The sequence below is a fragment of the Parasteatoda tepidariorum genome, chromosome 10 (genome assembly GCF_982258835.1).
Source record: "Parasteatoda tepidariorum strain Cologne lab strain chromosome 10, Ptep-v5.0, whole genome shotgun sequence".
Taxonomy (NCBI): domain Eukaryota; kingdom Metazoa; phylum Arthropoda; class Arachnida; order Araneae; family Theridiidae; genus Parasteatoda; species Parasteatoda tepidariorum.
In genome coordinates this window covers 35,776,596-35,902,855 of record NC_141764.1, presented here as the reverse complement: position 1 = coordinate 35,902,855, position 126,260 = coordinate 35,776,596, and the positions used below count along the sequence as shown (strand labels likewise).

Sequence of the window (126,260 nt, the reverse complement as noted above, 5' to 3'; positions counted from 1 at the left end):
TTGGTATGCAAGTGAACACAATGTTATTCTTGTATTACAATGAACAAAAGTAAGAGTTTTTACGAGATTTTATTGTGGTGGAGAAATAAGAATATTCTGGAAAGAGCTTCTATTGTTTCGTTAGCAGCTATCGGAGGAAATCTTTTAGCCTCTTCCCATATGTGAGAAGTATTTCGTATCTTGGTCTGGTTTAGAAACACATTTCAGAATCAATTAGATTGTCGTAAATTTGAATTGCTGTCGTTATAAAAAATGTGCAGAAATTCTTACATATTTTGATAAAAAGTTACTCTGCTTATCAGTTTTGAGAAAATTTACTTTGCAAATGAGAATTTTACATATTCCGGATCAAATTGTGATGAAAAGTACTGTCACACTGAGAGCTTAATCCGTAAAATCCATTTTACCATCAAATCAATTTTTATTATAAAACAGTATACACCGTAATTTTTGTAGTAATATTTACTGTAAGACAACTGTAATTTTACATATTAAGAATTTTATATAATAAGAATTTTACATATTCCGGATCAAATTAAGATGAAAAGTACTGTCACACTGAGTGCTTAACCCGTAAAATCCATTTTACCATCAAATCAATTTTTATTATAAAACAGTATACACCGTAATTTTTGGAGTAATATTTACTGTAAGACAACTGTAATTTTACATATTAAGAATTTTACATATTTACATAATTTTACATAATAAGAATTTTACATATTCCGGATCAAATTGTGATGAAAAGTACTGTCACACTGAGAGCTTAATCCGTAAAATCCATTTTACCATCAAATCAATTTTTATTATAAAACAGTATACACCGTAATTTTTGTAGTAATATTTACTGTAAGACAACTGTAATTTTACATATTAAGAATTTTATATAATAAGAATTTTACATATTCCGGATCAAATTAAGATGAAAAGTACTGTCACACTGAGTGCTTAACCCGTAAAATCCATTTTACCATCAAATCAATTTTTATTATAAAACAGTATACACCGTAATTTTTGGAGTAATATTTACTGTAAGACAACTGTAATTTTACATATTAAGAATTTTACATATTTACATAATTTTACATAATAAGAATTTTACATATTCCGGATCAAATTGAGATGAAAAGTACTGTCACACTGAGTGCATAACCCGTAAGATCCATTTTACCATCAAATAAATTTTTATTATAAAACATTATACACCGTCATTTTTGGAGTAATATTTACTGTAAGACAACTAACTGTAATTAACATCCTAAACATTTTCCTGAACATTTTTAAAACGTGGCTTATCAATTACAGCTATTAACCAACTATCTTCTTCGACAGAAATATTCATTTTAACTATCAAATTAGCTGTTAATATAGATATAATAAAATAACAATTGGAAATGATAATTATTAAAGATATTTACACTGTAAAAAATTCCGGTGAAAAGTACCTACACTCAGAGAGACGGTACTTTTTTCTGTAAGATCCATTAACATCTTACGGAACAAAAAAGCTGAGGTAACGTTATTTTTACTGTAATAATTAACGTAAAATTACTGAATTACTCTAACTAAATAAATATTGCCTTAAAAATTAAAGTATAAAATTTTACGGTAAAACGGATTTTATTAATTGGATTATTACTTTGCAATTTGGATTACTACTTTACACAGTAATTTGATTTGGAATCGGTTACAGTGTAGGAAACGTTTTGTTATTTATGAATGAATGACAAGTAAAATTTTTAAGCTGAGTAAGAACCTTGTTAATTATTAACAAAATTACAAAGGAAACAAAAATAATTTTTTTTTTTTTTCAAAATTTCTTTTAACAATGTAATTCGAAAAACACTTCTTTCAAAGTGTAATTTTCTATTTATTAACAGTTTTTATTGAAGAAATATTTTTCAAATTAAATTGGTGAACTAAGAAAATTTTGAAAATGTTTGAAATAAAGTCAATGCGATTGACTTCCTCTTAATTTACTACTTTATTTAAAGTTATATCAATATTCAGTGATGTTCCGTTTCAACACTTAATAGATTTTACGAGAGTCTATGAATGCTCCTTTGATTGATTTACTTATTATTTAGTGTCTTCAAAGACTATTTATTTCTATAGAGTTTAGAACGAGACTAGCAACATTATGATCAATGTGTAATATGATAAATTTAACTCTTTTATTGTATTTATCAATCATAGATTTTTGGTTGTATCTTGATAAATTTTAGTTTTCATCAATAATTTCAATTACATAAACAACATTTCTATAATTATTCAAAAGTAATTTCATAATATTCAATTAATTTCAAAGGTAATTTTCAATAATAATAATAATAATAATAATAATAATAATAATAATAATAATAATAATAATAATAATAATAATAATAATTATTATTATTTTTATTAATAATAATAATAATAATAATAATAATAATAATAATAATGATACGTACAGTTAAAATTTAATTAATGTGAAAAAGCAACTTTCTACCCTCTTAAGAAATCAGTTCATCTTTGAGCAATAAAATAATTGTCTTGAACCACAATATGGTGAAAATTTATTGAAACATTAATACAGCGTTAAACCAACCGCATATCTGTTCAAGTTAACTAAAGTATCATGTTATTAAGAGTTATAAGTAGGCTATTACTATTTAAGTTATGACCATATTAACGTTGCAGCAAATGTGAATGGGCTTGTAGCGTAACTACCACTATAAATATTGAATACCAATTCACTAGTGTATAAGACATGTTAACTTGATTCTATCTTGAGGTACCTTTTAATAGATGAAGGTTGACATGGTCAAATAAATTAATCCCTTCAATTGGTGACTTCCGGATGTGATAAGAACTTGCTAATATTGATGGATGATCCATAATAAACAGTTGATTTGCTTAACAATATACAGCTCAAAGAAAAAAAAATCCAGTGAAGTAAATAAAGTTTCCCGGTCAATAAACAAAAATGAAGAAAAAAAAAATAATGAGCGAAATGCTATAAAAAAATGAAGAAAAAAAATGTGAGCAAAATGCTGTAAACAAAAAAATGAAGAAAAATGTAATTAGCAAAAATGATATAAATAAATAAACTGCATTAATTAACTAGAAGAATCTGTTCATCGAATTCTATCACAGATAAAATTCTGGAAGGGGAGTAATGTGGCGTAACTACCACTATAAATATTGAATACCAATTCACTAGCATGTAAGACATGTTAACTTGATTCTATCTTGAGGTACCTTTGAATAGATGAAGGTTGACATGGTCAAATAAATAAATCCCTTCAGGCTCCAATGGCTCAGTCGGTTAATGCATCACTCAAAACGCTAGTTAAGAGTTTGAGGCCATGAATTCGGCTTCTGTGTATACGTGGGTTCCTGGCTCCGGTGTATACTTAGAGCAAGAGGTATACACAAAACGACTCACTTTAAATCTGTCCATGATGAAAATCCTTTCATTAGCTGTGGTATGGAAACTAAGAGGATGGGGAACCAGCTTAGGTGGCATCCACGTTGTCTGACTAAGTTCAAATTTTCGTGGCATTTCTAGAAGTTTGGTCATGGTTTACCGCAAAATTAATCGACTTAATAGTTCAACTCACTTCAAAATTTCTAAAACTGTACAGAATTTCTGTATTTTTGCCTAGGAAATTGTTTGTTTAATTATAATTATTTTGATTGTTTATAAGAATATTTTTTATAGCTTAAACTTGTTTTAAAACATTAACGCAAATATTTTCCATGTAAATCATATCTTTAAGTGAACACTTTATAATAACATAATTATCTATCTAGAATCCATAAATAAAGGAAAAAAACATAATATTTAAAACGTCTTAACTATTTATTAAACATCATATGCATACATATTAACTAGAAAATGCATTTGCACGATTAATGTAAATTAATTATTGTGTTCAAAGTTCACTAGATTTAGATAACTAGAGCACGCGTGAAAGAATCAAAATAAATAGTCACATACAATAAACAGTTGTAATAAACATCTTGTAACAATAGAGTTATAATTTTCATCATAAAGATAAGAAAACTAATGTTCCTTTCAATTTGATTTGAAAGAAAACAATTTGATAGTTTCGCGCCAAATGTAAAATTTTCTTTAAAATTCTTATTGACATAGACTATAAATCTCTCAAAGTATGAGGAAGTTATTGTTGATTTAGAAGACATAATTTCTCTATTAGTGACATAATTAATGATCTTAAGGGGAAGATGTCTGATAAATTTTGCCAACGCATTTCCATTAGGCTTTACCAGTGTAGATAATATGTTGTCTTTTGAATTGTTTAAAAAATTGTGCTCTAATTAGTTCTTTTATTAATTTTTGTGATTAAATTCATTTTGTTAAACTGTTTTGGTTTAATAGAACAATAGGGCTTACATAATGATTTTAAAGAGTGGACAAATTTTATCGACCGTATATCAAAATAAATTGAGCTCAGCAGCTGCGAATTTTATTTTGTTAACTAGACTTTTTTAAAGCTTTATTTCTAAAAAAAAGGTTTTAATAATATTTGTCACATGCGATTGAATGACATGGGTTTAATAAAAAATATTTAAATGGACATAAAGCTGGAAATTTCCAATTACTTGAAATTCGTTATGTATTTTAATAATTGAAAGTAAGAGGAAAATAAGAATTAACATACGTTTTATTAAACGTTTATATTTTATTTTAGTTAATTCTTGTTTTATTTTAGCTAATTCCCCTAAATCGTAAGAAAATACAGGTATTTAAGAATTTTGTTGTAGTACCTTTCAGCATTTTATTACAACTTTAAACTTTATTTTGACGTTAAATTAAAAAAAAGTTACAATATTATCGATTTTGCTTTTGATGCACCTGAAAAAGAGATTAATATTTTTAAGATAGAGACAGAAAAATCAACAGCATGAAATGTCCTTTCTATAATGCAAAAAAATAAATTTTTAATTTTATTAATTATTAATTATTGTTGCATATAATATTAATTCCTTAATTTTTTTACTTACATTGCTGTTTTTAAACCTCAAAAATGTTTTTATTTCAATATTTTATAATTTTAATTCCAAAAGCTTATAACCATTAATACCATTTTTTTAAAAAAAGTATTCCAAAAATAGATTGCTTCCTAAAATCGCACAAATCGATCGCAATTGTTTTTCACAAAGTCGAAACCGCTCGCCTTGAAAATTTATTCGGTTTACCCAAAAATAATTACAACAGGTCTTTGTATTAATATTCATGTCAATACACTAGCTAAATATACACCGAAGATAACAGTTAGACGTCTCGCAGTAATTAAACTACTTTTACATAATGCCACAGGATATGCACCAAAACTTAAAGTAAGAATCCTTTTACGAAAATCATTATTCGATTATTTACCTTTGCTCGAACTCTAAAATGGCTTATCTATTGTTGGATACAAGAAAAAGAATTAGAATCTGTTCAGACCGACCCAGACAGGCATTCTTTTTTACTAATGATATCTGATTACAAGGTGTAGGCCAATTATTTTAACTTGAGGCTTTTCTTCTCTTTTGAGTGTCGATTAGTTGGGAGTCTAATTAAAATAGTAGCCGTTTCTATTAAAAAACCTTTGGTTAAGGTTCGATTCAGGTTAGCTATTGACGGTATATCTTTGGATTTCGGGAACTGCGAAAGCGGCAACTATAATATGAAATGGGTGGTGTGATTTTACTTTTATTTAACAGACATACGTTTTGTATAAAAATTCTTGAAGGAATAAATGAAAACTGAGAAAATTTTTTAATACAGATGTACTATTCTCTGACTATTGAAGAGAACAATAAGAAATGGACGGAATGATTTTGCTTTTATATAATTAAATATACATTCTAAATAAATTTTCTTAAGAGAATGAAAATTATGATAAAATTTCAATACAGATAAACTAGAGCCACGGTAACTCAGGAGATAGAGCGTTCGCCTACCAATGAGGTGACCCAGGTTCGAATCTCAGCGGCTACTGGTTGGTACGAATTCTGCTTGGCTTGCACCGACCACAGTGCTAACGAATATTTTCAATGGTAGACGAATCATGGTTTAGAATCTTCATGCCGTCAAGTTGACCGTTGAGGGTTTTCCTTTCCATGTAACGCAACTGTCGATCAATAAGTCCTCCACAAACGTTAGTTTGTCCCAACCTTTGATCCAAGAGTTCCATTGTTTTTAGGGTTGTGTTCAACATTACTAGGTTACGGAGTTGAACATTGATAGTCGTTAACTCAGAGTTGAGTAAGCTGTTCAACGTCAATTATAATATAAAATATAAAAAGAAATACAAACTACTATTAGACTATTGAAGGGATTATAGCAGTATGAAATGGATGGTATGATTTTACTTTTATTGAACCAGATTTACGTTCTGTCTAAAAATTCTTAAAAGACTCAATGAAAATTAGGAATAAAAAACTCTTTTTCTACTATTGAAGTGGTTATAATAACATGAAATCAAATTTTTGATTGTACTTTTATTTATCGGGATATATACGTATAATCTAAATATCTTTAAAACAATCAATGAAAATTCCAAAAAAAGATTTGTACTAATAAAGTATTGAAGTGGATTAATACTGAAAAGATTACTACTGACTATGGAAGTGGTTATAATAAAATTAAATTGACGTTGTAGTTTTACTTTTATTTAGCTAGATGTACGTACGTTCTATCTAAATATTCTTAGAAGAATCAATGAAAATTCTGAAAAAAAAGTTTATGCAGTGAAGAATTGACCACTCTCTATTCCTAGTACAATGGCCGTTAAAGGAGGCTGGTCGTTTTTAGGGGCTGTACTGTGGTAAAAAATACATTTTACCACATTTTTGTAGTTTCAACAGACTTTTTTTCTCAGCAAGAAATGATCAGTGAAAAATTCCAAATTAAATTACAGTATAAAGTACCAGCACTTCGGTATCATCCATAAAATCGTAACTTAAGGGATAATTTTAGCGTAAAATTTTATATCATCATTTTTACAGTAAAATTCATTTAATTGGGGGGATTCAGCGATTTTATGGTAATAATTACTGAAATAATTATAGTATAGCAAACAGTAAGGACAGATAGTACAGAAAATAACAGAACATGTATGCCTAGTCCGGGACTCAAACCCAGAACCTTTCTGATGCAAAGCCAGGGAACTGCCCTTGCATCAGAAAGGGTATGGATTCGAACCCCTTTATTCGAATTCTAACTTGATTTTTCATAATATTGGCGTACATAATGTTACTCACTCGATAAATAAAAAATGTCCGATATATTTAAGGAATTAATAATTAAAATGTAGAGTTAAAAAATTAATAAAATTATAATTAAAATTATAATTAAAATTTATAATTAAAATTAAGTTAAAATTTTAAGAAGATAACAAATAAATATTTACGATCAAATTGCATTAAAAAAAATCTTATATCTCGAGATTAAATCAAATAGTTCAATGATTGCAGTGATAGAAGAGCAAGGAAGTCCTCTCCTTTTCTATTAGCCTGCAGGAACGAAACTTTGAAGTTATATACAAAAAAAAAAAAAAGAATAATTTAATGGATCATTTCAATCTTAGTTATTTAAACTGCACATTTGTTTAAATTACACTATTTTTCTCACTGAGAATAATCTCCTAAATATCTCAAACTTCCTCCCTTTTCTCCAATTTGAGTTTGAAACTGTCTGTTGTCCTTATGTTAAATCCCTTTCTGTGACATTAATACCATCTGTTGTCAAAAAGATGTTTCCGTATTTGGCTCAAATTGGTTTGCAAAGGAATAAAATTGAGAAAAGAAAGTAAAATTGTTTTAACTCGATTTTTTAAAATTGTTACCGTTGTCAGCAGTACCGTTATCAGCAGTAAAATAAAATAGTATTATTATTTTTATGAACTTAAAAAAAAAAAAAACTTTGCATGGGGATTTACAAAGTTTAGAAAATTTTAAATAAATAAATAAACACATTATAAATTTCTTTTGCGAATTAAATAATTATAATATTTTAGAGTGTTAATAAGCGTAATTGCTAAATTACTCTGCACTTTAAGTAGACAAAATTTCACAAAAACTAACATTTTGAACATTTTTATTTCCGATAAATCAATTCGACATTCAGCAACCAACTTGTTTCTTGAGTGTTGATTCATTGTAGAAGGAAATATATCTTAAAAAATTTTGCATCAGAGATTGAAAATCCTTTCTAAAAATCCTACACTGTTTGAATTTTCATTCTAAAATTATGGTAAAATAATCGGCAGCATTCTGTCCATCCTATGAACCGTAAAGTTCATGGTAACGAACATTATTTACCCTTAAGGTTTAGAAACCGTTTGGAACTAGTATGGTTATAAAACAGTGAATACAAAAATATACGGTTTTTAACCATTTACAACATGCATGATTTCAAAACTAAAAAAAAAAAATGAAATTCAACTGGACATAGAAGCTATGCTTTCCGTTAGGTAATGGGCGATTGAGATGGCAGGAGATTGGAAGCACCTTGCGATGGCAGTTAATTGAAATATTGCGATGTCAGCGATGGGACTCGAACCGTTGCCCTGTCGTTCACGAGACCTCTCAGCTGTAATATGTTCGCAGTTGCAAGGAACTAAGTGTCTTCCTTAGGTGTGCTTAGATGGTGAGATGGAATTCTGGTTGCTTAACCGTTTTAGGTGAAATCAGTTAATAAACGGTTTTTTTTCTCACAGTTAATAGTTTGATTACCATTTTATTTACAGTTATTTGACTGTTTTGTTTGAATGCGGTAAAAAAAACAACAATCAAATTGTAATTTAAAAATTTTTTGGAGAAATTTCTAACAGTGTGAATCAACAGTATTGATAAAAATCTCTTATTTGTATAATGCAGTACTTAATTGATTATGGTGTTTCAATAATACCTATAGCATATGCATTAAAGCTCTTTCGGTTTAGTTCTAGAGTTTCAATTTTTATTTTAGTTTTTTGCAGAACTAAGTCAATGATGCTGCATGATGTCTCATTTTACGGAGATATTTTAGCGAAATATAACTACACTATAAAAATATTTGGTGTATAGTTGATTTATAAAAACAGTTTTAAAGATAGGGTATAGTTGATTATATAAAAATATTTGACACCATTTTCGCTGTTTAGGTAAACCAAATACACTTTTTAGTACAGAACTGCAGTTATCGTGCAAAATATTCTAAGAAATTGACAAAATAACAATAGTTTGAATGAATTAGTGTAAATATATTACTAAAAATGTGCTTGTCTATTAAACGAAATGTTTTCCCAGTGACGTCATAAATTGATTCGATTGCGCAGAAAAACTCATGTTGTTAATAAACAAACAAAAGGAAAATGAATGAATAAATAAATAAAACGAAAACAGTGAAAAAGTAAATAAAAAATGTGACTGAATGCACTCAAATTTTTTTTTTGTTTACCTCATTATCACACGGAGAAAAATATTCTGGTAAAAGTACCGAAGGGCATTTTTCTGGTCAAAAAGTTATAATTCTGATTAATAAAATCAAGATATACCTATTTAAAATATTCAATTGGCGACTTTTCCATTCATATGGTAGTGGTTTACCGGAAATCGTGGTTTTCAAAATTATAGTTATTATTACCACACATTTAGTAAAAAATACATAACTGAAAAGAAAATTTAACCGAACAAATGATTTTTGTATCATGCTAAAGTGTCATGATAAAATTACAGAATTTTTCTACATTTATTAAATTTAACAACAGAATATTAAACCATATTTCATAGTTAATTTTTCCAAAATTATTACCAAAGCTCATCGGGAAAAATTACCGAGATTTTTGGTGTTCCCAAAGAGCCAGTAAATTTTACCACCTACTGGTAGTTTAGACTATACTTTATTTTTTGCTGAAAAAATATTGGCAATTATATACCAAAATCTTTTACAGTATACAATAAGAAATATAAAATCAAAACATAAAAGTCTGCTTGTTAATTCCCCTGCAATTTAGAATACGGAATAATTAAATAGATTTTGCAATTTTGAGTTTTTTGGTTTATACAGAATCATATTAAATATGTCCTTTTATTTAAAAACGCACTTTTAAATTCTGCAACTACTGAGTATTCTGAATAATTTGAAGTACCAGTTACAAATAGCGCAGTAAAAAAATAAACTGATAAGCAAAATTGCTATAAGCTGTTGAACTTTTATTCCATTCACGCAATTTACGGAAACTGACAAAACGGATACTTTTAAATAGCGAATAAAACAAAAATGGGAAGAAAAAGGCTATTTGTAGAAATAATAAAACATTGTAAAATTCCATTTGGAATGTGGTATAATTAAATAGATCTTGCATTTTTACGTTAATTGTTTGTGCAGAATCACAATAAATGTGTTCTTTTATTTAAAAACGCACTTTTAAATTCTGCAACTACTGAGTTTTCTGAATAATTTGAAGTACCAGTTACAAATAGCGCAGTAAAAAATAAACTGATAAGCAAAATTGCTATAAGCTGTCAAACTTTTATTCCATTCACGCAATTTACGGAACCTGACAAAACGGATACTTTTAAATAACAAATAAAACAAAGAAAAAGGCTATTTACAGAAATAATAAAACATACTGTAAAATTCCATTTGGAACGCTGTATAATTAAATAGATCTTAGATTTTTACGTTATTTGTTTATACAGAATCATACTAAATGTGTCCTTTTATTTAAAAACGCACTTTTAAATTGTGAAACTACTGAGTATTCTGAATAATTTGAAGTACCAGTTACAAATAGCGCAGTAAAAAAATAAACTAATAAGCAAAATTGCTATAAGCTGTCAAACTTTTATTCCACTCACGCAATTTACGGAACCTGACAAAACGGATACTTTTAAATAGCAAATAAAACAAAGAAAAAGGAAGAAAAAGGCTATTTGTAGAAATAATAAAACATATTGTAAAACAATGAGGCTGAACATGTATAAATTCGTTAAATGCCTTCAATTTCAAAGAGGGTCAATTTAAGAGTAATAAAAGTTGATTGTAGCACTTAGAGCTGGCTCATCTTATTTTTCCAGTCCAATAAGCTCTTCCGAAGAAAAATGCCATAAAGAGTTTCCCTCAGTTTCGAACATTTTTAGAGTCAGTGATATCGCTCTGTGGCTCTGATTTTAATTTGTTCGTGGCGGTTTGTAGTATACGGATAAGGAAAAAGGAAACATGCTCACGCAGTTACCTGTGATTGAGCATCTAGAGTTTTTCATTATTGTGGAGTAAATTAATTTAACAATGGCATTCCTGGCATACTCTAAACAGACATTGAGAATGGTGACGTGTATCACCATTCTCAACGATCTTTCTCATTCACCAATCAGGATTGTTAATGAATTTTTTAACTATAGGCATAAAACATACTCAACCATAACAAAAGAAATAATCTTAAAGTTTGTTTAGATTGCAGTTATGCTGATCACAATGTTTTTAAAATTGTTGAAGAAGAATTTATTAATCGTAGTTTTACGACGTTTACATTGATTTATTTTTTTTTTAAGCGAATCCACTATAATTTGGCTCAGGAGAATTAACAACACGTGAAAAATACATTGCCTAAGACTGTTACTTTTTAAAAATTTTTAATCATGAGATTAGAAGGTGATTAATAGATTAGAAAGTGTGTAGCATAATAAGTTGAAAAATCACGGTAAGAAAAGTATGCTGAATAATTCCTTTTGCAAAACTTTATTTTTTATTATTTTTTTTTTAATTTTCCTTTAGTGAGTAAAAATATAGTCTAGAATATGGTAAAATTTACCGTATTTCTGGCTCTGCAGGAACACCAAAAAGCTTTGTAGTTTTTACCGAAGTGCTTTTGGTGATGATTTTGGTAAAATTAACAAAAAAATATGGTTTCAAAATATGTGATAAAATTTGTTTGAGGCGGTAAAATTTAGCAACTTAATCATATCTTAAAGCATGGTATAAAAACCATCTGTTCGATTAAATTTACTTTTCAGTTTTGTAAATACTAAAGATGTTGTATTAAGAACTATAATTTTAAAAACCAGAATTTACGGTAAACCGTCACCATATGAATGAAGAAATTATCAAATGAAGGGTTTAAATACCGTTTATTTAGGTTTTTCAAACATAATTGTGGCTTTTTTTTTACCAGAAATGTCTTTACCATACATACGGTTATGTTAGCAGATTTTTTTTCTTTGTTTACTTGCTTTATATATTAGGAAGTATGTTTATCAGAATGAATTTCAGTTAGAGCTTTGACAAATTCATAATTATTTTGAAAAATAACAGAAATATGGAAGATATTACGTGAATAGTTCATTGTTTCGAACTTAATTTTTTTCAATTATTTCAAATTATTTAATAAATTTTGAAATATGGCTTTAAAAATAATGAGAACTCTCTAAAAATAATCTGAACATATAAGATTTTTTCCATTATAAGATGGGTTAGTTAGAATGAAAGGAAAGATTTGAAGATAAATGATAAGAGAAAGGAAGATAAATGATGTACGTTAGAAATTGATTGTATTAACTCCTTCAAAATAAGTTTTTTTCAAGAAAAAAGGAGTGCTAAAAGCTTTTTGTTTTACTTTCTAATCATTAAATGTATGAGAGTTTTGAATTATCAGAAGTTTCAGAGAGAGTTCTGGTGTTCTACATAAAAACTTTAAAAATAGAAAAAAATAAATGATAAATATCTCTTATCTTTTTCAGCAAGGACGCTAATTTTATTGCTATAAGATTTCTTTCCATTATGAGTTGTATTAGTCTACACTGCAAGAAATTCCTAATAAAATTACGATAAAAAGTACCAACTCTTAGGGTACATCTTCCGTAGAATCCATTTTACCGTAAAAGTAATTTTCACAGTAAAATATTATACCATAAATTTTCTAGTAATATTTATTTAATTAGAGAATATTTATTATTTACCAGTAATATTTATTTAATTTTTTATTAAATTTTTTTTATTATATTTCCTAAAAAAATTACGATAAAAAGTACCAACTCTTAGGGTACATCTTCCGTAGAATCCATTTTACCGTAAAAGTAATTTTCACAGTAAAATATTATACCATAAATTTTCTAGTAATATTTATTTAATTAGAGAATATTTATTATTTACCAGTAATATTTATTAAATTTTTTATTACAATTTATTTATTATAATTCCTAAAAAAATACGATAAAAAGTACCAACTCTTAGGGTACATCTTCTGTAGAATCCATTTTACCGTAAAAGTAATTTTCACAGTAAAATATTACACCATAATTTTTCCAGTAATATTTATTTAATTAGAGAATATTTATTATTTACCAGTAATATTTATTTAATTTTTTTTTTACATTGTAGTAAGTTAGACAAATAAGTACATGATTTTCAGAGATTAAATTAAAAAAGCGCAAAAACACATTTGGGAATTTATGTTGCTTTTAACTTTACTTACATGAATCAGTTACATTAATACATGTCTTAAAAATAAAATAACAAAAACATCAAGTTAAATTTTGATGTTTCTGTTATTTTATTCTTAGGACATGCATTTTTTAAAAACCGATAGGTGGAACAAAGATTTAAATTACAATATTAACAGAAGCTTACACTTAGTTTTTTCATATAGGCATGGTTTCAATGTATAATAACGATAGCCTAAGTTTTTGTCTAATATTTGGTAAAGGGATCAATTTAAATTTCAATTTGAGCTTGATAGAAATTGTTTCTTTCAAAGTGTTTTATATTTAAATAAGAAAAATGTCTTTTTACTTTTCAATTAAATTGTTGAATACCTAAAGATATAGTATTATATTTTCAGAATTATCAATTTCTATTATGATTTCAATATTGCCTGATAGAAAAAAAATCATAGAAACCTTCAATTTTAATATGGTTTTATCGTGAAAAATTCTAATAATATAAGCTAGACGTTATAACTCCTTATTTATGAGTTTTCTTTTCTAAGCCCCAGTGATTCCGGTGAGAATTTTTAGAAATATTTTTTCTTCTGAGATTAGAATAAGAGCAACAGTAAATTCAGAAAAAAGTGGTATTTCAGTTGCGTTCGAATTATTCACTTAATGTTTTTCCACATCCTGGAATTTATAGCCGTGGCTTTTTTTATTTGCTTTAGCATTCTCTAAGAAATAAAAAATAAATAAATAAAATATTAAAAAAATTTAATTTAGTTCAGTGAACTTAGAAAAAAAGTAATTTTGACAAATCTGTAGCGCATAGTTTAAGTTTTAATCGAACAAATACGTAATTAAACATTTTAAAATAATTGATAAAATAGGGCTTGAACTTTATATAAACGATTTTATTTATATAAACGAGCCGATGAAATTGAAAAGCATATAAGTTTTTACGATTGACGCGAAGGAAAAATAAAAAAAGAAATTATTAAAGCATTTTAATGGTAGTAGGATGAAGCAAAAATTTCTACCCCTCCTGGTCCCACAAGTTGCTTTAAATTTTGACTGGTGCATAACTAATTGTTTTGAAATATATTTAACTGATATTTTAATCTTATATATGTTTTCAGCTATATCAGAAAAATACTAAGAAGAATTTTCCATTAGTTTTTAAAATTAAGTTATTTTTTTGAAGGATTCTCAACATAGTTGTTCGATTTTCGCCTTCAAACTATTTAATTTTATTCTCAAATCCTTAATCAGTGACCTTGAAAATCATGGAAATAGTTATGTTTTAAATACTTCCTTATTAGAAACTGTTCTCTTTCAAAATTGATTTTTAAAAGAAAATGCTTTGCCTTATTTGGAAGATTCTTGACTATCTAACGATGAAATGAGCAAAATTTCGTTCGAATATATTTTTCCTTAATCTATTATAAAGTTTTGCAATAGACATGGTTCTGTGCTTTATAACATAGCTTTATCCTAAAGATTATGATTCGAATTATGATTCGAAATAAAAGATAAAAATATCTGTTAAATTTATGTTTAAAATAGTTTTAATTTAAATTTTTTTATCTTCATGCTGGTAATGTATTTTTTTTCTACATTTCTTTTCTTTTCCTTTTGGAAATTTTTTTAGAAGTTAACGAGAAACTTTATTAAAAAAAAATTAACATTTCCATTCCATTTAAGGTATCTAATATTTGTTTGCTTGCTTAAGATCAAAATGTAGATTGAAAATATATTTGTAACAAGCTTTAAATATCCAACTGCAATATTTTAATAATTATTAAAAAACACGAAATGTATTTCTGTTAATCTAAAATAAATAATTTCGAAGAAAAGGAAAATCATATCGTCGACGAGCTTGAGATGTGCGGTTAGGAAAACGGACACAGTTTCAAGTGCGTGACTACAAAAATGGACACAGTTCCAAATGTGTGGTTACGAAAACGGACACAGCTTGAAATGCGTGGTTACGAAAATAGATTCAGCTCAAAATGCATGTTTACGGAAATAGACACAGTTCCAAATGCGTGTTTACGAAAATGGACCCAGTTCCAAATGCTTAGTTATGAAAATGAACACAGCTCGAAATGCGTGGTTACGAAAATGGACACAGCTTGAAGTGCGTGGTTACGAAAATGGATACAGTTCCAAATGCGTGATTACGAAAATGGACACAGCGTGAAATGCGTGGTTACGAAATTCTACATACGTAATGACTACTTTGATACAAGTAAATGATTAGAAAATGAAAGAAAAACGATAATCTTTGATTTTCTAATCATTTACTTACATCAAAATAGTCATTACGTATGTAAAATTTCGTTTCATTTTGACGACTCCTTCTAGGGGAGTTAATTTTTTTTTCCAGAGTGTATTATGATAAAATTACCAAACCTTATCTTTTTTCAGAAATTTCACCAAATATTAAAAAACCATAGTTTATCGCTAATTTTACCAAAAGCATTACCGAAGCACTTCAGAGAAAATAATTAAAAATTTTGATGATCCCCTAGAACCAGAAATGCCGTAAAATTTTACCATATTCTGGTAAATTTTACCTCATTCATTTACAATATTTTGACCATACTTTTTTGGTCTGAATTTTAAAACAAATGACGTCTGTCCGTTTTGAAACAAATGTTTCATTTCTCTTACATCGAACCTGTGTTATGTATTTTTTACCAACTTCATAAAATAATATTTTATATAAAATAATATATAATAATATAAAATAATATTAAATTCTACTCTCAACGGAAATGATCATAGCCAGCTTATCTCAGCAAAGACTTAATACTTGACTCTCTATTTCAGCAAGAAAAAGATCTTATAAACAACTCATACAATTCGAATGGCATGTTCTAAACTCTTCTATACTACCAAGTTACGAAACATTCTATACAATTCTCATTCACTATTGTTTTTAATATTCTCCCAAAAGAATTGATCACACATAAGTTTTTGTAATCTTAAGATTAATATTTGTCGCTTTTCTTACGATTCTCACAGATGCTTTTCCTGAAAATACAAGTCATATCTTTTGTTTTAAATTTTCTAACTCTAAAGGATTTATCCGATACTTCTATGAAATCACTTCCTTAGTAGAGTAAAACAAGAGATCAAACATTCTGTATCGTTTTACTTAAACAATAGCTTGTCACTGCCTATGTTGCTTCGACAAATCATCCTGATTTAACAAGATTTCCGCCTTTTTGTGAAAAATAAGAAGATTTCAGGAGGAAAAAAAGAATCCAGTAGCTTTTTCGTTTTATGAAAAATAATAGTTATTTCAATTGTTTCTGCGAAAAGTAGATCTATAATATAAACTTAGTGCTATTTAATGGTTCAAAATTTAAAATTTAGTTTGCTTTGAAATGATATTTTCTACCCAAAAGCGCTTTTCAAAAATACAGACCCATTTTAAATTAAAAGCAAAATTAAGCTGCTCAAACTATTCATAAACAAGCATATTTATTAAAAATACGATAGTGCACACATACATGCACGCACCCCCATACATATATAGATATTTATATGTACAATAGGAAGCCGCCTTAAAATGATCCCACCATACTATTATTACGCTTGTTCCAAAAATATTTTAAATCATTTATGAAAGATGCCGGTAAGTGTAAGTACATTTAAATTTGCTACTCGCTTTATATAATACATTTGTAATTTATTCTGCATTTTCTAAGATTTGAATTTTCTATTTTTTGCTTGATTTGCTTCATTTTGCATTTTTTGCTTAATATGTTCTATTTTCGTTTCAATTAAATTTTAATGCTCCTTCCACTATTATATTGATATATTTTGCTTTGGTTACATTAATACAATATTAGAAAGCACTCGTTTTTGGATTTAATCGTGTGAGATGATGACGAGATTACATCTTTTCCTTATTTTATCCAAATTTTTTTAATTTTTTAAATTTTTAAATATTTTTTTAAAATTATTTCTTTTTAGTAAATTTCCTTTTTCTCTCTAAGAGACTTATATACTTTCTTCCATGTCTTCCTCGTATGTTTTACTTATTGTATGGGGGTTCTATGCACTTACAGTTACTATGTAGGGGAGAGTGGGGTCAATTGTAACAGGGTACGATTGTAACAGAGGAAAAATTTCGAATGTTGGGTTCTAGATTTGGTTCCTAGGAGGCGCAGAAGGTGTATTTCAGAAACCTACAAGTACATCCCTGCTGGCAACCATTTTTATGTACTTTTGAAAGAGTTGCTTCACAAAAGATAATTTTGTTTAAACAAATAAAAATTATTAACCGAATATGTAAGTGGACACCTTAATTAACATTTAAAAGAAAAGATTAGTTTTGTTAATTAACTAGCATTGTTTTTAACAAATGAAGCTGAAATGGCGTATTGGGGACGATTGTAACAATAAGTAAAGGGACGATTGTAACAGCTGAAAATAAATAATGTTACAAATTATGTTTACAAACCATTACTCAACTCTTCAAGAACCACCAATAGTTTCCTATATCATTTATATTATGTTGCATGTGCATTATTTTACTTGTCACCTTTCACAGCATAAATTAGAATTTTTAACCCATTGAAGTTAAAAGTTTAACCCTTTAGGTCTCTGCCCATTATTATTTTTACTCCTAAAATATCACTACTATTTTGATCAAAAAAAATATATCACAACTATGGTAATATATATAATTAACTATGTTTTAGTTGAATTTATGAACTGTTACAATTGACCCCGTAAGTGGGGACAATTGTAACAAGTACACGACTGTCAAAAATTGTTAATAACTAATATAATAACATCTAAAATAAGGTATTTTTTTTCTAGTAGAGGATAGTCTACTTTACTCGCCTGTCAATTAATACTAATAATATATTGAATTTTTTGTTAGTTAAAAATAGTTAAGTAAAAAATGTTACAATTGACCCCGCTCTACCCTACTTACAGAAATAAAATTTACTATTATTTTTTTCAATTTTCTTTGTTAATCTCTCTTTTTTTCCATTATATATATATATATATATATATATATATATATATATATATATATATATATATATATATATATATATATATATATATATATATATATATATATATATATATATATATATATATATATATATATATATATATATATATATATATATATATATATATATATATATATATATATATAAATATACATAGATATTTATATCAATTATATTTTTTTTATAATAATACATCAGCTATTTGTTTTAAGTCAATTAAAATTGATGAAATGAAGTGCAAAGATGGGTATTAAATTAAATGTTATAAAATTAAAGATGTATATATTTGCTAGTATTTTAAGAATTTTGCAAGTTACCAGAGTTTTTACTGAATTACGATCTCATTTACAAAGTCAACTTATTGCCTACAAGAAAATCTTGGTGTTTTTTACCACAAAAATGTGACTTATCAACAAAAATGTGAGTTATCATTTACTGCTATCTTATTTCTATAAGAAACATGTAATTTAATTATAAAATTAGCTCTAGTAAAATAACATTTGAAGATGAAATTTGCATGAGGATTATTAGGCATTGATGTTCTTCTGTGTATAATAAATAGATTAACGTTTATTTAATGAATGTATTTTTTGTGAAAAGAACAAATTATTTTTATTATTTAATCTAATATTTTATTATAATATAATCAGAAGTGTAAAAATTCGTTTCTTTTAACTTCAATATTAATTTCTTTAACATGCATCTACAACAAGGTCTTCCATTTTCATACAGCTAAAGCTAAGTCAAGCGTTAATGCCCCTTTAAGTTTAAGCCTATTGATTCAAAACTTAAAAATTAATAAATGGTAAAAGAAAATAAGTAAAATTCAAGTATACGTTACACGCTTGGCACGATTTTGAAAAATATCGCCAGCACCGAAATGACAACTTAACGTTTGCCGCTGTAAGCAAAAATACAAAAAAATCGTTAAACATAAGTATACCGTTAAGAAACCGTTATAACATAACCGTTAAAAACATACCGTTAAAAACATAAATATACCGTTAAGAAGACAAAAAAAGCATATAATTAAAGGTAAGAAATAGCCCACTGAATATAGCCAAATTTACAACTACAAATTGCAAACATTATCTTCCTCCTAAATATCGCCATTGTCTCCAAATCCACCATGTAACGCATACTAGTATTAAGTAAGAAAATATTCACATGTCGATTAGAAAAGTTGATGCAAGTTTCAAATAACAATTTATCAGGGAATTCAGCTATAAAATTAAAAATCGAACTTACAGTTAATGGAACTTTTGACCACTTTTCGAATTTCAAATTTCAGTTGGAGCTATGTATCTGAGATCAAACTGAAAAGAAAAAAAAACATTATATTAAAACTTTAGAACTACGTTTTAGAAGTAATCTAAAAGGAATAACGCCACAAGAAAATGCATTATCTATTGAAATTTTCTTCCCCGACATTTTATGATTACCTCTGTTTTAAAAAACTATAATATTAAAACATCAACTGTTGATGTAATTGTTTCCCAAACAGTGCAAGTAAGATTTAACACCACTATTTCAGTTAATTAAAGTTTCGACCCCTTTCAGACTTTAACTAACAGACACAAAACTAAAACGGAAAAAAATAATAAAGTAAAATACAAGCTTTAAATTTAAGTCTTACAAGTTTGTACATTGAGAAAATAAATATCGCCAAAAGTACCAGTAAATATGTGGTAAACATTACCTTGCTTCTGGCTTTATTCTAACGCAGAGAAAGCCCGGTAATTTTTACCAAATGCTTTGGTAATGATATCAGTAAAATTAACAATAAAATGTAGTTTTATGATATGTGATAAAAATTTTTTAAATGGGGTGAGAACCTACATAAGGCCTAATTTTATCATGATACCCTAGAGCATTGCCTGAAAACCATTTATTAGCTTAAATTCACTTTTCGTTTTGTATTTTTTACTAAATATGTGTAAATAAGAGTTATAATTCTGAAAACCAAACCGAAATTTTTCCGGTAAACCGGTAACATAAAAACGAAAAAAAATTACCAAATGAATGGCTTAAATAATGCACATTTTGGTTTTATTAACCAATTTTTTTTACCAGAAACGACATTTCAAAAGGATTTTTTTCTCCGTGAAATAATGTTAAGAAAATATTTTTTTCTTCTTCCAGATCTTAAGCGAAAAGCTTAAGGTATATCACTTTTCTTATAAACTCATGTAAACATCGAATACGATTTTCGATTTAGATGCGACAAAAAAGAACATTTTTTCATATTTAATGTACTTAAAAAACGTGGTTTTTAAAATTTTCATTGCCTTTTAAAGTTTATTTTTAAATAAAAAGATTAATATTTAATAATAAGAATTTTACAAAGAAAAAAATGCTTCTGTAGATAAAAAGCATTTTTAATTCGTAATAGTTTATCTCTTTCTGCTTGAATAGTTTTCACACATAATTTATTCTATCGCAGAAGATGAAGAGTTCAACGAGCTGAAATGATTAATAGTTGGAAAATGTCACTATAAATCTTAGAAATGCTTTAACATTTAAACAGACAAGTTAAATATTAACTAAATAGTTAAAGGATTCTCCTTAACGTGAATACAAATTTTTTAAAAACGTTTTCCCGTCCTATTTATTTGGTATTTTATCGTGCGTTTGTCTAAAGCTGTGCATCAATCATTCTGATAAATAGCTTTGCTTGTTTTTTTTGGAAAAAATTATTTTTCTAACTCTGGTGAATCAAAAGTAAAAGTTTTAATTGAGTTCGAGATGTTGTCACAGCTTATCACTAAATGTCACTTGTAAAAAATTAGCTTTTTTTTCTTAATTCGATCAATTTGCATAAAGAAAACTTTTAATTGTTGTAATCACATATTTTGAGAGAAATAAATCTCTTACGAAGAAAGAAAAAAAAAAGAATTTTAGAACAAGCTGAAGTACGAAGAAAAGTGTGAATTTTTCAAACTTTTAATCGTTGTCTTATTAAAAAAAATTCTAATTGAGTTCGAGATGCTGTTACATCTTATCGCCAAAAGCCGCTAGTAAGCAATAAACTTTTTTTTCTTATTTCAATTAAATTGTAAAAAGAAATCTTTTAATTTTAGTAATCATATATTCATGAGAAATAAATCTCTACCGAAAAAAGAAGAAAAAATGTACGAATTGTAGAATAAAGTTGAAGTACGAAGAAAAGTGTGAATTTTTCAAGCTTTTAATCGTTGGCTTATTAAAAAAAATTCTAATTGAGTTCAAGATGCTGTTACATCTTATCGCTAAAAGCCGCTAGTAAGCAATAAACTTTTTTTCTTATTTCAACTAAATTGTAAAAAGAAATCTTTTAATTTTAGTAATCATATATTCATGAGAAATAAATCTCTACCGAAAAAAGAAGAAAAAATGTACGAATTGTAGAATAAAGTTGAAGTACGAAGAAAAGTGTGAGTTCTTCAAACTTTTAATCGTAGTCTTATGAAAAAAAAATTCTAATTGAGTTCGAGATGCTGTCACATCTTATCGCCAAAAGTCGCTAGTAAACAATAAACTTTTTTTCTTAATTCAATTAAATTGCAAAAGGAAAACTTTTTATTTTAGTAATCATATATTCATGAGAAATAAATCTTTAACGAAAAAAGAAGAAAAAATGTACGAATTGTAGAACAAAGTTGAAGTACGAAGAAAAGTGTGAATGTTTCAAACTTTCAATCGTTTGTTTAAAATTTTTTTTTACTTGAGTGCGACATGCAGTCACATCTTATCGTCAAAGGTCGCTAGTAAACAATAAACATTTTTCCTTATATCGATTGAATTACTGAAAGAAAACTTTTTTATTTTAGTAATCACATAATTATGAGAAATATAAACCTATAACAAAGAACGAAGAAAATTGTACGATTAGAAAGTTGAAGTACGGAGAAAAGTTGTGAATTATTCTAACTTTAAGCCGTTGGTTTATTATATTTTTTAAAATTGAGTTCAAGATGTCGTCACAACTTATATCCAAAGTTTGCTAGTAAAAATTAAACTATTATTCTTATTCCGATTGAATTGCAGAAAGTAAAATTTTTTAATTTAATATCAACATAATTATAAGAAATAAACCTATTATTTATATAACAGTTTAACACGATGTAGTTTTTACTTAAATACAAGATCATAAAATTGCGAAATTTTTTAAAATTATATTTGATTTTAAAGGGTGGTTTTAAAAATACATCTGATATAGTTTATATTTATAAACTATTTTCGTTACAGTAAGATATATTATTTCACACATATTTTAAACAATATAAATAAATTGCGGAAAAGGCCTCATTTCTTGGGGAAAATAAGGTCTTCTAAAAAACGAAGAATTTTTAAGATTTTTTTAAACACAAATATTATTCACTTTGCAACGCCTTGTATTGCATTTAAAAATACTTTATAAAATAACCAAGCACAAAAGCAAAAAGTCGAAACTTTTAAGAGCAATAAAAGCTACAAAATCAAAATAGCTATAAAATCATGAAGTGTGATTTTTCGAACTATTGAGAAAGAATGTCAAATTTTATCAAATCAATATTTGAACAGTGTTTTCAATAATTTTTTTTAAAATGTCTACCTGAATGTCTGAAACGATTTTTATTTAACAACCTTGCAATAAGTTCATCGGTTTAACAGTTTTGAATTACGAAGTGTAGTTTACTGAACTTTCAGGAGCGTGCCTTTCTTTTAAATTATATTTCTTTGTTTCATGTTTTAAGCAGATGTTTTTTAAACGTTAGACTTCATAGATAGTGTGATGCCACAATAGGCATTACATATTTTCTATCTTTTTAAATTAATATTCATGAATATTAGCCCAATATGGGCCTAATTTATACGCTGCTAGCGTGACTAAGCGTGAGGGGTTTAAAACTATTGTTATCGAAATTGGAGAATTTTTTACTTAAAATCTTTCTCAAGATGTCGAGGTTGGCTGTTTGTACAGTGACTCGACAGTTCTCTTGTTTTCTGCGATGCGTTCCTGATTTATAAGAATACACTATTAACTAATGCCTTGAGCAATCTAAATAAATAAATAAATAAATAAATAAATATATATATATATATATTATATATATATATATATATATATATATATATATATATATATATATATATATATATATATATATATATATATATATATATATATATATATATATATATATATATATATATATATATATATATATATATATATATATAGAATAAAATTCACATAATCTATTTCATCAATCAAAAGGTAGTCGTGATGGTTCAGGGAATATAGCGCCTTTCAATGCAGCGAACCGGGTTCGAATCCCAGTCGATACGAATTCCACATCCGGCTTGCACTGACCACAGTGTCGACGTGAAAATTTGTAGTGGTAGACGGATCACGAGTTAGAGCCCCCTTGCCGTCAGGCTAACCGTGGGAGATTCTGGTTGTCTTCCTCTCCATGTAACGCAAATGCGGGTTAATACTATCAAAAAATCCTCCACGAAGGCAAATTTCTCCTAATACTCGATCCAAGAGTTCCCTTGTCTTCTGGATTGTGCTAAAAATTACAAGGCTACGGAGTTGAACATTAGTAGTCGTAAACCCATAAAATTGGGTCGGTTGTTCAATGACGGTTATAATATAAAATAAAATCAATCAACATTCTGCGTGCTTTTCAAAGGAATATATAGTCTTGTTTTAAACGATTTTTAATTTAAATCGAAAAGTCAGGAGGAATTTGTAGAATATTGTTGCAAACATATCTGTATAATCTTATTGCTTTCAGGCTCAACATAAGGAGGTTGGTAGCAGAATTCAGACGGCAAAGTTAGTTATTCTGCCTTTTAAGCAATTCAAAACTACATCGACGATGCTCTCAAAAGTTGAAAGCAACCACTCATAACTACTGTTACTACTGATAAAATGAAATGAAATCCAATACATATTCAATTATTTTGGGTAAAATTTAGTAATACCCGCTGTTCCGACGAGTCATGCGTTTTTTACGAGATTGAATTGTCACACCACGAGAATGTTTTCCTAATGTTTTAATTAAAAAGGGAAAGAAAAATGACATATTCAAAGATCTGGAACGAAAAAGAAGAAAACCAGCGACCATCAAAACACCAAACTAACACTTCATTTACTTAACAAGCACGCAATATGAGAAATAAACGAGGTGTCAAAAAAGCTACTTGTTCTCAGTTATGTTTTTTTCAATGGTGTGTCATAATTATTCTCAAATGTCCATTCTAGAGAAGAACTCGGAAGAATAAAGTTACTAAGTATCACGAAGAATAAACTTGAAACTCATAGAAGCATCCAAGAGAGTTACGTGAAGTTCCGTCTCATGCTCTATTTCATTTGAAGATTCGTTTTCTAATTCAGAGCGAAGGTCAATACATTTTCTTTCAATATAGGAATGATTTTTTTTCCTCCTAAAAAGTTGTTTTAAGTGATTTAGTTTATTTAGCTTCATTTATCCATTTTCACTTATGTGAGTTAATATTGATGAATGGGAGTGTTTTTGTCTTTGTTACATAGACTACGCTGTTAGAATTTCCATTCTAAAATTACGGTAAAATAACCGGCTGTCGCCTGTCAACCTAATTAACCGTAAAGTTTACGGTAGAGAATATTTTTTACCCTTACAATTTTGAAACTGGTGCAAGCTAGCATGGTTAAAAAATCATGAATACAAAACTATACACTTTTTTTTACACCATTTACAACTAGCATGGTTTCAAAACCACAAAAGAAATTTAACTGGGTATTGAAGTTATGATTTTCGTCAGGTATTGGTGTTAGGTTGTAGTTTATGAAGAGGACATATTGTGGTGTCAACGCTGGGACCAGAACTCTTGTTCTGATGGTCAAGAAATTGACAGATTAGCCGTCTCGGCTATAATATGTACTTTTCTGCAAGGAACTAAGTGTCTTCATTAGCAGGTCTAGTTGGGGAGATAAAATTCTAGTGTTTCAACCGTATTAGACGACGATAGTTAATCAACGGTTTTCTCACAGTTAATAATTAGAATACCATCTTATTTATGGTTATTTAACTGCTTTGATTAAACATAGTAAAATAAATTAAACAAATTGATATTTAACCACTTTTTTCGTCATATTTTTCTCAGGGTATGGGTAAACTATGTGGCATATTTACGAGATTTAAGATTGTCTGTCGGTACCCTTGGCATTATTATACACATATTTATTATCAGTGGTCTGTCCAGAGATTTTGTAAAAGGTCCTGTTTTTGTAAAATTGTGAAAAAACTACTCATGATTTGTGAATATAAAATAAGCGTTAAGCCACATTCTTTCAACTAGGTTAATGCTTTTGTGAATTTGTGAAAATAGGGTCCTGCTGTAGCAAAAATTGCTAAAACCTATTTCAAAAAGTTTGTAAATTGTAAATAGATAGAAGATTCTGCTCAACAATTGCTGCTACTAAATTAGGGATGCAACATACAAATATTTGATATTTAGCCTATACTGCTCAAAATAGAATATTCAGACTAATAACGGAAACAAAATCACTGACACTTTTAATAATTTCAATTGACGTATTTTAAATAATGCAACTTAGTAATGTATCACTTTTAATGTGTTACGCATTAAGTAAACTTAAAAAATTCTTAAATTTATAATATTTTATTTAAAAAATTGTCAGAAATTAATTTTTATTTACATAACATTCTAATTATTAATTTAATGAATAAATATAAATTGATCAATTACTTATTTACAAAAAAAATATGATTTGATATTAATAAGAATGTGCACACGACGTTTGTAAAAGTAGAAATATTTTCTCAGAATACTGCATTTGTAATTTAAACTTAGGGAAACTTCGTTTGTCTCAAACCATCTTTCTCCCCCCCCCCAGGGAAGGGTTTATTCGATTAACAAAACATTAATGAAGATAAGTAAATCTGTGAAGGGTCCGATTAAAAGATAACTTATTTTGTGAACGGTCCGTTTTTATGAAAAGATATTTTGTGAAGGGTCCGTAAACGGACCCAAATTTCTTCTAAACAGGCCCCTGATTATAAACATAATAATGTACTTATGTTTCATGTACCTAAGGCTATGAAACAAAAACTGTGGAAGTGAGTTGTAAAATAATAAACGTGGTTAATACAACTCAAACCAAATTTACTAATCATACATTGTAATCATACTTGTAAACTGAGGAAATTGGATTAGTGTGCAACGAAAAAATGAATTTTGAAGATAATAAACACAATAAAAACTTCAGGAATTTCAAATGATGATTAAAAGCAGATTAGAAAAGAGGCAAGGGAATCGCCAGGAACCGGTATACGCAGTGTCACTTGTATTAAAATGCGAAACGAAATTCATTTCGATTGCGCGTCAGCTAACAGGTCAGCTAGTCATCTAGCAATTATTACCTATAAAAACATTAAAAAATTTCAACTAGGCCTGGATAGCCTTGTTGGTAGGGCGTTGGACCCATGTCCTAGAGGTTGTGAGTTTGACGGGTGAACGTTAAATCTTTCGGATCGCAAAGTTCTCTATATTTTTACAGTTATAACACTTTTTAAAAGCTTCAGTTATAAGACTTTATTAAAAATGTTAAAACACAATTTATACATCATACAATTATAGGAGATAGTTTTTTAAATCTCCCTTCTAAAAAAACACACTACTTGGTTACATTTTAAAACACATGGCCCCCTCTCAGTCATCCGTTGCCACCCTCAGCAACAAGAGAAGGAAAAATATCACTATGGTGATTTTGGTCGGTTGGCGCGGGGCCGGAGGCCATAGCGACCAACCCGTTTGTGATACAGTCAATCATTCCTTTGGGGGTACAGAATTGGAGAATGATCGTTCTCTGGTTCAAGTTAAAACTGTGAATTGTGGATGAACGAATGAATGGATGTATGAATGGGTTCAGACGTGTGTGTGTGGCGGACAGTGACGTGTGTGTGTGTGGGTGAAGTCATATTCCTGGCCATAGTTGGTGCAACTGAAAAAAAGAAAAGTACCCTCCGCTTTAAAATTCGCTTGGTTTTACCAAGCAGGCTTACTGGTATTGGCAAGTGGCATTGGAAACAACGAAAATTTCAACAGGAAACAAAAATTATGCTATGAAAAACAAATGCTATCAAATTTTCACGTAATTTAAAGGAAAATTAAAAGATAAAATCGGTCCGTAGTACTAAAAACCGTTGTTTTCAGAAAACAACATTTCAGTCTGCTAATTCACATCCCGTGCAAATGCAAGTCATTATAAAAAAAAATTATACTCTTATTTCTATGAGTTTCAATTGGTACATTTGACAATGTCTCCAAATTTGAAAATTGTTTTGTTTCCCACTATTCTTCATAGTAAAAACTGCATGCACTAAAAAAGAAAATGTTTTAATCTTCGCACTGAATTAAGAAACTACATTCTATTTAATTTTGAATTGAGTTGGATTCAAAGTATATTTGTTATATAAATAAACATAAGAAATTTTGTTCATTTATTTCAAATTAAATCTGTAATAAAGCTTTATAATTATCATTAAAAATTTATCAAATTTTTAATTTAGAATTAAAAAAAATGCAAGAAAAAGAAAGTATTAAAAAGTGAAAAAAGGGAATTTGAGGAAATATTTAGATAAATTGGGACTTAAGGTTTTAAGGTTCAAGCAATGTTTGTTTCTGAATGAAAATAATCTATAGCTAAACTTCTTTGAATAATAATTTAGCTGCTGCAAAAGTGGATAGATTTTTTTAAAAAAAATATAAAGCTTTCAAAAAAATGTTCTTTTAAATTTGTTAAATAAGATTCTTTAAAATAAAGAATATTTTGAATACAATTTTCCTCTTTTCAACATCGAAAATTACATTCAACTGAAAAAAAATAACAGTAATAAACAAAGAATAAATAATTATATTTTTTTACTAAATACTTTTTATGTTCACATATGCACATAAAAAGTCTTATTTTTACATGCTACACATAGTTATTACAAGAATAATTCATCTGAAAATAAAATAAGTTTATAAATAACATATGATTTGGACTCTGGACATGTCTGTAGTTTAAAATACTCTTTAAAAAAACGAAACAACTCGATTGGCTGTAAATACTATAATTCCTTGGAGTATTTTAACATTTTTAGTGTCATTCAAGTTTTCTTTAGAAATTATGCTATTTGTGTTGTCTTTACTTCTTCCTTCCTTTTATATTAACTGTTACTTTTTATCGTGACCGGAGTATTTACTTAAAGTTCTTGATGCACTTTGTAAGTCAAAAAGAAAACAACTTCCTGAATAAGACATTCTTCCTCTTTGACAGATGCCTCTATTTTCAGCCGTATAATTTTTTGACTGATTTTTTAACAGTAAATATTTTTAAATTTTATTAAAAATACTTAAAATCAAACATATCAATCATATTTTCTTTCTTAACAATTTAATAAATCGGGTAAGTATAGTTTTAAATTTCGTAAATAGTATGAGAGAATTTTTCATGATGGATTTTCAACATATTCTACTTTGTGTACTTGATGCACTTTGTAAGTCAAAATGAAAACAGCTTTCTGTTCAAGGCTTTCTTCTTCATCTCTATTTGTAATCATATAATTTTTTGACTGATTTTTTTATAGCAAATATTTTAAAATTTTAATGAAATGCAATACTATCATGTGTATTATACTTTTTTATGTTTTTGTTTTTTATAATATTGAATAAATTGAGCAAGTATAGTTTTAATTTTCTTAAATAGCATTAACTAAATAGCATTTCGTAAGTAGCATGCAGAGTTTTACTTGATATTTCAGCATTTGTTACATCCTTCGACATTTATTGTGGTTAGAAATTTAAAATGTAGAATAAATTTTATAACCTATAATTACAGTTTTTGAACAGAAAATGTTATAGAATGCGTTTGCAAACTTCTTTTTACTTATTTGTTTCGATAATATTAAATGGATTGGAAAAATAATGGTTTTAACTTTCATTCTGAAAATATTATTCTAGAATCGCTTTAATATTACATTTTAAATATTGGATAATTAACGCGAAATTTATTATGCTTAGAAATTTGAATGTTGGATTGAAATTTCAAATAATGAACAATAATTAATTATTGTTACTTTTTAACAGAAAATGTCTTAAAATGTTTCTGAAAATATTTAAAATCCTTTTCTTTTTCCTTTTTTTACCATTTTTTTTAAAAAAACTGGATGGCTCAAAGAATTATTTTAACGTTTTCTAAACATTGGGAGAATTTGGATTTCAGAATGAGCGAAATTTATTATGCATAAAAGAGGGAAATTTAGAGAGAAATTTTAATAATTTATAATCATTATAATTATTTAATATTATTATAACTATTATAATTATTTAATATTATAATTATTTAATATTGATATAATTATTATAATGATTCAATATTATTATAATTATTATAACTATTTAATATTATTATAATTATTATATAACAGTAAATGACTTAAAATACTACATTATAGAAAAAAGTTAAATAATATTTTTAGTAATTTTTTCCAAAAAGTTGGATACATGGAGTAAGGTATGGAGTTTTAACATTTTATAAATCTTTCATTATACAAGAATAGTCTCTATATTTCATTTTCACCAATAGTTTTCTCAAGCGAAAATTATTACAATGTAAATATTACCCATTGTTTTTTTTTTCTAGATTTCTCCGTACACTTAACGGTTTAAATCCTTTTTGTTGACAAAACCATTTTTTCCCCCGTTTTTCACATTATTGTTGTTGTTGACGTATGCTGTTTAGGCAGAGGGGGTGCGATTGTTTGTTTACCAGTGGCGCCACCTATGGCCAAGAATTTTTCACATTATTAAAAAACTGATTAAAACCATCAGTTAAAAGTCCAGTTTCTGTCATGCAGTTATGAGCTCCATAATATAACTTTGCTTCTTCTCCAATCTTTTAACGATTATTTTTTAACTTTCAAATTTTCGCTCTTATTTTATGGTTTTAAACATAATATAAAATTGTGATCCAACTTTATTGTAAAATTGATATAATGTTGAAACAAAATAACGATATCACTATTTACTCACAGTAAAGCACTTAAGTTGCGGTTTCTAAGAGTGAGAAGATCTCAATGAAGTAATTGAAGTTTAAATTTTTGCGATGACAGGTCGATGCAAAATTCCAGCGATATAAAATATTCAGAATTCAGATGTGCTGCAAATACAGATTTACTTCATAACTTTAATTGAGAAAACTTGTCACCATATTACAGAAGTCTAACAGATTTATTTTTGTTGAAAAAAATATATTGTTACGACAAGAAACCAGTCTGATTACCGATTTTCTTCGTAGTTTTTACGTAAAGAACTTGTTCTTGTATTGTAAAAAAACATTGAGCGTACAGATTTACTTCGTTGATTTTACGGTTTTGTCCAACCAACCCAGCTACTGGTTTAAAACTGTAAATTTAACTGGATTTTTTTTTATAGTGGAACATGAAATTTTTTACTAATTTTCAAAAATTGCAATTTTTTAAACAAGCACTTTGAAAACAACTAAACTTATATTTTTACAAAATTTTTTCTCCAAAATTGTTTAAATTGCGAGAAATATAACTTCAGCATTTTGTAAATATCTACTTAGACGTATATCATCTTCACACTGAATTTTCAACACTTAATTTTTTACCACGCAAAATTAATTACTCTAACAAACGTAAAATTTGGAGTGATTATTTTATTACAGAAAATATGATAAAAATTCACGATACTATCAAAAAATGGTTTAATAATAATTAATAGTTTAAACGAAGGATTAACATAGCAAATTAAGGTAGTCAGCTCCAATTGTGAAAGCTTTTTTTATATGCATATTTATACTTAGATGCATATTTTACCTGCATATTCTAAACTCGTGTTGCAGTTATAACGTCAAATATATGTTAAAAAGTTTGTTAGTGTGTGTCAGATATGAGTGGGAGAAAATAATTTATTTAAAGAATAATTTATTTTACAAATTTTAATAAAACTATGATTACATAACTGAAATCAATAATTACATAACTGAATATCTTTCTTTATTACTTGTTTACTTTATATAAAAATTTCCGCTTCTAAGATTTCAAAATTTTTTACTATTAGCACACAGGAAAAAGTAGCAAAAAATTTTTTAAATTTGAATTATGTTTTATTTTAAATATGCTATTGTTATAAAATTTAGATATCAAAATTTGAATTCATGCACTGTTAAAATTTTCGTTCTAAAATTATAGTAAAATAACTGGCAGCTGTCTGTCTATCCGATTAACCGTAAAGTTTACGGTAAAGAAAATTTTTTTTCTTTTACGGTTTTGAAACCATTTACAAAAAGTATGGTTATAAAGCCATGAATACAAAACTATACTGTTTTTTTAATCATTTACAACTAGCATTTTTCAAAAATGTAAAAAAAATAGTTATTTAACTAGACTTCGGAGCTCGGCTTTTTATAAGATAATGGGCATTGGAGAGTGCCGGACACTGGAAATTCTTCATGTGTTGAAGGGAATGGAGGAAATATTGGGGTGTCAACACTAGGACACGAACTCCAGTTCTGCCGGTCATGAGATTGACAGATAAGCCTGCTCGGCTAGGAACTGAGCTTCATCAGGTGGTTCTAGAGGGTGTGATAAAATTCTGATTGTTTAACAGTATCAGGTAAAAGCAATTGAAAAACAGATTTTTTCTCAATCTTAACAGTTTGAATACCATTTTATTTATGGTTATTTGACTGCGTTGATTAAATATGGTAAAATAACCATTAAATAAATTGTTATTTAACCATTTTTGCGAGAAATTTCTAACAGTGTGGTCTCTCTAAAACAAATTAAAGTAAAATATTTAAAATATGCATTTTTAAAATTCAATGTAGTAATCTTAATTAGGTTTTGGGACACATTTTTTTCAAAAAATTCGCAAAGTGAACACGTAATAATAAAGTTCTTACCCAATATTTCAATATAATAAATAAGCGATACTTGCTTCCTTTTATTGCTGTAAAAGGTAAATATTATTTTTCTTTAAAAAAAATATTAGAATTCGAATGATCTCTTTTAAAGCTATTCCTTTATTCACTCTAAAAAAATATTGAATAAATACTATTATTATTTTTGCAGAGGGTTGGAGACCCCGATAAAATCTTTTTATCATATTATTTGCTTTGCTAATTTAAAGTTTTTGGTTAAAAAATATTGAGATGCCTATTATTATTTAAACTTGAAACGATAAAAAATTTCCTTATCGTTAATTTTTCTTCAAAATAATGCAAGATTAGTTATATTTTGACAACTATTTTTAGTTTCTTGAAATTGGAATAAATAGTTGTTTCCTTGCAAATTATAATTTTCTACAAAGAGAGAAATTGAAAAAAAAAGCATATTTTACCTAAAGATGTTTTGCTTATCGACTATTATGAAAAATGTAGGCAAAAAATACTAAATTAAAGCATTTTTTTGATCTTCAAACCACTGTTAACAACTGTAATTAATTTTGCATAGACGTTTTTATATCTATTGCTCTGAAATGTAAACATTAATTTGGTAAACACTGTATCAATAGCCTATTTTTTGCAAAATAACTGATACTTGTTACAAAAAAAGCAGACTAAAAATAGCTCTTTTAATATGCGTGCTTATATAACATCCTTATATTCTGTTAAAAATCTCCAGATAACGATATCAAAAAAAGATAGCATTGTTGATTCTCAGCCTCGTAATAAGTAGCATTAGTTTTGCTTTCACACGCAATTTATTTTCTCTTTAATTTATTTATATATAAAAAGTTAAGATTAATAAAATGCATTATCTCGCCAAAAATGTTTTAATAGCATCGCCAAAATTGAGGCTAATAGTGATCCGATAAACCAAGAATCATCAATAATGGATTCTATCACTTGTTAGCTGTGTCCATCGAAGTAAATGAGGTGCTGATAAGTGATCTAGATCCAAAAACAACATTCAGTTCAACTAAATACTTTTATAAAGTGCTCGAAGACTTTGGATAGAGTAATCAATAAGAGGAAATATTTACGAAACAGCCAAAAAGAAATGTTTCTCAGCTGTAAAAAATCTCGCCAATAGGCAGTGATAGCCTCCCGAATTAGCAATTAAAGTGATTTCAAATAGTGAAACTAGTAGATCACTCTCTAAATTAAGAATACAAAGGGAATGTTAACAAATTTAGAATGGGATGTCTGTATGACCGAAAATAAAGTTTTATTATAAAACTGGTGTAAAAAACATATAAAAATTAAATTTGTTTATTGTTTAACTCTTTCGGATTGTTTATTCTTCCTTGTTAACCTTGTGATGCATTGAGCTGCCTGATCTGAATGGATTAATATTCCAGAGTATATCCAAATTTACTAGCAAAAACATAATAAATTTGGGGGATTTATTAATTTACCTAATATTTGATGATATAACCTAATATTTGATTAATTAACCTAATATTTGATGATCAATTATAACTATTTTTTATAAATTAACTAATTAGGTAATTAACAATGAATTAATGAATAATAATTATAATTATCATTAATATAATTAGCACTTAATTAATAAAAAATAAATATAATTGATTGATAAATAATGATTTCATTAAGTATAATTAATTAATTCATTAATTTGTTTTTCAGTGGAAAAATATATATATTTTTTTATTGTTTCTTCAACTTTTTATACATTACCAATACAAGTTATATATCATGAATTTCTTTGAAGGTATAAAGTAACTTTAAATTCAGATTGTTATCCAAAAGTATTAGTAGGTCTGAATTACTGTAGAAAGAGATAAAAATTAATTTTTGAGCTGTTATTGTACTAAAAAATTTATTCACGTTTACTAACTCATAATGATCAGGGAGATAGAATCTTACATTTACATAAATCTTGCTTTAAAATATTACAAATGTTGTTTACGATGAAATGAACTAAAGATGAGCTGATCCAGTTCAGACTTGTTATTATAAGTTTATTTTTCAAATTGCATATAAGTTTAAAAAGTCTTGTTTGTCAAATTTGTTGAAAGATTCATAAGTTATATACATTTATCTCTTAAATAACTGATTTCGAAGTTACAATTTTGTAAATGGTTAATGTAAATAATAAATAACCATATTTCATCTTAGCGTTTAAATAGTTCTGATTTCACAGATGATTTAAGACTTTGAGGTTAACAGATTTCTATTATTGTAATGTCATGTTATTTTAAATATTGTTTCTCTTCTATTTTATAACGAATATTACTCTTATATTTGGATATTCTTAATAGCTTTCTAGTAATGTTATTTGTTGATTTTTCTACTTATAACTATTCTGTTTAAATTATTACTCAATGTGCTACTTTTATTTCCGATGCTATTACTATTGTAGAAATTTTTGTCACTTTTCATGATAATTTAACACCTTTTATTACAATTTTTATTTTTAATAAAATGTTCTTTAGATTTATCGAAGAATTTTTTAAAAAAAATCTTAATCTTATTCAGTTTTTGGAAGGAGGATTGTGAAAATTTTTAAGAGCAGATCTTCAGTTTTTTTTTATAAAGTTTGTTATTTTGGGTACGTGGAACTAGTCCCGATTTTTTAAATCCATTAATTTTATTGAAAAATGCAATTACTGTACACGGAGAAAAAAAATGGTAAAAGTATTGTTCTGTATGGGGATTACATTTCTGCTGAAAAAAAATTCCGGTAATAAAAACAAAAATATACGGTATTTTAATGATTCAGTTGATAATTTTTTCGTTTAAAATCTAACGTTTTACCTAAAATTCTGGTTTTGAAATTTATAGTTCTTTTTACTACACATTTCGTAAAACATACAAAACTGAAAAGTAAATTTAACCGAATAATTTTATTATAACTTATGATTGTAGATAAAATATATTACAAATAAACACTTTTATGCCATGCTCTAAGGTATCATGAAAAATTACAAGATTTTACCACATTTGCCAAATCTTATTACACATCACGAAACTGTATTTTATTGTTCGTTTTACAAAAATCATTATCTAAACACTTCGATTTAAATTATCGATGTTTTTGATGTTCATATAGAGCTAGAAAAACGGAAAATTTTACCGCATTTTAGTAGTTTTGACCTTACTTTTTTAGGGTGCCAAATAACTTGATAATAATAAATATTGTTATTAAAAATTGCATTTCAGTAATTGACATTATTTGCAGTAAAAAAGAGTTTTTGTAGGAATTAAAATCTGCAAAAAAATATGTGTATGTAAGTCAGAAGAATTTAACTTAAGGATAAAAAAATATCTTATGTGTGTAGTGAGGTCAAAATGCAAATTTTTAAGTAAATGTGTCAATATGGATCGATAATTAATTGAAAGTAGAAGTGACTGCTACACTTGTATATGACAGCTGTTTATCATCGGCGTAACCTCAAATGATTGTGGCTTCTTACAGCCACACGTAGTTCTTTTGGGTTTTTAAAAAGCGTGATTAACTGATAAAGCGTGATTAACCGCGCAATTTATTTATTTCTAATGACAAGCTATTTAAAAGCATAAGTACCAAAAAGTCGCTGAGTTTTCAGAGCATGCCATTAAATTGTGAGTTTTGAATAATTTTATGAGAGGGAAAACTACCTGAATATTGCAAAATTTATCAAGTTTTCGGCGCTGTTGGAACACCGAAAAGCTCGGAAATTTTTATTGAAGTCATTTGGTGATTATTTTGGTAAAGCTAGAAATAAAATATATCATAAAATTTGCTAAATGTGGTAAAATTTGACAACTAGAGCTTGGCATAAAAACCAGCAATTTGGCTAAATTTACTTAAGTTTTTACTAAATGTGTGGTAATAAGAACTAAAATTTTCAAAGTAGAATTTCTGGTAAATCGCTATCATATGGTAGAGAAAATTACCAATTGAATGGTTCAAAATCCGTATATTTTGGTTTTATTATTCAGGTTTGTGTTTTTTTATTATTTAGAAATGTCATCACCATATAATGCGGTAATTTTATAATATTTTACTTCCTCGTGCGATCTTAAATTTTATGTTTCGACAATGTATTCAAATTTTGACTGATTTTATGAATTTTCATAGTATTTTTTTGTTGGATGCGTAAACAAAGTTTAAAAAAGCATTTATCATATAAAATGATAAAAAGAAAAAAATTATCTTAGTATCTGCTGCATTGTGAAAAATTCCAGATCAAATCACGGTAAAAGTACTGGCACCCTGCGTGGAACATCCGTAAAATCTATTTTACCGGAAAATTTTATACCTTATTGTTTACAGTAATATTTATTTAATTGAAGTAATTCAGTGATTTTGCAAATAATATTGCTGTAAAAGTTCTTGTCGCATTTTTGAGCTGTAAAATTTTATAGGAAAATGGATTCATAAGAAAAAGTGCTTGCATCCTGCTGGCCAGTTTTTTTACCGCATGTTTGATCCGTGTTTTACAGTTAATGTTTCATCCGTAATTTTTTACAGTTTTTATCACTCATATGTATAAATCATTTATCACATTCTGTGCACGAGAATTTTTTCAGGGATGCTAATGTCTAATGGGGTTTCATACAAACTGTTGTTTACGAGAGAGAAACCTACTTTATTCAAGTGTGGTTGATAAGCTGTCATTGATATGCTGTAAAAAGTAAAGAAAAATGTGTGGGAGAGCAGTTTATTTGTAGTTTTTGAAGTAGTTTTGTGGAAAAAAACGTCTTCCTGAGTGAGTTTGCAATGTGTTATTAAAAAAATAGTTAGTTTTAAACTTTATTCAAGGTATTTCCAGCCTTTTCGTAATAAAACTGTTTAAAATTCGCGATCGCAACACTCGAGTACGCCCTCTAGTGGGAGACTGAAAATATTGGGCATTAGTTCCCACATAACCATTGGCAATGACGGACGCCATTTTCTTAGTAGCAAATAAGAATAAAAGTTCCCTAAGGAAAAGGTAGAACTTCTTGAAAAAACTAACCAGAACATGCCAAACATTGAAGCAGAACACGCCAAGCATTTGAAGAACAATTTCTCAATAATTTTTACCTTTCTATTACCAACAACATAATTTCCAAGTTCATGATCACTTGCTGTTACAGTTGAGTGTATTAAGGTAAAATAATTTGCTCTGTCTTCAGTTCATTACAAATTAAAGTGAAGTCAACATTGCTTTCGTCACTCCAATGAATAAAGTGAATTCAGAACTTAGAGAACTGTAATAGTTATAGAATATTCTTCTTCTTTATAGAGTAGAATATATTTCTGTATCTATATAATTCGTAAAACAACAATAAAGAATCATCCGAACTACTGGAAACAGTTTCATTTGTGCTGATTATTATAATTTTTCATCGTTTTCTTGGTAAGTATTTTTTAGTTTTGAAAGAATAATTTCAACTAGAATTCAGCAATTCTGTTTTTAAGCTACATATTCAAATTCATATCGAGATCTTACAATTTTAAAATTTTGATGTGTGGTATGTTATCTAAAAGTAATGAAGGGATAATCTATGCATATATTATTTGAAAATAAAATTTTCAAACGAAGAAAACCGGTAAAAAAAAGTCGCAAGCCAGCTTCGAGGGTCGGGTGGACTGACCACCTGTGGTGACCAACCCTTTGATTTAAACCACTTTGAAAATATATAGCAAAAGAGGCTTACCAAGTTTATATATACATTCTTTTGGATTTCTTTCAGTACATCTTATCTTCTAAGCATACTCTGCGTGATCTGCTTTTCTCTTTCCTTCCGCTGCTTTTCTATAATTTTTTTTCTTGTATGACAAAAAAAATTTAGAAATTTTCGGAAAGGTCAAGTTGTATATAATGAGACAGAAAGTTATTGTAGTTTTTGAGTTACTCCCATGATGGGGGTGGAGTCGTAAGACTTTAACCTAATCGTTTATTTGTTTATTCTATTCATATTTAAGTTACTATTCACTGATTGAGAATTCCCAAGATAGGAGGATTCGAGATCGAGGATTTTGAGATCTTCTACGAAGATGGTTTTATCCTCTTCTCGTGTTTCTAATTTTGAGAGACGATAAGCGTCACACTAATAAAAAATTGACAACTTTTATTTTTGCAAAAAGTTATTAAAAAAGTTAAATTAAAAAAAAAATACTTTAAAAAAAATTATTTAATCTAACTGATGTCAAATTTTAATATGTTTTGAAGTAGAATTTTTTTAACCCAAATACAGATTATCTAAAAAATAAATCTAAAAGGAATGATGTTTTATTTATTTATTATTTAGATTAACCCTTACTAGCAGATGAGTATTTTAATGATACTTTTCCACACAGTTAAAGCATCTTTTCGGGTACAAATTATCCTTAACTTCTTAGAAATGTTACTTTTATTTATAAAATGAATCCTTACTGAGCAGTAAAATGAGTCTTTTTTAAATCGAAACATTCATTAAAAAAATAATTCAGATTTTAATAACATGTTCATCTGGTCTTAAGATTGCCTACGCAGTCAATTTCATAAAAAGAACGATAGACCCTTGTGTGGTAAACTTCTTTACCCAAGTACGGTAGACGGATCTTATTTTATCAAAAATAACCATTGCACTTCAGAACTGTGTTCAGTTACTGAAAACATGAAAAATTCTAAAATATATTACAATTATATTTATTTAAATAATTGATGGGAACTGCTTTTTCACAACTGTTAAGGTACTAAGTTGCCTTTGTGAGAGAAGAGAGTTTATTTTAAAGTGGCTTCTATAAGCCACTTGTTTTAATCTGGCACTAGGAAAATATCTAATTGAAAAGAGATTGCGAAAATTTTCTTTTAAAATTCAATAGTAAGAGAAAATTTATAAAAAAACTTATACAAATCTATTCGAATATTATAGAGTTAGTAGATATTTGTTTAATCTATAATAATAACGCACGCAATATATTTGAAGAAACATAGACTGTAAAAAATCAAATTAGACTGTAACTATAACTAATTAAAGAATTAGACCGTAACTAGTTAAAGTACGGCATTAAGTATTGGCATTTGGGGTACCTCATCTGTAAAATTAATTTTACAATAATATCCAATTTAATTGTAAACTATTATACCGTAATTTTTATCCAATTTTATCTATTTATGTAATTAGAGTGATTCAGTGGCAATATTGTTTACTGTAATTATTACTGTAAAAATTATGGTACATCATATTTTTTGTTCCGCAATATATTTCAATAAAAATAGATTTTGCGTAAAAAGTACCTGCCATCTAAGTGCTAGTACTAATCATTTTAATAATAATTTCTTAAAACTTCTCAAAAATATTTCTCAAACTGTAATAGTAAGAGTAAAAGATTAAACAAAGATAAACATATATACTCTGCTATTACTTTTATATAAATATCATCTACTGGAAATATATTTAAATTCGATGAAATATTTTGTTTAGTAGTAAAAAAAATTAGTGTATAGTTATGGAATGCATAATTTTTTTACTATCTACAGTTTTTGAAGTAGTTTTCACAAATTGTATTTCAGCCTGAACAATAAATTTTTACCATTTAAAAAGGCAAAACTGACTGTAAGATTTATGTCTTACAAAATGAATTACAGGATATAAACTACACTATATTAGTAAAAATGGTTGAAGTAATGCATTATTTTTACTAAAATGTAGTACTAAAATGATGCATTCATAAATTAGCGAAAAAAATGTTTTATTATTATTCAAAGCTTCTGATTTATGTAGCGTAAATTATTTTAAGGTTACATAAAATGGCCTCCATGAACCAAAGATCTAAATATTCCTTAAGATATATACTTGGATATTACTTTTATATAAATATCATCTACCAGAAATATATTTTAAATTCTGTGAATTCTTTTGTTTATTAGTAAAAAAATGAGTGTATAGTTATGGAATGCACAATTTTTTGACTATATGCAGTTTTTAAAGTAGTTTTCACAAATTCCATTTAAGCCTGAACAATAAATTTTTACCATTTAAAAAGGCAAAACTGACTATAAGATTTATGTCTTACAAAAAATGAATTACAGGATATAAACTGCACTATATTAGTAAAAATGGTTGTAGTAATGCATTATTTTTACTAAAATTATGCATTCATAAATTTACGAATTTTTTTTATTTATTATTATTTAAAGCTTCTGATTTATGTAGCGTAAATTATTCTAAAGTTACATAAAATGGCCTCCATGAACCAGAGATCTAAATATTCCTTAAAACAATAAATATCCTCCGATAGAAATACATTTTAAATCACTCGCTATAAATTCCTCTCAATTATTCATCCAAAAAACACTCTCAAAACAATAAAACAGCGCATAATTTAAGCAACTTCAAACATAAAGTAATTCCTCCAAATAAAATTTTATTATTAGAGCGAGCGAAATGTTATATAATCGAACAAAACCAACAACCTGCAACTCATTCACGATCCCCAGACCTATATATTTTTACTCTTTCTCCAACTTAAGAAACAAAAAAGAAAAGAAAATCCGCGCCTTCAAAATCGGGTCGCTTTCTAAAAGGATGTGGCTCCAAGGGAATTGAAAACGAGGCTAACTCACTGGACGCTAGACCACGTGACTTAGGTAGTAAGGGTGTCGAAGAGAAAGATTGGGATAAAACAAAACCGTTAACTGTCGAATCTCTTTTTCCCACTGTTCCTAAGAATCCTCCCAAGAGCGCACGGAGGATTTTACTTGATCCTGAAACTTCGTTACGCACTGGATCACCAGACTACCTGAGTGATCATTTCTCCTTCGGCAGCGTGATCGACTTTATCAGTGTGTTAGTGTTTGTTCGATATAGTGAAGGAAATTTTGTTATTGGGGAGTGAAGATTATTTATTTCAGGAACTAAGTGTGATAAATTTGTGCCATGATAGAAAATTGGAGGTAAGTTTTAAAAAGTTTTCTTAAGTATTTGCAAAAATCTGTTCAATTTTATGTCATTTAATTTATCTTTTTTGGAATTTTTTTAACCGTTTAAAAATTTTAGTGAGATCCCTATGTATAGAAAAATATATTTTTTTATATATTTTTGAAAAAAAATTATTAATGAAAAAAATAAGAAGAAAGAAAATCTGAAATATATTGAAAATGTTTCGATGATGTATATCGACATTATCTGAGTTTTGAAAATGCATCTTACACACGCTATTTGAGAGATTTAAATTTTATATATAAATTAATGAATAATTACAATTTAAATTTTAAAAAAAATTATAAAGTCTTATAAAAGTTTAAAACACTCAGTTTTCAGAAATCTTCTTCTAACTCTTTCAACCTAATGATGAACAGTAAAAAAGGTTTTTTTTTCCTTGATATAAATTTTTATAGGATTCTTATGTTATAACTAAAACAGAATATTGGCTGTTATAGAAAATAATCTTAATGCGAAAAAGTCAATATTGTTAAATAAATTTTGAACATTTTAAAAATGAAGAAAATTATATTGAAAATGTAAATTTATTTGATGCATTAAGTTTTTCATAAAATTAATTTTTAGGATAGATGCACAATTTTATGTCAAAGTAATTACAATATCTTGACTTAAAGTATTAAAACAATATATTTAGCTAAATGTACGCAATCCTCCTAAAAATAGCCTCAGCAGTAACAGAGGTTTGAAGAACTATTGAAGTTAAATATATACAAATGAAGCTGTCTAAGTGTCAGGAAGAATTTTAAAAGGAAACAAATATTGAAATAGTGACATGACAATGCAAAAACAAAGAACCTTTTTTAAATATTTAATATAATAATACTATTTCTCCATAACGGAAGTAAATAAAGGGGAAAGGAAAAAATATATCCACTTTATGTTATTTACTTATACAAAGAAATCTTGGATTTTATTCTGTGATTTCTAAAAAAGTATATCTTCCTTATTAAAAAGAGGCAGAAATGGACTGTTATGTTTTAAAAATTAGGGAGATATTATTTTCATACGGTCTTCGAAGGAAATGTTTTGAATATAAATATAAATTTCTCGTAACTTCATAAAAAGTCACTTTATTTATTTTGAGGAACTGGGATTCAATCTTCTAAGGTAGACTGAAGCCCCTTTAGCTTCAGATTGATGGATACCAGTTTGTCTAAGAAGTAAAAACGACATGTGCGCCATTGTCACAATCATACCTTAGTTGTGAATTGCATGACTCCCCTAACACACATCGTGCTGTTTCAGGAAAATTGTACTTTCTGAGACTAATTATTGGTGAGCATAAGATTCGTGGTTTAAATATTAAAAAAAAGGTCCTAAAGTGAATATGAGATTAATTATCCATGAAAATTAAGTTGATAATATTAAACTTAAATTAATTGTTATTGAAATGCATTATATTTTTAATTTAAATTTATAAATTTTGTACTTATTATTATATAATAATTATATATATATATATATATATATATATATATATATATAAATTAAAAGTTAATTTAATTTTTAAATAATGTAGCATATTTCTAATTTAATACACAATAATAGGAAAGTTTCTGCTCTTTAAGCTGTCAGAAAGAGCACAATGCAAAGATAAGAACTAGATATAATAAAACTTTAAAGAAGAAGAATATTTAGATTTTATTTTTCTAAAGATTTGCCACAAGCATACAGAATCACGTTACGTCAAAGATATTTTAGTACAATAAAAAACACCTTTAATTTAATTATTCCAAATAATTATCCTATTTTATCAAATTAATAGTCATATTTTTAAATATTAAAGTAGAATTTCAAGTTTATGTACTAGTCTATGTACAAGTCTATGTATTAAGTACTACTCTAAGTTTATGTACTAGTCTATGTCAATAGTTTTAACTGCTTTCTCTTATCGTGCCAGCTACCAGGCTCAAAATTTTTTGATCTCCTCTACTTCAAATCATCTTGATCTTTATTTTTGTTCAAAATATACTAAATGCATGTTTTTAAGACATATGCAACAGAATTTTTATAAAGATTGACGAAACCCTTCTCACCGAACAAATATTCCACGCCAAAATTTTTATTTCCCTTGATCTGCGTTTCTTGAATGCTTTTTTTCATGTCACAGAAGGTTCCTTAAACCGATGATATTTAACAATTTTAAATAATATTTTTATTATTGCTTTGAAAAATTTACTTCATACAGTTTTATTTTAAAACTGCTACTTTCTCCAATTTAAAAAAAACCCTGTATTTACCACTAACTAATGCAGTGCATTATAAAAAATTTGAAATTGAGAATATGAAATCTCTTTTATTCGATACCTTCTTAAATTTTTTTGAACAAATTATTTATAGATATTTTTTACGCAATTAAATCCGTTTTGCTCGCATATAACATTTAAAGAAATTATTTTGAAGGTTTCTTATTATTAATGATGATTAAATATGCACAAATACTAAAATGATGACCCGTTTCAGCGAAGTAGAATCAATCACCTTTTTTAATGAGGTCTACTTGTAATATTGTATCCATCTGAAACTAATGATAAATAGATGCGTGCATTATAGGTTAAAAGATGTGCTTTATTTCCTTACCTGTTCACAACTTGAGGACTGGAACTAATCTAAAGCTTTCAAAATTATAACGCTAAGTGTGTCACCAATGATTAATCTTGTAAAGCTTTAGTTTTAGATGAATCTGTCAATTTCTTCTGTGAATTTATAATTTGAGATATGTCTCAATTTGAATTAATAAATTATAAAATTTGATTTAAAAAACGTTGAGTTTTAAGAATATAAAAGAAATTGGAATTGATATTGAATGTATAGAAATGAAATTGATTTCATTACCATTATTACTATATTAATATATCTGCAAATGTTATCTAAAATATAATAAATACCGTAAATGTAAACTTATAAGTAAATTTTGCATAGCTGCTTTAAAGTCTTCATTTTAGCTTAAAAAGTATCTATCAGAAATTTTAATGAACGTTATATAGAAAAAATATTGAAATTGTTTTTATTTCCTAACGCAGATGATATAATTTATTAGCTTTGCGTTGTTGCTTCATTTTATTGCTTAGTATTATTACTTTATTCGCTAAATGTTATAAAAGATTCAATTGTAATATCAATTAGTTATATCAAACAGTTTAGTTATTATTTTTAAATTTTCAAGACTCTTTTTCATACACGTATAATTTTTCAGCCTTATTAAGGTTGTTTTGTGCCAATTTGTAATATTTTGAATTTTAGAATTTTAGTATCATAAAGTATTTGTCTGGAATAAGTATATATTCCATATAATATATTTATTATTACATGAATACAAATCAGTATATTTTAAAATTATATTATCCATCTTGAAGATCTGTTTCCTCCCTCTATACAAGGAATGTTCAGTAGTTTGCCGTATATAACTGTACCACCATATAATATAATATAATATAATATAATAAGATATGATATGATATGATATGATATGATATGATATAACATAACATAACATAACATAATATAATAAAATATAATATAATATAATATAATATAATATAATATAATATAATATAATATAATATAATATAATATAATATAGTATAATATATAATATAATATAATATAATATAATATAATATAATATAATATAATATAATATAATATAATATAATATAATATAATATGATATAATATAATATAATATAATATAATATAATATAATATAATATAATATAATATAATATAATATAATATAATATAATATAATATAATATAATATAATATAATATGCCAAAAAATAAATATTTATAAAATACTGATTATATAATTTTAAAAACAGAACTGTTTAATGATTTGAAATGTCATATTTATGTTTTTTATTACCATACTTTCAATTTTATTTTAAAATGACAATTAAACTCTAAATTCTTGATTTTCTTTACAAAAATAAACATTTATGTTTTTACTAAAAGAATTTCCAATTGAATTTTAGAATAAAAAACTCCGAATTATTATTTTGTTTTACTAATCCTTGTAGATAGGTTTGTATAAATATTTACGAAACATTCTAATTACCGAATCCTTTACTGTTTCTAAAACTAGAAACATAACTCATTTGTTTCTTACAAAGTTTAAAAAAGACACTGACAGATTATCAATCAAACGAAAGCATCAAATATGTCAAGTTTTCAAAAGAATGGCCTCAATAATTTTCGTTGCCACATAATCACCACTTTGAACTTGAAAAGAACTATTGTGAGAACTTATCCAATTTCTGGTATGCTTTAGTCTTAGAAATGTTTCTTTGAATTTTTTTCATAAGTTTCAGAAACTTTTTTTCTCTGTAGGTCAAATGACATTGCACATCACATGTTGAGTGGTTGCTAATTTACGAACTTTAATTTACAAGTTCATATTAATTTAAGGGCAAATATGTAAACTAAAATAAGCATTATATCTTGGACATTAAAAAGCGTAAGAAAAATAGGAATTTCTGTTGAACAGTCGAAATGTATATTGAAAAAAATATATAGTTTCAAATGAATAATTTACTAGGAATTTTAAAATGTAGCGTTTTGCAATTCAAGATAAACTTTTGAATCTTTAATTACTGTTTCTGCTATCATCAAACATAAAATGATATTTTTAAAGAATCATAAAACATTTCGGTTTGAATTCTGTTTAAAATGGATTTCATTAAAACTTAAGCATATGTAACTATATTTTTGCTTTAAATTATTATTTTTTTATGGTTTGGTAGAAGATAATAAATTTGTAGCTAAGTATAAATTATGGCTATTTTTTGAAAACAAAATATATTTATTAAAAATAAATATATTTCATTTTACAAATAAAAAAATATTTATTCTTGATCATATTTTCACGTATTAAAATTTCTTATGCAGTTAAAAGAAAATATAATTAATTTTTTCAATTAAACTTGATATATATTTTGATTTTTTATAAATATAATTTTCTTTACTTTATAAAAATATAATACGTGTTTCCAAAACCATGTAGGAATTAAAAGACAAAATTTTACAACTGATTCGAATACTTAATAATCATTAATAACTAAAATTAAATACTCAATTACAACTTTAAATTGTTTCAAAGCCTATTGTATTAGAAAGGCAAGAATATAGATAAATTTATTAAACAATTTACGCCTAAATTAAACATGATAAATCAAAGGATAAATAATCAAGATTATAAAGCAAGTAAATAACGCTTTTTAATGTTTCAAATTTAAATCATTATTAGAAATAATAGTTAAACATGCAATTTTTTTTAAAATTCAACCAAACAATATTTTTAAACAAAATGTTTGTACATTCATGGTGTTACTATTGAAAAGTTCTTTACTTCAAGTAAAACTAATTTGTTAAATATGAAGTTAGCTAATAAAGTGAACAATAAAAGCTTTGCTGTATTAACCAGCACCTAATTACTCTCATCATTTATTAGTAAACTAATACAAGTAAAACTGGTTTTATAAATTGAGAACTAGATAATTAAGTAATTAATAAACACTATCATGTAAAATATGTATCTACTTATTCTCCTTATTAGTAGTTTAGTACTAGCAAAGCAACTATTCTAATTACGAAATTTGATAATCAAAAAATAGAAACTATCCTATATTAATAAGCACCTAATCAATCTCCATAATTATTAACAAAAAAGTACTAATAAAACTACTTACAAGTAAATAAATAATTTTTTATTAATATGTATCTAATTACTCTCATTAATTTAGCAAGCTAGTACAAGTAAAACCAATTTCCTAATGCGAAACTTTTTAAATAAGGAAATAATAAAATGTATTATTTGTTAATATGTACCTAATTACTATCTTTTCTTTTTTTAATAAGTAAGTACAGTTTCAACAAAACCTTTAATTTACCTGAATATATCTGGTGATAAAAATATTATAAAAAAATTTTTTTTTACTAAGGCAAATCTAATCACGATAAAAAATGATCTATGAAAAATACGCCTGAAAAACTCTTTTTTTTGTAAACTAAAAGATAAATAATAAAGCAGCCCGGAAGGTTTTAGTGATAGGTATCATTAGAATAAGCTTTGCACATCCTTGCTTTGCATGAAAATATTAAGAAAAATAAATTTTTTGATCACTAAAAATATATTTTATAATAAAATGGAAGTTTATTTTTCCTATTTCTCCTTCTCTGTAGAAGAGTCTCAGACTTAGACAAATCTGATCACGATAAAGAATAAATTATTAAAAATACGTCTCAAAAACTTTTTTTTTTAACAAAAAGATAAATAATAAAGCAGCCCGGAAGGTTTTACTGATAGGTATCATTAGAATATGTTTTGCATGAAAATATAAAAAAAAATTTTTTTTGATCACTGAAAATATATTTTATAATAAAACTGAAGTTTATTCCTATTTCTCCTCATCTGTAGAAGAGTATCAGACTAGGACAAATCTAATCACGATAAAGAATAAACTATTAAAAATAAGTCTCAAAAACCTTTTTTTAAACAAAAAGATAAATAATAAAGCAGCCCGGAAGGTTTTACTGATAGGTATCATTAGAATAAGCTTTGCACATCTTTGCTTTGCATGAAAATATTGAAAAAAATAAATTTTTTGATCACTAAAAATATATTTTAAATATTAAAAATATATTTTAAATATTAAAAATATATTTTAAATATTAAAAATATATTTTAAATATATCTAAAAATATATAAAAAATACATAAAAAATGGAAGTTTATTTTTCCTATTTCTACTTTTCTGTCGAAGAGTATCGGACTAGGACGAATCTAATCACGATAAAGAATAAACTATTAAGAATACGTCTCAAAAATCCTTTTTTGTAAACAAAAAGATAAATAATAAAACAGCCCGGAAGGTATTGGTGATAGGTGTCATTAGAATAAGCCTGCACATCCTTAGCAGATTAAGGTCAATGTGTCTGGCCAATCAACTTTACTATTACAATAGGGGCACTGATGTGTAGCTTTTTTTTCGTATAAGTTTTGAAGAACTGTACTTTTATTCAATGCATAGAGCTAGAATGTTCTAAACAGTTTGCTTTCTCTACAGTTTTTATCTTTTTAGTATGCAGATCATGTATATCAAAAAAAATATTCACAGATGGAAAATGTTACTGAAATAGAATAATATCGTTTTTTACAATAGATTACTTGATGCGAAATATTGATTGTCTTTGATTGATACACTGATAAAGTATGGTGAAAGGAAAGATAAAATTAAGCTCAGTTATGTTCACAGAGAACGCTTTTTATTAAAAAGCTGCAATGAAGTTTCTTATGATTGAAATTGTAAAATTAAATGTTAAATTTAAGAAAAGCTTTGTTTCGGTTATTTTTTTTTATCAGTGCTGTTATTTATCATGATATTTTTTATAAAGTGATTTTCTATCGGTTATGAGCTGGGCGTATAAATGAAATTTTTTTCAGATTAACTATAATCCAGCAACAATTTTACCTTGGCCCTAGTTGGGCTCAAAATTGGCTCAATATGGATCTTATAAGAACATGCACCGAGGGACCAATACTGGGATGTCCAAATATTTTTATAATGGGGGCCTATATTGCCAGAATGATGAATATAAAATATGGGATGAATCTGATAATTCGTTTGCAAAGGAGTTGTAAAATATCGGGTTAATCGGAAAATTCTATATAAGACCAATATCGAAAAAACCACGGCCCTTTGAACCTTTATTTAGAAAAGATTCGTGAATATTGGTACAATAAGGGCCCAAGTTATTGGCCCATTGAGAACCCAAGTATTGATTTTTGATTTAGTCACAATATATTTAGTTTAAATTAACTAATCTTAGTAAAGTTAGATTTAGTATTAGTTGAAAAATTCTCATGCATTTTAAATGCAGTTATATTATTAAATATTTAAAAAAAATAATCCAAGTTCAAATAGCGGTACATTTATACTTCGTGGCAAACACTGTGAGGCAAAGGCTTTCTATCACGTAATGCAAAAATAAATAAATAAATAAATGATAGTAATCAAGAGCCGCTGTTTTAAGCAAGTTCAAAAGATGAAAACAGTAATTTGTTACAGAATATCAGATTTACAATTTGCACTATAATCTAGAACTTTCTAAAATAAAAACATTTCAATCACTTTGAATCTTACTCATGGTCAACCATGTTTCCTTAGTTTAATTTGATTTCTTTAAAGCTTTGTAGCATACTGTCGTTCAACTGCTCGATCGAAATTTAAGTGTAACTTTTAGATGAAGTATATTTGATAAATTATTAAAAAATCACTGTTAAAAAATATTGAATACAAACCATATTTTAAATTAAAATATTAGAAGCGATCTGGGAGTATAGTAATTCAGTAAATTAAATGCTTCATTAACTATAAATTTTTTTTTGAAACTAAAATCTCGCTCGATATTAAAATAAACTGTAATAAAGAGGTTGATATCCTATTGGATTTTTAAAATTTTTAAATTTAGCAGCTATAGTTAATTTTAGAAATGTAACAAATTTTTACAAAAAAGATTAAGAGGATTGCGAAGCTAAGAAATATTATAAAAACCAGTGGAAATTAAACCTAGACTAGACCAGAATTATAAATTATTTCATGCTTCATATACTTTAAGTAAATAAATACATTTAAATAATTGTAATATATTCTTAAATTAAAATATATTACAATTATTTTTAAATATATTTAAGTTATTTAAATAATATAAATATATGTATATAAAAAATAAAAGAAATTAGAAATATTTAAAAAAAATATTGAACTTATTTCAACTATTTTTTTTTTAAATTTAATACGTCTTTTATAACAACGATTAATTTTGTTTTAAAATTAAATAATAATTTTCTATGAAGCAAACATTTTATTAAGAATTTTTATACATTAATTTTTATCGCATTATAAAATTCTTAGTCTATTACACTTACAGAAAATTCTGTTGAGCATTAAACTATAATATCGGTACTTTGAATCATTATAAGGTGCACATTTACTGAAATTTTAAAAAAGTTGTAATTTCAACCTTAGTATCGTCTAATCAAATTTAAAAAATACGATACAGTACAACTTGAAACTATATTAAGGTTAAAGCAAATTTGAACGATATTATAGTTCAACGCGATTAACATTTTTAACAGTGCAGCAATATGAATTTTTCATGGAATTTTTTAAATCTAAATATATGCCATTTTTTTAAGAAAAAATATTTACTCTTTCTCTTTACGGTAATCAATTTTAAGCACAACTTGTCTCAAATGAAGTAATAATTTTCTTACACGTGTTAAAACATTTCTTATTATTTTGTAAATTTTTAGCTGCTTTCTATTAAATTGTTTTGTTGTTAATATTTAAACAAACCAAACCAAGGCAATTTTTTATTTTATTTTATTCAATTTCAACAATAAATACACTAAAAAAGCAACCACCGTATCATTAATTTTATTAAAGGCTTTCTAATTATTAGTCGGCTTTCAATTGGACAGACGTAATGAAATTTAGGTACCGTCTTTGAGAATTTAACGACTGTCAATGACTCTTTTATTTCCGTTCCGTTTACACTTCGGTAATTCCCTTTTGTCTAGGAAAGACTGGAGAAAGAGAGTGACAGTTACGTAATTCGGAAAACCACAAATTTCGAAAAGAAAGAAAAAAATATGTACAACAATAATATTGTCACCTTAATCTTGCAAATTGGTTCTAACAATATTTCACCTTCTTTGTGGCTGTTCTGCAACAGTTATAACAATGGATTTACAAGAGTTATTTTCATTCATTTTTAAATGCATCAGTAGTTTATGGGGTTTGCAGTAAAACTAAAATTACAGAGAAATACCGGGTACTTCTTTGAGATAAATGAAATTGATTGACAGGCTCTAGAGTTTATTTATTTCTATTTTTTTCACCTCAAGCACTATTAAAAGTATTTATAACACAAAAAAAAAGTATTTTTGCTATCATATTGGGTAAGTAAAGTACTGAGTTCTGATACTTTTTACTGTAAAGTACTGCCAGACTGAGTGTCGGTACTTATTACTGTAAAATTTTTCTGTAAAAAAAATCTGATCAACCGTAATTTTTACAATAATTCACTGAATAATTCTAATTAAATAAATATTATTGTAACAACTATGGTATAATACTTTAAGATAAAATGGATTTTACGGTAAAAAGAATTTTACGTATGATGCACCCAAAGTGCCGTTACTTTATATCGAAATTTGATTCGGAATTTTTTACCATAAAAAAACTGATTGTTAATTGATAATTCAGCAAGCTTAAGAAAAAAAATCGAATTTTTCCTTTTATTTTTTCCAGCTAAATTAGAGTGGATAACTTATTAAGTTCTAATTAAAGTTTTCCAGGCCACACTTAACTGTATGAATATAAATATTTTATGAATACTTTTATCTTATAATAGTAGAAATGCTTGTATGTAATACCACATAAAAGCAATCATAAAATACTTTAACCTTCTGAGCGTCAGTCCTGGCTGAGATTTTCCAATCCAACGGACTTCATTGATTCGATCTCCTGTTTGACATTTTCTTAAATAGCTTTTTTTCCTTAATTGACTTTTTAAATTAAAATAACAAATTTTGAAGTAGTTAAAAGCTTGCATTATAATTAGAAGTAACTATAGCCAAGAAGAAAATCTCTAAATAAGAGGTTGGCTGTTAAAGGCCGCGAGATTGTAAATTAGCATTCCGGCTTTTTCTGAATTTTCAGATGCAGACTTCCCTGTTATTTCAGTTTCTCCATGTTATTGAATGGCAAAATAGAGCAAAGCAAAAATATTTCGGTAAAATTTTACCCGGGGGTTGGACGCTTGGAGAGTTAAAGTTTAATTAACGGAACAGATTATATAAAATTCACCTACACCAAGAATTAAAGACAGGCTTTAATTTGGTGATAAAGTTCAAAATTATTACTAGATTTCTGCATTTATTTTTTAAGCATTAACAAATAAATACAGTAATTAAGTAAAATCATACAAAAAGTAAGCACTAGGTGTATAATTAACACTGCATTGCTAAATAAAGCTTTTAAATATTAATTAATAAATAATGTATATATCTAGAGGGAAAATATTACTGAAAATAAGTAGAAAAAATACAATACATAATAAATTAGAAGCTTAAATTTAACGAATCACACTGAAAAAAGAAATTTATATATAATTTATTCTATCATCTATTAATTAACGAGAATTGCCTAAAGCGTTATGATTTATAACTTCATTGTTCAAAGATAATCACTTATTTTATGACTTTATTAGCGCTTAAATGATAATTAATTTACTAAATGCGCTAGGACTTTCATTGAAGAAGTGCTATTAATAATGAAACCTAGTCACTTTTTATTATCACTTTTTCTTATTGTTCATAAAAACCAGTTTAAAAAATGCGGTGTAAAATTCCCCCAACAATTAGAGCATCAATGATACCGTGAGAGAACTTAAGATAAAACTTATTTAACTTTTCAAGACTTTTTGACCCCTTTGAACACATCCTGGTTAAAGGTAACGTGACTACAATATTGAACTTAAAATATTCTAAAAGTGCGAGTTGGACGTTATGAGTAACTCGAAAGACGCCTACAGGAAAAAAAAGGCAACAAATAGTACTGAGATAAAAGGAGGACAATCAAAATGTCCTCTTGGCAATTATGCGCTACTTTTCATATGTAAAACAAAATGCACAAAAGTATGCATGCAACGTACTTAGAGCTACGCACTTCTTTTTGCAATTACCACCATTCTTGCGTAAATGAATTCAAATCATGAGGTTCTCATCTTAATACATAGTTTTGAGATGATAGAGGGTTTTTTAATGAATTTGTTTTAATACATTGTAAAGCTTCTTATTTTTCTATTTATACGAATTTCTTTAAAAATAAAAATCAACGCCTTGGAACCTGATTAACATAACAATGTAAAAAATCTAGGTTTTAAAGGGCTTAAAACAAAACTCAGTTTTAAGTTCTTTACTTTCTTTATAGATATTTTTAGCAAGATAAGAATGAATGAATATTAAAGGAAGATGATTTGCGATGATCCAATGAATAAAAGATTTTTTACAATTTGGTTTATCAGGATGTGATATATGTATTCATGTTTTTGTTGAGCATCTGTGGGAAAAAATGTTTTATAATGTATTGAAGGAGAAAAGTAATTTAATTAATATAATTCTTAGATGCTAAAAATAAAATGCCAATGGATTTAAGGAATCTAACTTTATTTCAAAGTGGAAATATAATGCTTTTTAATGGTAAATAAAGGGGCTTAGTTGCTAAAGTTTTTGAGTGACTGTTTTGAAGAAAAAAAATGAGATTTCGCCTTAGTGCTAAAGTAGTTCACCTTAGTGCTACTCTACATCGGTGATTTATTTCGCAAATTTTTTAATTTTGAGGAACCATAATGTACACGGAGAAATAATTCTAGTAAAATTGTCCTGCTGTAATGACATTTCTGGTAAGAAAACCAAACCCATGGTTAAAAAAACCAAAATACACGTTATTTAAACCATTTATTTGGTAATTTTTCCGCTCAGGTGGTAACAGTTTATCGAAAATTATGGTTTTCAGAATTATAGTATTATTACCACATATAAGGAAAACAAATACAAAACTAATAAGTAAATTTGAAGAACTGAAAAGTAAAACTGAATAAAAGGTTTTTATGCCATGGTGCAAAGTATCATGATAGTATTACCAAATTTTACCACTTATACCGAATTTTTATCACAGACTATAAATTTATACTTTATTGTTAATTTTACTAAAATCTTTACCAAAGCTCTTCGGTAAATATTACTAAGATTTTTTGTGTATCCGTACAGCCAAAAACACGATAATGCAATATTCTCTTAATTTTGGACTAACTTTTTTTCTAAGTGCATGAAGATAAAGTGACAGTCCTTGAGTATTTGAGGGGAAGAAGATTTTAAGTAGCAGTCTTTGAGTGTTTTTGGAAGGTGAAAAAAACATTCAATGATTAACTTTGAGTGTTTTGGAGAGGAAGATGTTATTTTACAACAGTTTTAAGTGTTTTTGTAGAAAAAAGAAATTATGAGAGAATTTTAGAACAGAAGGTTGAAAATTATACTTCGCTTTTAAAAGCTAAAAACGCTGAGAGAGCGAACGTTATACCACAAACAGTTTAAATGAGTGTTTCAGCGACAAGGCATAACATTTGAGCCATGATGGCTCAGGGAATAGAGAGTTCATCTTCCAATGAGGTGAACCAGGTTCAAATCCCAGCGATGGCTGGTCGGCATGAATTCTGCATCCGTCTTGTGCCAACCACAGTGTTGACGTGAAATATTCTCAGTGGTAGGCAGATCATGGGTTAGAGTCCCCTTGCTGTCAGGCTACCCTTGAGAGGTTATCGTGGTCTTCCTTTCCATGTAATGCAAATTCTGGTTAGTTCCATCAAGAGTCCTCCACGAAAGCAAATTTCTACTAATACTTGATCGAGGAGTTTCTTTGCCTTCTGAATTGGGTTCCAAATTAAAAGGCCACGAAATTGAATATTAGTAGTCGTAAACCCAAACATTGGGTCGGCTCTTCAACGACGGTTATAAAATAAAAAAACGTAGCATTTACTATATTCCCCACATATAAGTTTGTGCGACATAAAAACTTAAAAGCTAATTTTCTAAAAATTTTTGGCAAGAACTTTAAATTCCTTAAAGCTAGGACCATGGCCTGATAATGGATCATAGTTATTCAGATTTTAAATCTTAAACACGCTAAATTTTAGTATAATATTGAGTTTCAGACACAAAATTTATTGCGTTCTGATGACCGACATTTGTAGACTCATAGTAAGAACATTTATTCAAATGGTCATTTCTTTTGGAAGTCTATCGTTCTGAAGAAAGATATGTTTTTCTAGATTGAAATTGTTTTTTTTTTAAATATTTATTCATTTGAAAATCAAAAGAATTCTTTCAAACTTCATACATTGACGTAATGTATCTTCAATTATATTCTAAATAAGATAGTTTTTCAAAAATGTTTATTTATATTTTTTTATTTTAAAACGTACTCAAAAAGAAATACAAGAAACAGTTCATGTTTTCTTACCTTACTTTTATATTATGTAAACTATAAATTTAAAAGTAAATGGAAAAATATCCGTAAATAAAAAAGATAGGAATATTCAACATTTAAAGAAAATTAATTTAACAATGTAAAATAAAAGAAATAAAATAAAAAAGATGAAATAGTGGCTTAGAAGTGCTTCCTAATTTTGAGTATTTCCAAATATTTTTGGCTTAGAATTTGAGTCAGGGTATATAGATCATTGAATTTACTGACCGTTTATAACACAACACTAAGGAAAAAAGTACACATACAAAAAGTATAAGGACATGGTACAAATACCAACTTATGGTAAAATTTACCGTGTTTCTGACTCTATGGTGACACCAAAAAATGGTAATTTTTACCAAAGTGCTTTGGTAATGATTTTAGTAAAATTGATATATGGTTTCATAATATGAGATAAAAGTTGGTAAATGTGGTAAAATTTGGTAGTTTTATCATGATATCTTGGAGCATGGCACGCGAATAATTTATTTAGTTAAATTTATTTCTCAGTTTTGCATTTTTTACTAAAAGTGTTGTAATAAGAATTATAATTTTTAAAAACCAGAATTTTTAAGTAAACCGTTAGCATATGAACGGAGAAATCACCGAATGAATAGTTTAAACACCGTACTTTTTTGATTTTATTAACCTGAATTATAATAATTTTGTTTACCAAAAATGTGACTACAATAATTTCACTAGATTTCAAAATTACTTTTTTTATACTTCATGAAAAAGAAGAAAAAAAAATTACCTCTCAATCCATTGATAATTATTTCTAAATGTATCATTGTAAACGATATCATGTATGATATCGCGATGTTATCTTCAGCTGCGAGTTAGATTTAGAAAATGCAATGCTCTTAAACCATTTAAGCCAGAGAAATAAAAAAAATAAACAATTTATGTTGAAGACACGCGACTTCTTCATTTTCTGAGTACAAAGGAAGCATCAATGATATTTTTTCATTGTATAAACTCAATCTTACAAAGGAAATAAAAAATAAATAGGCCACTATTTTTGGATGCTGTTTAATATGAGGATCAGGAATTGAGTTTATTTTATATAGCTTCAAATTTATATAAAATTGCTACAAGGCATAAAATGGGTGATTTGCTATCATTAGTAAGTAATGATTGTAATTAGGGCCTCCATTATCGCGTGAGTTTTATATTTATCTTTAAAAATACATAATAAAAACAGCAGTAGCAAAATTATGATTTTTTTTGTTGTGTTGTTACTTATTAATGTCTTCAAGCAAAGGAATAAAACTACGGTTCTGAAATGCATAAATACATTGTTGATTATTGCCGCTGTGCATCATGGTAGTTATAATATCGAAAGCATCATTAAAGTTATAATATATTTTTCAAACCCCGATATGAAAGTGCTTCAGTTTACGACTTGTTAATCTTTAGAAACGGATGATAAATTTACTGAAAATTATTTTTACAACCATAAATTTATTTAAACTAGTTTTATAAATAGTTTTTAAAGTTTTATCTATTTTTAAAATAGAAAAAGATATAACCTAATAAAGATATATAAGATATAACCTAATAAAGATATATAAGATATAGCCTAATAAAGATATATAAGATATAACTTACTCAGTTTTGAACTCTAAATTGTCTTTTTTTTGTTGTAAATTAATAATTTCGTCACAATTTCGTCACAATTTTGTTGTAAACGAATAATTTCGGTGTAATTGGGTCATATAAATGGCAGGGTTTTTTAATCCACTGTAGTCAATGCCATGTACACAATAAAAAATTACGGATAAATTTACGGTAAAAAATACCGGCACTCCGAGTGCCTGTTCCTTTCATCATGAAATCCATTTTTACTAGAACATGTGACGGAACAAAAATTCTGATATATTGAATTTTCACAAAAATAATCAATGTAAAATCACTGAAAATCACTTTATTTAGCTTAGTATTAGTGTGAAAATTACAGTAGAATATTTTATGTTAAAAATGGATTTTACGCATGATGCACCCAAAGTGTCGGTACTTTAATATGATCTGGAATCTTTTGACAGTGTATATTGTGATAGGAATTGGTTTCGAAACTTAATCGCACTACTGTGATTTTGGAAATAAAATTCTCATTTTTGACTATTGGATTTGGAAATAAAGCACTTATTTTTGAGCATTACTTAAGCTTTTTATATTATTTTTTGTATAGTCCCTTAGTCAAAAAATCACACAATTGACGAAACTGATTCTTAAGTTGTGTATAATTTGAATGCATTTCCAGCATTATCTAAAAAAACAGTTGGCATTGTATAACGGGATGGTACAGGAGTTAGTATCTCACATTTCAAGCGAGTTACCCAGAGTGTTCGAGTCTTGGTGATATCTTGGAATTCATCAGCTCGTATTGTTTTTGTAATGAAAACCTATTAGATCATGCTAATCAATGAATAACATTAAGTCAAACTCTTTTTGAAGAGATTTGTGTCTTCAAACAAGATGAGTAAAATATAGCAGTTCTCTTCCATTTGATAAAATGTTTACTTATAGCACCATCTAAGGAAACATTCTTAACGAAATATCGTGAGTTTTAAGTATTATGCTGCAGGTTTCAAGAAAAAAAAATTTCTAAACTTTACAAACCTTAATCTCGAACACGAATAAGCTGAAATGCATTTCAAAAACTAGAACTAAAAAGTAAATATTTCAACATTTTAATTAAATGATAAACATTTTAGTTTAATGAAACATTTTATTTAAATAACCGACAATTATTTTCAACAAAAATAAACAATTTGTTTCGTGCATTTTGTTTGCAAACCAATATGGAATTTTTGTGCTTCTATTTTTTTGTGCGATATAGCTGTTACGTGTAAATTCCTACAAAATTTTGTGCTGTTGTTTCTTACAATGGCATCTGACACGTGCCTTTAAAAATAAAAGCACATTATTTTCATTAGGTCCAATCATCTGACCGTTCCCAAGTTTACAAAACGAGGCCAGACATTTTCACCTGCGCTTGTGACTTGACCCTTTCTTATAATTACGACTAAAAAATTTTAAAAATCAGGTCACTTAAGCCCATGTATTTCCCAAACAGCAATCCAAAGGTCACTATATCTCTGGGAAAAAAACAATCAATACACACCTTCCTTTGACCTGATGAGGGAAGAGGTAACAAATACCTACCTATCTGTTACCTCTTTAAGCACTTAAAATGTATCAGACAATAAACCAGACTCTTCTCATCATTAAGGTTATCTTATTTAAAAGAGATGCCACGAGTTAGACACATATGTATGGTCAAGGTTAAGGTTAAGGTATGCTTTTCCAAAGCTTAAACAAGGTTGTTAAGGTCATAGGTTACTGATAAAGTGATATCTTAACTTATATAATGTAACAACTGAGATAATGTTTTGCTATCTTCGGAAGACTGAAGGTAAGGTAAACCAGTAGGATTTTCTATAACATTTTTAACATTTTCTATGAAAACAATCGTTTATGTTGTATACATTTTTATTGATATATGTTCTCACAGACTACAAAGTTCTTCCTTAATTACTTTAATTTAAAAGTCAATTTTAAATTTACCATATTCTATATTTTTAAGAGAATTTTTTTTTATCATTTAATGAGTACAAAATAAAAAAAATAGCAATATTATAATGTAAATTGTAATTTAAAATTAAGAACTGTTGTTGGGATATTTACAATTCGCTTCAAGTAACTTGCTGGTGTGTCTTTCAAATGTATTTGCAAGAGGAGGAAGGTGTGCTTTTGGCAAAAATAAATCAAGTACGCTGCAATTATATAGTGAAGAAAATCGCATCTTAAATGTACCTACAGGGGGAAAAAATTATCCAAGTCCTCTGCCCTCTTATGCAAAAAATCATATTTTAAATGTAACTACTGGCAAAAACATTGTCGACTTTGGTCACTTTGCTCTGATTGGATTGCTCTCTAATATCAACGATTTAGCTTTAATTAAACTTAATTTTTGAAGCCCTTTTCTCAATTTGCTTCAGGTGAACAGTTGATCTACATTCTTAATATGCTTGCTATTGAGGTTTTTTCTGTTTTCGGCAAAATTAACCTCAGTGTTTCGATTTTGTATGCTGAAGCTCACTTTTGAAATGTACCTGCTAAGGAAAACACTGCTGCCTTAAGCCAATTTGCTCTAAGTGATTTAGATTCAAAGGCCAAAAATTCAAATTTAATTAAGCTTCATTGTTAAAAATTTTTAGAATTTGCTTCAGGTAACCAGCTGATCTATATTCATAACGTACTTGATAGAGAGGATTTTTCTGTTTTTGACAAAATTAATGCGAGTGCTTCGATTTTGTATGCTAAAAGTCACTTTTGAAAAACATCTGCTAGCCGCTGCCTTTCTCTAATTCGCTCTGAGGGATTTGAATTCAAATACCCAGGATTCAGCTTTAAATAAGCTTTATTGTAAAAGATTTTTGGAATTTGTTTCAGGTTACCAATTGATCTATATTCATTATATACTTGCTAGTGAGGGTTATTCTATTTACGACAGAATTTAAGTGAGTGCTTTGATTTCATAAGCTAAAGCTTATTTTTAAAATGTACCTGCTGGTGAAAAAAAACTGCTTTTTTTGGTCACCTATCTCTGAGCCCTCTGCTTTTAAATGCTAAAAATAGATTCTAATGGCCGAATACATTAAAAAAAATACCAACATTAAAAAATTTGGTTTCAAATGTGGAAATTTTAAGAACGTAATCCACGAATTTAAGTTATAAAGCATTTTTTTCACTCCTGGTGGAAGTTAAATTTAAATCTCTCTCAGAATTTGTTTCTTTTCTCTTTCTCCATATTTTAAATAACCACATTTATGCCAAATAATTAATTACTTTAAAAAAAAATCATTGAACTGTATCCACTCACCTAATTTAACTAGACGGCACAGTAAAGATTAAAAATAAGGTTTAAATCAATTATAAAATACCAAAACTCAGAACTTCACTTTTGAAAAATGAATACGTATTAGAAAAAAGATATAACATGACATTAAATTATCGATCATTTTTCCATCCATGATTGAAATAATGTCTCTTCGTTCCAAATCACCACTTAAAATCTTCTTAATAGGTTAGATCCCTCCAACCGTGACTAATCTTCCCATTTTCGCTGGTTCGATTTTAAAAGAATCTCCATTTTTTCTCAGATATATTAACAAGTGGAGCCCACGGGGCTCACATTACATTGTAGGCGGGTCTCTCACAGCAGAATCGTGGTGGGAAAACACAATGACACATATATTTTTTAAGCATCGTTTCGGATAACTAGAAAGGAACGGGGTGATGATATGGGAAGAATACAGTTAACATCCGTCTCGATCACTGCTATCACGTACTCTTAATACCGGTTATTCACACTCATTTAAACCGTTACTTTCTGGTTATCAATTTATTTGTTATCAGCGGAATTTTTTTTTTAAACTTTCATCTTTTATATTCGAAAGAATTTTAAAGATAAAAATGAAACGCTATTGTGATAGCACTTTAATTACGAACGTCGTGCTAAGATTTCCGTAAAAATGATTGTTTAATTTTACATTAAAAAAAAATACCGTTTATTACACACTCGCACAAGCTGTTACTTTCTGAGAATTAATGGATATTTTTTTTTAACGCTAAGGAAAAAATTATGGTCAAAACTACTAGAATATGGAAAAAAATTATCATGTTTCTGGCTCTATAGGAGCATCAAAAAGCTCCGTAATTTTTTTTATCGAAGTGTTTTTGTAATGATTTTGATAAAATTAACAATAAAATACGGTTTTATAATATGCGATAAAATTTGGTAATTTTATCATGAAACTTAAGAGCAAGGTATAAAACCATTTATTCGGCTAAACTTACTTTTAAGTTTTGTATTTTAAACTAAATTTGTGTAGATAAAATTTTGAAAACCAGAAATTCCTGTAAACTGTTACCACGTGAAATTACAAATGAATTGCTTAAATACCGTATATTTTGGTTTTTATTACCAATTATTTCTTTAAATACCAGAAATAAATTTTTTGCATTCAAATGCTCTTAACGTTCAAAAAATTTCTTATGTTCAAATGCTTTTTCGAATGTTTTATAACAATAATTTTTAAAAGAAGAGATGAAACACGAAATTGTTTTATTTAAGAATTCGAGTTTTCAAATAAAATCTTTAAATCTACGTTTATTTAACTTGTTGTTTAGATAAAATTATTTTGTTAAGTATGATAATAAAATAAATAAAGCCTTTTTTAAAATAACTTTTTTTAAAAGGGTTAAAAAGTAGAAATTATTTACATTACGTCACACCTATGACAGAGACCAAAATCGTGTCACTTTTGAAAACTGATGAAAAGTTACAAGATGATACTCAACTTTTTCTCTTTGTTCTTTCAGAAAGATGAATGAATTTCTCCTTTATTGTTTACTTGAGAAACGTGGTTTAAAAAAAATATTATATAATTTTTTTAATTCAGTTTTTTGTCAGTAGTTTATTTTTGTCAAAAGGAGTCGAAATTTGAATTGGTGGTAAATTCTATTAGTTCATGAAATGGTCTTAAATTATGCTTTTAAACTGCAGAAAAGATTGGAATTTGTATTGCCATCTAGTCGCGTGTTTTAGTTGAATCCTCTAGATAATAGAAAAGTGATCAAAAGTTTGATTTCATAATTTTATCCTCATTAAAAGACAGGAAAACAAATTAAATAAATTGCGATAATATCCTATGATAAATTTGATTATCATTTAGTATGACTTTGTTTCCCTCAAACGTAAATCGAAAAAAGGAGCTATCTCTTATCTGAGACTACTGGGAAAGCTCTATGTTTCAAATTATGATAAACAAATATTGTAATGCGATTATTTCTGGTTGCAGTGTGTTATAATTTGTAAACAGACAGATCATTTGTATGTTATTTCCAGCTTATGTATTGCCTCGTTTTTGAGGATATTCAGACCGTCCACAAACATAGAAATTTTTTGGACAGTGTGTGTGTAGTTCTCAGTTTAGTTATTGCCAACGTTTTTGAAGGATTTCAGATCTCCTACAAACACAAAATTGTTTTGAACAATCTTTATGTAGTTTCTAGTTTTGTTTATTGCCCATGTTTTTGAGGGTTTTTAGACCATCTACAAACACAAAATTTTTGTGAACAATGTGTATGTAGTTTCTAGTTTAGCTTACTGTCCATGTTTTTGAGGGTTTCTAGACCATCTACAAACATAAAATTTTTTTGAACAATCTGTATGTAGTTTCTAGTTTAGCTTATTGCCCATATTTTGTGAGGTTTTTTAGACCATCTACAAACACAAAATTTCTTTGAACAATCTGTATGTAGTTTCTAGTTTAGCTTATTGCCCATATTTTTGAGGGTTTTTAGACCATCTACAAACATAAAATTTTTTTGAACAATCTGTATGTAGTTTCTAGTTTAGCTTATTGCCCATATTTTTGAGGGATTTCAGATCTTCTACAAACACAAAATTGTTTTGAACAATCTTTATGTAGTTTCTAGTTTAGTTCATTGCCCATGTTTTTGAGGGTTTTGAAACCATCCACAAACAAAAAATTTCTTTAGTAGTATCTGGTGTGTGATTAATGTGTAAAATAGTTGGATTAATAACTTTTATTTCATAAAGGATCGTGGTTAGTTAGTGAAAACATTATAAGTTTGTAAGGAAAAAAGCGCAAATTGTGCATTGATGGCTCAAAAATATATATTTATTTGCACATCATGCACAGTATTAATAAAACAAATACTTATTTTTTATTCAAACCACTTGAAGATTTTAATCACTTTTCATTTTATAAAAATAACAATAGGAGAAAAAATTATAATAAACAATTAAAACCTTGAATCAAGTAAAAAAAAGTGTTTACAATAACGGTTCATTGATTTTCGTAAATTGTCTTCCAAAGAAAATATTTTATCTTAGATTAATGACTTAAGCAAGGAAATAACTAATTAAATTAATGAATTCATTGGTACTGATAAAAAATCATTGTTTGCTTTATTGAATGAGTGAAATATAAATATTATGAGAATGGTCAAGCATATGCAAACATAACTACTTTTTCCAAAAAAATTTGTCATGCTTCATTACTAGAGGAAATAAATGAATTGGGCCTTGCACTTTTTGAGAATGTTCTCAATTATGCGTATAAAGCACGATTTTTTTTACAACTGTAACAAATTTAAGTTATGTAAGTTATATTACATTGTCAGAAAAACTATTAACACTCCTACACATCTAATCAAGGACTTATTTTCCCAGAATTATTGTGTTCCATTGTTTCATGTTTCATTTATTAGGGAAATCGATTAAACTAGTGCATTTAATATATATATATATATTCAGGATTTTAAAAGTAGAAAATTTCAGAGTAAATATATTTCTTTACGGATATCCACCATTAATCTAATTTGTGACAAAATTTATAAAAAATAAAACTTGTTTTTGCACAATTGAAACACAAGAGTTTACTTAATGAGGTGCAATTCAAATGCAATTTAAGAAATATTTCCGCCTCTTTTTAAATATTTTCTTTTGCAACTTGATGCTTTAGATATTTTTTATGTGCAGAGAGGACGCACGAAAAATTATTATTTTTTTTTTGGGATCAAAAATAAGAAGAAAAAAAATCATTCAACGGTCCATTGCTCCTTTAATTACAAAAAGTTAATGGTAGAAAAACCAAAAATGGCAATAGCGTGCCAAACACAGACGTGATTACGCATTCAATGTAGCGAAATTTGACGTGTCTCAAGTTTGGCTTAAAAATGAAAGGGCCAAAGCAGAAGCAGGAAAAGTCTATAAGTAATTCGGGATTAGTAATTCTGTCGGGATAAGTAATTCGGTCTCTCGGTATTTACAATATGCATTTTGCTTTTTTAAGGAGGTCGAGGGCATTTCTTGTAATTTTAAAAAAAATTATATATTTTTATTTAAATTTTGCTCAGTTTTATCAATAATTCAATGAATAAAATCTTCTTCACAAATCATTTTCGAGCTCTTTTAAAAAAGTTTAAAACTTAAAAAAAATTATGTTTTGTTGTTTGGCATAATTGAAATTATTACGATCTATTATTGTTCTTAAATATAAAAATATTACTGTAATGGTTCATTGAGGGCCAAGGGGACCATGGAACAATGGCAAGTTGACGAAAACTTGGTTAGCATTGTGCACCGACCACTTGGAATTCTGAGGCAGGCTGTAACACGTATATCTGAAACTTAGCGTGTTTCAAGGCGTCATCGGGTATCGAACTCCAGTTCTTCACATTTAAAACCATTAAACCACGTCTAAACCATTGAACTAATACGATTCAATACAAACAATATTTTATTTAATTTTATTAAAGTTACCCATATTTTATTTTAAACTGAGTATTGTTTTCTCTCGCATCTCAAATAATTTTGAAAAGAAGTTAAATTAAATATTACATACATCTTAAGCTCGTTTTTTTAATTGTAAAATCAATACTAACAATATTAAAAATAAAATATCGAATTTCCTAAAAACATGCATTATATATTTAAAATAAGCAAATTCTTATTTTAATTGATTTTTCGCACGAAGTGTTTGATTTAAAATTGAAAATAGTAGAAAAATTATTAAAAGTAAAATAACTCAAAGCTTCGGCATCGCTTACAATTCAATGAGAAAAAGAGATAAAACTATTCCTATTTAGATACAACCATAACTCTAATACAATTTTTAAGAGTGTGAATACTATTACTTCTATGAAATCAATAAAATTCCTAAATTTTTAAGATCGGATTCTATTAATATTAGTATGCTGTCTCAATTAATATCTTAATGAAAGATCAGAATTGAGAATGAGCTATAATTAGTTTAAGCACGTCATTTAGCGTGGTTGTTTTCAATTTCGGTTACTTAACTGTAACCAAAATAAAATGCAAGGCACGAACCATGCAAAGCATCAAGTCAAGCGATTATCATTGTTATCTCTAATTTGTTTGTTTAAAAATTTGCAATTCATTTGTCTTTGCTGCACGTAATTAGTTTACAAAGCAGAAAAAAATAAAATCGTGTTTGCATATAAATTGAAGCTAAAAAAGTAGTTCAAAACGAAACAATAATTTTTTTCGCTTTATACATTTAAAAAATTTTTTTTATGTAAATTGAAGCTAAAAATGTAGTTCAAAACGAAATAATATACCCGGCGTCATTTTTTTCTGTTTATACATCTAAAATCTGTTTATGCTTAAATTGAAGCTAAAAATGTAGTTCAAATTGAAACAATATACTCGGCACTATTTTTTTCTGTTTATACATTTAAAATCTTTTTACATAAATTGAAGCTAAAAAAGTAGTTCAAAGCAAAACAATACATTTGGCGTCATTTTTTTTATCAGATTTTATGTAAATCAGATTTTAATATATCAGATTTTCGCCAAACTATACATAAAAAAGCCCCTCCAAAAACATTTAAATAGGTTAGAATCCTAAAAGAATTATTGTCATTATTTTAAAATAAACACATTTCTAAAAATTACGCAGGAAAGGGTGGAAATAAAAGAATTTCCTTTTGCTTGTTTTTAACTAAAATAATTGTTATTGTCTTTATACAAAATTAATAAAAATATTTAATAAGTATTATAAATCGGTAGTGCATAGTTTAATATAATAATGCAAAATAATAATAAAAAGTTTCATACATAATAATATAATAATGCAAAATAATAATAAAAGTGGTTTGCATAGCGGAATTTCCAGAAAAATAAAATTTCACTCATCATCAAATTAAAAGTACTTTCAAGATTTCCTATAGATAAAATATTAAATAAAATATATACATTTAAAAGAAATTGGATTTATAAAAATTATTTTTTTATTCTTTAGCGAATCATCAAAAGTACTGTATTTCTTAAAATAGTACTTTTTAGGGTAATGGTGCTTTTAGGGAAAAAAATGGTGCTTTTAGGGAAACTCAAGTAAATAAATTATTGGCTATTGTAAGAATATGGTGGATATATACGATTTTTTTTTCTCCGTTCTCTTTGCTAAAAAATAGAGAAATAAATTTCTAAAAATTACAAAACTAATACTTTTTTTAATGCAAAAGAGAAATTATTAAAAGTGACAACGATAAAAGAGCATCTTATTTTATTTCATAACAGTCGTTGAACAGCCGGCCCAATTTTTATGAGTTTACGACTCCTAATGTTCAACTCCGTAGCCTTGTAATTTTGAACCCAATACAGAAGATAAGGGAACTCCTAAATCGAGTATTGGGACAAATTTGCCTTCGTGGAGGACTTTTTGATGGATCTAATCCGTATTTGCGTTACATGGAGAGGAAGATCACGAAAACCTCCCATGGTTAGCCTGACGGCAAGGGGACTCTAACCCATGATCCGTCTACCACTGAGGATATTTCGCGTCAGCACTGTGGTCGGTGCAAGCCGGATGCGGAATTCAAATCGACTGGGATTCGAACCATAAAAGAGCATTAGAATATAAAAGGAAGATATGAATATTTTAAAATTTAATACTCGGAAAAAAATTATATTTATTGTATGCAAATAAAATTTCGCACACTTGTAGGGCATAAACAAAGTTTGAAATAAATAATGGGAATACTTTCAAAACTCATCCTAAATTGTAAAATAATGCTAGCACAATTGCTTTTAACGCATTGCTCATTATAACGAATTTACGCAATGTACAATAAAAATTAATATTTTGCTAAATTTCGAAGTTAGTATAACTTTATAATTGAATAGTTAATTAAAATAGTCTTAAAAATATTAAATTAATAAATATAAATTCTTAAAATAGTAATATCATGTATATAAATAATGTGAATATCTTCAAAACTTATCCTAAATTGTAAAATTATGCTAGTACAATTGCTTTTAACGCATTGCCAAAGATTTCTAAATAAATTTCCGCAATAAGCAATAACAATTAATATTTTGCTAATGTTCAGAGTCAATATTTGTCAATATTTATAACTAAATAAGTCATTAAAATAGTTGTGAGTATATTAAATTAATAAATATAAATTTATAAAATAATAATATTATTTATATAACATAAATGATCAAAATCAAGAGATTTTAATAAAGCGTTATGGATTGTCACGGAAAATAAAACTAGAAATATTTCTCTATTTGGATCTAAATTAATGATCCAAAAGATAAATATTTTAAGTAAATTGCTTTTAAATTTGCGGAAATAAATTAGCCATTACTTCCTCTTACTTTTCTTTAATAGTTTATCGATTTCTAAATACTTCATAATAGCTTAAAAGTATCCGTAAATGGTCTTATTAAAAATATTTTCCTTTCAGCTTTTCTCTTCAACTTTCTGTTTCCGGAAATAAATAATTCATCATTCATTTTTAAAAGCTAATAATCTATACATAATTACATAGTCCTAAACTAATATGCATAGCTAATGTACTTTTAGGTAAGTCTTAATTAATCGTTTTTAATTCATAATGATAAGACTTGAATATTTTTTACTGTATTTAAATCTTGTCTTAAAAAGTTAAAAGTAATTTAAATTTCTAGGAAAAATATATATTGTATGAATTATTTGGAAGATTATTTTCGAGAATTACTGTATCTGTAAATGTTCTTATTAAAAAATTTTCTTTTCCCTTTTTCTCTTCAACTCTTTTTATAAATAAATAATTCATTATTTACTTTTGATAGCTGATAATCTATACCAGTGTTTCCCAAACTTATGACTTTTGTGTACCCTTTCTAAATTTTTCGTAACGCTGTGCGCCACTAATTAAAATATTAATGTATTTTTTACTATAAAAAAAATTGCACATAAGTTAAAAACCACAACTGGCTGTGACACCACTAATTATTAACTCTGCAAAAAATAGCCAATAGAAAAATACGTAATCGTAAATATTCATAGCTAGTTTTGTTTTTCAATAAAAAACTTTGAAATTTTCGTTTGTTGCAAGATATTTAGCATAAGAACGCGTACCCCTGCTAAACTGTTACCGTACCCCTGGGAGTACGCGTACCACACTTTGGGAAACACTGATCTATATATATAACTACACAATCATAAGCTAACGTTAATGCACTCTCAAGTTTGTGTTACAAATTTTAGTACCTTCAAAACAATATAATCTCGCTTGAGCATAATGTTTTAAAAAGCAAAGAGACCCGAGTTTTTACGAAATTCAACATATATCATGTTTTTGTCCTTTCTTTTTCATTAAAGAGATTCTCCATGGAAGCAATAATCATTTATACTTATTAATCAGTTTGTTTAAAACTTCAGACCCAATTTTTGAACTAGTTAAAAGCTATTAAGTGTTTAAGTATATACTGTTAAGTGTTTAGCACAGAAGGGAAGGAAGAAGAAATGCTGAAACATATACATTAATAGTGTATTGAATTACTGTAGTTTGTTATGCTTTTGAGAGAAAAAAATTGTTTCGAACAATTTCATAATGATTACGAGGTTGTGCATGTAATTAAACCTTGTTTTTATGTAAGTAAAGAATTGAAATTGTATTATCTATATTCGTATTATGTGATGTTTCGATGTTACTTTAATTGTTGCATAATTTATCTTGTAATATTTAGTATCATTAATTGTCAAGAAGTATTTTGTGTGATTTATTTGAGAAAAACTATTCACACAATTAATTCGTAAACATTTTCGAATCTTGATGTTTTATAGTTTGAAGAAACTGCAAGTTCAAGAGCACTTTGCTTTGATAAATAAAGAACGTAATTTATAAGGAAAAAAAATAATTTCTGCAGTTTATGTAAAATTAAATTTTATGAGAAAATAATAACTTTTTTCAATATTTTTCTGAACCTCTCTTTTTTTTTAATCGTTACATTCAAACAAATTAAAAACGTTTATTTTGTTTCATTAAATCACTACAGCCTAAAATACAGTATATAATATATAGTATTAATGAAGGTGAATTCTTATTTTTTAATGAAATTTAATTTTGATAAAAAAATTAAAATGAAAGTCCCTAAAACATTCGATAGATATTATAGAAAATAAATTACTTAATTTCGTATTACTAAATTCTTAAAATTATTTCATAGAAAACTAACTTAAAAAAATATTTAGAACTCTTTTTTTTTGGAAATCAATGTATGCTTAAAAAAACAATATATTAGTAATAAAAATTAAGCAACGCTATAATCATTGAATTTTTTTTAGAAATTTGTGGTTCAAAGCATGTTGTTTACTAATTTTAGCTCAAAAATATTACAACACGTCGACAAATTTTAAAAGTCGGTATCTTTGAATGATCAAAAACGCTTTGTACCAAATACCAGCAGATAAGTAATTTTGTTCTAGATTAAATCTATTATTAAAAACAGTAGATTTGCAAGAAATCTTCTTTGAAGTGAAATGCTTTAAAACTTGAAATGTCAGTGACTCACTTATTTGAAATCAAAATAAACGAATGAAAAACTAAAATACGTTAAGAATTCAAAGCATTCGAAAAAATGCTACGGTGAAAAAACTTAAACAAATAATTCTTGTTCGCAAAAAAAATTAGTCTTTTTTTTTTTCTTTAATAGAGAATTGCTGTTGAATTTTTTTCATGTAAGTTCACTTGCATAGACAATAGATTATCTTTGCAAGAAAAAATCACGTTTAAATAAATTGGAAACAGTTTCACTTTTTTAGAATTTCATCGGTATTTGTTTTATAAATGAATGAAACTCGTTTTCGGTCAGTGATTTTAATGGCCCAAACATTTCAGATAAAAGCAAATGTTTTTTTTGCAAGATTAATTTGTAATTTGAGTAATGTTTTAAGTAAAAAAAAATTGACTATTGTTCGTTTCGTTAACTCTAAATAAGATAATTGATTCTAAGTTACATTTTGTTTTTCTTGCGAATGCCTAAGCTTTTATATATTAGTTTTCCTAGGAAAAAGGAATTAAAATGTTTGATGTTTTTCCGACTTCCTTTAAGTAAAAATTTAAGTTTTAATTAAAGTTAAATAAATTAAATAAAGTAAAGTAAAGTTAAAGTTTGATTAAAGTCCTAAATACCTGTGTAAGCATTTAATGATGCAATAAAAAGGAAAAAAAACATTTATATTTGTAATTAAATTGTTTTTTTAATCATTAAAATTGTGTAGTTGAGAAAATATTTAATTATTTTCTTCTCTCAAGTCATCTCCTTAGACATTAAACAAAGTCGAGTAGTTAAAATAAAATAGATGATTGATCATAAATTTTATTATTAAAATTAAACAATTAGATATTTTGAATATTTTCATTCAGAACGCGGAGTTATATTAATTAATTTTCAGAAAATAAAATTATTTGCTGCAAGTCAAACAATTAGTTCAACTTTTGCTACTAAGTACACATTGAGAATTTTAATTAATTACACTAGGTTAATTTTTTTTTTGTTTTCTGTTGCATGAGATTTTTTAACAGATCTTGGATACTCTCGTATAGCTGATTTCAAATCTGCACTCAGTTTCTTTTTCCAAGTTTTAGTTTATTTTTGAAGTGACACTTTAAGTCGATTTTGTCCAAATGTGCAAGTATGAAAGCGTTATATATAACAAGTGGCAGCGTAAATGCTGCGACAAACTTCTAGAGTAGTTGGGGTACAAGATTAAAATTGCATAGGAACCCATACCCGCAGATGTCGTCCTACGCCGCTAGATGCGCTTCCCAATTATGAACCATGTCTTAGTGTGATTTTGAACAATTCATAATCGGAAACCGATTTTTGCCACGTGCAACAACATTTTTGGGCATGAGTTTCTGTACATTTTAATTTTGATGAAATCCCGAACTTACACAGAAGTTCGTCGCAATATTTACGCGACTCCCTATTATATATAACGTTTTAAAATTGCACATTAAAAAAAATAGACAAAATATGTCATTTTTGAAGACTTTTGTAACTTTGTAGGAGCAAGACTATCTTCAGTTTCAAAATCCCCAACCCCAAATTAGGTGATTCTGCAAATGCAGTATTTCGAAAAATGCTACACAAAATTTGTTCCTCAGTGTTTTTATTAACCAATCATTTCTATGCATGAGCTTGAAAAAATTATGAATTTAGGAATGACATTTTACTTTTGGTATTTGTGTAAGTCATTGTTTCAAATACTATTTCATGAGCATGAGCGTAAGATAAAATGGCGGCTTGTTTATTAGAGAAAAAAAGCTTACCATTATTAATATTTGCAGAATGCAGATAATCTGTAAATTACTGTAATTTTTGTAAAAAAAAAACCTTTTTCCTTAAGAATAAATTGGAAAATAATATTACAGGAATCACCACTTATTTTGTTTTCAGTGGTCATTTTTAATATTACATAGTTAAAAAAAATTTTTTGTGTTCTTGAATGCTCTGGTCAAAATAAATCTTGATGTCAAATGACGCGTTATATTTAGAATGAAACTCTTTTAAGGACAGATTTATTGAGATTGACAGATAATTTAATTTAGAATTTATGTTTTATCTTGAGAATCTTTTGATTTATTATTGTTCATTCCTATTATTATTATTGTTTAAGGGTTCGATCATTAAAATTGTGATTTAATATGTTTAAATACAATCATATGTTTAAAATTTTTTTATGTGTTCTTGATTGCTTTGATCATAATAAACCTTGATGTCTAATGATGTGTTGGATTTGGAATGAAACTTTTTTAAAAAAAAGATTTGTATAGATTGACGGATAGTTTAATTTGTAAAATTTATGCTTTATTTTAATAATTTGATTTGTTATTGCTTGATTCGTTGAAGCATATTATCTAAATCGACACTGGAAAATTATAAATATCTTTAAATCAGTTCAATAGTTTAACATGAATTAAAAGTTTTCACAAGATATTAAAAGTACGAGGAAATTCAAAAAAAAAAAATCAACAAATTTGTGCTTCAACTTTTGATGTAACAAAATATTATATTATGATGTTTTATATTATAAATGTTTTATACAATTATTAGCTTCTTTTAGACTAAAAGTCCCATACTACAACTTATGTGCAGCATTCTTTGCTATTATTTTGTTATGCTATTTTATAAAATTTATTTACGAAAAATAAATTTTTTTCTCCTCAATTTTATGAAGCCAAAGTAAAATATATAAGAAATATATGTATAAATAGTCCATAACCAATTTTTTAATGCTTTGGAACCATGTAATTTTAAAACCTGAAAATTATAGGTATACAATAAAAATATTAATAAAATATTAATAGGTAAAAATGTACTTTATGTATCAGAATTACTTAAAGTTCTTAACAAGAAAGAAGAAATACGCTTTATTTTATTTTAAAAATATAATTTTGTGACATTTGGTGTAGAGCTTGTTTGCAACGTATTAAATAATATTAATGGTAGAAAACTATTAAAATTTGAGTTTTTATGCATTCCTCACACCGCTAAATAATTTTAAAATTTAAAAGAAACGTATAAAGTTACCGTAAAAATCCATTTTATGGATGATTCACATGATTTTACGGAATCCATTCACAAACCGTAAACTCTAATTTAATCCTAAAATATTATGCCGTAATTTTTACAGTAACATTTGTTTAATTATACTGATTCAGTGATTTTACAATAATTATTACTGTAAAAATTACGATATACTTGTATTAGATTTTTCCTTCCCTAACGTATTCCAGTAAAAATGAATCTTACGGTAAATAGTATCGATTACTTGATTACCGTAATTTGATACGGAATTTTAAAGTATAGAATTGTTGAACTTTATCAAATTTTTTTTTTTTGCAGTGGATAAATAACATTTTAGCGAAAAATTAAAAATTACAATAAATTTTAATTTTACCTTTTGAAAATATAATGTCTACAATAAATTCTAAAAACAAAATTTGTACATTAGAAAGCAAATTACTAAATACACTCATGGACAAAAGAATTAACGCACTAAGCTATTGCGCACCAAGCTAAGGTGTGCTAATTTTTTTATCCATGAGTGTACTTACTAATAACAGACTCTCTGAGCGCCGGTACGTTTTTCTGTAATCGATCCGAAATTTTTTACTGTGAGGATGGAAATAAAAAGTTTTTTTCAGAAAAAAGCAATGAAAGTAAAATAAATTTCAACGAAATTTAAAGAACATACTTATGAAAATCTCAAATTCAACAAGCACTTTTATGTAAATAGAATTTTTCCATAGAAAGCAGTGGCAGAATGTCGTTAAAATCAAGTTTTATTGTTTTACTCTTCTTAAAAAATGATTAGTGTCTTTGAGCAACTAAGGCTTTCCTCATAGTTCTTTGATTATTTTGTCTGATTTCTATCATTATTTTGGGTCTACAGGAACGAAAAAGGAAGTATATGATTTGTTACATAACCCTTTGAACTCTGACATCAAAGTGAAAAAATTTACATGAAATAGAGAAGAGAAATAACAGAGAAGCAATTGTTTTCATTCAAATTAGTTAGCGGAAAGCAGGAGTTACATAGAAATTATTTGTATAGAAGTAGGTTTCATTCGATCACTATCAAAGATGGTTTTTTAATTTTTTTTCAAAAAGTGCAAAGGTGAAAGTATTTTTGGAAAATCACGTAATTTAACATACTTATTTCTGGCACTTACAAAAACGTCTATAAAAAAATTTTTTTTTTATTAGCATTGCGTTCTTACCGTTTCGAAGACGGAGAAAGAAATTCGGGTAAAATTATTGTATTGCATGGTAATGAAATGTCAGGTAAAAAAAACAACATATAATTCCGGTTTATAGAACCAAATATACGGTATTCAGTTGGAAATTTTTCTGCTCATATCTTAACGGTTTACCGGAATTTCTAGTTTTTAAAAGCATAGTATTTATTATTACAAATTTAGTTTAAAATACAAAACTTAAAAGTAAATTTAGCTGAATAAATATTTTTTTGCAATACTCGAAGGTATGATGATAAAATAATCACATTTTACCACATTTATCAAATTATATTACATATTATAGAATTATATTTTATTGCTAATTTTACCAAACTCTTGATTTCGGCAAAAATTACCGAATTTTTTGATATTCCCAAAACACGGTAAAGTTTACATATTCTGGTAGTTTTGACCACACTGTTTTTTTTCGGTGTGATTTATTTCGTGTAAGGAATTCTACAATGAAAGATTTAATGCTGCTTTGAGTAATTACCTCGAATGCATGCAAAATAACTTTCATCTTATATCTCCATAATGAAAGGTTACTTAGTAATACAGACGATATAATGATTAGATTGTGCTACTGTAGAAAGCAACCCCACTTCTTTTATTTAAATAATTGTCAGATCTGTTTCATGCAAGACCAAAATGCAAAAAAATAAAGACAAGTTACTAAATGACAAGCGAGTTATGGTTTGTTAGATGCGTTAACCTTTTAACGCAAAATTTTGTTAAACATGGTTTTCAAACGTTTTCTATTGTTTAGTATTAATTTATTGCAGTTTAAATAAAAATATTAAACTTACATTTTAACAATTTATGGCTATGAAATACAGAATAAAACGACGATGTCTTTTGCTGCGTTAAAGGCACTTAGTAGCAGTTATTTCTATCTAATAAAAACAATTACTTATCATTGATATTTCATTTGTTTACAAATCAATTACTGATAAATTTTTGAATATGAATGAAAAAAAAAACTTTATATCTTACTATAAAGTAATCCCAATAACCTAACAGATTTTTTTAGTGAATATTATACTGTTCTTTTTAATAAGAAAACTGCGAAATATATTTTTTCTTTTTAATTAGAGTGTCAAAAAAAAAAAAAAAAAAAAAAATATATATATATATATATATATATATATATATATATATATATATATATATATATATATATATATATATATATATATATATATATATATATATATATATATATATATATATATATATATATATATATATATATATATATATATATATATATATATATATATATATATATATATATATATATATATATATATATATATATATATATATATATATATATATATATATATATATATATATATATATATATATATATATATATATATATATCAAATGTACACACCGGTGTCCCAAAGGGTTAGAAGACGAAACATTAGTTATATAAGCTTTTATTTGTAATTTGTAACTTTATTTGTGACACTGTAAAAATTAGTTTAGTCATAAAATGGATATGGAATTTCAACGTTATTTATATGATTAATATTCAATGATAAAGTAATGACTTTAAAGTAAAAATAATAACTTCTGAAAATTATTAATAGATACAGTACATATCCTTGTTATTTAAAACAGTAAATGAGAAATCTATCTTTATAGAAGTATCCAATCAAAGTATAATTATGTGATAATAAGGTAACGATTACAAGTAAAAACTACAGTTTTCCACGGGCGAGGTTTTTTTCAAGGTCGAAAACTACTCAGATGAATATTTCTGGTAAAATTACCGTACTCTATGTCTATACGGTGTTTAAGTCATTCATCTGGTAACTTTTCCGTTTATATGGTAGTGGTTTACCAGAAGTTCTGGTTTTCAATATTTTAGTTCTTATTACCACACACTTAGTATAAATTACAAAATTTAAAAGAAAACTTAATCGGACAAATAGTTATTAAGGTATCATAATAAAATGACCGAATTTTACCACATTTACCAAATTTTTGATCACAAATTATAATATCATATTTCATTGCTAATTTTAACGAAATCATTACCAAAGCACTTCGGTAAAATTTACCGAGCTTCATGGTTTCCCTTAAAGCCAAAACCACGATAAATTTTTCCTATATTTTTCCTAATTTTCTTAAATTTTCCTATACTAAAAATCGATTTTAATGTTAAATGTAAATAAAGTTTTTTTTTTTATCTATGTGTAAATTGATCCTTGAGTATAAATCCGTGTTTACAATATTAAATGAATAATTAAGAGAATAAAAAATATACTAAAAAGAACAAAAAAAAAAGGGAAAAGAAAAAAAAATAAAGCTACCAGGATGCACTGAAAAAATACAAATTCATTCTTAAAAGACAAAACGAGAAAAATCAAAAGAACTCCACCTTATTTATAATTCAAAGGAAAATAATTTTCACTTAAAAACGCAAAACATCAAAGAATCGAGCCAACACAAAAACACAACGGCTTAAATAAGCAGCTAAACAACAAAGCGTATTTCCCGTTTTTGAAGTTCTTCACGTTCTATTTCTCTTTTGATGGGGGAATAACCTTTCAAGGTCACTTGAACGCAAGCAAACGAATTAAGACATGGTTTTTGTAACGAAAGCGAAAGATAATATCAGGTGATGATCTTGAGTATGAAAATAGAGCGTTCGCTGCTTCCATTTAGGTTTTTAGAATTAGACTGAAATAATCTTCTTAATAATGTGGACTCATCAAATTATGAGAATAATGGTGGCAACACAATGAGTTAGAGAAAAGTGAAGTTTATTGTTGTTTCAGATTATGTTCCTTCTTTAGGTTTTTCCTCTTTGTTATTTGCATGATTGTTAATTATATTCAAAATGTGAACTTTTTTGAAATTTACATATGCTATTGACATTCAAATGTTTTTCTTTTTCCTTTTCAAAAATGTAAATAATTCATGTTTTATATGTAAATACTGTTGTTTGAAGTTTAAAATACGAAATGAATTCAAAAAGAAAATGTTAATATAAAATAGATTTTAGATTGACAATAAAAATAATTTGGAAATAGAAAAGAATATTTTTATTTAATTATATTTTTTCTCACGAATTTAAATAACATTTGTGAAATTTAAATAATGTTTTTTAACAGTTAAAACATGAAATTTAGTGTCGTATAAACGAAAATTGATTACATTTAAGCTAAAAAGTAAAAAAAAAAAATATTTAAAATTAACTTAGAATTCCTTTATTTTTAGTTTTGATCTTCCAAATAGTGAGGATAAATTTAAATAATAATATGCAAATTAAAAGTAGAGTTTTTAAATGGTTTCAAAAATATTTGGGAAACAAAAAGGAAATTTATTTCATTTAGCTATATTATCCCTTATGAATTTAAGCATTTACTATAAGAAATTGAAGAGCGACTTTATGCGTTTATATTGTTGATCGTCTCTTAAAAGAGTACTGAGCCATGGATCAGAATTATAAAACAAAATTTCTTTAAAAACAAATATGTTAAAAATGAATTTTGAGCCGTTATGGCTCAGAGGATAGAGCGGTCTCCTTCGAAAAGGTGAACCGACGCCTGGTCGATACGAATTCCGCATCCGGCTCGCACCGACCACAGTGCATTTTTACCAGACAAATGAATAAAATTTCCGTAAGTAGTTTTGAATACTAAAAAAAAGTCTGCGTTGCGAAACTTTCAATTTTATATATTATTTCTATTATTTCTGGGTCCAAATAATGAGAATATTATTAACTGGGTTGAATAAGAATTAATTTTATTCGGAAACAAATTTATTTTATTAAAAAATAATTTAAGATAAAGTAAATTTAAGTCCCAGACTTCTAAAAACATTTCAATTATGTTACTTGCGTTTATTTGTTTATAAAATCTGTCTGAAAATTCTGCTAAAAATAATTATGTTAGAAAATATAGTTTTTCAATTGAAATTTTTAAATATTTCATTTATCAATTAAAAAAAAAAATACTGTGCAGAGTTGTGAAAGAAATGGCCTGTTAGGTTATTCAACATAAAAGAAATTGATTAAAAAAGCAGTTAACTTGGAATGATTCCGTTAACTTGTTTCTACAAAGTGTCCCAAAATTCACTTAACAAATAGTTGAATATTTCATAGATTCATAAAACATCCCATGTATGGTTATTAATGGAACGGCATCTAAGGTAACTGTGAGTAAAGAAAATTTATTTAACAGATTTTGTTTAGATGCAGCTAACATAGAATTTTTCTGAATGTAAAAATTCAGGGCTTTTTGGTACGACACATCGACCAATAAAGGTGGGGCTTTGTAGTCAAATACACAATTTTTTAATGAAATTTTAGTGACTGTCAACAAAATTTCGGTAATGCAGCGCTCAATTTTATCCTTCAAATCTTGAATGAATATGCAGACTTGCATAGCAAATTTTTTTAAGACTTTAGAGAAACACCTTTGTGAAAAAAAATAGATAGCGTTAAACCGCATGGTCTGGGCAACCAATTCTAAGCAGCAAATTTGGAAAATTACTGGATTAGGAAATGACACACTGCTCAAGATATACCTTAACAGCAAATTTGTGTGGCGCTTCACTTTAATAATCCTAAAATATCAACTGCCGCTCTGCCTTTCTTTTTTTCCGTTAGTAGTCAAATTTTTACAAAATTTAAAATTTTGTGTTAATGTTGAGACACATTTTACATATATTTCAAATTTATTTATTTGCAATTTTAAGCAAGCTATTATATTTTCTTAGCATAATCAATGCTATGTCTTGTTGTAATTGAAGCATACTGCATAAAAATTTTAATATGTATAATTGCAAACGGCAATTCCATCATTGAAAGTTATTAATTCAGTACTGTAGTGCTGAAGTGACTAATTTTTAAAGTCCAATTTAAAATAAAGATTGAAATAAATAAATTATAGAACTTTTAATACGAAACAATTTATTTATTATATTGACTTATCAAAAGTAATAAAAAAATAATTTTCGAATTTTTTTTAAAACTTAATATTGAAGTAAAATATACAGAGATGCTGTAGGATGACTCAGGTACTTAAGAAGTCTTTATGATAATATAATTATGCGCTTATTATAATATTATAATAATATGTGCTTATTATAATAATTATTATAAGCACAAAAGTAGAGTTAGATTATGCTTTTATAATAATCATAACGATTTCAAATACGTTCTATAATCAATTTGTGAGTCATTCATTCGGGTTGTGCTTCAATAAATAGTTAAAAGTAAGTTATTCCGAATTAAAAAAATTTTTTATACTTTCCATTGCACTTATTATTACTTTTTTTTATTCTATTAATGCATTTAGAATGCTATTTTTTGTATAATAATCATGCTTATTTTTGTTTGCAGGCTGCTTTTGCGGTTGACGTTAATGATATGTACTTTTAAAGTGACATATGGTCAAAGTAGTGTTATAACCCCAAGATATGCAATTCTGCAGAGGACGCACTATGAATGGTTACCTCAAATTACAGACTATGACATGGACCAGGCTTTCGTTGTTGCAGAGCATGTTATCAAAGCAAAAAGGGCTCACGAGAAAAAGATATTTAAAACAGGTTAGAAATTACCTCATCTTTGTATATATTCAGAATTTATTGTGTCAAACAAACATGATAATTAATATTGTTACCCAGAAAAAATAGTTGCAACTGTATGGCACTGTATAAAACAAAGTTGTACATTTTTATTCACTACTAATTATTTCTACGACGTCCGGTGGCTCAGCAGTAGTACTTCGCGCTGTCGTGCCACAGGTCTCTGGTTCGATCCTCGGGCCGGGCAAGGTCCACTCAGCCTTTCATCCCTTCAGTGGGTCGATAAATGAGTACCAAGCATGCTTGGGAACTAAACATTGGGGGTTCCTCGTTCGGCTGACCACCTGACCGGAGCATCTGCTCCTGCACCCCAGAGCCCAAGGTTAAGAATACTGAGATGGGCACAGTAGTCCTTGGCCCTCTAGGGCTGTCGCACCACTGAGTTTAGTTTAATTATTTCTACAATTTTATACTTAACTCAGCACAAATGTAGTGAACAGTTTGTAGCAAAAAAAAAAACTTACCTATTTCAAATATTAATATTGTGCATAGATCTTGTGCAGTATGGCACAATATTGTGCATATTGTACTCAATATTGCACAATATTGCTCAATATTGCACCTGCTCATCTTAAACGCTTATAACGTTTGTTGCAACATTAGCGTTACAGATGTAACCCAATGTCGTACAGTAAATAAAGAGAGAGAAGACGGAAATTTATAGAAAAAGTTTGTGTGCGTAAATTTTTTTGGACAAGAGTTCAGCCAATATTTAGGCGCCCAGATAGTTCGTGAGCGCGGATACCCAGGATTGGACGAGCGTAACGGTTCGTGACTTTAAATACTGATACGACATAGAGGTGTGCTTATGGTTTAAATATGTTATACGGGGAGCATGTAGCAATGCAAAAATAAACTAAATTTTTCTATTTTTCAGGAAAGTGTTTTTAAGGACATATTTGGTCAAATTAAAAAAAAAGTAAACAATGTTCATCTATGGGATTAGATGTTTCAAATTATCATGCTCTTATCCTGAAAGATATTAAGTGTAATTTTCGGAAAATAATGAAATAAAAATCAAGAAACAATACTAAAGAGCAGTTTGATTAACAAACATACCTTTTTCGAAAAAATGCGGCTTATCAGCATATTAATTAATCCTTTACATTTTTTACATTCGTTAGCTGTAATTAATTCAAAAGATATTCAGCTCTGAAAAATTCCCAATTATTTTTTATTTAATATTTGAAGAAACAAAAAGAAAAAAAATCATTTTATTTATTCAAAATATCTTTTTAATTTTACAAATATGATTTTTTAATGCAATTTTGTTGTTGTTGCAGGTCGGATTATGAAACCAGGTCATTTCCCATCATCCGGACGTCATCAGCATCTTTTAGCTCCAAATGCGAAAGCATCAAAAATGGAAAGAGCAACAGAAAAATTTGAAGAAGCTACAAACGTTATCAAGGATATGTACGAGTCTTTATTTTCTATATTCATAAATTAATCATTCGTAGATTGAGAATAATTCATTTTATGAAGCTATGAAATAAAAAAAAAATTGATACAGTAACACTGATGGGGATTGGAATCGAAATTTACACTCTCAGAAATAAAATACTCAATTTTGACTATCCTGCAAACTTTAAGCTGTATTTCGTAAATTTTGAGAATAATTTCGTCAGCACATTGAGTGATTTGTAGAGTGACGAAGTTAGAATGGAATAAAGACTCGACGATCGTAATTAATTAGAATGACGAAATATATCCTTACTTTTGACGAAACTAGTTTCCTTGACGAAGTGACAATTGTTATTTCATCCTTTGACGAAATGTTCACTCTGAGCATATACCAGGAAACAGTTTCGTCAAGAACGAAGGTTTCGTGAAATTAGCGAATATATTTTCTTACTTTGTGCAACCTACATTTAGCACAAATTTTCTTGTTTCATAAACATTTTTTTTCTCAAACGCGGGAAAAACTAATGGACATCAATACTAATAACAATAAATTTTCTTCACAGATTTTAAGTGTATAATAAACAGAATATTTTTTTTCAATGGTAAGCACTTGGGGATTGTCCCATTGACCACAGGAATGCCAGTACTGCTTTCTTCTCGTTACCCAGTGGACAATTGTGGCGAAGCCACGGCAGTGGAGCAGCTTCGCCCACGTCACACAACGACAAGCCCGTTTATAGGGCGGGTCACATTCACACAGAGAGAAAGAAACAGCCAAGCCCTGAGCATGATTCGAACCCGCCGCCATCGGCTCCACAGTCAGACACGCTAAAACCACTCGGCCACCTGGTCGGCATAAAAGAAAATAAATAAAAAAAAATAATTATAAAAAAAAATAAAAAATTATATATATATATATATATATATATATATATATATATATATATATATATATATATATATATATTATGATTCTTGTCACATGCTACAGAAAAGAGTGGAATACTTCATGCTTTGCTTCATTTAATCTGTTAGCTTTTTAATGAGCTTTTTTCATATACTTTCAATGTATTATAAAAATCTTATTAACGTTATTTTTATATGCGATTTTATAATGTTATTTCCAATGGGAAACATACAAGATGAAAGAGAAATATTTCATCCATTGGTGAACTTAGTATCGTTTCAAAGAAATTATTATGAATGCTTAAACCATTTTTTTTCCAGTATTATGATGTTAATTATCATGCTGAAATAAATGATTTAAACCACTTATTTCTTGTTTTCAAGGAGTTACTTCATTGGTTTTGATTATTGTGAATGCTTAAACCATTTATTTCAGTATGATAACGTGAATTATCATATTGAAAAAAATTTTTAAACCACTTCAACCACTTTTTCTATATTTTGAATGAATTACTTCATAATTTTTAATTCTTATGAATGCTTAAACTATTTATTTCAGTATAATAATAATAATCCCTTTGTTAAATATACAAAATAAGAAGCCTTACTACGACAGAAACATTTCAAATGATGAGATATCTAAGTTTTAAGCTTATTCATAACACATGTAATGCTTTTATATGCTATTTTTTGAGCTTTTCATACATTTTTATTTGTTTGCAATGGCTTCTTCATTTGCTTAAATAAATTAAAAACGTTTCATAGCTTCCATGTTTGTTCATTTGCATGGTTTCCCACTTTTTTCACTAATTTTTAAATTTTAATGAACGTCCTGAAGAAAAAAAAACACGTGTGATTTTGTGATAGCTACAAAATTTATCTAACCACTTTTTACGCATTATTATTGCGCATAAAGCTAGTCACATAATTCAACTAACCCCGTACTGTATAAAATTCCAGATCAAATAACGGTTAAAAGTTCTGGCCCGTAAAATCCATTTTTACCATACCATGCTACAGAACAAAAAATCTGATATACCGTAATTTCCACAGCAATAATTACCTTGAAATCAATCACTTTAATTAAATAAATATCACTGTAAAATTTATAGTAAAATATTTTATGGTAAAAAATGGATTTTACGGATAATGAACCCAATACCATGAACTTAATACCATAATTTGATCCAGAATTTCTTACAGTGTATTTATTAAAAGAAAACATTACGGTCTTTCATTACTGCTTGTAAACAAATTCTTTCTATATTTAACTTTGACCTAACATCACATTCTATCCAATTACTCATAATGCACACACACCTATAAATCTTCCTGTTACCAAACACATTAAAATGCCATTTACTAACAATAACTGTTCTTTCTGTAAGACCTAATGATATTATCATTTCAATAGAACAAATGCATGCATTTAACATTCATTGTTTAACCTATGACAGGTTCAGCCTGACGAAAGAACAAGTGACATTAGCCTTGCCCCACGAAGAATTAAAAGGAAGGGAGGCTTTGAAAGCCGCAGGAGAATGCCATGGCCACTTTTCCGACTCATCATGCCTGGACTCAAAATATCGGTCAATAGATGGGAGTTGCAATAATCTTTACAATCCTACATGGGGCAAAGGACAAACATGTCTTCAGAGGTTATTGCCACCGGATTATGCTGATGGTAAGATGCGGAACTTTTAGTCTCAGTTAAATATAAAACAGGAAAGTGAAAGTAAAAATAAATCTTGATTGTATTCCGCTGGCGGTATTGCACCAATCTGTTGTAAATGAATCATATGAGCACATATGACGTTTGAACTTTGTCGGAAAAGCTACTGTTTTTATAACAATGGGATCCTGTTTTAGAAAAAATAGTAATTTTTGATTGTTTGAGTAACCTGTTTTAATTAAGTAAATAATCCCAAGAATTTGAAGCGGTAAGATATTACCCGATTAAAAATTTCATTCACTTCAAAAATATATAAATAAGAATATATAAATAAGAACTGTTATAGTCGGCATGTTTCGAGCGGTCAAAAACAGGCACCCCGTTTCAGAATTGCCTAATCATTTTTCAGGTTTGATCTGAGTGCAATTGTAACACATTTTTTCAACTATAACTCAACATAAGCATTTCAACTATAAGCAAAGTTAAGCAAGCATATCGATTTTAAAAAAAACCATTGTATTTAAACTGATTGTCATTTTTCTGTTTAGAAAAGTTAAACTCAGTTTAATAATTTCTCTCTTCTGGAAAGTTTCGAAAATGAGAGCCTGTTTTTGAGTGTTTGAAGCATGTCAACTGTTATTTCCTATTTATATATCTTTAAAGTAAGTGAAGTTTTAATCAGGAAAAACCTGTTTCAATGTTTCAAAAAAGCTTCAAATAAAAAATTAGTTGTTTTTAGGTAGGATAATTCAATTATATTTTAGATGGTGGAAATATATTCTGAAAGAAAATAGTGTAATTAGTAGAAGTAATGAAAATGAAAGGTAAATGTAATTGATCTATGTGTAAATGTAACATGTCTCAACTATAGCTTGATATCAACTTTGTTAAATGATTTTCTTTAAGAAATTAAAAAAAAAAAAAAAAAAAAAAAAAAAAAAAAAAAAAAAAAAAACAGTGGCTTTTTTAAACTGATTATATTTTCTCTGACTCGGTTTCAATAATTTCGCTTTAAACTTGTTTTAAAAATAAATGTTTGCTTAAAAACCGTGGCAAGCTTTTATTTCTTAACAGAGAACTGTGAATAAGTCAAAAATTTAGTAAAGCATTTATTATTATTTGTTTCATTATTATTCTTATTATTTATTGTTTTATGTATCGTTCGTCAGTTGTAACAATATTTATATATTGTTATATATTGTTCATTTCTCATAATTGATATATGCTTTGTGGGTTACGCAAATATTCATATTAAGTATAAATATTTATTATTAAAATACAAATGCTAACGCGCTTTTTAAGTTTTTATGCATCATACAAATTCTGATAACACGGTGAATTTGAGTTAAAATTTTAATTACAATTCTCACATTTAACTCAAACTGTTATATGAAAATAGATAGCTGTTTCTCCTTTCGGATTTTCACAGCCTTATATAACACATGGTTTCTTTCTTCAAAACAATAAAATAGATTTTTTTATTAGCGCGCAAATTGAAGTCATGTCTTAGAAATACTATCTGAAAAAAAAAAAAAAAAAAAAAGAAACAGTCTGAGAAAGTTTGAAGTGTTTGATTTAAAAACATATTGCCATCAGTAGTATTCATACAACTTTTTTTTTTATCTCTGGATTACTTTTATTAACTATTACATTTATTAATTAAGATTGATTTTATGGAGAAAATGCGATTGGAAATAACAGTTACTTGCAATTATTACATTTTCTAAAGCTGACGTTTCTAAATTCACTAAAAAATAATAGTTTTAAATGATGCTTAATATTCAGCAATTTAGAAATGATTTCATTAAAAGAAATGATTAGAAAACTTAATTTAAAATGCTAAATTAAAGATTTAAAATTGAGTGTTATATTTGATTACATTGGTTATGAGGATCATACCATAATGAATGAAAATAAATGGAACGTCCGCAAAGCATTATTCTTTTGTTCCTGAAGAAATTTTAATTATTTTAAAACTAAAAAAAGTTGTTATTATTATCTAAATTGGAATAAATTTAAAATTTTTTTATACTGCTCAAATTTTACAAAAATTTACTTTTTGAAAATTATTTTTCAGGTATATCGGTTCCTCGCATGTCCAAATCTGCTAAACCATTGCCGCCTCCACGAGTGTTGTCCCTCTACATCCATCGTCACATGGATCGTCCAGCACATGACCACACCCATTTTTTGATGGTTTTCGGCCAATTCGTTGACCATGATATTACATTAACACCTATTACTGGTATGCCACTTGGTACGTGATCTGCCACACCATGGCGATGTTTAGCGATTTTGTTCATAAATGATTAAACTGAATATAATGGTATGCTGTGGTGTCGCCATCTAGTGCAACAGAATAGAAATGACGACAACTTAATCTTCGTTTTTTTTCTTCATAAAATTATTTGTTAATCTAATTTTTAATTTTAACTTTTTAAGTGAACTTTATAAATAGAACGCTGGAAAATATTACTGACACTTTAATCTACATTTGTGAATATTTTTGTTTAAAAATAGTTATTAAAAATTTACTCAAAAGAAAAATAGTAAAATAAAAAGAAGTTAAGTTTAAAATCAATTAGAAATGTATTGTTTCTGAAATTATAAATATTTTTTTCAAACTTTTCAATGAAACTAAATAGCTTGCGTTTAGTATAAATGGAAGTTTCCTTAATATTTGATTATTGTACAAATTACTCGATGTTTGTAATGAAACTAGATAAAATATTATCAATTACCTTAATCTTAAGAACAGTTCTATTCATTCGAACGCAAAATATAAATCTATTTATTAAAAAAGCAAATACGCTGCATTGTGTTTGCTTAATATGATCTACAATGATATTTACACTTAAAATTTAAAAGAGAAAGAAAAAGTTGAGAAAGAGTGGAAATAAGAAAAAAGTAAGAAAAGTAAAAAATGAATATGAAAAAGTATGAAAGTATATGAATAAAAGTATATGAACTCAATAATTCTTTTTCTTCTTCTTTTTTTTTTTTTTTTAATTTCTAATGATACAAGAGGGGTGATTTAAAAATTTCTCCAGTATTCTTTTTCATCGTATTCTTTTTTCACCAAATTGCAGTTACGAAAAATAAAATAATGAGGCTCAAATAAACGTTTGAAATTAATTTAAGGTGTTTAATCGAATATATTAATTTTTTAATATTTTGTTCTGATTTATTTTAAATTGAACTGTAAAAAATGTACAAGTGATAATTGTCTTACATAGAAAAAATATTTTTCCTATTTTAGTTGAAACAAAATTTACGAGATGCAAATTTTAACTTCGTATTTTGTTACCGTTACAGGGATCTTAGATTCGAGTTGAAAATATTAATTTTATATTTCGATAGAACGGCTAGAATCTGCGACTAGAGATGCAAATTTTTACTTCATATTTTGATACCGCTTCAGGGATCCGAGATTAGAGTTGCAAATTGTAACTTTGCATTTTGATACCACTGCAGGGGTCTGAGATTAGAGATGCAAATTTTAGCTTCATATTTTGATACCACTTCAGGGATCCGAAATTAAAGATGCAAATTTTAACTTTATATTTCAATACCACTCCAGGGGTCTGAGTTGTTTTGATAAAATAAAGAAGTTAAAGCATACACAATGAAGCGCTAAACATCGAAATGGTAAGTGAGAATTAAATTAACCGAAACTAACAGCGAATAATGCTCTGCAAGGTAAGAATGAAATAATAACAATAATCCATTAACAACCTTCAAGGAAATTAATAACAAATATTTTCTAACAAATAAAAACAAACTGAAGTTAGTTTTATAACAATAATACTCCGCATTCTAATTTTTAACGAAAAATAACGCTGCACTAAAAAGTTTTGTTTCATTTTGTTTTAGTATCTAACTTGCTATCAAAATGCTAATTAATTTGTACCTATACCTATAACATATAATACCTATAACAAAGATGTATATACACTAATCATAACCGACTCTAATAATTTAATCTCTTAACAATTAAAACCTTAATACTTCAATTTTAAACCAACAGCATGCTTTAACATGATAATCATTTGTTATTTTGACTATTTTATGTTTGCAAAATTATATTTATGTTCTTTAAAACTGTGAAAAAAATGTATGTAATTCACTGTTAAAAATGTGTACTTTTTATATTAAAGTTGAATGTTTTTTAAACGAGAATAGGAGAATATTGATTTTAATTAAATAAATAATGTTTCTATTTTTAATGAAATAATTAGTCTATTTTTTAAAAATAATCTATCTATAAATTAATTTTTCACATAAATAACAATGTGTTAAATTTATCCTTTCGGGTTATCTACTTTTAAATTGGTATTGTGAGAAATATATAACAGTTTCTATTCTATAATGAATTGTGCCGCAGGATATTAATTTTACTTTTAGTTAAATTAAATGTACTTTGGAAATTTAATAATTACTTTTGTTAGTTACTAATTTTTTTAATTACTGTATAGTCAATTGCTCGTAATAGGAATTTCTAATTTTTACTGAAAAGTTTTCTAAAATAGTCCAAATTTCTCAGAAAGACTAATTTTTGCAAAATTTTTTTTACATAGTAACACAAATATTTCCTAGTTTTATAAATAACTTCAGTTGTATCTGTTGCTTTTTTGTTAAGAATATTAATGTTGAAGAAACATGCATATTATTCGTTAAAGAAAAATTAAAGTATATGGAATAATGTACTTACTGTTTGATAATGTACTAATTCAACTTTTGGGGGGACTTTTTAATTATTTTTAGGAGGGCCTCAGATGATTAACTGTTGTCCACATTCCAACGACACGCATCCTCAATGTTTTCCTGTGCTTCTACCTCAAGATGATCCCTTCTATTCTAAATATGGACAGGATTGTCTAAATTTTGTTCGATCTGCGCCATGTCCTTTATGTACTTTAGGTAAAATTTTGCCTTGTATTATATTCTAATTTAGTAGCAAAACTTTATGACCGATTTTAAGTTATACAAGTTTTATTGAATAAAAACTATAAATGTTTTGCTTTATAATTCATGTATACTAAAAATAGTGATATTGATAATAAAAAGACGAAGGAAAAAATATTTAAGCTATTAAAAAAAAAGTTTTAATTTTTAATTTCAAAACAATGAAAAACTTTTATTAAGAACATTATAAATTATTTTTATCGTTAGCAATAAACCATATTTTTAAAAGCTTTCTAAGCATTTTTAATGCAACAATTATATATATTTTTTGAAGTAACTGACAGGAATATCCTTGTCTCAACTTGTTTTCTCTTTTACTTCTTTTAGGACAAATTATCGATATTTTGTAATCTGTAGACGTTTAAAAAAAATTTTTTCAAACTAATTGCGTTCAATGGTGTACCATAAAGGTTTTGAGTCTAATTTATTTTTTGTACCTTTTAATAGAAAACGACAGTTTAAAATCTGTACATGTAAAAAAAACAACAACATATTTTTGGAACTGTTTATGTTTAGTGGTGTACCATACTGAGTTTGAGGTAAATTCATTTTTGATACCTTTTAGGTTATAGGCAAAACAGGAAAAATTGTTTTCCGATTTCTCTTTGCAAAATATTAAAAACACATTTTATATGCTTTAAATTCTTCATTGTTTCAATTTTATTACAGAGTTAACATTAAAACATTCCATGTTTTCTTTTCCTTCGTTACGCCGGCAGCAGTCATGATTAATTATTGTGAATTTTCAATATTTTGAATATGTAATTTACTTTAGTTGTACATGGCTTAATATTATAATGCTGTGTTTTTTTCCTTTTTAACTTAATTGTATATGTTGATTTCCTTTGATATATATTTGTTATAGCTTATGTGTTTAATCTTAATTTTGAATGTTTTAATTTAGGGCCTCGTCAACAAATGGATCAAGTAACTGCTTTCGTAGATTTATCTTTAATTTATGGCACACAAGAGAACGAAACTGAAGGATTAAGAACTTTCAGAGGCGGTAAGGGCCAATTTACTTTATCTACGAGTTTTCATTTTTTGGAATTTAAAATTTTCAAATAATAGCTTCGCTTCGTTTTCACATTTTACGATAAGTAAATAGATAAGATATTTTGATTACTTTAATTTTGAGCATGATTTTTAAATGTATAGCAAATACTACAGACTAAAAGAATGCAACTTTTAATATAATACTCTGGTCTACACTTAGAGCTGGTACTTTTTACCATACAATCCATTTTTACCGTAACACGTTGCGTAAAAAATTCAAACATACCGTTATTTTTACAGTAATAATTACCGTAAAATTCACTGAATCACTCCGATTAAATAAATGTTACTGTAAAAATTACGTTATGACATTCTAATATAAAAATGAATTTCGCTGTAAAATGGATTTTATGGATGAAGTTCCCAAAGTGCCGGTACTTTTGCAGCGTACTTTGATCTAGAAATTTTTACAGCATACTAAACAATGCTTCCTCAAATGCTTTTAATTGTATTTATTGCTAATATTTAAAACATTGCATAGTGTTCATAAAATTGCATGTGTTTTTGTTTTGTTTAATTGCCCTTAGAAATAGACTCCAGTTAACCGAAATTTTAATCAATTTTTGATGTAATAATATCATTCATAATATTTTTTTCTCATTTATAATTTAGGTAAATTGATCGTGACTAAAGTTCCACATACTGGCGATCTTCTACCTCAAACGGAAAACCCAAAAGAAGATCAATGCAGTGTTCCTCAAAGAAATTTATTCTGCTTTAGATCTGGTAATACAAAAATTAATAATGCAGTTATAATACGATATAATACTTAGTACTTAGTATTAAATACATAGGTGGAAAAAATTAATAGATGGAAAGCACTTTCGTACATTCATTCGCACATGCAAGATACCCGCACACCGCTCCATGTGTTTGACAATGGCTCCGTGAATGCCCAGAGGCACAGGCAGGAGGTCCTAGAGCCCTATGTGCGTCTTTTGAGGGGCGCTGTTGGCCCTGAGTTCATTTTTATGGATGACAATGCGCGATCCAATAAGGCTCTCATGGTTGATGAGTATCTGGAAAGCGAGGATATTCAACGAATGGATTGGCCAGCCAAATCCCCTGGCCTGAATCCTATTGAACATGCTTGGGATGCTCTTGGGAGAGTTATTGTGATGCGCCAACCTCCCCCCAGAACCATTCTGGAGTTAAAAATTGTTCTGGTGGAAGAATGGGAGGGTCTTCCACAAGTCCTCCTTAACTCTCTTATTAACAGCATGCATACTCGTTGTGCATGCTGTCTGTTTGTCAGGGGTGATCATACACCATACTAGAGGCAACACACACTGTACAAGCCTCACTTTTATTGTCATCTTTCATCCTTAAGTTCAGACTACATTGGATTTATTGGCAATAGGTCTTGCCAGTGAATGGCACTTTCATTTTTGTTTTGCATACTTTATTATCATGGAATAAGCTATATCCATACCAAATTTCATTTATTTATATTCGGTATTTTTTGAGATATTCGGGAAAATGTCTTCCATCTCTTAATTTTGTCCACCAGTGTACATTAAGCGAGAATATTTCATAAAATTTATAATTTTTGTGAAAGCCATCAAATTTTTATATTGAAAAAAGCAAGTATATTTTTTATTTTTCTGTGGGTAACACCGTAAAATCAGACTGTTTCATTTTTTTAAAAAATAAACAAACATGTAAGTGAATTAAGTATCTGTAAAAAAGCGAATAATACATAAACAAACATGTAAGTGAATTAAGTATCAGTAAAAAGCGGATAATACATAAACAAGCATGTAAGTGAATTAAGTGTCAGAAAAAAAGCGAATAATACATAAACAAGCATGTAAGTGAATTAAGTATCAGTAAAAAAGCGAATAATACTTAAGGATGCTCTTCTGCTTTGCTTAGTGTATTCTTACAAAAAAATTATTTTTTTAACTTTAAAAATCAAAAGTGCTGAGATGGAATTCAGTACCAGAGTTTATTCACGACGCATGGCATAAAATTAATAATTTTTAATGCCGTTTATACCTGACTTGTTTACAATGTTTTTTAACTTTAAAAATCAAAGTTGCAGGATTGGAATTCTTTAGCAGAATTTATTCATAACGCATGTCATAAAACTATTAATTCTTAACTCCGTTTATACCTGACTTGTTCACAATGTTTCTTTCATATTTGCTTAGTAAAATTTAATATATTTATACTCACAAAGCTTATTTCTCAAAAAAATAATAATAAACGGGTTATATTTAACTTTGTGTGGATATACTATACTTCTTCTTATTACCTAATGAAAATGTTTGTCAACACTATACACTGTTAGAATTTTCTCGAAAAAAAAAATGGTTAAATAACAATTTATTTAAATGTTGCTTTACCTTATACAAATAAAACAGTCAAATAACTATAAATTAGATGGTATTCAAACTGTTAACTGTGAGAAAAACCATTTAATAATTGCTTTCCTCTGATACGATTAAATAACTAGAATATTATCGCACCAACTAGGCCCACCAAGTGAAGCCACTCTGTTCCTTGCATATGGGTACATATTATAGTCTGGAGAACTAATCTGCAAATCACCGCAATATGTTCTCCATTTCCTTTAACACACGAAATGTGGGCTATTGGGACGCAATTCTCTTATTCACGCGTAGATGATAGCACTATAAAGCTGAACAATTATCTCAAATGGCCAATTAAATTTCTTTTTTCTCTACTGTTTTGAAGTACTGTTTTTACTGTTGTTAATTGTAAATGGTTAAAAACCGTATAGTTTTGTATTCATATTTTTTTTATCGTAAAAGATGTAACCGGTTTCAAAATCATCAAGGTAAATAATGGTCTCTACCGTAAACTTTTAGTTTATTTGGATGGATTGACTGCTGTCGGTTATGTTACCATAATTTTGGAATGAAAATTCCAATCAGAGTTAAAGTTTTAAAAGAATAGTAATCTTAAACTGTTGTAAAAGTAGACAGCGGTAATATATGGATACAATGACAAGTCACAAACACTATCAAGATTTGTAGTGCTTGCCAAAGTTTAAAGATTGCAAAGATTTAAAGAACTACCTTTGAAACTAATTCAATAAGACGTTCATCCCCAACTCCAAAGGTTTTAATAAATATTTTTTTAATCCGTTTTATTAATTTCGTTGAGCGCTTAAAATGTTATATACTCTCTAAAAAAATAAAACTAGAATTAAACATAAATCATGATAGCAATCTTAAAATTTAAGTATTTCACATGTCTTTTAAAGGAATTTTATGATTTTAATATTCGCAAAACTTATTAATCCTTATGCTTTTCAATTCTTGGATCAAAGTTTTCTTCATCTGTATATTTGCATTCTAGGCGATGTTCGTGTTAACCAGCATCCTGCTCTTACATCTCTAACAACCATTTGGGTGCGACAGCATAACAGAATCGCAGAAGGTCTTCAGGTTGTTAATCCTCATTGGGATGACGACACATTGTTTTGGGAGACCAGGTATGTCTCATGCATTACATAACGATAACAATTAATAATGTGCCATGTGTTAGATTTTAATTAATAATGTATCAATGTATGAGGTATCAATTAGCAATTTTATTGATTTTCTGACACTTCTATGTCCATCATGTCGAATGCAGTTTTCTGATTGTTAGCTTTGTCATCTAGCTGCAAAAAATTCATATCCTTGCTGACTATAGGGCGGAATTCAGCTGAATTTTCGCAATTACGATGGCTAACTTAAGCCAATCAGAAGCCTGTATTTTTGTAAACATATCGCATTTTGCAATACGTAAAAATGCAGGCTTTTGATTGGTCAAATTTGTCCATCGAAATTGCGAAACTTTAGCTGAATTCCGCTCTAGAAAGCCATGGATTTACGAAATATTGATTTTTTGTATTCATACGATAGATTAGTGAAGCTAACATAAAATTGACGGATTTTACACTGTGCTGATATTTTGTTCAAAAAAAGTTCATTAAAGAAAGAAACCTAAAATAAACTTTCGATTCGATTTGGGGGCCCCCTCTGATGTGGGGCCCGGGGCAACTGTCCCGTATGCCCCTGCCTTTGTCAGGCTCTGTCACTATAATAAAACGACTAATAAGACGTTATACATGTCAAACATGCAGGCGTATAGAAACGAGTTTTAGTGAACGAGCACTTTTTCTGTTGCTGTGTGTTTTTCTTTTTTCAAACGGTATTTTTGAATATAATGAGATACTGCAATATAATAAGACGCTACAATGCATGCAACAGTACTATATAGACGTCTTTTAGTGATACTAGCACTGCTTCTCTTGAAGTGTGCTTATCTTTCTCCAAATGGTACTTTTGAATGTACTAGATTGTCACCTGATATGTCAAATAGGAATTGCGAGGAGTGCCAATCTTTTCCGTATGCTTATCTCACCCCGACTCATCTTTATCATGTCAAAGATTTGACTTCCATTAAACTAAACTCAGCGGCGCGACAACCTGTAGAGGGCCATGGTCTACTGTACCCATCTCAATTTTCTTGACCTTTGGGCTCTGAGGTGCAAGAACAGATGTTCCGGTTGGGTGACCAGCCCAATTCGGAACCCCCAGTTTTTAGCTCCCAAGCATGCCTGGTACTCATTTTATCGACCCACTGAAGGGATGAAAAGTTGAGTCAACCTTGTCCGGCCCAAGGATCGAACCAGGGATCTGTGTGCACGACAGCGCGAAGCACTACCACTCAGCCACCGGGCGTCTTGACTTCCATTGCCATTGGATAAACTTGCAAGGTTTTTGTGGTCTTTCTCACCATGCAATTGATGAGGAGCGAAATGACTGGAAAACAACTTCTAAAAGACGCGTTTGTTCCTTTGTCAATTATTGTTTCTGAGAGAAATTTAAAATTTCGACAAATAAATAAATAATAAAAGATATAGTACGTTATGGGTAACAAATAAATAGAGTAAATGTAAAATATATTTTTTTGTAATTTTTTGTTTTTGTTTTACGTTATAAAGCAAAGATGACTGCGAAACTATCATCTGTATATAAATTTCATGTAAGAAAATATTTGTAATTATTATTCTCCCCATGAAATACAATGTATGGAATGTATTGTATGGAATGAATGTACATTGTATGAATTGTTTTTTAGGCGTATTTTAGGCGGTCAGATGCAAAAGGTCGTGTTCGGAGAATACTTACCGACAGTTCTGGGATCTCACTACATGGACTTCTACAGTTTGTGGGTATTGGAGAGCGGTTTCACGCAGTATAATTCCAAAATGGAGCCAACAATGATTAACGAATTCTCTACAGCAGCTTACAGATACGGTCATTCTCTAATTGATGGTCTCTTCAGCGAGATTCAGGAACATTCTGGTCACATATCTGGTATTATGTTGAGAAATTACTTCTTCTTCCCCTTCGAACTCTACGATGGACAGTTGGACCCCCTCATGAAAGGTTTAACTCTCCAGCCTTCCCAGAAAATGGATCCATATTTTGTGCCAGATGTCAGAAATTTCTTATACAGGTATTGTAGAATTGTGTATTTTGTTTGTTATGTTGTATTAATTACGTAAAAATGATTAGGGGGTATTGAAAAAAAAATTAAATTCTCGAATTTGGAACATCTATATGTAGAAAAGTTGCTTTCTACAGAATATATTTAAAATACGAAACCTCTGTTAAATCAATTTATAACTACAGCTGCCAATATTACTTCAAATTTCAAACATTTCATGTATTTGGCACGAAACGGATACAAACAGATGGATTAAAAAATAATCATGAAGATTTAAATTCACAAATCGTTGAAAATAAATTGTAAAAGAATGAAACTTAATTAGATGAATGCAATGCAAAAAGTGGTTAAATTTACGGAAAATAACTGTCAGCTGGTGTGCCAGTATAAAACCATTATTTTACAGAAAAATACTGTCATTTAAAAACAAGCGCTTGTTTCTTAAGCATTGTTATTTAAACAAACAAACTCCGTTACAAACATGCTAACCAACAAATTCAGTTATTTAAATAAGAAATTCTATAAAATAATTATGTCAGCAGTGCGGTCGATGTGAGTTTTTTGCAGCATTCGTATGACCAGTCGACGTTGGGATTCGAACCTGGGATACCTCACTGGAAGGAGAACGATCTGTCCTCTGCACTACCACAGCGCGAGTGTCTCAATAAGAAGAATGATCTCTTATTTAAAAATGTTTAAAACCATAGTAACCCATCCGTATAAAAATGTTTGTCAACTTAACTTACCAAAAAATTACATCTAAAAAAATATAATAATCAGGTAGACAATAAAATTTGACATTAAAATCGAATCACAGTTTTATTTATGCGATGTTCAAAACCACAAAAAAATTGCTATCTATCAGTATAGAAAATAATGGTAAAATGATTTGAAAAAAAAATACGGTAGAATTACCTTACGGTAAGCGAGACTGCAAAGCAAAATCTAGAATTTGAACTGACGGATTTAACCCGATTAGGATTAGGATGAAAAACAGAGAATAACCGCGTAGCCAACAAACCAGTTTAAACTGTTAAATATACAGAGAAAGCCCGTAAAAAGAACTGGAATTTTTTTTTTACCGTCCGTGGATAACGGACGGTAAATCTGATTTTTTTTTCTTCCTTCAAATAGTTTTTTTTTCGATGAAAAATATTTTTTCCTTATGTAGAATCTACAGAAAATTTTTACAGTGTCTGAATATGACGTAAGAGGAACTTATGCTTTGAAGTGAGCTTTGTTCTCGTTAACTTGACATTATAATTTCCCTGATAATTTCGATCCAAAAACTTAATTAAACCCGTAAGCTAATATAAAACTAATTTTTTCTCCTAATAACTTATTTAATTGCTAATAAACCATCAACACCTTTTGAAAATCAGGGCAATTTAATTTTATTTATAAGTTTTGCGTAAATTATTTACTTCGCATATTTGATTGTGGATATCAAACAGACAGTAAAAGAATTCTCAAAAAATAACAAATTAAAATTGTGATTTTAATTTTGAACTAATATGACTATTTAAATTATTATACTCTGTAAAAACATTCGGGACGAAATTACGGTATAAAGTATTTGCACTTAGGGTGTAATTTAATTGGAATGATTCAGCGATTTTATTGTAATTATTACTATTAAAATAATTATATATCAGTTTTTTGTTCCATAATATGATTCGATAAAAATGAATTTTATTACCTTAATTTGATCCGAAATTTTTTACATTATTCAATAAACAGTTATTTTTTTGCTTTAATTTTATTCTTATAAAATTAACTAATATAACTTTTTACTAAACTTAAGACCTTTAAATTCAAAATTGTTATAATTAGATTAATTTAATTTAATTTAAAACCATTTAACTGAATGTCGTTATAACATGATGATTATTTTATTGATCTCTCAGGCGGCGAGGAAACTCAACAGGATTAGATTTGGCTGCCTTCAACATACAAAGAGGTCGGGATCATGGTGTTCAAGGCTATACTAGCTATATTCAATATTGTTTTGGAGTTGAAGTCAAGAAGTTCGAAGACCTCGATAGGTTTATGACACCCGAAAGAAGGAAGAAGTTACAAGATATCTATCAGTAAGCAAACATGCATTTTTAGTGCATTTCTTAAAAATAATTTCTATATCAAATGAATTATTATAAGATTGATGGGTTGAAATTTCCCAAAACATTGAACCATGGCTCCGTTAGTTAAAGAAAAATTGAATTTCATGAAACAATACTTTAAAGAATTTCTATAATATTAGATTTCATGAAAACAATATTACTTTTATGAATTTGTGAAATATTGGATTTTATAAAAATAATACTCCTATGAATTTGTATAATCTTGGATCTCATGCGAACAATAATACTTTTATGAATTTGTAAAATATTGGATTTCATAAAAATAATACTCCCATGAATTTGTATAATCTAAGATTTCATGAGAACAATAACACTCTTATGAATTTGTAAAATATTGGATTTCATAAAAATAATACTCCTATGAATTTGTATAATCTAAGATTTCATGAGAACAATAACACTCTTATGAATTTGTAAAATATTGGATTTCATAAAAATAATACTCCTATGAATTTGTATAATCTAAGATTTCATGAGAACAATAACACTCTTATGAATTTGTAAAATATTGGATTTCATAAAAATAATACTCCCATGAATTTGTATAATCTAAGATTTCATGAGAACAATAACACTCTTATGAATTTGTAAAATATTGGATTTCATAAAAATAATACTCCTATGAATTTGTCTAATATTGGCTTTCATGAAAACAATAATATTCTAATGAATTTGTATTATGAAGTAAAAATAATTATATAAATTTTAAACACGGACTTGAAATGGCATAAGAAGGTTTCTATTTGTACACGGAGAAAGAAATTCCGGTTAAGTTACAATATCGTATGATAATGACGTTTCTGGTAATATATTGTATTCATATATTGTAACTATATTTGAGCATTTCTATCAAATTTATCCCACATTTTACAGATAATATCTTTTGAATTTTTTGAATTTTTAAATAAAAATTTGCGATTTTTCCAATGTAAAACTTATGCTAATTTTGTTTTTAATTTAGTTCGGTTCATGATATTGATCTATATACTGGAGGTACATCAGAAAGCCATGTTCCAGAAGGTGTTGTAGGCCCAACATTTGCATGCATTATTGGTATCCAATTTTATCATCTTAAATTCGGGGACAGGTACTACTTCGAACATCATGGTGAAACAGGATCTTTTTCATTGGGTAAAAGGATAATTTGTATTAGTTTATGCATTATTTGTTTCTATTGCAAAGATTTTTTTCGATTTTTTTTCAATTAGTTTAGAAAAAATTACATATGTTTTGACCTGTCTAATTCTGAGAAATTTTGCACCAAGTGTAAGATAATACCCAAAAATTAATTTGTAATTTTATTTCAAACTTTTTAATATTTCTAAATTTGAAAAATTATAAAATAAATTTGTTATTTTTGGTAATTTTTCTTAAAAAAATGATATTATATGTAAAAAAATGTTTATCCCTTTTATATATATATATATATATATATATAAATCAAAAAAAAAAAAACAACAAATTTACAAAAAACTATAATCCAACTGTCAGCATATACATTTTCACCAATATATAAATATATATATTGGTCAAAATATATTTTTTCTATAAAGTTATAAAATTAAGCAAAAAATTATGTTTGTTTTAAATAAAAAATAATTCTGTTGATTTCTCAATTCCTTTAAGCTAGAATGGCTTTGAAAAAAACATATTTTATTGCCCATAAAAATTGTTTCACGTCTTTAATATGATTTTTATGACTTAAATCATACGCGCAAAACGCCATAGTGTCTTTCTTTCTGCAAATTTTAGCTCGAAACGAAACTAATTTGTCAAAGTTTTCCACACAAGTAATTGTATTTAAATAATTTCTGCATCTATGATAAACTCCAGTAAAAAATTCTAAATCCCCAGTTAAGATTTAAGTAAGATATGGGAAGTAGAAAAAAATTGTACATTGATGCTTTTTCGATGAAATTAAAACCATCTAGACTCCTTAAACTCGAATTTTTAAAGAGTTCAGCCTATGTGGCTATAAGAATTAAAAACATTGTGAAAAATAATAATTGAAACTTAAATGCTGCTGTTTAATTTCAGCAAACTTCTCTTTTTCTTTTCGTCAATCTTCATTAAAGTAAGGTATTATGCGCTAAAAGGATGCGTACCATAGAACAAATTAAATGCATTGGTACTGCTGAGTGAAAATTCTGAATCACATTACGGTGAAAGGTACAGACACTCAGGAAGACGGTACCTTTTACAATAAAATTCATTTTTAACGGAACATGCAAGAGAGATTTCCAAAAATATTTGATTTCATTATTTAACCTGATAGTAGTCTTATATTTTTTGAAAGATAACATAAAAAATAGTTTTAAACTATATGCACTACTTTTTTGCAAACCGACTCATTTCAAATTGTAAATTATTTTATGGTTAGAATATATCATAATACGAACTGGAAAATAGGCTAAATCCTGGATAAATTATGAAATTATCATTAAAATTTAAAATCATAATGAAATTTCAGTTCGAGTGGTGCAAATTGAGTTAAAAATATGCTTTTAGCAGACAAATCTTTAACCAATTATGCGAATATGAATGGAATTGCAATAATTGTACTACGAAGATTTAACATTTCATTGTAATAAAAATCATTATGAAATACTTATATATGTTTTTTGCTTACAGAACAACTGGAATCTATTAAGAAATCACCATTAGCCAAAATTGTTTGTGAAAATACGCATCTTCACGAAATTCAACAATACGCGTTTAGGTTCCCATCTACAGCGTAAGTATCACAAATTAATATTTTCAAGTCTGTTTAACAGCACAGTTTAAGCTATTTGAAAAAGTCAACGATGTCCAAAATATAAACCATTTTTAAAGCTATGTTTAAATATTTCGCGTACGCATATAATGTAATGTAACCCTAATGCAGCGTATAAGCTTATTTACAGCATTTACAGCAATCGAGCATTTCAATAAGATGGAAATAATTCTAAATTAGATTAACAGTTTTCAAAAATATAAAAAAAGGAAAATTTTAGCAGCACGTCTATGTGCTGGGCATAAACTTTTTTTCCCCAGAGTTCTTGATTATAGAACAAAATTTTCCCCACAGATGGTGCTGCTGGTATTAAACTTGTAAATTAATGAATGATAGTAAAATTCCTTTCACAATATTTAAAAGTCTTTTAAAAATATGGAAATAAAACTACAATATTTTCATTATGTCTTATCTGTCTTCTGGTGTATTCTCATTGCAGGCGATTCGCATATGCGGTCGCACATCTATGCGATTAGTATATACGCGAACAGTTTATTTTATATGTATTTCCTAAACACACCTGTCTAGGGCAATCACATGCAGTGTGGTTGGTCTTTTGTCACATAAGTAACCACTGGACAAAATTAGCTTTTCTAGATCAGTAGAAAAGATTTGCAGTGCCAGTGACATCTGTCGAAACCTTTTTGAATTAAAACCGGAGCTCTAGAAAGTAAAATTTAGATCTGGTGCATAAATTTTGCAATTTGTTTTGCTTGATTTTTCTTTTAACTTTAACAGTTTTTCGTTATAAATTTCTGTAATAACCTTTCATTTAGGACAATCTGTACTTTCCCTAAAAAACTTTTTCAAAAATTCTGTAAGGTATCATAAATATGGTAATTTTTGATAAATCATTAATCAATTTTTCAAACGCGTAGATTATAAACGTCAATAGATAAATAAAAACCAGATATTCAACGGTATTAGATAAATAAAAACCAGACATTTTTCAGTCAACATTCTGTTCATATTTATGTGTCATTAAAAATACCGTAACATCCTTTTTAAAACACGCGAAAACGAACATTCTGATCTCTTTCACCATTTTGTTATCTTTTTATCGAATTATTCAGTTCCGAGTGACTTATTTCATGTTTTCATTCAAGAAAAGCTTACATTTCCGTTTATTTAAATTAATTTTTGCAATTTTGAAAGAAAGAAATATCAATGAAAAATTTATTGTAAGAAATAAAAATCAAGTTCATGTGATATTGATTCGCATCATTAGATATGGGTTTTTTAGTTTTGTTTGCACTTATGTGTCAACATATTAGTAATATATAAAACGGCATGCATCACAATTTTATCAGATTTCCGTATAGCAATCACCAATTACATATTAATATCGAGATTAAACGATTGAGAGTTCATTAATGCGTGACAATATGTGACTGACATATTGTCTCTACATAGAATAAGAAACCGCAATGTTTCAAAATTTGTAAAAAATCAATAAAGAGGAAATGCATTGTGAATATTAAATAGCTATGGGGAGACATGCCTCTCTGGAAATGAAATGGAATACAATTATGTATGAAGGTCACGGTTAGGGGTACAGGACTATAATTTCCGCTACAATGTAAGAATTAAGAAGCATTCCCACCGAATTCCGTACCTCCGATAGAATAAGCCGTACCTGATAAGTTTCTCAAGGTAAAATATATTTAACCAATCAGGTTTTCATATTTCTGGTTGACGGTGATCGGAGGTGTGTGTAACCGCACACGGTGAGAATACTTATAGTTTTGATATTTTTAAATAACACAAACTTTTACATAATTGCCACGTGATTCTCCCAGTATAAGAAACTTAAAAAATAAAATTGGAATGGTATTTTTTTTTTTGCATGAATAATGGCGACACTAGGTGGAGATGAAGAAAAGAGTGTTTTATAAATTTTCGAGGTGTAGCATTTCAACTCTACTGAACATGGTTTATCCACTACGAGAAAGCAGAAAATGCACAGTGATTTATTTGTATGCTATATTTTAATATCGCCCTATTCCCGTCAAATACAACATTCCCAGTTCCATTTTATGTTCTTTACTGAGCGGATTAAAAAAATAGTGTTGTTTTAAACTCAACTCTACTACTGAAATATACATAAACTGCACCATTTAAATATTATGATCGCTTGATTTAAAACTTCCCCAGGAAAAGTTGAAGTTTTTTAAAGTTTCAAAAAGTATCGTCATTAGATATTATGTAAATAACCATACATTGTACTAAATATGTTTTCAAACCATCTTTGCATAAGAAATTTTTTTTATCAGAATGTTTTTAAATTAAATGCAAAATTCTCGATAGCAACGCTCGAATACCCCACGAACCACTCACAGAAAAAAAATCCTCCCCCCCCCCCTCAGTTTCTTGTTTACACGATTATATCCGCAAAAGTAGTGCTTTCTAATATTGTATCAATATAGCCAACACAAAATATATCAATACAATAGTGTGAGGAGCAATCCAAAAAAAATTTTTTTTACAAAAAATTTTCAACAAATGAAATAGAACACATTAAGTAAAAATATCACGTAAGAACAGGAAATAAAATATAAAGAAAAAACAGAATAAAGCATGAAACGAAATCTAGAAAGCGAGTGGCGAATTTAAATGAACTTACATAAACGGGAAATTTTTCAAGAATGATTTGAAATATTTTCGTAACAAGTTTGCCAGATTGAAAATATGAAACCAAAAGCGCAAATTGAGGTAAAAGCGCAAATATAGCGGTTTTGTATTAAAGTGCATTCTTACTGCAGTACAGATGTGCGTTTGATTTGTTAGTTACCAAGGATGGGCCCGAAAATGGATGTGCGGAAGGTAATATTATACTGGGTAATTTAAAGAAGTTGACAATTAATAATTTTAGAAAATTAACACTTATTTAAGAAAAAAAAATAGAAAAGAGAAAGAAACATGAATTGCCTGTTTTTCACATAATTTTAACCACGGATTTGCACATGGTAAAAACTATATAAATTAGCAAAGAAATTTTTTAGTAAATTTATTTACAATATACAATTAACTCAGTGATTTTATATAGAATTTAATTACTTTAGTATATATATATATATATATATATATATATATATATATATATATATATATATATATATATATATATATATATTAGTTGACGTATTTTATAAATATAACAACGTAGCGAAATGAAAGAGATTTTAAATGCAATAAAAAAAATTAAAAAAAACTCAGCCATGTGTCCGGTCTGGTAGCATTTAAAAGGGGAAGGAAGTGAATGTTGGAAACCGATATTTTGAAAAATTACCTTTCACAAATCTTTTTCAACTGAATTAGTTTCATTATATATTTGTTCTAAACTTTATCGGGAATTTGGACTAAGGTTAAAAGAATAAAAATAAATAAAATACTGCTAGGAATAAAAGATAAATAAAATAAGAATTAGCCCAGTTATCTCCACGTCATTGCGTCATGGTTACGAGTGATAGATACAGGTTTTATCTAAAACGGAACTTTAAGTATTTTCTCGGAGAATATGGGGGTATAGCTCAGTGGTAGAGCATTCGACTGCAGATCGAGAGGTCCCCGGTTCAAACCCGGGTGCCCCCTGTATTTTTATTACCCTTCTTAACTGAAGATTAATACACAGAAAATTGTATGAAGGTTTAAGATACTAATTAAAGTACCAATTAAACAAACATAAAAATTCTAATTTGATTTTTTAAATGTAATTTAATATAAAATTCGATTAAACGAAAAATTAGGAAATAAAATTATTTCAAAATTTTATTTTGTTCAAAACAAAATTTGAGTTTACTGATTTCTTTATCTATAAGCAAAATTTTCATTAGCAAATAGTCGATGTAAACAAGACAGAAAAACTCAATTTAAAAATTTGAGTGAGTTGATGTGGGGGTATAGCTCAGTGGTAGAGCATTCGACTGCAGATCGAGAGGTCCCCGGTTCAAACCCGGGTGCCCCCTGCTAATTCCTTTTTCCATTAACTAAACATTTCCGCACAGAATATTTCACGAACGCCTAAGAAACTATTTAATGAGCCACAATGAAACAAAAATAAAAATTTTGCTTTCATTTTTAAATGATACAATTGAATAAAAAAGAGCATAATTGATTTTATAATTTTATTTTATTTACAACATACAGATGCAATTGAAAAAATACAAAATGCATTTCTGCTTAGACATCGAGAAAAGTTCATATTAACAGATCCATTTCTGAACCTTTATTTGTGCTTTTCACGTTGTTTTGTTTTATTCATTCTTAGCAAAGAATACTCTTACTGCATTTTCAATTAAAATCAAAAATGTTTCAAGAACTCTAATATCTTATAATTTATAATATATGAATTGTTGAATCTAATCAAAATCTGAATTCTAAATATCAGAATTTTTTTTTTTTATCTGACGAATTACTTGCTATATTTTTTCCTGCTTATCCTTATTTTTATGATTTTTTTTAGTGGTCAATAAGGACACTAAATTAAAAATCAAGGAGTTAAAAATATCACTGCTTATATTATGTCAATCTTATTGGCAATCTTAAACTACTCCCCTTAACTTGAAGAAAATTCCGATTTTTCACTCTTTAATTACGATCTTTACGATCTTTAAACTGCTTAAACAACAGTGTAATTACAGTGCAGTTTAAAGATCGTAATTTAAAATTACACTATCTTTAAACTGCACTGTAATTAAAAAATTGTTTTTGTATGTAGTTGAAACAATTTTTGCTCTTGAGGTAAAATAAAATTTTTTATTATGCATGAAGTCACGTTTTTCATTTACTTTTTCCTTGTTTTAGTTTTATTTATTTATTTATTTATTCATTATTCATTTACTAACAACAATTATTTTCATTCCAATCGAATCAATTTATGGCTTCAGTGCAAAAACATTTGGTTCAAAAAACAAGCATATTATACAGTAATATATTCGCACTAATTCTTGTTATTTTGCCAATTTTATGCATTTTTCTCATGATAACTCCAGTTTCGAACTTAAACACTTAGTTAGTTTAATTCAACACCAAAAATGGTAGCAAAAATACAGTGTTGGTGTTCGAAATTCCAAAGTTAAATAACTTTAGTTTAAACTGTATAGCTGTGTGAGAATATTTCAACTGAACAATAAAAAATAGGTAAATGAAAATGCATAAAATAATAGTGTTTTGCTAATTGCAATACTAATTTTCTTTTTCCTTTCAGAAACCCTGTGACACATTGCAGTGAATTGCCAGATATCGATTTGAGCTTATGGGCAGATTACGGCCACAAAAAGAAAAAGTAAACTCCAAAAACAAATATAGCTATAAAATGAAAGAATAACCTCAAAGTAACCGTGCAAATAAGCCATAATTTAAGGATACATACGTGTGCTTGTAAACTAATTATATTCCATCTTACTTTGAAAGAACATCACGAGGCACCTGTATTCAAGATATACTGGCGAAACAGGATGGACTCAAAATATCTAGTCTACTATAACAAATGCTTAGATTACCTGCCAAGTTGTTTGATAGTAAGAATTTACGGATACCACTGTGAGAGAATATTCGCCAAAAATGCTATGAACTATGGTTTGCTTTAGTTAGTTGTTATCGTTCTCATTGTGGTCCGTAATTTGAATGTATCATAAAGAAAAGTTAAAATTTTAACCAAGTATTTTAGGGTAAAGATTTATGAAATTTGTTTTGTAAATGATGTTGCGCCAAGAGAATAGTTCAGTGTTTTTATTTGATGTTGATCCTACCTAAAAGCAGAAATGTTAAAATAATTTTAAAAGGTATTATAATCTAACTTTGGATAGGCATATAATGGGGAAAATATATATACTAACTTAAAATGTTTAATAAATTGAACAAATTAAATAAAAGATGATATTGGGTTTAAAAATAAATATTTGATTGACTAAATTCCACGTAAGGAATTTCAATTTACAATAAAATTGAAGAATTAAAGAATGAAGAAAATGTCCTCTCTCTCTCTCTCTATATATATATATATATATATATATATATATATATATATATATATATATATATATATGCGCATACATGTATAAAGTTTCTATTTATTTTTCATGTAAATTTTTATGCTTACTGCTTACTGCTTTTGATTTGGCAATTACTTTCTCTTTTTATGAATTGTTTTGATTCAACATTTTCTATTGATTAAGCAGCATTTATATTTAACGATTAACTTTGACAAATTTCGATAAAGTTATGTTAGAAATAAACTAATAAACTTTTAGTTTACTAATATCAATGTTGTGACGTAAAATTTGGAAGAATAATTTATTTCGTTGCTGCTATTGCAATCATTTGCATACCATTTATAATTATGAATACTTAAAACACAGTACATCAAGCTTTTTTATGAACCATTGTGTATTATTTGATAATATACTTATTTTTTTTGAAAAAGAAAAAAAACTTTCAATTTTTAGATTAATTGGCAATGAGCTAAAAATTACTCTAAATTTTGTTGGGTCTCAATTATTAATTTTGTACTTTATATGCTATTTTGATAATTGTATATATCTTCCGAAGAGTAGATGTTTTTTTCAAAAAACATCTTTTTAACTGTTGCCAATATCTGAGGTTTTATGTTGGCCATTTATTTTGTATAAAGTTTCGGTCTTGTATCATTGTCTGAGTTTATGTTTTTATAATAAATTTTTTAAAAAAAGAGTTTGAATAAAATTTATTTGAAGAGTTCACTTTGGGACATGCTTTTAAAACAATTTCCATGGTTCGTACATTTTTTTACTAAAAGACTTTTAAGTATAATGTTTACTTTTACAAATGAGATCACTAATCTAACCCAATAAATACTTCAGCTATTGCTTACTCAAAATAAGCAATATCTTATTTTCAAAGGCTAGGATTGAAAAATTTCGTCTAAAAGTAAAAAAATAATAAAAAAATACTTTCGTGAAAAAATTTTACAAAATGAAAACAAGAGGTACAAGAAAATAAATTTAAGTGCCATTTAGAAAACCTTATAATCTCTGACTGTTAAATTATTATAAAATGTTTTCATCGTAAAAGATAGTTAATTTCGGTTCATATTTAATTAATTCGTATTAGTTAATTATTTAGTTTAGTTAGTTAGTTATATAGAGATGGGGCAGAGAGATAGAGAAATGGCGTATATAAACTTCCTAATAATTAAGTTGTAAAATAATAAAAAAAATTCGCAAGGTAAAAGCGATTCAATTCATCAGAAGTTTTTTAAAACTTTATTAATAAATTAATAGAAGAGAAACCTGAAATAAAATAAACATTAACAGAGACTGTTATTATGATAAAATATCAAGTAATAATGGCAATATTATATTGTTTTATATTTAAGTAGAGCGAAATTATAAGAAAAAAATTAATCAACTCCCTTCAAGCATTTATATTACGTTAGAAGACAACATTTTATTAGGCTGAATTCAAACTTGAATAATGTGTGTTTTTCTATTATTATCTATCTCATTTTGTTGCAGAAAAAATTAAGATTGTTCAAGATAAGATATATGAGATAATAGTTTTCTCTTAATAAATTACTTTGTAACTAAATAAAAACTTTTTAAGAAATCGAAACTTGTTTAGGATGAAATTTGATCAATTAATAAAAGAGTTCCTTAAATTTTTTTTTTCAATAACTCGTAAAAATAAAGTTGATATAAAATGAATAATTATAGCAATAGTTATATTGTTATGATGATAAAATATTAACATATTACGTCGACATATTTTACGGAATAGTAGTGAACGATTAGTTACATAGTACTCCAGAAGGATACCGATTAAAAAATAATTCTTTTACATCCCATCTGGGATTTGTACGAGTATTTGAAGAAGTGGTTTCATTTTATTTGCCTAAATTTAAAATCGTATTTGTTTAAGCGAAAGTACCTTTATTTATTTTGTGGATGAAAAATTCTAGATAAGATAATGATTTTTTAAGGAATTACTATGTAGCAGGTTTTGAGAAATTTCACAATTTTTACATGCTAACCGCGGGGTACTAATGCTAATAAAATATACGCTAGAATAAAACTTTTTTATTCCCGAACGACATCTTTAATTACATATAAATGAAAAAATATGGAAGAACCTTTGATCATGTCGAACGAAAATAAAATTAAGAATATTTTACTTAAGCCAACACTTTTGCTTAAAGGATAATTAATAAATATTACATATTATTAGTAAGGAAATATTAAGCACTGTTACCAAAAAATTATTGAGCAATAGTAATTACAGATGGGACGAATGCATAACATTTTCATTAGCAAGGAAGAAGATTTATCAAAATAATTAGCAGTACTATGGAAAAATACATTAGCATATAAACTTTTATAATATTTTCTTTCTGCATATCAAGAGGCTGGGGTAACTATTTTCTGAATTATATTAAAAGGACATAACTTTGTTTTTTTATTTATATTTTTTGATTGGTATAATTCTATTCTTATTTTCAATTCAGTAGTATTTTGCATTATTCAGTAGTATTAGTAATTGTAGATTTTCGCCTTCCCTTTCCCCTCTGGTGCCGTCTATTCGCCCCACCTATGGCCTCAAGATGATTTTCGTCAAATTTCTAGGGATGTTTAATCAGTATTTTACGACATTTTTGTTTGAATATTTACATGCCTAGCAGGGCATGAAAAATATATACCCGATAAGAATTCTTACATGCAAGTGTATTTCGGGCAATATCATTTTCAAACCTGATATCTGACTAAAATAAGAACATCGTTTCGTAAAATATCAAATCGTGTTTTTATATTCTCTACGTTAAAAGGACTAATATTTTTAAGCAGTAATAAAAACAGGCATCTAAACTAAGCTCTAAACAGAGAGAATCGATTTTTGGAAAAAAAGCGAGTTTAAATACATGGAAAAAATATTTTAAATTACTTTCAGATTAACTATCGATAACTTTCAGTTTTTGTTGTTGCAGCTTGGAGAAAATTAGTTTGAATCTATTACATCTCACTATGAACAATATTGGGTTAAAAAGTTAAATTAAATGCATTTTTAGAATGAATAATATCTTTACTTTTCAATTTAGCAGGAAAAATTATATATATTTAGCAATAAATGAAGAACCAAATAAAATATCAAGTATTCATAAAAAAAATATAGCAATTTCGAAAAAAGGACGTTTTTAGGAAAGAAAGAAAGTTGAATGTGCACTGTGAACAATAATGGGTCAATGTAAAGCATGAAAAGTATATTTAAATACATTTTTGAAATGAATAATATATTTACTTTTCAATATAGCAGGAAAATTAATACATATTAAGCAAAAAACTAAATAAATAAAATGTTAAATATTAATGAAAAAAATAGTAATTTCAAAAAAAGGGATGTTTCTAGGATAGGAAGAAAGCTGAATGTGTACATAATTTTGATATGAAATTTTGGAAATTTCATTAAGAGTAATTAAAAAGTCTGTTTTTCAAAGAAAATCCAAGCAGTAACCTTTTTATGCATGTTCTCTTTCTCAATTTTATAATGATTACAATGTAGAAAGAGTCTCATCAAATTAAAAAAAATTTCAATTATCATTTCTCATAATCAATCAAATCATTACTCATGTAAAGCATTTATGAGCCCAAAAAGATGTATAAGTCTCCAAGTAAACAAAAAGGTCAATTTCTTAATAATTATAAATAAAGCGAGTAAAAGAAATAAATCCGTACATGTAGTATTGTTTGTATTTAATTTAATTATATTCATGTTATATGAGTCATGTTATATAAGGACTCGAAATGCTTGACCAATACGTAGGCGTGACCCACTTAATTTCTTTTCTGAACTTTTTGACGTTGTTTACCAGAAATAAGTCAATAAATTTATCAAAATCTCTCGGGAACTTTTTTCCTTCGCATAAATTGTTTTTAATGTTTATATCCATTCCCATTTAAAATTTAATATTCTGTTAATATTATACTTTTATTCATCAATTAGTTATTTTATCAGCATTCAAAAAAATAAATTTGTAAACAAAGTTATAATAATGTTTTTTTTTAAATTTTGGATGATCAATAGTTTTTTGAAACTTTCATTACATAATTAAATTTTGTAGATTGTTTAACATTCGAATAAAACGAAACTTTTTCAGATAGGTTTATTTCAGCAATTTTGAATAAAAGTTCAAGACATTTAAAATCAATAAAACAATAATTGGAAAAAAAGTATTACATACAGTATTTTAAAATGGTTTTTCTTTTTCAATGTCTAACCAATTGACATTCTTCATTCAGATATTAGTAGTGCGGATTTGTTCATCACTCTTTCAGGAGCACTATATTAGACGAGCCAACATTGCTCCTATAGTAAGGACAGGGCAGATTTTTCAGAGAAGGAAGGACCAACCATGAATTGTCCGGGATTCGAACCCAGGACCTTTCTGTCATAATGTCAGTTCCCTGTCCGCTTCACATAATTCAAAATGCTTCCAAGTTCTAAATACCAGCTCTCATCTCAATACACAACAATTGTGTATCAAACTTTAGTTTTTTGAATCAATTGGAAAGTTGTCGAGTTTTTGTTCTTATCATTTTCTCTTGCAAGTTTGCAAGAGATTGATTGTTCATACGTAAGCAAATTCCGAAATTTTGGGCATAATAACAACAACAAAAAAATTTATGAAATTAAGATTCTTTCATACTAAGTCTTAAATCTACCAGCAGGAAAATCTCTCATTCAAGATATTGCTTAGCGGCTAGGTGTGCAAAATCTTCAACACTTAAAAATAACTCATTGCTGACTAATTCAAATACAAGGAGGATATAATGAGATACTTTGAAATATGAAAGTTGATTTTGACGTTTACAAGAGATAAAGATGGAAGGTAAAGTAAAGAGCAACATGGTATGCAGTTTGATGGAGTTAAGGGAAAATAAATTTCTAAATTACTATTGAAAAAAGAGGCGAACACTATAAAGTCAAAATCTGTTTTTTTTTCCTAATTTTTTTTTCAAATTCCTTATTTTGCAGTTAAGAAATAATTTTTACTTTTCTTCCAGTTTCATATTTTTTAACTTCCCCCCTTGCCGTACCTTTATTTCACTCTCCGCTTGACTTTGTTGATCTTATTTGCTTTTCTCTTCTTCTGATTGGTTAATTTCATATACCGTAATTCTACTTAGCTACTGGATTGGTTCGGTAAAACTTTTTTATCAGAACATTTTTTGAAGAATTTCGTAAATTATGTATTAAGAAATTGTAATTCATTATCGTAATATTTCTTCAAAGAAAGATTAAAAGCTGACGTTTCTATCAGTACTTATTTTTAAGTTTGAAAATATACTTTTTCTTTTATCTCTATGTCTTTCTTTTATCTCTATGCCTTTCTCTTATCCTATGTTTTATCCCTTCTTTTACCTTTCATTTCGCCGGTTACATTTGATCTCCCCTTTCTACTCATTGCTCTACTTTTTTCTTCTTTTTTTTGCGATAATTTTATTTCTCTAAACCATTTATCCTGAAACTATTGTATATAAGAAACTTCTAAAAGGGAGAATTTTGAAAATTATTTAAAAAAATTATACATTCTGTATAGCGATGCATTTATAGTAATGAGTCAAAAGTATCCTATTCTATAAAAAAAATGGTATTCTGTGCTTTAGTAATAATGATTGTAACTAATATAGCCCCGAAAAAGTTGTAACAAATACAATATTCAGCAAAAGATTATATGTAGTTGACTCAGCAGAAGTTTGACTATAGTTTTAGACAAACTGTCGTTTGTTTTCATCTATAGTTAAATTTGTGCTACCTACGTTTGTTTTGGCCTGATTAATTTGCTAACTTATTTTTCTTTAAAATTAATGATAAACTTCTAACTATAAAATGTTTGTACAGATATGTTTTATTAATTGTGTTACAATTTTAATTGTTACTTAATAAAAATAGATAATTTAAGAGTATATAAATAAGTGTTTAAAAGTTTTTTAGTTCCTCTTTTGTGAAATAAAAGAAAAAATATAGCACACACGGTACCAATACAAAGAAAAGTGATAATAACTTGCATTAGTAACTGAATCAAGTCAAAGTCAAGTCAAGTAATTGAATAAGTCAAATCAATAAATATGAAATATAACGTATAGAATCTACTTTCATTTTTTGCATCAAAATCCAAATTGATGATACTCTGTTCGATATCTTAAATACCTTATTGCTGAACACTTAGCGATAAATCATTTGTAGAATCATTGTTAATATAAAAAAAATCATTTCATTCAAGTCATAATTTGCAGGATGTATTTTAAATCCCTTCATCCACATAAGAAAACTATTTTTAACTATTACGAGAGCTCTTATCAATAATTATTAGTATTACTTTAGAAGAAAACTAATAATAATATACTGTTACAATGACTGCAAAAAGAAAGTCTTTTTTTAGAATAACAGTGCAATGAAGACAAAAGGGTTTCATTAAATTTTTGCTTGTTAATAATTACTCCTTTGTCTGAGAGAAGAATAGAGATTTTTTTAAAGTAAAAATGATATTATCAAAAAGTGAAACAATGAAATTATGTTTTTGAATTTGTCGGAAAGGTATAGTTTTGAAAATCAAAGTACTATTGATAATTCTATCTTCCATAATCTACATTCTATATGTTTCCCGACTTACATATAAATAAAATATTTTCCTTGAATTCTTGAACTATTTTTTGTATAAAAAAAATAACCTTTGTTTGCAATACAGGATGAGAATTTTTCCTCTTCTGAAATAAAACAAAAAACGCGAAAAGAAGGTCACGTGAGATACTGGCACTTTGACTAATGAAAGTTTAAAGTTTCTGAATAATAGCTGAACCTACTTAATGAAAAAAATGTATTATTTATATATATATATATATATATATATATATATATATATATATATATATATATATATATATATATATGTGTGTGTATATATATATATATATATATATATATATATATATATATATATATATATATATATATATATATATATATATATATATATATATATATATATATATATATATATATATATATATATATATATATATATATATATATATATATATATATATATATATATATATATATATATATATATATATATGATTTTAATCCAGTGCGAGTTAAGGTAAAACATAAAAAATAGATTCTCAAATTTTACAAACGTTTTTAGCTTATCGTTTCCTGGTAACTATATGCTTCGAGAAAAAATTTCGTCAAATTTCAATTCGACGAAATAACTATCGTCACTTTCTCGAGAAAACGAATTTCGTCAAAATTAAATAAAATATTTCGTTGATCTATTTTTCTGCAAGGAAAAAACTCCTATTGTATCAAACTTTTCTATCAATCAATTTATCGTTGGCATCATACGGATGGATCAATGTCGCTTGAATAATTCAAGAAGGACAGAGAGACACATTCCCTAAGCGAGATTCGAACCCGGGATTTTCCTGGCACGAAGTCAACTTTTTAACCACCATACGAGTCGTCCGGTTTTTTGATCACTTTATTTCCGATCGTTTAGTCTTCATTCTAGTTTCACAATCCTAGTTAACAATCTCTCACATTGCACAGCAATGAGAAAAATTTCGTCATTTATTTGAAATTTCGCATTTCCACGTGATTTCAGGACGAAATGTTTCTCACTGTTAACGAAATACAGCTCAAGGTTTGCTGAATCATTAAAAGTGAGAGTTTTATTTCCGAGAGTGTAGACAGGAAACAGCTTCCATGCATTCAATAAACTGAGACAGTTAACTTCAAGTTTCGCATTCTTTTATTTCTAAATACAACTAAGAGGACGAACTAGCACGTGATTTGAATATACAAATTAGCTTTCACAGATGGGAACACGTCTGCTTCGGCTTTAGTTGTGTCTCAAAAATGTAGCATGAATATTAGGCTTGAGAATTACGTAGTAACCGGAAAAGTAGCTACTTAATTCTCTAGCGTAAAATGGGGCTAGGTGATGCTATTGGGCAACTAGAGGCAGGCAAGGTGGCCCCAACGCCCACCTGATTTATCAATTCCAAATTTCTTTCTGTTGTGAGTTCTTTACAGTTATCGCGTATTGGTCGTGGAATATTCAATGAGTCCTGAAGAGTCCCGCAGTGGACTGATCGTTAAGACACGGTTCCCAGCAGATCACCGAAGTCAAGTATCACTGACTGAGGTCAGCGTGAGGGTGGGTGACCACTTGGATCAGTCTGCTTAGGGACCGAGGGTGTGCGGTATTGGTCCTCGTTAAACTGTGCTACCGTAAAGTGCTCGACTTCGCGCGCAGGTCGTCGGGCTACCGAAGCGGGGGTGCCATCCCCTCCGCAGAGGATCGAAATTGTGATGGCACCTCTTCGGATCATCCTCCGGGATGTTTCCCAGACCGTCGCCAATAGCCCATTGTGCAGCTCTAGTGCGACGTAAATTAACAACAACAACAACAACAAGTCCTGAAGAAACAATTAAAAAAGAAAAGTAAAAAAAAAAAACTCATTATATGATTGACAGTGCAACTCATAAGTGTTACGTCGATGCAAGGCATGATTACCTCTTGGCGGTGAGAACTACATGCACCTGTATCAAAACTATGAATTATAGTTCGCCTACACAATATTTGTTTGTACACAGTTCGTCTTATACAGTTTTCCAAATAATCACTATGTCTTTTTTACGTTTTATACTTCTGAAACTACTTTTTCGGCTATGGTCATCCATATAAATTTAAATTGTTATGTAATGCTCGACCATAAAAGTACAAAGCATATTTCGAAGATTTCTTACTTTCATAGATATATAGAAGTTGCATCAGAGAGGTCATTTTTTGGACTTCTTCCTCTGAAACTACTTGTTCCGACCATGGTCTTCTACGCAGTTTTGAATTCTTATGATATGCTTTAACCATAAAAGCACAAAGCATATTTCGAAAATTTCAAAATATTTTAGATAATTGATAAATCTTAATTCACCTGTCACTTTAATTTTCAAACATCGAAAGATCGATTTACTCAGTAAACCTATCAAATCTGAAATATCAGTAACACTACCAAATTTGAAGAATTTCACGAGACACTCTTTTTTGTTGTATTTCTTAATAAAACGATGTTGTTTTTACTTTTAGGGTTAACAAGAAAGGTACCATCATTACAACTTCAATGCTAAGAAATAAGATGCTAAATCATTGCATCTTACTTATCATTGCATCTTATATATGATGTTCACATCATTGTTTTTGCGAGTTAAATTTTTAATAATGTAAATTTTGACGAAAAATTGTGAAAAGAATTTTCACATTTTGTCCAAGAAAATAGAAAAATAAATTTAATAGAATATATTTAAGGAATTTAAAAACACGTAAGCAACATGGGTGAGTTTTCTTTTCGAATCAGTATTTTTAGTTTTTAGGATTTAAAATAGCAATTGTTAGTTGAAAAGTACAGATTGTTATTTAAAACATGAATTTTCACATAGTTTATTCAAAACGCATTTTTAAATATAAAACTTAGAAAAGGATTACAGAAATATATACTTGCAAAGGAATTATTTCATTTTCTCTACGTAAAAGGCAAATAAGTTTCGAACAAATTGAAATTTCGAAGGAAAAAACAATAACTTTATTCTTATAAACAGTCAAAGTAAGTCAAGTTTCTAATATGTAGCTGCCTTTTTCGGCGCAGTACTGAGCGTCCCCATGATTTTTTTGTTAATAATTCTCGTAGTTCAGATAAAATTGTAATAATAATTATCTATTTAAGTTTTTTTTTCTTATTTCATTGCGTCGTTCACATTTCTAGGAATCTTCGCATTTTCACTCTTCTAACTGTGATAGCGCCTATGCAGCAAAGCAAAAGAAAATATAAGGCTAACTTATGTCCACAAAACCACTGCAGTATAGTTTTTTAATAATTAATTTATTTTTAATACAGCTAAACTATCGCCTAAATTTGCAGTTTAACATATCCCATGTGATTCCCTCTAATCTTAAATATGTCATATATGTAAATCATATACGTTTGCTCTAATAATTCTATTATGAAGATAGAATTATTAGAGCAAACGTTATTTATTCAAAGTGCAACATTAGACTAAAAGCTCCTACAAAAAATCTGATAATTCATAATTTTTGCAGTAATAATTATCATAAAATCGCTCTAATGAAATTAATATTACAGTATAAGTTAACGTATTATATTTTACGGTAAAAATGGATTTTACGAATGGCGTACTCAAAGTGCCGGTACTTCCGATCCGGAATTTTTTATTGTGTAATTATATTACAAATGAAGTCATAAAAATTCAAAATTATTAAATGGCTAAGCTAATATTATCAATAAATTTATTTCTGAATTTATTAATCAGTAAATTCATTTATTTTTTCAGTAATTTTAATTTTATTTAAAATTTCTCATCAAATATAGAAAAATGCTTCAAAATTTACTTCAAAAATAGAAATGAGATTATATAATGCTTCCCAACAGTGAGGAATTACTGCGTAATTATATCACAAATGAAATAAAACGAATCCAAAATTATTAAATAGATAATGATTAATAATTTTGAATTTTGAATTTATTTCTGATCATATCAATAAATTTATTTCTCAATGCCCAATCAATGAATTTAATTATCAATAAATTTATTTCTAAATTTATTAATCAGTAAATTCATTAATATTATCAGTAACTTTAATTTTGCTTAAAATTTCTCATCAAATGTTGAAAAATGCTTCAATATTTACTTCAAAAATAGAAATGAGATTGTATAATGTTTCCCGACAGCGAGGATTGAGTAGGTACTTTTTTTCTGAATCTATTTAAAACAACTATTTCTTCTACTTTCGATGAAAGCATTAAAGGCTAAAAAATACAATTTTCCTGTGAAGATCTGTGAAAGTTTTCAAAAATAGAACACTTTCTATTTCTTGGTTCAGCTTTTCTTTTCCTTTTATGAAACATTCCGCCCGAGGGATGAAAGATCAAGAAAACTTCCCAGCATATTTCTTCGAAAAGTTAAAATGTATTCAGAATGGATCAAAGCACTCATTAAATGAATTTTACGTATCATTATTCCTCTGTGAATTCAAGATATACAAACTCAGATTCTCTAACTCTATCCGTAACTCCAAATGGCCCATATCTTGCGTGCTGTTGTTATTATGAAACTTAGTAGGTCATCGTGCGAAAAAAAATAATTCCTTGATTACGCTGACAGTAATGTTCTAACTTTATTTCGGTTCTGCTATACGCAAATATAAAAGAACACTAAATCATTTTTTTCCAGAAATCTGCAGATAAGAAAATACGTTGTTATTTTACGAGGTAACGTGACCAATTATATTTACTCGTAACTTTTCGAATAATAAGTTAGATTCTTATTTTGTAAGATGAACTTTATTTGTAAAAAGTCGTTTTTTTTTGTTGTTGTTTGAATTAGCACGTTATGAGTTTTATTGCATGATGGTGTGTATTGTTTTTATCACTCATTTCATGATAACAAAAAGTTTGTAGTTCTATTTTACGAATATTTGCACTCAATATTTTTTATGCTACCATCATTATTGTTTTCTATTATAATAAAATACGAAGAAAGATTGCTTCTCCGTGTATGTTTGTTGTACAAATAAGTAAATTCATTGCTATTGAGGCAGTATCACATGTTGTTGCACTAAAATTGACCCTATTTCTGCATTGTTAATTTAAAATATCGACTTGTTTAAATGTGTGCTTAAAATAATAAAAAAATTGAACCAAAATTTTATTAAGTGTAGGTTTATTACCGCCTTGAGGTGTTAAGCATTGGCTTAAGTAGATAAAGTACTTTGTTTTTAACACTAATCTGTTACTTATAAAAAAGTGCTTTTTATGTGTTCTTTGTAGTTTTGGGCTTTTATATATTCATTTGTTTAATGTGTAATAAGTTCGCTAATAATAATTAAAATAGATTTCCGTCAATTTTATAACTGCATCTAAAAACTAATTAACAATACAACGTAAACATTTAACAATTGCAAGCTTTAAATTTAACAGTCAAGGAAATCAGGAACTATTTTTCTTCAAATGTATAGCTTGTCTAAAATAAGAACTCCTCCAGACATTCGTCTGGACCTGTGGCGGTGACCATGGTAACGAGGTATGACTATTTCAAGTAGGGGTGCGCGGGGTCACTGTTTTGGAGTGGTTTCGGTTCGGGTCGGCGAGAGAAAGGGAATCTCTTTCTTCAGTTTATTGTGTTAGTCCTAAAGTGAAGAAACCCTCTTTAAAATGAGCCATTCTTGTTTCCATAGCACAAGACGGCCTCAGACTTTGTAGGGGGAGAAGTTCTTAGCTTAGACAGACTATACATTTTTTCTTTCCATCGTACTCCTTGCAGTCCGTTATTTAGAAATTAAAATTAATTAAAAGTAAGCGTAATGTTTTACCTCAATAGATCATGAAACATTTATACTGCGGCTAATCTAGCTACAACCCGTTTTGAATACGTGTTCGAATCTACATGCGTGGTGTAGACTCAACGTACACCTTAATAAAATGCATGTATCTTAACACCTAAAGTGGCGTTTCGCCAAATTTTCGTATATCTTAACACCAAAAATGGTGTTCCAGTACACCAAGAATGTTTATTTTACACTACATGGAGTAAAAATCTTTTTTTTGTTTTCAGTAGCGCTATAGTAATAATTACAGTAAAATATACACATAATAATTAGTAAAGCTATTTTTACAATACAATATGAAGCAAAAATCAAGAATTTATGATGCATATGCACACTAATTGTTAAAATAAAATTAGTCCGTAAATCAAAAATCCACGCGTAGCATTGAGAGATGAAGCCGGAATAAGCTTAATAGAATGGAAGAATATAGAAATTACACAGGATAAAAACGCTTTATATAGTTCACGGAGATTTAAAAATATAATTATTTTTAATACACAACTAAAATCACTCATACATATTTTAACAGAAAAGTTTGTTTTGTTTGGTATATAGAAGCGTCACGCCCACTCGTTCTTGATTGTAAACAGTTTGCTGTCAACATTCAAATCTTGCCAATATTGATGAAAAAAGAGATGAAAAAAATTCTCATTTGACGAGAATGACCCAAAGTGTGTTATAAGCTTACTCTGTTATATGAGTTTAGATTTAAATTTTTTAATTAAATTTTTTTTTTAAAATTAAACATTTATATCGCATATGAAAGTTCAATTTTGCTGTTTATCTGAAATAAAGTGTTTATTTAAGCAATATTTTGGGTTAGTAAGCAATATATTCGGAGAGATATTACACCATAGTTTTTACATCGTATGAAAGAAATTATTTAAAAAATATAATTTTCATATCCTATCTGAAATTTCTGCTGAAGTTTCAGTACTTAAAGAGTGCAAAGGAAAATCATTTCTAAATATTCATTGTTATGAAGAAAATGTGACTCTGACTAACTAACTCCCATTCAAAAACAAGCAAAACACTTTGCTATAATAAGATCGAGAAAGCATTCTGATGCAGTTGAGCTAGTTACAGCGCATTATGAGCTCGTGTTCGAACTGTACATGAGTTGTGCAGACTCGCCATATGAAACAAATCATTAAGCATACCTATTCCATCTGAAATTTCCAGCGCAATACCAGTATTAAAAGAGTATAAAGGAAAGTTATTCCTAATTGCTCATTGTGTTGCAGGATAGGTCAATCAGATTTATTAATTCTCATTCAAAAATGCGCATAACACCTCGTTGTAATAGACCGAGAAAATTTAATGCTGCAACTGAACTGGCTGCACCGCGTTTTCAACACGCGATCCAACTCTACATGCGTGGTGTAAACTTGCCGAAGAAACAAATCATTGAATATGCCTATCCTATCTGAAATTTCCTGCTCAGTTCCAGTATTTAAAGAGTGTAAAGGAAAGTTATTCCTAATTACTCATTGTGTTGCAGGAAAGGTCAATCTGATTTACTAACCCCCATTTTGTTTGTTGAAAGAAACAAATATCAAGATCCCACACATCTCTCTGCCATTGTTCTCACTTTCAACATATCCAACGTGATGATTTTTATTACTTAGTCACTTGTGGAAGAACTCCTAGCTCAATGAAATAGATCACGTCAGATTTTTTGACATACATGGCGACTTGAAGAACAATAAAAACTGAGAAATTTCTCAGAGACCAAAATCTTATTGACAATTGAATGCTCCATATAAAGCTCATCAATTTAAGGAGATCAAAAATGTAACCCATTTTTTTTCTCCACACATAACAAATATTTAACAAAAATTAACTGTTTTTCTGAAGGAACATTTAACTACGGAAGTGGAAATTTTAATTAACTAGGTATATTTATTTTTGTTCTCAAAAATACATGATTTGACAAAAGATAACACAGAAAATGACTAAGCAAAGTTGGTGTAAAAGGTAAAAAAAAAATACCGATGAGTTTGCAAAATATTTATATTTTAAAATTTCGATTCTTATTTTTTTTAAATTACTTTTTAAATATAAATTCAGCTTGACACTGGCTAAAATTATTCTAAGTCCTAATAAACAGGCTGTTCTGTAATGAACACCTCTAACATATATTTTTAGAATCAGGGTCAAAAGTGCAGTAAAAATGATTCACACATTAGGGATTTCAAATTTATATCTATATTATTAAATATCTATATTAATATCTATCTTTATTAATATCTATATTATTTATATCTACATTATTTATTTGGTATCTATATTATTTAAAATAAAATGTTATCAAAATTTTTGAATCACTAGTCGGGAAACCGGGATCGATAACAATATCAGTTACATAGTCAAAATAAATTTTGATATTTGTCTAAAAATCATATTTTCTAGTGGAACTAAACTTTTTTTGCCGTTTCAGTCCTGCTTTCATCGATAGTGATTTGTCAGATTTCTTATTGTTATTCCGATATTTTTTATTAACTAATAATTTGTGTTCTCTAAATGTGTTCTCTAATTTGTGTACTTTTTCATTTTGGATTTGATAAGGATTATTAAATTCATAAGCGTGGTCGTCCCAGTAGCAAAATTTCAGCAGTGATCTGTAATACCATAGAAAAAGTCGAAAATTTATCTACAGAACGCATGGTAAAATATTTGTGTTCAAATATTGCACTTGGTACGATTAGAAAGAAAGTATGGTCCAAATTTAACAGAATACGGTAAAATTCTGGCAGTTCTCTAAGGGAACGCCAAAAATATAATTTTTACCGAATCGCAGTGGTTATAACTTTGATAAATTTAACAACAAAATACGGTTTTATAACATGTGATAAAATTTGGAAAATGTAGAATTTCGTAATTTTATCATGATACCTTTAACCGAATGGATGATAGAACAAGACAGAAAAACCATTTATTCGGTTAAATTGACTTTTCACTTTTGTATTTTTTACTAAATGTGTGGTAATCGGAATTGTAACTTTGAAAACCAAACTTTTCGATAAATCGTAACCATATGAACGAAAAAATTACCAAATGTTTTATTTGAATGCCGTGTATTTTGGTTTTATTAACCGAAATCATGTTGGTTTCTTTTATCAGAAATGTTATTACCATACAGTACGGTAATTTTACCTGAATATTTAAGAGAGATTCATTCATCTGGTAATTTTACCAGACGCATATATCTAGATATTTGCACCAAAACTTTTAATTTGCAAACAATTATTTACACAAATTGCACCAAAATCACCGAATGCCCTTTTTTAAGGAGGGGGGCAGTAAACAAGTTCTTGCACTAAAGTTTGAGATAACGAAACATTTTCTAAACAATTTTCCTTATTAAAAACTAATTTTAAAAAGATCTAAATAATTCGTTTCATTAAAATATGAAGTTTTAATATGGATAATTGCTTTGATCAAAAAGATGCAAATTGTTTTTACTTCGTTTAGTTTACAAAATTTTTGAAGGCAAAAAAGGAAATAAATTGGACATGACTTAGTTTATTACATCAATACACTAGTATCACTAGTTCCTAGTGTTTTCAGATACTGTATATAATGTTTATTATGTAACTTCAGTTCTACAGGGACAAGCTAATCATTAAACATCATTGAACAAAATCTAATCAGCTTCAAGAAAGACCATTTATTTGATTCTATAAAATGAATAAATTTCTTTTTTATCTGTTGTCATTGGAAATAAAACTATAAACTTATATGTTGCTGAAGTGTAATTTATTGCTACTTAATTGGGTTTATCAATAAAAAATAATGATTTTGTATCTAGTTATGTAACTTTATTGATAGTTCTCACTAATTAGAATATCTCAGGTCTTGACCTTAATTAGGTTCTTTATAACCAGAGGCAAAGTCTGATATCTGCAAACTAATCCATGTCATATAGAAGAGAATTGTGACAAACGTGATGTGATTATTTTTTCTAATTATTAATAAACTACACTTTTTAATCAAACTTCACTTTTTAATCGTAATTCCCGTCCTCCTTTTTTATTTAAGTGAAATGGTAAAACAATATTTTCAAAGATTAATGTATATTTCTTTTCTTCTTTCTTTAAATACCAGAAATAATTGTCAAATCTATTCTCTATAAAATCCTGATGTAACATTCTGTTCTTTCATATTTCCTTCTATAACGCAAGTTATTTATTCATCTAATTAAAAAAAATATTATTCGCTATTTGGAAATATTATTTTCATTTTTCAAATTAAAAAAGAGAATTGTTTGAAAATTGATTGCCATTCCAATGTATTTTTTTGTAAATGCTTTAATATAAATTATTTAATTCAATGTAAGTTTTCGAACATTGTATTTTTTTGTATTAGTTTAGGTATTATACTTTTGTTTTTGCTTTTTTTTTAAAATTTGTATTATATTTTCTCTCTACCTGGACTTTGAGAAAACCTTTTGGGGTACAGAGAGAGCAACTTAGACATTTGTCATGCTCTCTCGATAGAAAAGGTTTTGCATTTATGACTTTCGGGGCTGGTACCCCTGACGACGTCAGTCTCGGTTGTCATATTTTTCAGCTTTTCATTGTTTTTCTTTACTTATTCCTTTGGTTAAATAATATGATTGTTTTTGTTGTTAGGTTATTCTATAACTACGGACAGACTGTAAGCAAACGCGCATCGTAGTTGCACAAGGTCTTCTAAACAACAACTGAAGTAGTCATGCGCACATTAGTCTAGTTGTACAAATTAAAAAAAATTACTTATTTTACGTTTAAGTATTTTTTTCTTAAAACATTTAATTTTTGCCATAAAATTACTACAGAAAAACATAGTGCTTAATAATGAACATCCTTGATGTATAGTTTTATAATGGTTGATAAAAATAGAATAAGAGTATACACATTATTAAATTTTTAAAGGAGGTCATAAGACATAAATACTATGTGTTCAGTGTGCAAAAAAAACGGACCATCCTGAATAACTTTAAATTTAATAATCAAATCTTCACGTTCTATGACTCAATCTTAATGGTCAAGGGAGTGTCCTCAAATATACTAATCAATAAAACCAGAGAAAAATTTATATTACGAAATCAGACACAAAAACATGCTTTCCTTACATAAACATACATTTTCTTTGAGAGAATTGGATTTTTGATCCCCAAAATATAGGAGATCACCACAATCTGGGAAAATAATGTCACCCTGGTTTGGTCAGAAGAGCGATCCAAAGTTTGGAGCCCTTAATTTCAATTTTAATTTTTGCATATTTTGCCATATATCGAGAACTTTTTTAAACTAATTGAAAAAATTTTGCACACAATTATATAATTCGTTAGTTCAAAGGTAACTCCATTCAGAAAAATAAATTTTAATGAATATTTAATATTTTTTTATTTTAATTCATCATAGTCGAAAAAATTTTGAGTTGTAATGTATACAATTTTTTACATAATTTTAAAGTGGGTAATTCTGCATGTTAAAATACGAAATTTGAATGAAATCGATTGTATAAATCCTGAAAAACAAACAGTAAACGGCACTTCGTTTCTCTCGAATAATATTTTTATTACTAACTATTGCAAAATGAGCCAGTCATTCAGTAGGCGTCATCCGTAAAAAAGATATTTTGAGCCAAGTATCTTAAAAAAATCTCGCACCAGGAGACCATTGCCGTCTGTTAACCAGTTACTCAGCGGCTGCATATTTCAATAGAAGCTGCTGACTCCCATTTTAATGTAATAGATAGTGTTTCTTTTATCTTTTCTTTTACATATTTTTTTCTTTTTAGTCCTCTCTAAGCTATATTAACTCCGCCTTTGATGCAGAAGTAGAGTCTATTTGTACAACTACACTGGTGAACAAAATTAAGAGATGGAAAGCATTTTCACACATTCATTCGCACATGCAAGATACCCGCACACCGCTCCATGTGTTTGACAATGGTTCCGTGAATGCCCAGAGGTACAGGCAGGAGGTCCTAGAGCCCCATGTGCGTCTTTTCAGCGTCGATGTTGGCCCTGAGTTCATTTTCATGGACGAAAATGCGCGACCACATAGGTCTCTCATGGTTGATGAGTATCTGGAAAGTGAGGATATTCAACGAATGGTTTGGCCAGCCAAATCCCTTGACCTGAATCCTATTGTACATGCCTGGGATGCTCTTGGGAGAGCTATTGCGATGCGCCAACCTCCCCCCAGAACCATTCTGTAGTTAAAAATTGCTCTGATGGAAGAATGGGAGGGTCTTCCACAAGTCCTCCTTAACTCCCTTATTAACAGCATGCATACTAGTTGTGCATGCTGTCTGTCTGTCAGGGATGACCATACACCATACTAGAGGCAAGACACACTGTACAAGCCTCACTTTTATTGTCCGCTTTTATCCTTAAGTTCAGACTACATTGGATTTATTGGCAATAGGTCTTGCCAGTGAATGGCACTTTCATTTTTGTTTTGCATACTTTATTATCATGGAATAAGCTATATCCATACCAAATTTCATTTATTTATATTCAGTATTTTTTGTGATATTTGGGAAAACGTCTTCCATGTCTTAATTTTGTCCACCAGTGTACTTTAAAGTAGTTACAAGCTATCCATCACAAATTTAAAAACATACACTTTAGTTTAACGATTCCCAAGCAGCCATCCAAACAATTTGTTCTGCTGAACTCCCATTCACATCTGAGATTCTCCGGTGGCAAGAAATCTGGAGAAATCTCAATTTAAAGGGAATGGATGTCCTTTGGAAGATAAAGCTGTTTCCAAAAAACTTATTTACATCTAATTCTTCGCGGGATATTTAGACTCGTGCAACCATATTGAGAAGGAAAGGCTCTTCCCTTATACTTGATAAATCAAATTACGATGCAGCTGCAAACCTCAGCCTGTTTACAAGACATAAGTGACTCACCCATCTCATCTTCAATACATAAACGCTATATTCTAACTTCCCAACCTTTTACACTTTGGAGAACCCTTTTTGCATGTAATTTTCTTGAAAGAAATTTTTGATCATAGAGCAGAAAAAATGGGAAAAAAAATCTATAAAATTATTAATGCATCTTTATCACAATTCGCCATCTTAATGAGATAATGAATGTTAATGTAAAAAGTACGTTTTTTTCTAAAATATATTCTGTGAATAATAAGCAAATGCAACAATATGTTAATTATAACAAACTAATAAGAAAGTTTTGAATGATTTGGCTGTGATTGTTTTTTATCCTCTATTTTTACGTCTTAAATTGTGGTTGAAATATGCTACCTAATATCATCTTCACCACATCAATTGTTTTTATACTTAGTTTTTATTGCAGCATCCAAAGTGAAGATTTGTTTTAGCATAAATTGGTTGAAACAAATAACATTAGATGTTTACAGCTCTTTTGACAATTTTAGGATATTCTTTTTCGACTTTCAATCCGTAAATGGATTATATCTATTGAACTAAATTTTAGCTTCAACTGAATGTTGTTCGATATATGCTTGAATAATATTTTTTATAGTTTAATTAAAAATAACTAAATCTACGTTTTCTTCAGATTTTAAATTTTGAAAAATGTCGAAAGAAAAAAAAATCAAATGAAAAAAAAATTCTTCTTACACTTTGATTGAGCTCTGATTAAGCAAATAGTGATTACTTGCAGTTACAATGTTTCAGAGAAACCTATGGTTCCACGGAACCCAGGTTGAAGACCTGTGCTTTGCATTATTATCATATTTGGTCATTATTATC

General features: G+C 27.6%; 1 protein-coding gene and 2 non-coding genes across 5 annotated transcripts; all 3 read left to right on the top strand.

Annotated features, from left to right (window-relative positions):
- Positions 1-28,685: 28,685 nt before the first annotated feature.
- Positions 28,686-105,522, top strand: LOC107449062 (immunomodulatory peroxidase). Of its 3 annotated transcripts, none has more exons than XM_071184529.2 (14): positions 28,686-28,792; positions 79,457-79,665; positions 80,988-81,120; positions 83,472-83,698; positions 85,764-85,943; positions 88,451-88,606; positions 89,556-89,657; positions 90,320-90,433; positions 93,035-93,170; positions 94,808-95,188; positions 97,087-97,269; positions 98,282-98,451; positions 99,952-100,054; positions 105,300-105,522. In XM_071184529.2, exons 2-14 carry the CDS (start codon positions 79,479-79,481, stop codon positions 105,379-105,381), a joined length of 2,154 nt encoding a protein of 717 aa, XP_071040630.1. In that variant the 5' UTR covers positions 28,686-28,792; positions 79,457-79,478; the 3' UTR covers positions 105,382-105,522. The 3 variants fall into 3 exon arrangements, with proteins under 3 accessions (XP_071040630.1, XP_015919967.1, XP_015919966.1); XM_016064481.5 differs by lacking the exon at positions 28,686-28,792 and adding an exon at positions 41,075-41,312 and having other exon boundaries at positions 85,764-85,931; XM_016064480.5 differs by lacking the exon at positions 28,686-28,792 and adding an exon at positions 41,075-41,312.
- Positions 103,613-103,684, top strand: TRNAC-GCA (transfer RNA cysteine (anticodon GCA)). Its single transcript has one exon. It is a non-coding gene; the product is annotated as a tRNA-Cys (tRNA).
- Positions 103,987-104,058, top strand: TRNAC-GCA (transfer RNA cysteine (anticodon GCA)). Its single transcript has one exon. It is a non-coding gene; the product is annotated as a tRNA-Cys (tRNA).
- Positions 105,523-126,260: the final 20,738 nt, after the last annotated feature.

What these genes read in the sequence shown, in the direction of transcription:
- LOC107449062 (XM_016064480.5), top strand. An exon ending in ATTAAGAACTTTCAGAGGCG is followed by an intron (nt 89,658 to 90,319) that starts GTAAGGGCCAAT and finishes TTTATAATTTAG; the next exon opens with GTAAATTGATCGTGACTAAA. An exon ending in TTTAGGTTCCCATCTACAGC is followed by an intron (nt 100,055 to 105,299) that starts GTAAGTATCACA and finishes TTTTCCTTTCAG; the next exon opens with AAACCCTGTGACACATTGCA.